Source organism: Metarhizium acridum (genome assembly GCF_019434415.1).
Source record: "Metarhizium acridum strain ARSEF 324 chromosome Unknown scaffold_347, whole genome shotgun sequence".
NCBI classification, from domain to species: Eukaryota; Fungi; Ascomycota; class Sordariomycetes; order Hypocreales; family Clavicipitaceae; genus Metarhizium; species Metarhizium acridum.
In genome coordinates, this window is record NW_027094028.1 from 132469 (window position 1) to 258217 (window position 125749).

At 44.6% G+C, this 125749-nt stretch overlaps 29 protein-coding genes and 1 non-coding gene across 32 annotated transcripts; 18 read left to right on the forward strand and 12 right to left on the reverse strand.

The window, feature by feature from the left end:
* Window positions 1-15677: 15677 nt before the first annotated feature.
* J3458_015159 (uncharacterized protein) lies at window positions 15678-20015 on the reverse strand. 2 transcript variants are annotated; one of them, XM_066120696.1, is made up of 3 exons: window positions 18604-20015; window positions 18238-18482; window positions 15678-18176 (listed from the first exon to the last, which is right to left on the reverse strand). In XM_066120696.1, the coding sequence occupies exons 1-3, from the start codon at window positions 18834-18836 to the stop codon at window positions 15991-15993; spliced, it is 2664 nt and encodes an 887-aa protein (XP_065974288.1). In that variant the 5' UTR covers window positions 18837-20015; the 3' UTR covers window positions 15678-15990. The 2 variants fall into 2 exon arrangements, with proteins under 2 accessions (XP_065974288.1, XP_065974289.1); XM_066120697.1 differs by having other exon boundaries at window positions 15970-18482.
* Window positions 20016-21509: 1494 nt separating this feature from the next.
* J3458_015160 (uncharacterized protein) lies at window positions 21510-22605 on the forward strand (the record flags this gene model as incomplete). The annotated part of the gene is made up of 1 exon (XM_007813109.2): window positions 21510-22605. The coding sequence occupies one exon, from the start codon at window positions 21510-21512 to the stop codon at window positions 22587-22589; it is 1080 nt and encodes a 359-aa protein (XP_007811300.2). The 3' UTR covers window positions 22590-22605.
* J3458_015161 (uncharacterized protein) lies at window positions 22365-23815 on the reverse strand. The gene is made up of 5 exons (XM_066120698.1): window positions 23659-23815; window positions 23520-23547; window positions 23183-23380; window positions 22976-23116; window positions 22365-22849 (listed from the first exon to the last, which is right to left on the reverse strand). Exons 1-5 carry the CDS (start codon window positions 23733-23735, stop codon window positions 22691-22693), a joined length of 603 nt encoding a protein of 200 aa, XP_065974290.1. The 5' UTR covers window positions 23736-23815; the 3' UTR covers window positions 22365-22690.
* Window positions 23816-27866: 4051 nt separating this feature from the next.
* J3458_015162 (uncharacterized protein) lies at window positions 27867-29208 on the reverse strand (the record flags this gene model as incomplete). The annotated part of the gene is made up of 2 exons (XM_007813106.2): window positions 28534-29208; window positions 27867-28472 (listed from the first exon to the last, which is right to left on the reverse strand). The coding sequence occupies exons 1-2, from the start codon at window positions 29116-29118 to the stop codon at window positions 27867-27869; spliced, it is 1191 nt and encodes a 396-aa protein (XP_007811297.2). The 5' UTR covers window positions 29119-29208.
* An 829-nt stretch (window positions 29209-30037) lies between these two features.
* On the forward strand, window positions 30038-30838 carry J3458_015163 (uncharacterized protein; the record flags this gene model as incomplete). The annotated part of the gene is made up of 2 exons (XM_007813105.2): window positions 30038-30519; window positions 30586-30838. 2 exons carry the CDS (start codon window positions 30038-30040, stop codon window positions 30836-30838), a joined length of 735 nt encoding a protein of 244 aa, XP_007811296.2.
* A 3480-nt stretch (window positions 30839-34318) lies between these two features.
* On the forward strand, window positions 34319-35554 carry J3458_015164 (uncharacterized protein; the record flags this gene model as incomplete). Its single annotated transcript, XM_007813104.2, has 1 exon — window positions 34319-35554. The coding sequence occupies one exon, from the start codon at window positions 34319-34321 to the stop codon at window positions 35552-35554; it is 1236 nt and encodes a 411-aa protein (XP_007811295.2).
* Window positions 35555-37754: 2200 nt separating this feature from the next.
* J3458_015165 lies at window positions 37755-37845 on the forward strand. Its single transcript has one exon. It is a non-coding gene; the product is annotated as a tRNA-Tyr (tRNA).
* A 2074-nt stretch (window positions 37846-39919) lies between these two features.
* On the reverse strand, window positions 39920-40496 carry atl1_1 (Alkyltransferase-like protein 1; the record flags this gene model as incomplete). Its single annotated transcript, XM_066120699.1, has 3 exons — window positions 39920-40109; window positions 40174-40297; window positions 40382-40496. The coding sequence occupies 3 exons, from the start codon at window positions 40494-40496 to the stop codon at window positions 39920-39922; spliced, it is 429 nt and encodes a 142-aa protein (XP_065974291.1).
* A 301-nt stretch (window positions 40497-40797) lies between these two features.
* Window positions 40798-44203, reverse strand: J3458_015167 (uncharacterized protein). Its single transcript, XM_007817958.2, has one exon. It carries the CDS (start codon window positions 43246-43248, stop codon window positions 41602-41604), a length of 1647 nt encoding a protein of 548 aa, XP_007816149.2. The 5' UTR covers window positions 43249-44203; the 3' UTR covers window positions 40798-41601.
* On the forward strand, window positions 43624-44203 carry J3458_015168 (uncharacterized protein; the record flags this gene model as incomplete). Its single annotated transcript, XM_066120700.1, has 1 exon — window positions 43624-44203. The coding sequence occupies one exon, from the start codon at window positions 43624-43626 to the stop codon at window positions 44134-44136; it is 513 nt and encodes a 170-aa protein (XP_065974292.1). The 3' UTR covers window positions 44137-44203.
* Window positions 44204-44978: 775 nt separating this feature from the next.
* Window positions 44979-45323, forward strand: J3458_015169 (uncharacterized protein; the record flags this gene model as incomplete). Its single annotated transcript, XM_066120701.1, has 1 exon — window positions 44979-45323. The coding sequence occupies one exon, from the start codon at window positions 44979-44981 to the stop codon at window positions 45321-45323; it is 345 nt and encodes a 114-aa protein (XP_065974293.1).
* A 3194-nt stretch (window positions 45324-48517) lies between these two features.
* Window positions 48518-55360, reverse strand: J3458_015170 (uncharacterized protein). Of its 2 annotated transcripts, XM_066120702.1 has the most exons (3): window positions 54484-55360; window positions 54037-54360; window positions 48518-53954 (listed from the first exon to the last, which is right to left on the reverse strand). In XM_066120702.1, the coding sequence occupies exons 1-3, from the start codon at window positions 54644-54646 to the stop codon at window positions 49192-49194; spliced, it is 5250 nt and encodes a 1749-aa protein (XP_065974294.1). In that variant the 5' UTR covers window positions 54647-55360; the 3' UTR covers window positions 48518-49191. The 2 variants fall into 2 exon arrangements, with proteins under 2 accessions (XP_065974294.1, XP_065974295.1); XM_066120703.1 differs by having other exon boundaries at window positions 54037-55360.
* Window positions 55361-59600: 4240 nt separating this feature from the next.
* Window positions 59601-63280, forward strand: J3458_015171 (uncharacterized protein). The gene has a single exon (XM_007817813.2). The coding sequence runs from the start codon at window positions 59803-59805 to the stop codon at window positions 61888-61890; it is 2088 nt and encodes a 695-aa protein (XP_007816004.2). The 5' UTR covers window positions 59601-59802; the 3' UTR covers window positions 61891-63280.
* J3458_015172 (uncharacterized protein) lies at window positions 62411-63229 on the reverse strand (the record flags this gene model as incomplete). The annotated part of the gene is made up of 1 exon (XM_007817812.2): window positions 62411-63229. The coding sequence occupies one exon, from the start codon at window positions 63227-63229 to the stop codon at window positions 62411-62413; it is 819 nt and encodes a 272-aa protein (XP_007816003.2).
* Window positions 63281-63746: 466 nt separating the features above from the next.
* J3458_015173 (uncharacterized protein) lies at window positions 63747-65603 on the reverse strand. The gene has a single exon (XM_007817811.2). The coding sequence runs from the start codon at window positions 65539-65541 to the stop codon at window positions 64345-64347; it is 1197 nt and encodes a 398-aa protein (XP_007816002.2). The 5' UTR covers window positions 65542-65603; the 3' UTR covers window positions 63747-64344.
* J3458_015174 (uncharacterized protein) lies at window positions 65593-66190 on the reverse strand. Its single transcript, XM_066120704.1, has one exon. It carries the CDS (start codon window positions 65970-65972, stop codon window positions 65664-65666), a length of 309 nt encoding a protein of 102 aa, XP_065974296.1. The 5' UTR covers window positions 65973-66190; the 3' UTR covers window positions 65593-65663.
* A 6042-nt stretch (window positions 66191-72232) lies between these two features.
* J3458_015175 (uncharacterized protein) lies at window positions 72233-74172 on the forward strand. Its single transcript, XM_066120705.1, has 3 exons — window positions 72233-73129; window positions 73197-73533; window positions 73600-74172. Exons 1-3 carry the CDS (start codon window positions 72383-72385, stop codon window positions 74106-74108), a joined length of 1593 nt encoding a protein of 530 aa, XP_065974297.1. The 5' UTR covers window positions 72233-72382; the 3' UTR covers window positions 74109-74172.
* Window positions 74173-74930: 758 nt separating this feature from the next.
* On the forward strand, window positions 74931-75311 carry J3458_015176 (uncharacterized protein; the record flags this gene model as incomplete). The annotated part of the gene is made up of 1 exon (XM_066120706.1): window positions 74931-75311. One exon carries the CDS (start codon window positions 74931-74933, stop codon window positions 75309-75311), a length of 381 nt encoding a protein of 126 aa, XP_065974298.1.
* Window positions 75312-75654: 343 nt separating this feature from the next.
* On the forward strand, window positions 75655-76029 carry J3458_015177 (uncharacterized protein; the record flags this gene model as incomplete). Its single annotated transcript, XM_066120707.1, has 1 exon — window positions 75655-76029. One exon carries the CDS (start codon window positions 75655-75657, stop codon window positions 76027-76029), a length of 375 nt encoding a protein of 124 aa, XP_065974299.1.
* A 2494-nt stretch (window positions 76030-78523) lies between these two features.
* J3458_015178 (uncharacterized protein) lies at window positions 78524-79717 on the forward strand (the record flags this gene model as incomplete). The annotated part of the gene is made up of 1 exon (XM_066120708.1): window positions 78524-79717. The coding sequence occupies one exon, from the start codon at window positions 78524-78526 to the stop codon at window positions 79715-79717; it is 1194 nt and encodes a 397-aa protein (XP_065974300.1).
* Window positions 79718-80092: 375 nt separating this feature from the next.
* J3458_015179 (uncharacterized protein) lies at window positions 80093-82052 on the reverse strand. The gene has a single exon (XM_007817809.2). The coding sequence runs from the start codon at window positions 81680-81682 to the stop codon at window positions 80213-80215; it is 1470 nt and encodes a 489-aa protein (XP_007816000.2). The 5' UTR covers window positions 81683-82052; the 3' UTR covers window positions 80093-80212.
* A 1176-nt stretch (window positions 82053-83228) lies between these two features.
* Window positions 83229-84992, forward strand: J3458_015180 (uncharacterized protein). Its single transcript, XM_007817808.2, has one exon. It carries the CDS (start codon window positions 83459-83461, stop codon window positions 84842-84844), a length of 1386 nt encoding a protein of 461 aa, XP_007815999.2. The 5' UTR covers window positions 83229-83458; the 3' UTR covers window positions 84845-84992.
* Window positions 84993-86252: 1260 nt separating this feature from the next.
* J3458_015181 (uncharacterized protein) lies at window positions 86253-88460 on the forward strand (the record flags this gene model as incomplete). The annotated part of the gene is made up of 4 exons (XM_066120709.1): window positions 86253-86441; window positions 86515-86621; window positions 86680-87743; window positions 87805-88460. 4 exons carry the CDS (start codon window positions 86253-86255, stop codon window positions 88458-88460), a joined length of 2016 nt encoding a protein of 671 aa, XP_065974301.1.
* Window positions 88461-88767: 307 nt separating this feature from the next.
* Window positions 88768-89196, reverse strand: J3458_015182 (uncharacterized protein; the record flags this gene model as incomplete). Its single annotated transcript, XM_066120710.1, has 1 exon — window positions 88768-89196. One exon carries the CDS (start codon window positions 89194-89196, stop codon window positions 88768-88770), a length of 429 nt encoding a protein of 142 aa, XP_065974302.1.
* A 2546-nt stretch (window positions 89197-91742) lies between these two features.
* Window positions 91743-93923, forward strand: J3458_015183 (uncharacterized protein). Its single transcript, XM_066120711.1, has 4 exons — window positions 91743-92187; window positions 92303-92423; window positions 92498-93182; window positions 93244-93923. Exons 1-4 carry the CDS (start codon window positions 92119-92121, stop codon window positions 93599-93601), a joined length of 1233 nt encoding a protein of 410 aa, XP_065974303.1. The 5' UTR covers window positions 91743-92118; the 3' UTR covers window positions 93602-93923.
* A 3357-nt stretch (window positions 93924-97280) lies between these two features.
* Window positions 97281-98581, forward strand: J3458_015184 (uncharacterized protein; the record flags this gene model as incomplete). The annotated part of the gene is made up of 4 exons (XM_007809541.2): window positions 97281-97719; window positions 97786-98071; window positions 98134-98471; window positions 98532-98581. The coding sequence occupies 4 exons, from the start codon at window positions 97281-97283 to the stop codon at window positions 98579-98581; spliced, it is 1113 nt and encodes a 370-aa protein (XP_007807732.2).
* Window positions 98430-100783, forward strand: J3458_015185 (uncharacterized protein). Its single transcript, XM_066120712.1, has 2 exons — window positions 98430-98471; window positions 98532-100783. The coding sequence occupies exon 2, from the start codon at window positions 98585-98587 to the stop codon at window positions 100292-100294; it is 1710 nt and encodes a 569-aa protein (XP_065974304.1). The 5' UTR covers window positions 98430-98471; window positions 98532-98584; the 3' UTR covers window positions 100295-100783.
* Window positions 100784-103096: 2313 nt separating this feature from the next.
* On the forward strand, window positions 103097-104394 carry J3458_015186 (uncharacterized protein; the record flags this gene model as incomplete). The annotated part of the gene is made up of 2 exons (XM_007809540.2): window positions 103097-103814; window positions 103886-104394. The coding sequence occupies 2 exons, from the start codon at window positions 103097-103099 to the stop codon at window positions 104392-104394; spliced, it is 1227 nt and encodes a 408-aa protein (XP_007807731.2).
* An 834-nt stretch (window positions 104395-105228) lies between these two features.
* Window positions 105229-107223, reverse strand: LYS9_1 (saccharopine dehydrogenase (NADP+, L-glutamate-forming)). The gene is made up of 7 exons (XM_066120713.1): window positions 107105-107223; window positions 107006-107040; window positions 106897-106944; window positions 106499-106780; window positions 106417-106437; window positions 106277-106348; window positions 105229-106218 (listed from the first exon to the last, which is right to left on the reverse strand). The coding sequence occupies exons 1-7, from the start codon at window positions 107113-107115 to the stop codon at window positions 105347-105349; spliced, it is 1341 nt and encodes a 446-aa protein (XP_065974305.1). The 5' UTR covers window positions 107116-107223; the 3' UTR covers window positions 105229-105346.
* Window positions 107224-112621: 5398 nt separating this feature from the next.
* Window positions 112622-118530, forward strand: J3458_015188 (uncharacterized protein; the record flags this gene model as incomplete). The annotated part of the gene is made up of 8 exons (XM_066120714.1): window positions 112622-112948; window positions 113121-113853; window positions 113951-114205; window positions 114265-115702; window positions 115767-115977; window positions 116038-116514; window positions 116613-117122; window positions 117196-118530. The coding sequence occupies 8 exons, from the start codon at window positions 112622-112624 to the stop codon at window positions 118528-118530; spliced, it is 5286 nt and encodes a 1761-aa protein (XP_065974306.1).
* Between the last annotated feature and the right edge of the window lie 7219 nt (window positions 118531-125749).

Consider the following 125749-nt stretch of genomic DNA (forward strand, 5'->3'; position numbering starts at 1 on the left):
TATTTTCTAGAATACTATGGCTTTTAGTTCATTATATTAAAAGCTAACTTCTTTCTTTATTAGGTTTATAAGAGGTTCTAAGATATCTTTATATTCGCTTAAGAATTTACGGTAAAAGTTTACGAATACTATAAATCCTTTAACTTCCTTTAAATTCTTTAATATAAGCTATTCCTTAATAGTTTTAATCTTATTTAGGCTTATTTATATTTCTTCGTATGTAAGCACGTACCCTAAAAAGTGTATAGTGTTCTAGTAGAACTAGTATTTTAAGGCTTTAACTAAGAGTTTATTATCCTATAAAGTTTATAGTACCTTATATACATGTTATTTATATTTCTTAAGGGTATTTAAGTAAATAAGGATATCGTTAAGGTATATAACTATAAACACTTTTAGTTATTTTCGTAAGATTATATTAATTATTCTTTAAAAGGTTACTAGTGCGTTAGTAAGCTTAAAAGGCATCACTAAATATTCGTAGTGTTCTCTGCTAGTTTAAAATGCTATTATCTACTCGTAGCCTTCTTTTATTCGTATAAGGTTATAGACTCCTTTTAAGTTAAGTGTGGTAAACCATTTAGCTTTTTTAACTTTATCTTTAATTTCTATTATAAGCGGTAATAGGTATTAATTCTTAATTATAATCTTATTTAAGTGTTAGTAATTAATGTATAGTTATAGTTTCCCGTTCTTCTTTAGTACCTATAGAATTAAGTATTCTACTAGGGACTTTAATAGTCGTATATATCCCTTTTATAGTATATCCTCTAGATACTTCTTAAGCGCCTTATCTTACTTAAGGTTCTAAGAATAAATTTTATTAAACGTTAGTTTAGTACTAGGTTAAAGTTTAATCTCGTAGTCCTAGCGTAAATGCTTTAGTAGTCCTATTTTTAGCTCTCCGCTAAATAGCTTATTATACTTTAAGTATTTCTTAGGAATCTCTATTATCTTAGCTTTTAGCTCTCTAGCAATCACATATATTCCTAAAGGCCTATTATAGTTCGATTAAGGTGCCCTTTATAGGCCGCTCTTAGCTTTATAACCGCATTCTAGTAAATCCCATTAAAGTTAACTAGTTCTCTAATTAACTTATAGATTACTCGCTTATAACTAGGGTATCCTTAATATAACATTATATTTTAAGATTATTATAATATTTAGTGTAACTTAATATTTCGTGCCTTATATATTAACGAGAAGTTACGTTACTTTCATGTTAACTACTCCTTAGCTATACTTTACCGTAGTTCCTTTTATAGTTATAAGTTGGTAGGGCTTATCTTTAGGTGTTTAAGGTAATTATAATCTATTAACGAGATTTAGCGAGATAAAATTTCCTTATACTCCGCTATTAATTATTACCTGGATCTTTCATCCCATTATAGTTATGTTAATTATAAGGTATGCTATGCTGCTAATGTTTATAGTATATAAAGACCTGTTAGATCTTCGTTAAGGAATTAGTCTTAATTATAATAATAGCTATCGTTTCCCGATTTATTGATCCTATCCTTATATTATTCTTTAGCGCGTTATTTTAGGCGCTATCGTTAGCGGTTATCTTCTAACGCATTATTAAAGCTTTCTTAGTAATCGCTTAACCTACTATTTATATTAATTGAACTTAGGCTAAGCGAGTTGCTTGTAGTTACATAATTCCCTTTCTTCTTATATTATAGGGTTATAGCTTAGGTAGTGTGTACGTTATTCTTAGTATAATATAACTTTTCGTTTAATATCTTTAAATCGGTTCGTTATAATTTCGGTTATATTATAAGGGTTATTTTTCTTCCCTTTTATTCTCGTGGAAACTATCCGCTACCTTACTTACTGCTAAGGTGCGTGTAGCAATTATTATTGTAATAAAAGGTCTAATTAAGGAGTTTATATTTAATTTTAGGTTCGTCTTTCTTAATTAAATAATTCTCTTCTTCTTAGATTTATTCTAGTAAAGGTTTACTTTTTAGTAAGGGTGTCTAGTGTTCCTAAAAGTTATCGGATACTAGTTAGGTTTTAAATTCCTAATCTTTATTTAAACTAATGTTATTTATTAACGTAGGGCTTTCTTTATTACTTGCCACACTAAGATTTCGCGTGGGTAAGTCTTCTTAGTTTATGGTATAAAGCTTTCTGCCTTTAGGAATTAGCTTTTATAGCTTTTTTAGGGTTTTACATTTATTTATAAAGTGTCTAATCTTACTATAATTATAATAAGTCTTCCCCTTTTCCTTATTTATAGCGTTAAGTTCTATAGGTCTAGCGTAATACTCGTATACTATTAACGTTTAGCGTAGCTTACTATTATTAGGTTTATTAAACCTAGCATATAATCCAAATTTCCTGTGACTTTTTTCGTAACGTTACTCGTATAAACGGTTATTTGCCTTAATAATCATTTTAATAAAGTCGTTAAATAACTTAAGACGATCTTCTTAATAAATGTTATCCTTTACTTCTTCTTTAAGTCCTTAATAAAAGACTTTTATTTTAGGTTTAATGTTCTAGTTAAGTTTTACTATAATACGTTTAAATTCCTTAGCGTAATAAGCTATAGATCCGGTTTACTTAAGTTAAGTAAGTTATCGTATAGCTTCTTTATACTTATTAGGGTTTTTAAATGCAGCGAGAAGTTATTCTTTAAAGGTTTTATAATTAAAGAAGATGTAAATAACTTTTACTCTAGCTTTAGCGCCGTGCTTAAGATATATGTAGAGGGTTAGCTCCCACTATTCCATTACTTTCTTAGTTAAGAGGTTACTATTATAAAGAATCTATAACTTAGGTGTTATATAGATTTTTTCGTTAACTTATAGGTAAGCTTAGGCTTATATAAGAAAGTTCCTTATATTACCCTTATAACTATCGTATAATTTAAGCTTAGGGAATTTTAGTATGTTATTATTATTAATAGAGAATGTAGGTGTAAGATTTTAAACTACTATAAGTTCCTCTTCTTATACCTTAAGTTTCTCGTAGAGATTATTCTATTAGTTAAGAAGCTGTTAATTTTACTTCTTAAGCTTGGTAATCTTATTATAAAGGTACTTTATTATCTCCCTAGGGTTAGTAGTCTTTCCGCTTAAAGTAAATATCTTAAAAGTCGTTATTACTTAAAGTTTTAAGGTAACTTACTAAATAGGATTAATTAAAATGTAACGGTAGCTTAGGTTCTAAGGTATAGTAGGTCTATTTCTTAGGAAGTAAGTTAGGTTAAATGCTATAGAGTAGCTTTTAAGTAGTATTATAATAAGGCTATTAAGAGTATAACTCTTAATAGTAAAACTATTACTTAGATTAATTAATAGAGATCTAGATTATCTGGCTTATAGGAATACCTTCTCCTTAAGTACTCGTTTATCTCTCTATTATAGTCCTGGATTATTTAGATCGCCTAATAATCCCAATGATCCTATCTCGTTAGATTATCTACATAATCCAATAAGCCATCACGTGACCTGATGTCCTAATAATCCCAATAATCCCGTCTCGTTGGATCATCTATATGATCTAATGAGCTATCACGTGACCTAATGTCCTTGCTGGTTAGCGGCTGTGCCTACCCTTGCCAGTGCGGCCCAGCTTCCCGCGTCTCGTGCAGTGACGTTCGTAACACTAATCGTTTAATTTTAAAATATCCTTTTAAAGCTATAAGAACTTTATTAATAATTTAAAGGGTTAGTCCTATAATAATAATATTATTAACGTAGAGTAAAACAAGTACTCTATTACACTAAAGAAAGATATAGAGTTTCTCTTAAAGTTATTTAAAGCCTAGCTTCTTAAATTCGTTATTAATATCCTTAAACCATTATATTAGAGCTATAGGAAGGCTATAAAGAGCTTAACGTAATAGGTAAACTTTACTTGTACTATTATTATAGCCTTAAGGTTATTTAACATAGATTTCCTGCCTTACTTTTAAGTTAAGAAATGCTATAATGGTATTACATTAACGCTATTTAAAGTTTAATACGGCTATAATAGTGTAAAACACTTATATAAACACTAAATATACCACGGTAGCGTATAGATCTTAGTTATTAAAGATATTACCTGCTTTATTACCTTAAATAACCTAATAAGCTTTCGCGTAAGGTTCTCCTTTAATTAAATACTTTACCTGGTAAACCTATTACTTTAGGAGTACTTTTACTTCTTTTAAAGCTTTAATAAGCTTATATTTATCTTAATTAATAAGTCTATTAACTTCTTTTCATTTAGCTAGTTTTTAGAAGGAATTATAGTTATAGCGTTTAATAGCCTTAAACTAAGTTTTTAGAATATCTTACTTATAATTAACGATTTATTTAATTAATGCTAGGCTATATAAAATAAAGAGATTAGGTTTATTATTATAAATATTATTATTAATATGCCTAATTATTAAATTAAAAAAACGAGTGTCTTTAAAGCTATTAGAAAAGGCTTATTTCTTTCTATTAGTTTAAAGAGAAAGATAATTACGTTAAGTACCTAAGCGTAAAGAGTAACGAACTATAGATTTCTCTTATTCCGTAATAATTTAAGCCTTTAGCGCGGGAGAAGGGAGATTAAAGTCTTTATTTACGTTAAAGAAGCGTTTATTTATTTTACTTGGTATTAAAAATAACGTAGGAAATATTAATTGCTTAGAATAATTATTATCATTATTATTTTTATTATTATTACCTATATTAATGGATAACGCGGTGTTAGCTTAGCTTTTATTACTATTTCCTATAGTATTAATTGTCTTATTAACTTAGTTTACACCTATAATATAAATGCGTTTTCCTTTACCGGTTAGTTTAGGATTAATAAGTTGTTACGAACGACACTACACAAGACACGGGACGGGACCGCACCGGCTAGGACAGGCACGACCCGTAGGCATAAGAAGAAGGCAAGGGCACGTGACCAGCCACGTGACCTAAGAGGCGATTAAAGAGGTTAATGTTTAAACACATTAACTAAGAAGAATTAAACCAATTAAACTTTAAGCTAATTAATTAAGGTTTAAAGGGATTAATAGTTAAGCCAATTAATTTAAGACTATAATAGAGAGATAAACGAATACTTAAGAAGGAAGTATTCCTATAATTAAATAGTTTAATTCTTTATTAATTAATCTAAGTAATAGTCTTACTCTTAAGAGTTATCCTCTTAATAGCCTTATTATAATACTACTTAAAAGCTACTTTATAGCATTTAACCTAACTTACTTTTTAAGAAATAAACCTATTATACCTTAAAACCTAAGCTATTATTATATTTTAATTAATCCTATTTAATAAGTTACCTTAAAACTTTAAGTAATAATAACTTTTAAGATATTTACTTTAAGCGGAAAGACTATTAACCTTAAGGAGATAATAAAGTACCTTTATAATAAGATTATTAAGCTTAAGAAGTAAAATTAATAGCTTCTTAATTAATAGAATAATCTTTACGAAAAACTTAAGGTATAAGAAGAGAAACTTATAGTAATTTAAAATCTTATACTTATATCCTTTATTAATAATAATAATATACTAAAATTCCCTAAGCTTAAATTATACGATAATTATAAGGGTAATATAAGGAACTTTCTTATATAAGCCTAAGCTTACCTATAAGTTAACGAAAAAATCTATATAATACTTAAGTTATAGATTCTTTATATTAGTAACCTCTTAATTAAGAAAGCAATAAAATAGTAGAAGCTAACTCTTCGCGTATATCTTAAGCATAGCGCTAAAGTTAAAGTAAAAGTTATTTACATTTTCTTTAATTACGAAACCTTTAAGAAATAACTTCTCATTACATTTAAAAACCCTAATAAGTATAAAGAAGCTATATAATAGCTTACTTAACTTAAGTAGACTAGATTTATAGCTTATTACGCTAGGGAGTTTAAACGCATTATAGTAAAACTTAATTAGAATATTAAACCTAAAATAAAAGTCTTTTATTAAGAACTTAAAGAAGAAGTAAAGGATAACATTTATTAAGAAGATTATTTTAAGTTATTTAATAACTTTATTAAAATAGTTATTAAGGTAAATAATTATTTATATAAGTAATATTACGAAAAAAGTTATAGAAAATTTAAATTATATATTAGGTTTAATAAACCTAATAGTAATAAGCCACGCTAAATATTAATAGTATACGAGTACCACGCTAAACCTATAAAACTTAACGTTATAAATAAGGAAAAGGGGAGGACTTATTATAATTATAGTAAGACTAGACACTTTATAAATAAATGTAAAGCCCTAAAAAAGCTATAAAAGCTAATCCTTAAAGGTAAGAAGCTTTATACTATAAATTAAAAAGACTTACCCACGCGAAATCTTAGTATAATAAGTAATAAAGGAAACTATACGTTAATAAATAATACTAGTTTAAATAAAGATTAGGAATTTAAAACTTAACTAATACCTAATAACTTTTAGGAATACTAGACACTCTTACTAAAAAGTAAACCTTTACTAGAATGAATTTAAGAAGAAGAGAATTATTTAACTAAGAAAGATAAACCTAAAATTAAATATAAACTCCTTAATTAAACCTTTTATTATAATAATAATTATTACACGCACCTTAATAGTAAGTAAGGTAATAAATAGTTTTTACAAGAATAAAAGGGAAGAAGAATAACCCTTATAATACAACTAAAATTATAATAAACCAATTCAAAGATATTAAACGAGAAGTTATATTATACTAAGAATAACGTATATACTACCTAAGCTATAACCCTATAATATAAGGAGAAAGGGAACTATATAATTACAAGTAACTCACTTAGCCTAAGTTTAATTAATATAAATAGTAGATTAAGCAATTACTAAGAAAGCTCTAATAATGCGTTAAAGGATAATCGCTAATAATAGCGCTTAAAGATACGCGTTAAATAATAAGAGAAGAGAAATAATAAATTAGGAAACGATAGCTATTATTGCAATTAAGATTAATTCCTTAACGAAGATCTAATAGGTCTTTATATACTATAAATATTAGCAGTATAGCACACCTTATAATTAATATAACTATAATAGAATGAAAGATTCAGGTAATAATTAATAGTAGAGTATAAGAAAATTTTATCTCGCTAAATCTCGTTAATAGATTATAATTACCTTAAACACCTAAAGATAAGCCCTATTAACTTATAATTATAGAAGAAACTACGGTAAAGTATAGCTAAGAAGTAATTAATATAAAAGTTACGTAGCTTTTAATTAATATATAAGGTATAAAACACTAAGTTACATTAAATATTATAGTAATCTTAAAACACGATATTATATTAGAGATACCCTAGTTATAAGTAAGTAATCTATAAGTTAATTAAAGAACCGGTTAACTTTAATAGAATTTACTAGAATATAATTATAAAGTAAAGAGTAATCTATAAAGAGCATCTTATTTAAACTATAATAGGCCTTTAAGAATATACGTAATTACTAGAGAGCCTAAAGCTAAGATAACGGAGATTTCTAAGAAATACTTAAAGTATAATAAGCTATTTAATAAAGAGCTAAAAATAAGACTACTAGAGTATTTACGCTAGGACTACGAGATTAAACTCTAGCCTAGTATTAAATTAACGTTTAATAAGATTTATTCTTAGAACCTTAAGTAAAATAAGGCGCTTAAGGAGTATTTAAAGAATATATTATAAAAGGGATATATAAGACTATTAAAGTCCTTAATAAAATACCTAATCCTATAAGTATTAAAGAAGAATAGAAAACTATAATTATATATTAATTACTAACACTTAAATAAGATTATAATTAAGAATTAATACCCATTACCGCTTATAACGGAAATTAGAGATAAAGTTAAGAAAGCTAAATAATTTACTATACTTAACTTAAAAGAAGCCTATAACCTTATATAAATAAAAGAAGGCTACGAGTAAATAATAGCATTTTAAACTAGCAGAGAACACTATAAATATCTAGTAATACCTTTTAGGCTTATTAATATACTAATAACCTCTTAAAGAATAATTAATATAATCTTATAAAAACAACTAAAAGTATTTATAGTTATATACCTTAACGATATTCTTATTTATTTAAATACCCTTAAGAAATACAAATAGCACGTATATAAAGTACTATAAACTCTATAGGATAATAAACTCTTAGTTAAAGCCTTAAAATACTAGTTCTACTAAAATACTATACACTTTTTAGGGTACGTGCTTACATACAAAGAAATATAAATAAGCTTAAATAAGATTAAAATTATTAAGAAATAGCTTATACTAAAGAATCTAAAAGAAGTTAAAGAATTTATAGCATTTATAAACTTCTACTATAAGTTCTTAAGCGAATATAAAGACATTTTATAACCTCTTATAAACCTAATAAAGAAAGAAGTTAGCTTTTAATAGAATAAACTAAAAGCTATAGCATTTTAAAAGATAAAAGATTTAGTTACGTTAAAACCTATATTAAAAGCACTTAATTAAAATAAACCTTATAAGCTTAAAACGAATGCCTTAAACTTTATACTAGGCAAATAGCTTAAATAACGAGATAATTAAGAAAGATTACACCTAGTTACATTCTTCTTAAAGAAACTCCACGAACTTAAACTCAATTATAGGATCCACGATAAAGAACTTATAGCTATTATTAAGTGCTTTAAAGAATAAAAATACTATCTTATAAGAGTAAAGCATTAAATTAAGGTTTATACTAACTATAAGAATCTTATATCGTTCTTAACTATAAAGGATTTAAATAAATAATAGATTAAATAATATAAAACCCTTATAAATTATAACTTTAAGATTATATACTATAAAGGATTTAAAAACGAAAGGGCTAACGCGCTTAGCTAAAAAAAGAACTTAAAATTAAATTAATAAGTGAGTAATACACCCTTACTACGCGCTATTAAGGATAAGAACCTTATACTAGGCACCTAAGAAATTAATATAACCTAATAAGTTAAGCTAAATAAAACATAAATGTATTAAATCACATTATATATTAATAATAATAGTTATTTAAATAATTAGAAAACGAAAACGTATCTATTTAAGGAAGGTAAGACCTTCTTATATAATAAACGGTAGTATATTCCTAGTACACTTTAAGAATAGCTTATTAAGGAAATATATAAGCACTTATTACACGAATATTAGGGTATAAGGAAAACAATTAGTAGGCTAAGAAGATTATATAACTTTTTAAAAAGTAAAAAAATAGTATAAGAAGTTATTAAGAAATGCGATACGTGTAATAAAGCAAAATTAACGCGACACGCATTATACGAAGAATTACAATTAATATTACCACTTAAAAGAGCATAATAAACTATTATAATAAACTTTATCATTAAACTACTAAAGTTAAAAGAACCTATAATAGGAGTAGCTTATAATAGTATTCTAATTATTATAAATAAACTTATAAAATACGCCTATTACATTCCATATAAGAAATCAAGTAATACTAAGAACTTAACGTATATATTCTTTAAAATAATTATTATATAACATAGATTACTAATAAAGCTTATATTAAATCGCAATAAATTATTCACCTTAAACTTTTAAAAATACCTTATAAAAACTATAAAGATTAAATAAAGCTTATTAATAGTATTCCACCTATAATTAAATAGGTAAATAGAAATCTTAAACTAAATACTTAAATAATATCTGCGAAGCTATATTAACTATTAATAGAATAATTAGGTAAAATAGCTACTACTAGTATAATAGGCTTATAATAGCTCTAAGATTAATAATATAAAGATGTTATTATTTAGGGTAAATTACGGATTTAACCCTATTATTAAAACACATGTAATATAAAATGTAAGCGCGCTAGTAGCTATAACGCATATAGTAACCATAATAGAAATATAAAAACACTTATAATAGGAATAAATATTTTTATAGAATTAAATGAAATACTACGCGAATAAAAAGAGATTATTAGCGCTAATCTTAGAGAAGGAATATAAAGTATACCTTATTCGTAAAAATATTAAAACTAAGTAACCTAGTAATAAACTTAACTAAAAGAAGATTAAATTATTCCTTATTAAACGAAAAATCTTAAATATTAACTATAAACTATTATTACTAAATAAAATAAGAATCTATCCTATATTTCATATATTACTACTAGAGAAAGTATTAGATAAATCTATAATCGCTATAAATATTATAATAAAAGATACTAACGAATATAAAGTTAAATAAATACTTAAAGTATAGGGAGATATAAAGAATCATTATTATCTTATTAAATAAAAGGGATATTTAAACTCTAAAAACACCTAAAAACCAGTTAAAAATCTTACGAATTACTTAACGTTACTTAAATAATTTTATTTCTAAGAAACGCATCCCAATTAATCTTTTAAGTATTATTTAATAACTTAATACTAAATTTAATATCTAAGAAACGAATTAAAATAGAATTTAAATCCTTAAAAGGAGTAAAAAGAACCCTTATAATCTTTTAAAGCTATTCCGCTTTCTTATATTTTACACGTTCTAACTCTTTAACGTTATTAATACCACGCGTAATTACACGTATTATTTTCTTAAACTATAATTTCTTTTATTTTTATAAATATAAGACCTTTTAATTCTTAGTTAAGGTACGCTTCTTAGCTTCTTTAAGCTCTCTCTTAAGCTTATAATATTAATCTATAATACTATAAAGCTATTAAGGGGTTACGCTCGTAATATTATAATTCCCTTACTTATCCACTATACACTTCATATAATAACTTAAATTAAAAACGAAGGCTTTACATTAAGGAAGTCCTATACAAGCATAATAAGCGTAAGCCTTTATAAAGGATAAAGACGAATTATTAATTATTATAAAAAGAAGGTTATTTTAATAAAGGGAAGAAGTAAACGAAGCTTTAAACCACTATTTTAAGACACAATTAATTAATATAATAGCATATAATAATAGGAGAAAGAAAACGCATAATACTTAAGCTAGCCTATTTTAATAGCCTTAAGGATAAGACTAATAAAGGAGAGGTATAATATTATAAATAACACTATATAAGACACAAGACGAGACCGCACTAGCTAAAATAAGCATAACCCGTAGGTATAAAAAGAAGGTAAGGGCACGTAACTAGCCACGTAACCTAAGAGGCGATTAAAGAGGTTAATATTTAAACACATTAACTAGAGAGAATTAAACCAACTGAACTTTAAGCTAATTAATTAAGGTTTAAAGGGATTAATGGTTAAGCTAATTAATTTAAAACTATAATAAAGAGATAAACGAATACTTAAGGAGAAAGTATTCCTATAATTAGATAATCTAGTTCTTTATTAATTAATCTAAGTAATAGTCTTACTATTAAGAGTTATACTCTTAATAGCCTTATTATAATACTACTTAAAAGCTACTCTATAGCATTTAACCTAACTTACTTCCTAAGAAACAGACCTACTGTGCCTTAGAACCTAAGCCACCGTTACATAAGTTTAGCTTTATACTTAAATTATTCTAATACATTATTTTTAGATTCTTTGCTTTATCCTTTAAAGAAGCGTATATTATAAGCACGTATAACGCGTTTCTCTTTTAGTAACTAAACATTATAAATATAGCTAGTTGCTCCTTTAACGCTAATAAGATAGCCTTTAATAGCTCTTAGTGCTATTTTAGCTGTAATAATTCTCTTGCTATCTAGGATCTATACGTAGGCAATATATTTTTATGTTTAAAGGTTATGAATTGTAGCTTTTATATTAAGACTAAGCTTATTATATAAGGCTTAAGTTAGTAACTTACTATTTGGATTACCATTTATTAGAAGCAGATTAATAATTTTTACTACGTGTTAAATCGTATAAGGCTATAAAGCCTCTAGTAATTTAAATTCAATTATATAGGTATAAGCTAACTTTATAAGAGTTTATTTAGCTCTTTTAATTATGCCTTAATATGCTAGTATATTTAGGGTACCTATACGATAATAAATACCTTAAGAGTTATAAACTTCTTAAAGTTTCTCGTTAATAAATTCCTAGGCGTTATTAGAAGCTAATACTTAAACTTTATAGCTATTATTAAGGTTTTTAGCTTAATTAATTTATGTATTAATTATTAATGTAACTTTCTTTTAATTAACGGTTATAATAACCTAATAAAAGCGTGTTTTTATATTCATAGTATAAAGTGTGTATTATTTTCCACTAAAAGATATAGGCTTATATTCTACGAAGTCCTAGTAAATATAAGAAAGAAACCTAGTTGCTTTAATAGTAGGTTAGCAATTAATTATTTAGTTTACCTTTACGAGATTATAGGCTTTATAATGAAAGTTACGTAAAGAGTCTTAATTAATACGAATTCTCTCTTCTTTATATACTTTTTAGATTCGTTCTTGCTTAATATAACTAAGTCTTTTATAAAGAAGGCTATACTTAATAGATCCTATAATAGCTTTTAATGAAAGAGATGTAAAGTTATAGTATTATATATTATTTTAAGTGATTTTTATTATAGTAACGTTTTAAGTCTAATAGTAATTAATAATAAGCTGCTTTATTAACCGTTATATAAGTGTATCTTTAAATCCGTTAAACATAATTCTATTAGAACGTAAAAGTCCTGTAAATATTATATTAACTGCTACTTTTAAGGAGTAATTAACGTTTACTAATTCTAATATACCACCTAACACGGGGATAAGGACTGATTTAACGCTATTAATTTAAAGTTATCTGCTATTATAGGCTTTTATATAATTTATACATAAAGATGTGTTTAAATAAGTGAATTATTTGGGGTTATTAAAGGTATAATTACTGTATTTAAAGTTAAGAATTATATCGTTTCGTTTAAGGTTTCTTAAAGAAAGGACTATATTAATTACGCTATTTAAGCTATTATTAATAGGAATAGTTTTAGGATTAAATGCATTTATATTAAGTGTAAGTCCTATAAAACTTTTACTAATATTCGTAATATTAGGATTAAGCTTTAACCTATTATTATTTTTAAAGCTATTTAGCTTTTAGTTCTTAGAAGCTAAGTTAGGATAAAGTAACTAATATTTATTCTTTTTATATTTAACTTTACCTGGTTTAATCATATAATTATAATTAAGTTTAATATTCTTATTAATGTTATTAAACTCTTTAGTGTTTTATAGGTTAGAATTTCCTCCCCTAGAGTTATTATTACTATTATTATTACTATTACTATTATTACTATTATTACTATTATTATTACGACTATTTTAGCCTTAATAGCCGCCTTAATTGCTATTTTAGCCTTAATTACTATTCTAGCTATTACCTTAAAGTATAAAGGTAGTCTTTATAGTGTTTTAATTACTATTAGCTATATAGTTTAATATCTTAAGCATTTCTTTAAGAGTTAAATCTTCTTTAATAATGCTAATTTTCCATAAAGCGTATAGTTATGAATGTAACTTTTAAATTACATTTATTATTACCTTAATCTAGATAACTTTAGGTATATTAGGGTGTTTTCTTTTGATTTAATTCTATAAATCCTAGTGTTTATTTAGCTAGTCACGCATTTTTACGTAAGTAGAATAATTAGAGGCTATAAGTTAAGCAATAATATTAATGATTATAATATTCGCTTATACACTAACGTCTTTAACAATTATTTATATTATTTTAACTAGTAATTTATCTAGGATTTATCCTTTAGCTTTAAGATTCTTTTAAATTCGTGAAGATACTATAGAGAAGATTAATATATTACATTTTATAAAGCTAATATTTAATAATTTAAAATGCTTTATTTCACTACGCATAATCTTTCACAGACCTAATATACGAGCTATAAGCTTAATTAAAGTTTTCTATTTATTATAGTTAATTAAATCTACTAAATCCTTAATATTTACTATAATAGTATTATCTAATAAAGAGAAAGCTAATATTCTGTTAAAGTTTACTTATAAAGAGTATAGGATCTTCTAAAACCGCTTATAAGCTTATAGGTCATCTTAGATAGATTTAGAAGTCTCTAAATTTTACTTTAATATGCTTATTTATAGTAAAATTTAGTGTGCGTTAAGATATTATATAATATTTAATCGTTATTATTTTAATTATTACCTAAATTACTAGTGTTAACGAATAGCTGTTATTTAACTATATAGTTTACGATGTTATTAAATGTTATATAAGGGCCTTTAGGTATTATATATTTAGCTAATTATTTAAAACCTAGCTTTAATGTCTTTTAGTATAGCGGTAAGTGTAGCTAGCACTTTACCGTTATAATTAAAAGTTACTATAACTACTAGCTAATTATAGTAGAAGCGAAGTTAAGGGTATATAGCTCTTAAAGGCTATGTTAATAAGCTATAATTTCGCTATAACCTATAAATAGCATTAGTTTAATTTCCTCTTAATATAATTACTCTTCTTATTCGTATATTATATTATTACTATTAACTTAAATAAGGCAAATAACTTTAAAATTTCTATTACCTTAATAATCCGCTTTTTAGCGTTAACTCTAGATTATTAGTTTTAGGTGCCTAAGACAATTACTTATAAAAGTAGCGCTAAGTTCTAGCTTACTATTTATATAAAGTTATTAGGTAAGGGGGTTTTTCTTTTATTATAGTTATTAACGATATATTAACTATAAAGTTAAAGTGCTAAATGCTAGTGTTTTCGCTATAATTATATAATTAAGGTAATAGCTTTAATAAGGTTAAATTTACTATAAATTACCGTTTTAAAGAGGTTTTAAGTTTAATTTTAGCGGTTATTATTTTTTTTAATAATAAAGCTTAAGAAAGGTAAGCTATTAATAATTAATAAAGGCTTTAAGCATGAATTTAAAAGCTTTATTAGCCTTAATCTTCTTAATAGCCTTCTTCTTATCTCTCTTACGTTTTATAAGGCTCTTTATAGCTTCTCGTCTCTTAAAGAGGCTTATAATATACTATAAGTTAAGATCCTTATCGTTTAGTAGTGCTATAATCGGTTAATTATAGTGTTTTACGCGTAGGTTATATGTGTAAGCTATAATAAACGGTCTATAACCTTAATTATTACTTATAACACTTAAATTATTAGGAGATAAAGATAGAAAGAGTTAATAGAAGGTTTATAATAATACTCTAAGAGTAAGAGGGCTTATAACCTATGAAGGGAGGTAAGGCTAACGAAATAGCAATTACATTGAATTGTCTTAGCCGAACTAATAATAAGGCTAATAAGCCGGGAATGTGCGATGCTGTGGGCATCGCGCGAGGCTGAACCCTTATCACGTGACCACCCTCAACAGCTAGTACGTGATTAAGGTCCCTAAATGAGTCATCTAGCCGGCCCTTTTTATATCTAGGTGGTTCGAACTAGCCTATAAAGTTCAAACTAGGTTGTGAGAATTAGATTAAAAGCCAGCTAGTAAAGCTACTAGCTACGGCATTTCTATTCAATGGATATCTGTCATTTTAGATGTTCAACTACAAAGAATGTCTGTCTCAATTCCCTCGATGCAGAGACGCCAGTATCTTCCATGGTGCGTACTGTCACTGATTTAAAAGTCAGCTAGGTTGACAAAGAAGATGCTCGTAAGAAACCTTTGACTTGTATGTATGACCAGTTACAGTCCGCGGCAGAATCAATTTGCCCATCAAAAAGTAACCCTCAAGAATAAACAGTGATATATTAAGCATGAAGCGCGATAGCTAAGTATATTATGTGATCTGGCTGAATAGCTTTTGCCTCCACTGCAGTAAAGAGGAACTAGTTAGCCACAGGATCAAAATCCGGCGCAGTAATGAAATTCGCAATAAATGCCCTCCACCACTTCACCATACTGGCCAAATCGGATTGTTAATAAAGGATTTTGCAACACACCAAGGGTGAGATCAATGCGAGAAACCCACTGAGAACTCCATTGTCAGGCAGACACGGCATGGATGCCATACAACAGCAACAATATCAACCCACGCAATGTTTGCATTACTATATAGCAGTTAGATTCTCTGTGACGGCTTCGCCTCTCAGTAGTATTGCCAGAGTCGTTTACGTTCCATCCCCCACCAGCGGGCTACAGATTCTGCCTCACGCACCCATGTGGCCGCATCCATGCCAAGATATCGCTCAACATCTGATACAAGACCTTCCAGGGACCAATTTAAGATGCGGTCTAGTTCTAGCGGGTCTTTTTCAAGGTTCGTGAAAACGTATTCCGCACTGTCGTCCCAAGGGAGGACAAGTCTCCAGGGCGCATCGGCCGACGTCACGGCAAGGAAGCGCCCGCCTGGATTGACGATGCCAAAGTTCCAAGCACGGCGGCCTTGATTCGTGGTTTTGAAGGGACGGATCAGTGACTGCCCCTCGTAATCTTGCATAATATCCGACGCCGCATCGGTATCACGCGCATTCAGCGACCCGCTACTAATTAAGAGATCAAGCACTGTAGGCAAGATGTTGATCGAGGTCGAGTTCACAGCAAGTTGAACGCGGGGGATTCGCGGATGCCTGAAAGTCAGAGGCACGCGAAAATTGCTGATATGGCCGTTCTGATATGTGCCACTGGCTTTGGCGTCCTCTCTAAACGCTTGCCCATGGTCTCCAACAAATACCACCAGCGTCTCGTTTGAGACTTCAAAGTCATCGAGCAATTGCATCAGCTCGCCTACCCAGGCGTCGTTCCAGCGAATCGTGTTCAAATAATTGTTCATGTCTTCATGCGAAGTCGTAAGTCCCCCGCGCGCACTACCCATGTACTCCGTCTTGTCGAACCACGACGGGGTGCTCCAAGGATGATGTGTCGTGCTGGTGAAATGGGAGAGGAACATGCGTTGATTTCTCTCTATCGCCTTCTTCATGTAGTCCTTTATGTGAGATTTTATCGCCGTTTCAGCATATCCGAAATAGTTGACTTCTTCTTCATCCACCCCACCGTTTGCAATTTGGTCGTCGATTTGCTCTCTAGTCACGATGTGCTCGAATCCAATCATCTCGTCCATGTCGTTTTGGTCGTCAAACTCATCGTCGATGGACTGGAAAAAGGCGGGATACCATTTATGGTCACGATAGTCCGAGGTGTTGGGTGGTCCATTCTTTAGCATATTGAATAATTTGAATATTTGCGGCAAGCAAGGCTGATAGCTCTGGAGCTTCGATTCCTCGCACCAGTCCACCGGCATGGGCCAGACGCCGCAGTGTATCGCCGCTAGGCTCTTGATGGATGAGCTGCAAGTAGTGTGCGTCCCGACGACATTCAAGCCCCCTAGGCCAGCTTCTGTCCTGTCGTGCCACTCATTGGACACCGGTGAAATTCGTCTTCCGTCAGCTGTATGAAAGCCTCCCGACACTTCGGTTACTCTTTCCGCGTTGACAGTGAGGCGGGCCAGCTGAAGATTGACATCATCATACTTCGACTCACCATGTGACTGCAAAACCATTTTGTGAAAGTTGGAGTCTTCTTGAAGGGGAAACAACTCCTGCCGCATACTTTCCATCTGAATAAGGACAACATGCCTTATATTGACAGACTCTAACCCCAGCGTGTTTCTCAACGCCGGCAAGATGTTTCCATGGAGGTTGTTGATCTTCAAGGGGTCATTTACCGGGTTATAAAAGTGTTGGCTCTCTGAGGCCAGATCTGGAGATTCTGCAAGCTCGTCATTCATTGTATCGTCCGATGTGCCGCCAGACGTCGGTTTTGATTGTGGTTCCCAACGATGGAACCCTGAAGGCGGCGACTGGGGCAGCCACTCCGGAACTCTGCTTCTGTATTTGCTGACGAACTCGTTGTCCGTTCCGGGAGCCCAGCCCTTGAAGTAACCATCTGGGGATTCCCACTTCAGCCTTGTCACAAGGTCGGGCAGTGGCCACGTAACATCCGGGTGGTCTGTCGCCCCTAGTATACAAGAGCGCATGACAGATAGTAGAGACAGCGGCAATGTCGCTGAAGCATGACGGTAGGGAAGATTAGGTTGAAGAAAGACGCACACTAAACAACCCAGAAGCTGAGTAGCAATTAGACACCAACAAAGGAGCCGACTCACAGTCATGTAACCAGCCGAATAAGAGCAGCTGGCTGCTACACACTGTTCTTTTCCGGCATAAAGCTCATCGAAACCGATGTAATCGGCAATCTGTTTATCTACCGTGGGAAGAAGATTATTTCGCCCCGCCAGCTTTTTCGAAAAGTACTTTCCCGGCGTGAGCTGAAGCACTGGTGGATGGGCCGTTTAGCGAGGCGGATTAAAGAGGAGTTCAGAAACCACCCAACTTACTTAAATCCAGCTGAGCGCGTGCGTAGTGCAAGACTGCTCCTACAGCTCGGTGAAGCAGATCCTGGATAAAAAAGGAAACCACAATTATCGCGGTACAAGCTATCAACGCATTGCCCGAGCCGCTGGACGCTACCTTTCTAGCGCCAGCGTCGAAGGCAACCGAGACAGCATCGGCCCATCGGATTTCCCCTCCCGTCTCACAGAAGAAGCTGACAAGTGCTGCGGTGGCGAAACATGTTGAAATGCTGTTGGTGATGGTTCTTTCGTCAGTATCTAGATAAAAAAACAGCTTCGTGGAAATGTGCTATCGAACTCATATTGGTTGTGTTTGAGGGAATATGTGGATGGAAAGGAGGGGATCCGTACCTGATAAGGCACGAAGCAACAGTACTCAGCAGAGAACATCGTCCTCGTCTATTTTGCAAAAGAGACCACACGAGGAGCAGGACAAGGACATCGGGGATAAGAAACACAGGAAGGCAAAGAAGGAAAGCAGCCAACGAAAAAGAGTGGGCATTAACGTAGAGATGCACTATTTTTGCCACGACGATAGCATTGAAAAAGACGGAGAAGACGAGACGACGCGCCGCCGGCAACATAATGAAATGTGTAGCATGATACTGTGAACGAGAGTAGTTTCTGCGGTTCGGATCTACGAGAAGTTAGATTTCATTTGTATTAGTTTCCGAAGCGTGCGGGTTGCACGGCGACTTATTGGAAATCATAGACACGTAAAAGTTTCCGGTTTCAGCCCGCATTTTTCGCAGCAACCTCTTTCAGACGTCTGGCTCATGAGTCTGTCACAACCGAAACTATTGGGGCATATTGCCCGATGCGGTGGGTTGGCATGATTTGCTTGGCGTCGGGGCGTTTTAATAGTTCCTCCCGCTGAAGAGGGCGCAATCCCTCGACCAAGACATAAGAGGCGGATGATCGATGGTGGACCCCTCCCTTCCCGTTTCCCTCGTCTCTTTTCCATATATGGTGGCGGATAGGTACACTCAGATTCATCAGGGACGGACGGCCGAGACTTGCGCCCCAGGAGCGCCACAGTCACCAACACGAGAGCCTTGTTTCAACATGTTGAAGGTTAAGCCTCTCACCATTCAACGCCGTATCAGCCTGTAGTGCTCTACTTGGCGGCAGCTGGCTCGCTGCTGATCCAGAAGCCATGGTGTTGTGTCAATTTTGTGCGGTTGAACCACTTCGGAGTAGTTGAGAAGACTCAGAAAAGATCGACATGCCTTGGCATGGACAGTTTCAATGGTTCATTTTGCAACAGCTAGCTGCTCGAATGTGAGGGTGAGCAGGATGCCAGATGCGATTCCAGCCCCTGTGCGAGGAACATTGTTCTGTCTGTCAGGCCTAGGCAGGGGTGACGTGAAATCACCCAGTGCATTACCTAGCTATGACAACTTCTTCAACATTGCCTAAGAGTAGCACCGTACACAAATACCTTGGGCACATCGGCTGCCGCCGCGGCATACCTTTACCAACCATTCCTTGGATTGTGAGACAAGGGAGACAAATGGGTAACGCGTTCGGGGCCCAATGAACCAAGGCATTGTCGCAAGTCTACTTCCTCGGTGGCGCGAATTTTCTTTACAGTTGGCGGGATCAAGTTGTGCTCAACGTCGCGCAAACGCTCCGAACCGTTGAGATCGAGGGCCGATACCAAGGGTGTCTTTGTTGTACCGTGTACGGAATTCGACTGGGTTCCAGCTCGTGTTTTGAACCCATAAGCCGGTTTACTTCAACTGCAAGGAGTCAAGTCTTGGTTGCTCAAGTCGTGATGCAACCAAGACATGGCGCGTGAACGATTGCCGCCTTGGGTCTAGCCAGATAAAAGTGGGGCCCGGCTGCCAATCAGCTTCTGGCAAACGTGAACCGTGCCGCCCGTTGCTAAAACTTACGTGCCACCAGTGCGGAGGTACGGGTCGTTGAATGTGTCAAGATTCAAGAATCAAGAGTGCCAACCGAGAGCAGTCGCCCCTCGGTTAAATAAATAATGTTGAAAAACTGCAAGAATGTCATCCAGACCACCGAATCTGCCCACTAGTGGCAGATAACGAATGACCCTAGGTTCCTGCACCCTCTAGCGCAAATTTCGTTACGATCACGGTACATGCTCTTGTTCATGGGCGAGCAGTGCTACCAATACTTTGCATAGTTAGAAAGGCTTAAGCTGACATATTTATTTGGGCATTGACCGGTTTACCAGTTGCGGTCCAAATTATACTCGCAAGTCGTGGTTCCTACTCTGGCATCATCGCGTCCGCAGGAGGATCATATCTTGCTGGCGTGATTCGCTTTAGCACCCTCTGGCTTCTTGGAAAATATAAGAAATAGAACTAGGGGTAGTGCGTTTGCGGAGCCCAAACTTGAAGCTGGCCTAGCAGAGAACCTAACATGGTTTGATTTCGCGTACGCTATCCGTCTCTCCTGCCCGTGGTGCCTGAAGAGATGTTTATAGAGAAGGACCTACTAGAGTAAGCTTTGTAATGTATTCATTATGCATAGCTAATACTATTAGTAAGTCAGTTGTGTCTTACAAACGGTCCGATAGCAGTGCACAAAGGCAAAGCTCTCTGTCTCTCTGTTCTCAGCCATAGAATCCTTGTACCCATTAACCCTGACATGGTCAACGTAGGGGATATGAGTGTTCTTATTGTTCGCAGGGAACAGGATTGTACTCCAATATTATTAAACCTATGACTCTATCCCATTTGTTAATCGTTTTGGGATATCTTTTTGGCAGTCTCAACAACAGACTTACTTTGGAAAGAAGCTAGTCAAAGATATGACACAGCCGAGAGCGGGTATGAAAAGGCTGACTATATTTTGTCACCGCCAACCAGACATTGATTCCAGCCTTTCTATCTTTCTGTTAAGAGTAACGAAGGCTATAGTAAAGCTGTGCAGATTACCAGATTGTTAAGCAATGCATAGACACTTTGAGCTTCGGTCGTCTATACCAGCATTTTGCTATAGGAGTAGTAAAGCCCGAGCTGAACGCATTACACCTCTGACAGTTCATTTTTAGCATGCTAGAGATGAAGCCGGACAAATCTAGGGGAAACGATGCTAATTATTATATTTTTGCAGCATCAGAATGGACAGGCGCATCGGCGCCAGAACAAGCGCCGAGGTACCAATTAGCTCAGCATTTGTACTACATTTGCTCTATTTATATTTTCAAGCTGTTGAATGTAACCCCCTCAATTCTAACCTCTCCTCAAACCCCACACGCACTTTGAAAACCCGATCAAAACATGGCCATTCCCATAAGAGTAGCGGCTTGTCATGTGCCGTCTATTTTCCTATCAGCTAAGAAGACAACCCAAAAGGCCATTGGACTGATTGAACAAGCCGCGGCACGGAGAGCCAACCTGGTCGTCTTCCCCGAGACATTCATACCTGCATTTCCTGTGTGGAGTGCTATTCGTCCTCCAACTGCCAATCATGACCTTTTTAAGCGCATGGCGACGGAGTCGATATATGCTAATGGAGAGGAGATTCAGGATATATGCACAGCTGCAAAGGAGTTCAACGTCATGGTCAGCCTTGGCTTTTCAGAAAAGGTTGATTTTAGTAGTGCCACGCTATTCAACTCCAATCTCTTCATTAGCAGCCAGGGTGAGCCTCTTATTCATCATCGGAAGTTGGTACCGACCTTTTTTGAGAAACTCACCTGGGCCCCAGGCGATGGTCATGGTTTACGAGTTGCGGAAACACCGTTTGGAAAAATTGGCAACCTCATCTGTGGCGAGAACACAAACCCGCTCGCCAGATACGCCCTCATGGCCCAAGGCGAACAAATTCACATATCGACGTGGCCAGCGATATGGCCAACCCGGCTTGAGCCCTCACGAGATGTGAAGGATGTGACGGGTCCAACTACATCGTGCAACGCAAACTATGACAACGTTGCAGCCAATCGAACCCGTGCTGCTGGCCATTGTTTTGAGGCTAAATGTTTTGGTGTCCTCTGCTGTGGCGTGCTAGGAAAAGATGCGATTGAGGAAATTTCCGGCGGCTCATCGCATTTGAGAAATGTATTGGAACACTCCCAGCGCGGCGCTACCATGTTTTTGGACCCTACAGGAGCGCAGTTGCCAGGCTTTACCGTCAACGATGAGACACAGATCCAAGAACCTGCTCCTTTTTTGCAGGATGTTGAGGGAATCTTATACGCAGACATGAACGTGGAGGACTGCATTGAAGGAAAACAATACCATGACATTGTGGGCGGCTACCAACGACTAGATGTGTTTGACTTTAAGGTCAATAGGGCACGCCCATGTCCAGCTACGTTTGTGAGCCAAAACGATACAAATTCGATTCAAGATTAAGAGGGAAACACTAAGGATATTAGGCTAGAAGACGGATTAAGAGTATTCCATTGTGTTTTATTTAGCCCGGCTTATCCCTCATCCGGAATTGCTATACCGCATCATAGAATAATGCACTTGTCCTTTTTTCTAGCAGGTCTGTCTTGGTGTTGGATAGCACAAGTAGCAGCCACCTCAAACACTTTTTGTACCCCCTCGCCGCTCAGTGCTGAGCACTCGAGGTAAGCGACAGCTTCAAGCAATTTTCGAATCTTCTCAATCTATTGGCAGGATCTGTTAGCAAAGGCTGCATATATATGCAATTCATGTGATGGCTCCGAATCCTTGTGTGCCAGTTGCCAGACAACCTCAACGTTACGCTCTTTAATCAAAGATGCTCAAGTTACCTTTTTAGGGGTTGTAAATGTACTTGTTTGCGCCAAGTTGCTGGTAATATTAGAGCTATATTGCTGGTTCCGCAGATCCTGCTTGCAGCCGACTAAAATAATAGGTACATCGGGGCAGTATTGACAGACTTCGCGATGCCACTCAAGTACAAGAAGACTAGTTAGCAGTTGCCTCATTATTTTTTAGTACCACATATATATCATTACCTTGTCCACTACATTAGAAAGAGAAAAAGCGTTGTTTAGAGCAAAGCAGACCAAAATAATGTCGGCATTAGGGTATGAATGGATACGGAAGCGGTCATAATCTTCTTGGCCTGCGGTATCCCATAGAGCCAGCTCGACAGAGGTGTCATCAACTTGAAATTGTTGAACATGGCTCTCAAACACAGTCGGGATATATGCCTTGGACAAGATTAGTACATTCGGGGATTGGCAAAAGTTGTCAAAATTGTTAGGACGTAGACGCTATGTGGCCGATGTCGATTGAAAGTCTATTCGAGAGGCACTAGGATACGTGCTAGAATAATCAGCACAATCTTACCTCGGGAAATACACCCCTGCAGAAGACACTACATTTATCTTAGTATAAATAACGCGTTGGATGTAAAAGTGAAGAGGCCCGTAGTCCAGAATGCTTGAGGTGGGGTCTGGTAAATTTTGCTTAAAGCAGGAAAACTCACGTCAACAGGCAGGTCTTCCCACAACCGCCATCACCAACGACGACGAGCTTTCGATAAGCGCTCTTGCCTTCCTTCATTCAGAATATTGGGAGGAATCGAGCTAGCAGTTGAAAAGGGGCGCCCCACTTTTGTCTGAGAAGAGCAGGTCAAGTATTAGCTGACGGATAAAACAGACTTGACCCCGAGCTAGAGTAGTGGAGGACCTCCTACATATGCGTTGTTCACGCCACCCCACTTCCCAGCCCCTCCATTCCCAGCGGCTAAAATTAAACGGCTAGCTAACAGCATCCCGGGGAAATGAGCCGCCGACTAGACCCGCATGCGGCCCGAAACGTTCCTCCCCAATCAAGTAAAGCATCCAGATGTCTAGGGTGTAAAAACGGGTACCCCTAGGTACTCGTGGCCCGTGGGTATCCAAGTTTTTCTCAGGTTATTCGTGGGTTACCTATTTTATTATATAAGTTATTTAGTATATTTTAAGTAACTTATAAAAATAATAGGTTACTTATAATACTTGTAAGTATTATAAGTTTATTTATTATAACTTATTAATAAATTTTTATATATTAAATAAAAAATTAAGTCTTAAATAAATACTTAATATTACTTAAAATTAATTAACTTATTTAAAAAAAAAATAATCAAAAAAACCGGCTAGATAAAGGGCATCTAGTAATAATATATTTTGGCTGTACCTAGGCTAGGGAACCGTAACTAATCACGCAAGACACTATAAGTACACGCATCGCAATACGTTAGACACACTAGCCGATTAGTGATTACTTAAGATTAATGATAAATAATGATAAATAACTTATTTTCTCTTATAAATTCATTCAAGTTTTTTTTTCTTACCTATACTTACCCAAAGCCCACGGATAAGCTACCCACACTGGGTATCCGTGGACCTTTTACACCTTACAGATGTCAATGATTCCTCCACACCCCAGCCGCTAGCACCAGTTGACCTTCAAGTACTGCCTACAGCCCCAGCTCAAAACGCGGACCACAAACAGCGACCTAACGACTTGAATATCCCGCTCCCAAATCCCCTCTACCTCGTCTCTCGGCCATGGATTCCCCATAGCAACACCGCCGAATCGAAAGCGGCAGCGCGCCGAAGAATCGCGAGCCAACACCGCCGATCCCCAGCCAAGAAGATGAAGACGAACTCGACGCTCGGGCATCTTGGAAATATTCTCCCCCAGGTGCCACTTCTGGGAACAGACTATCCAAGAGCTTGCTGACCCATTGGCAGTGGAGGACCACAACCGCCAGGCCAGTCATCAGCGCCCTCCTCCTCCTCCACCGTCAACCTGCCGCTATGACCGCGACCCAATCTTCACGAAGCCCGAGGACCAAGTCCACAGATCCAACCTCTATCCTTCCCACCTTGGCAACGACCAAGACCAAGAAATCGACGCCCTACAACCATGACTTCGATTTGCATCTGGCCGACCACCGTGACCATCCCATCTACTCCTCACAAGAGCCAGATTTGGAGGGGGTTATGAACGCCTTGTTCCAGAGGGCTACGACAACAAGAACGAGTGGGTGACGGCAGCGGTTGTCGCTGGCTTGACTCAAGTTAGCTGAGTGCCGCCCGCCTCAAAAATTGCCAGCTTCTCTCTTCTTCCACAACAGGTTTCAAGGGGTTTTATTGCGAATTCCCCATCAGAGTTGAGGCACTGCAGAAGAGTCCAGCTGTGACAGTTCAACTCCAGATTGGATTTGCAATACCCTTGGTCTTGGCATTGAGCAAATTCGCCGAGCTCTTTCATTCTTCTTGAAACTTGCCGATTGTCCAGTCTGAGCCATGTCATCCAAGCCGGCATCAAACCCTGGTAGTGATACACGGGTTCACCGGTCCCAGAAACGACAGAGACCCTGCGACCGATGTCGTGAGGGGAAGTTGGGGTGTCAAACTCACAGCGAGCCCCATTGTCAACGATATCAACGGAACAACGTGGCCTGCACCTTCGTTGGCAAACCGCGACGACGACCTCCGCCACTCAGCCGACAAGAGCGACATGGCTCCATGATTGATGAGCGCAGCACACCCAACGTTTAGCCTCATGAGTTTCCTCTTCCTACCAGAGTGCGTGACCAAGATATCTCCTTTGGTATATCGTCATCGATCGAAGAAGCAGCTGTTGCAGGCTCGGAAGAGCCACTGCGAAATAGTTTTGCTCAGGCATTGGGTACGTCTCTGATAGCGGAATTACACCTGCATCGCCCATCTACCAACTGTTGCATGGTTTAGATCCAATCCAGGGGGGTACAGCCCAGCTCCTTGGGGGCTCTTCCGAATCGGACCCCTGGCTGTTACGACATTGTCTTTTTGGCGAGTTGGGCCTTCGGTCCTTTCACAGGGTCCATCATCACTATGCTAGTGGTGTTCCGACTAGAGACAAAATACCGATACAGCTCTTGCTGAATGGTGACGAGTTATTCGAGAGCAGCGCAGCTGAAACTAGAGTCGATAACGAGAGAGAACTGAGAACTGAGCTTGGTCTCTCCAACTCATTGGACACGACTAGTTCGATTGTACGTTCTGAATATCGCCTCAACCCAGCATCATTGATGGACTAACCAGCCCAAGATTCCACAAATGCGTGTTCCCAGTATTTCCCGTCATTTCACGATCGCAGTTCGGCCTCGCGTCAATCGAGTCGGTCCCTGAACGCACAATCTTAGAAAGCATTCCAACCCACTCGCTGTGAGGCGTATACGGTTCTGCTCTGCCATTTGCCCTAAACGACGACCAACTCGCTGTTACGCACGGTAATCAACAACCTCGACTAGATAAAATATGGCCCATTGTCTACAAAGCTCTCCGGGAGGCCATTCATCGACCGCGGTTATCGACGTTGCAAGCCTCGTTGCTATATTTGCACAAAACCAGCAATGATCGGTGTCGTTATGCCTCTTCTGATACTCCACTCATATAGTCACTTTGTGCTCTATTGTTGGTCTTGATCGTAGCCTGGGGATACATCTTGAGCGTTTGGCATTCCGGCACAGGAAAACAAAGTGTTCGTCGAAGGCTTTGGTGGGCTGTCTTCATCGAAGACAAGTGGATGTCATTGCTTCTGAGACGTCCCCCCTACATAAGACGCAACGAATGGGATACGAGTGGGCTTGATTGTGCAGAATTTGCGCTCCATCATGCACCATACTCGGAAACTTGCTACCAGCCCACACATGACGTTTCGAAATGTGGCCCGTCCAGCCTTGGTTGCAGACTCGATTCAAGAATCACCTTAGTATGTTTCCGCTGCTTCATTTTGTACTAAATATTGTACGCCACTGACGTCTTCTTAGTTCTTTTCATGCATGTCAGAAGCTCGCTGAAGACTTGTAGTCCTCGATCCAATTCGCAAAGCCCTTGTTTGACCAGCTCAACGCACGACGCGCCTCTGTACCTGTTCCCGAGCCATTCAAGGCCAGTCTCTACACCATGAGGTCTGGCACCTTTGTATATCCAACTACCATCTACTTCGCCCATCTCACACTAGTAGTGTATGTGTGGCGTGCACCTCTCAGACCTACCGCCCGGTCGTTGCCGGCCCGTCCAATCATTGAGATGGATCAGCCACTGCAAGAGACGCAACCTTTGCAGGATCCAGCGTTTCCGTTTGAGGACCTAGGCTAGGAATTTTCTGAGCTGCCAGAAATAGAACTTCATCTTCAAGAAGGCGTCGCCGACGCCAGTGCTACAGTCAAAGCACTTCATCAAGCCGCATAGAGTTGTGGCAGCAGCTTGGTCAATTTCACATGCCAATTGACTTCCAGCAAGTTTGGTGGGTTTGGTACTCATGTAAGTACTTTTTATATTTGATTCGTGTCTGTTCAGGCCCGAGTTATGGCCTCTGGGCCGATGAATGACTCGGTGCGCTGACAAGAACACAGGGTCTCGTGTGGGCTTCGCTGCTGAATGTCTTTTACTGGGCTGGGCTGTCAGAAACTTTTTGCCTTCCCCAACACGTGCAAGATGTCTTGCGGTGAGCAAGCCAGAAATGATTGGTTTGTTTTGCGTGCTCAAAATTGCTACGCGGGTTTGGTCATTTCGCCGAGTTGTCTCAGTCAGTAACACAGCGAAGCTAACAGCTATGTTTATCCATCTCTGTTCTCTTTGTGCTCCAGCAATATGTTAATAAACAGTTTCAACAGCCAATAGATTAAAGAAGACCAAGATTAAATTTATATTAAGCGCGTTTAGGACCCGACTGAGATTCTGAACTTGCTTGTGCGACATGTCCCCCCCCGAAATATTGTAGCCACTTCTGCTCCCAAGCTGGGTCAATGGGGGGCGGAGTATACGGGCGATGCCGCGGCTCCGGCGGCGGCGGCGGTAGACCCTCCACAGCTATGGGCCGTCTCAGTTCCAGGGTCAACTTCGTCATGGCTGGCGCAGACAAAGGCTGTCCTTGCTCGTCTGTTACCACCTTATCCACCTTGTCGGCTTCTTCTATCTCATAATATCCGAGTATTTTGCGACCGGCATTTGCAAACCCTCCGCACACCTGTATTGGGTAAGAAATGGCAACAAGTGCGCGTGTGTTGTCAATGTCTTTGGCTTGTGGAACTACCACCATGTGTCGAATGTCTCTGTCGATTTTCTCCCATGTACCGGCCAGTACAAGCTTGGAGAAGCTAGACGGCAGGATACTCGCATCCTCAAAGTCCACCACCGTAATGCGACCCTCATCATCGAGTATGAAGTTGCCTAGCCAAATGTCGGAGTAACAAAACACCATGGGTTCTTGCGCAAGATTCTTGACACGATGTTTTCTTTTTGTCAGAGTGAGAAACTAGGGTGTGAAGAAGTGTTAGTATTACATGATGCGAGTATTACCTCAGGGTATAACGTACCGCATTAAAGTGTTCTTCCAATTCAGTTACATTTCTGTAATGTATTGAAGCCTCGTTGTCGTAAAAGAGCACGTGGCGTATGGTCTCTCCGTTAACCGCCGCGGGACGCGAGTCCTGGGGCACTGGGATGCGATGCAACTCTGACAAAGCCAATGCTATTTGTTTGTATATGTCATCCTTGGTCGCATCATCAGTTGCCTCTTCCAAGCGTTGAGCTGCTGTCTTGCCTGAGATATACTCCATCACAAAATATGTTCGACTTTGCCATGCATGGGCGTCATCTTTATGGACGGTCACCTGGCAGCCATAATATACCGCTGGTGCCTTGACTGGGGAGTTGAGCTCGCGAAGTCCATCGTGAGCCATTTTCTGTGCGGCCAGCTCGTTCCATACAAGCTTCGAACGATACTTGATCCAAAATACAGGAGAATCCGCATCTGGATAGGGCATGCCGATGGTATAACCAAGGGGGTGAGATTTCGTGCAGAGCCGCACCAGTTCCGCTGGTGACGGCAGCGGGATTGTGACATGCGAGGGCAGGGCTGAACCGTGCCACTCTCTTCTCATACGTACTGTGTTCGACATGATGAGCGAAATACGTATTACAAGCGCGATGAATGTGTTGCTGGCCGATGAATAAAAGGAAGGCAAGCTGCGGGGCCAAGTGGAATCAGTGTGCGATTGTAATGATGTTGAGAACAGAGTTTACAGGCCAGACTTCAGCAAGTGAGGGAGAAGCCACGTGACACGCGACACGTGACGGGTCGAGGTGTAACTGTTGTTGGTTGTTAGTCGAGCAAAGAGATCCAAAATTAGGTGGAATTACATGGAATCAGGAATGGCCTTGTAAGATCGGCCATGTAAAGGCGCTTCGTCAAACTGCAGTTTCAATTAGCGCCCATGGCATATTCCAGAAATGCTGCCGCGATATCTTGCCACGGTGCCAGGTGGCCCGCGGCTGTTGTGAGAAGGGTTCAATAGAGGGCTCGTGAATAGCTTTAAATAGTTGTCCTTCGTTTAAAAGGTTCTTGGTTCGATCAATCTGGGGGCCTGGCCCCCGACCTGTATATATTACACATGATAATCTAGGTGTGTGTAACCTGACCTAGATAACTGAGGCATCCGGGTCAAAGCTGCCTTGGGCTTTCATCTTTGAAACCTGATTTGACATCTTGACCCCCTCATGGGCCCTCGTGATGCATCCTTTGTGCTGATGCAGCCTATTCCGGCTGCAGCAGGATATATTGACCGTCTTCGGAAGGATATGTCACTTCTCCGTGTGACAGCTGTCATCCCTGCTCCTCACCCAACGATTCGTGGTCTGCATAGCCTTACATTATTTTATTTTTAGAACTTCTCAAGTGCCAAAAGGGGTATAAGAGTGTGCTGCTGTCCCTCGGCTGCCTAGAGTCACTACATCTTCTCCAAGGCATCTGATTTACCTCATTACTTTCTATTTACTTTCTCTTCCCTCCCGTTGTTATCTTTCTGGATCTGAATCACAATGGCCCCCCTTGTCTATTCTGAGCAAGGCTATAACCTGACCGAAAACCCGTTTGTACTGCCTCAGAAATTCTTGGAGGGTACGGTTTGCTCTAAATTGTGGGTAGAGTTCTTACGGACAACGACTGGGGGCGAGCCCATCGAAGAGAAGAAGCAGGCTGCCAATCATGCAGTCTTTAAGATCGTCTTCGCGGATGCATATAATGAATATGGGGGTATGCGACTAGAAATGGCCGTCGACAATAACTACAAGAGCAAGTCGGATTCTGTGGATGGCCAACTAGTCAAGTTTCAATCTGGCTTCCTTCGCGTCAACCCTACCAGCAATTCTGGACCTTCTAGCAAGACACTTTCGACTTCCAGTCTCCCTATTGAACCGAATTGGACTGTTGGACGTGTGATTGGGTTGCTTCTCCAATACCGAGCATCCCGATTTGACTTTGTCATCCTTGATAATCAGTATTTTGGATGTCGCGATTTCGTGTAAGTACTCTTCCAACTTATTATCGGGCCACACAGGTATAAACTGTATAGGCTGACATATACCAGCACCCAGGCCATCTATTTGATGCAAACCCATGGCTTCATCCGAACTACCGAGATTAGCACCGTTATCAGTGGCCCGCCCTTGCCAGTCACAAGCATCTTTGGTGCCCTAGGTTTGCGATTTGACTACAAGGGGCGCATCTCGGCTTGTCCCATCGACAAAGGCCGATTCCCTTCGCTGCAACGCTACGTGTTACCTTCGATGCCATACAAGGGCTCCCAGAGCGCACTTGAACTAGAGTCGATTGCTCAATAATCCTTGCACGTCTCGACCACTGGAGTGTGTTGGGAAAATAAATATGATCTTTAGTTTCTCACAAGGAGGACTCTGCATTGATGGAGTTTGTGGTGCGCGACCGCCGCAGCCACAAGCTTGGTTACCATCTTGGGGTCTCTGACGTCGCCGGCATCGTGGGCTAGCCTGCCGACGACGATGGCTTCGAAGTTTAGTGAGGTTATTATTAACATCTGGACATTAGTATGCCGCGGGAACTATCGCAATTTTTGTGCTTGTTTTGTAATTTCATGTATTGTTTCCTATTCTTTGAAGTTAACTTTGCGCAATTTCCTTGTTCTTCTTCATGGTTCCATTATTGTGATGCGCCGCATGCCACGTCTAGAATCTCCTCTGGATATGGGTTTAATGTTCGTGTGCTTCATGTAGGGCTGCCTATATTACTGTTAGGAAGAATTTACTCACAGCACTCAAGTGTTTGTTATCTGTATAGGAAGTGATATGTTTTTCTCGTCCGTTTGCCATCTTCGATACAAGCGCAGGGCTGCTGACGCATAGTTGTAGAATGTAAGCAAGCAACTTGCTCAAGCAAGTGATAGTAATATACGGTCTTCCGCTTACATGAACTTTATTTTTATTTTTGCAAATCACTACAGGAATTGCTCTCGTGTATTTACAATGAAGTTACACTCTGATATTTGTATTTATATGCCACAGTGGGAGGTAGTACGTATTTGCCCACCCGGCGGAATGGAGTTATTTCAAATGCCTATTGTCTCGACTGCAGGTTGAGTTCATTTATCCCCGGTAACAAGAGCTAACGCATATGTCTGAATCTACACGCTTAAGTAGTCTTGCTTCGAAACAGTGATGTTGAGAAGAAGTTGCACATACTATTGACAGGTTTTGCCCGTGAGACGAATTAAACGCTGGTAAATTCTCATCTTGTCATTCCAGCCCTTTATATCCTTCTAGAAAATGGAAAGTAGCTCAGCCTATCGGACAGCTTAGACTTGTAAGAAACAGGTGGAGCGAGTCGCTTCCAGCATCGTGTCAGGAGATTATCACTGTCTTCTTTGGCTCTTGCAGAGCCCCCTGTCTTGTCGTCAGTATTGGTATAAAGAAGGGTTTTGATTTTTCTTCAGACGAACGCTGAATTTCACGTATTACAGTTCATAGATGTGACTGATCCTCGCGCAATACACGTGTCGTACCTGTACGTAATAATGTGAACTTTTCTTAGTTTCGGCGGTAGGAGCCAAGTAGCAACTAATATGTATACTGTATCATGTTACTAGCAAGTATCAATAGAACTAGTACTCTTAGCATGCTACGGCGTTGGGATTTTTACTACTCTATTAGTACGAATACTTGATAGAGGCTAATATATTCAGACTTCTGGACTCTTCATCCTAGGCGCTGCCGTGAACTATACTTCTCCGCAGCATACTAAGAAATAGCGGGACCTGCCAATAGGAAGGCCAACCTCCTTTAATGCATTGAAAGGTCGTTGCGGCAACAGGCAGAAATATAGTTGTTAGGTTTGCGCTAAAGCTAAATGGCCAACTCAATGTGAGAGGCCTACCGCTGGAACTACACAATAGCTTCCGGGTGCGGTCCAGATGCATTCTGTACATATACCTTGAAGAATTATTATAGAGCATAGACTGTAGCAAAACTCTCATTTGCTAGTAGCATGTACCAAGACAGCTGACAAGCAGGACGAGGTTTCGCCGTTTATACCCAGCCGCCATCGTAATGGCTTGTGAATCTTGGGTTCAGGCTGTGTATTTTCCATCGACGACCCTGACCCATGACGGTAAAAAGTCAGACTTTCTCAGCGAACATGTCTCGGAAGTGCAGGCCTCCAAGGTCGAAACTTGTTGGGTCCAGGAGGAAAACCTAACAGGCATAAGTAGGGTGCGATAAGTCAGGTCAATATCCGATATGATGTAATTAGAGTTAGGCAACTAGCTTATAGAATGAAAGTAAATTTGAGAATATTAGGGGGGGTTGTATTGCGTGTTGTCTAGTTCCTGCCGCCCCCTCCAAGACAGTATAAAGTCCCTCCTGTTTTTAGTACTATCTTCACATCCAGTAATCACATCCTTTTATACGTAAGCTTCCGAACAGTATGCCTTTGTGGGTGCTCCATATGTATATCTCCGGTTGAAGAAGCGATAGCATGGGTAAATTAAGCTGGAGCTGCTAATACATTAATCCATGCCAGTAATATAAATCCAAGTCCGTTTTCCCTATCATTGTAACCTTGCCATGACGAAGATCAGGACTTTGGCTCAGATTATACGTCACAGCCGATGTCTCGCCGGTGCATCCAACTCTTAATGTATTAGAGCAGTGCTTCTAAGATTCATGATCGCAGATTTCAAGCGCTTTGACACCAGGCTTATTTGAAGGAATAATATTACCTGCTTATTCAATGAATGAAAGTTAATATGCAAATAGCTTCGGTCAGAGCTCTGCTTGGGAGTTCTCTTTCCTCCTTGTAAATAATCGCTCTATCTGAGTCGCATTCGACCCTGCTCGTGCTCTTGTACCGTCACAGGTTGGACTACCCAGGATTGGTGTTATTATTGGCATATATTTTCACACGCACTACGATTCCATAATCAAAAACAAGCCGCACGCAGCGAGACATTAAGTGCGCAGCTTGTGACTGATTGAGTTGTGTTGTTGGTAGATCTGCACCGCATCAGAAACGGATGTTAGGGTTTCCATGTATATGCTACTTTCGGCTGGTATTTCGCTGGGCTTCCGATGGCGACATATTCTGGGGTATGGATTGGCCTGCAGGTGAAACTCTCCCGTGCCCGTGTTGCATTCACGCCCGCAAAATAACATATTTAGTCACTTTCTTCCAAGAAAACCATCAGAACAGTCGTGAGAGCTCCTAACCGGCCTGTCCGATGGACAGTATAGGCATGGTGTGGCAAGTAGGTTGAATACCTCTGCCGAGTACTGCACACGCAATTGCGTTCCTGCGCTGCGACGACAGTTCAACCATCGCATCTGAATTGGGGATCCAACCGCCAGGATTTATGAAAACATTAGTCTGCGGGCGCAATGGTAGAAGCGGCTGCGCCAGAGCCACGAGCCGCCTTGGTAATTGCTGAGGGCAACTCTCGGGAAACGCATGAGTGTGTCCACGCTACTCTCCCATTTTCCGAAGCCAGCCGGCTTATGCGGTTGACCGGCGAGTTGGGTTCAGCGGTGGCGTCCCAGCTGACTGTGGTATCAGATGCTGCAGTATGAATTCAGACCGTTTCCGGTGAATGATTCTCACCAAATGGCTGGGTGTATCTGGAACGCCACTGCGACTCCGGATGATGTCGGACAATGGGTCCTCTCTCCGCTACCAAGAACGCATTTTTTAGTATAAAGTCAGGAAGACGTGGAAAGCTTCGAGGTTCGAGGTGCTTTAGTCTAACTACTCTCTCTTCTCACTCAAGCCATCCCAAATCTCAGATTACAACGAGCAAGATGCTAGCTCAAATCTTGACTATCTGTCTCGTCCTTCTCCGCCCTTTCGTGGGCGCCGATATTTTCGATGGCTTTACTGAATCAACCTTGGTTCCTTGGCTCGAGAATCAAGTGGCTGATCCATTCGCAAATACGGTTCACGTATCCATGCGTCTCTCTTGCACCGGCACGGTGGACTGCGTAGGTGGTAGAACAAAGGACTACAAACCGGTCGTTGACACGGGCTCGACCGGCATTATGCTCGTTGCAAAGGAGATACCCGACTTTATACCAGGAACCTGTCCCACAGAAGATGTGGGATGGCAATATCTATCAAGCAGCGACAAGCTCTATAGGGGCTGTTGGATCAAGAAAGAGGTCGTCTTCAACCCAGGCTCTGCCAGCACCACACAGCCGGAGATGACGGCCACGGTGCCAGTCCTGGCGGTGACGGAAAGTGCCTTCTGTGATCCCCGAAGCTCATTTGGAGAATACGACGTCCTGGCCGCGCCGAATACATGTCCTGATCCCACCGTCGTCTTTGACACAAACCCCACCACTCTCTCGATGCTTGGCATCGGGTTTGGACGCCAGAAGTCGGGCCAGCCCCAGGGCTATCCGGACAAGAACCCGTTCCTGCAAATGACGACCGTCGCCGGGCACGCGGTCAATTGGTTCAGCTACCGCCCCGGCTGGGTCATCACCAAGCGGGGAGTCCATTCCGGTCTGACAAACTTCAACGCCGGCGGAAGTCGAGAATTTAGATACACACGGCTGCCGCCTCATCACCCACCCTCGCCGCCTTCCGCGCCACCTGTTCCCAGACATCCCCTTGACTGGGATCAACTCGACGGCTGCATCAAGTTCACATACGACACCATCATCGGAGGGACGCCAACCACAGTCGTGACCCCCTGCGTCAAGTGCAAAGTCCTGCTAGACACCGGCTTCCAAAGGGGGTTCGTGCGGCTCCGGTCACCCACCACCGACGCCGTCATGCCCCGGACTGGGAGCGGAGCGAGTCCCCTCAAGGCGGGCGCAATTATCGACGTCAGCTTTGGCAGCCCGGCCATTGATGGCGAGCGCTTCACGGTGGCGGCAGGAAGGTCAGGCGCCGGGGCTGCGCCAGATAATGACATTAGGGCCGTCTACTCGACCAGACTGCCACGCTTTGTGAATGCGGGCTCTCATGCCTTTCGCCTGAAGAAAATGGCCTTTGACGCCATAAGCGGCGCCGTCGGATTTGCGCCAGCGTAGGTTTCCGGGCGACGAGTCGTCAATTTCTTCGTGATCCAGTGACGGAGGGGAATAAGCCTGGCACAAAGGGCAACATCTAGTCACTCCTGTTTCCTTTTGAAATTCTTTCCGAGGAAGGAGCACCCCAGACTATAGTTACTACTACTACTACTACTACTACGATCTTTAGCAGTCTAGTTTCTTTGAATGAAAAGAGGTTTCCTAGTTCGTGTAAGCCAATCACAGCAACTTCGTGCTACCAGTTGTCAAGATAAAGTCGCTTATTCAAGGCAACAGTGATTGTGATAGGCAGCCTTGCAGGCTTTCTAGTTGAGTCGCCGCTTTTGCCCTACCACACCCATGCCGATCCCGTGTGATCCACGTCGTGTATTATCCTTTTTTATACTAGAACCCGCGCTCCGACACGGCACGACGCGCGCCTGCCGGAACCACTGCTCTATTCTTCATTTTTCCTCTACAATTAATCAATTACTAAGCTTTGGGGTAACTGCCGAATTTGGAATACCAGGTACACGGCCTCGTAAGACGGCCCCCGCAGTAAAGTGGTTTGGCACGCATAGCAATTGCCCATAATAATATTGAACTTGATACTTATTCATAGCTGCTTATCGAGCTGTACTTCTGAATGACCCTAAGAAGACTAGTTTGCGACTGTTTCGGTACTGGGGTGAAAGGCTTTCACACAGGATCCCTTCCGGGAACTGAAGTGAAGTACGCATATTGAAACATTGTTGGCGGAAAATCGTCCCGTGAGTTGTCGTTCATATTTCATCCATCTGCTGAAAAAAAGTATTTGGAAACATATCGCTGGAGTACAAAGATATGATACGCCTACGGGCGAGTCCTTCTTTCTGTTGCTTGGCTTGGCTCACGCCACAGTGACAAGGGGCTGCGGAATGAACTCGCACATAATTCAAGGACATTGCCTGTTATTTACGACTTTTTCGAAGTAGAATGCCTAAATAGTCTATTATAAGCCTTGCACAAATGGCTTTGCAGCCGCTCGAAAAAGGCCAAGAGTGTAGGATAACTTTCTACAACGCCATTATTATATACATTTGCAATCTCATAACGATTGATATAGAACCAGTTCTGGTTTATAGATCCATACAATAAAGTATTATACCAGAGTTCCTGTACTTTTAAGCCTTGCCTTTGTACGTCCAAAGAAGAATAAAAAGCAAATTATATATCGGCGGAGGACATGTCACACAGACGAGTTTAGAATTTCAGCCATGTTCCAAACGCGCCTGGTTGGGCTTATGTTCAACTATCATCTTGGAGTATGTCCCGACTACATCATACCGTCGCAATTCTCTGCGTAGCTCTCCTGTCACAAATTCATTCTTGTTTTCTCTGGGGCTTTCCGGGCCACCATGATGTCAAAAACGGGACTTGGCAAGTGAAACACCCCCAGGAGTACCGTTTTTGCCACCGTGTCTTTTCACGCGCTCATATTTCTGTGCTGAGCCATCATGCTGATGTCGTTCGTAACCAGCATTGACCATGGCTGTTTGCAAGCCAGACCATGACTGCTCTAAAAATTGAATTTCCTAGTAAGAGGCCGATAAACTACACTCGTCGCAGTATCCATCACTTACAGTAGCAGTTCCTTTGCTGTTTGCTCCAGGTATAGAGCCAGATGCTCTTCTTAAGCGCGCGGGAGTTCCTCGGCCGCGCCGACTTAGTCTCAATGTTCCAGACGCACGAATAGACTTCCCACTCTCCCAATATAGTTTGTACGGTCTAATAGGGGTCGAGTCTTATCATTCAGGACTGCTTGCTGAAGCTTGATCTCTATGTGCATACATCAGTAAATCGGCAACGAAGAAAGACATTAGGGCCTGGTGTCGACACTTCACTTCGGGTTTTTTTTTTGCTGCGAGTAGGACATTCTGTATCGTCCAACACAGCAAGATCTTGCTGATGGTTGACCCAGACGCACACTCTCGCTTCCACATTCATTCTACAGCCTGTTTATCAAGAAAACGGCTAATAACGGGGCGATCAGCCCAGCTTCGAAAGTCCATGTTCAAAAGTAAAAGTGTAGCGACTCATATCCAGATATAGGTACAATTCATGAACGTCTCGGTGATTGCGAGGGTGAAGAAATGGTCACGAAGAACTAGTGTAGGGCGCCCATGGAAGTTGTCCAACATATGATACGATAACCGACCTCCAGGCACACAAATTTGTCTATCTCCGGGTAGTCTAGTTGGTTTATGGCGTCTGACTGTAATTGTCTCATCAGTTGAATCAGAATGTCGCGTGTTCGAATCACGCCCGGGAGAACTTGTTGCTTCAACCTGTTATGGTTCTCTGGTTTATGTGACCTGGCTTGGGGATAGGCACCAGGGACAACAATCAAGGACACCCATGGCAGCGGATGAGACTTTTTCCACGTCATCCAGACTATACAATACACATTCTATAGTAGGACATAATTATGCTCCCAGAGTACTCCGTACAGCCTAACACTATAAGGGAGGGCTTATTTGACCACCCCTTTGGCGGAATTAGCCACGATTTTTAAATATAGATCACGATAGACTGGTACCCGATCTGGTTAAATATCTTGGTCTCCCATCGTTATGTTTCAGTCAAGTTGAGATAGTACGTATTACTACGTTTAATATCGAGCTTTCAAGACACACTCTTGCACATGTCTCTGGGCCGCCCCAAATTGGAACATCGAATGCTAACGAGCCTGCAGCACGGGCAGGATACCAGACGGCGTCACGATGAAACTAGGATCTGCTACAAAGAAGCGCACTATCTTTGCGGGGTAGTTTTATGCCAATTATATTGCCGAAGATGTCCCCCAGTTTTGTGTCGGAATCCTGTACAAGGAAAAGATACCACCACAAGACCGGCGCCGGGGGTACCAAAAGGCCAAAGAGTCGGGTAAGTCAATAGTATCAAGAGACCTGCCTCATCTCATAGCGTTTTATAGATCTATTACTTTATCTGAGATGACAGCGGCAAGTAAAGCGGTGCCAATGCCCTCAGTAGAACCAAGCAGCTGCGCCGGTCTTTGTGGTTGAAGCGGCGGTGCTCTGCCTTTTGTCCTTGTACAGATGTCGAGGCCGCCGTCGTCTGCTCTCCGGAACTTGCGGAGGTATTCAGAGCGGCAGGTATCTAGCGGAACTGGTTTGTATCCTGCCATTTACTGCTACTCTGTGTGGTGCAATCGATAATATCCATGCCCCCAGCAAAGGTCAATCTGCTTCTTTAAAACCGTCGAGTACCACAAGCGACACATCTCTCTTGTCTTTCTTAGACTGCACATAATTCTCACACAGTTGGAACTAAAATATCTCTCACTAGTACCTACTATTCTTAAATCTAACATAGCAGCTTCGGACTTCCATTGCCACCACTAAGCAATGCCTACAATAAGTAATCGACGGCCGCCCAGATTGGACCCCTAGTCCTCAAGTAGAGCCACGGCGATTTAGAAAGCCTCTTTTGGAGATATGATCTGCCGGGTGCGTCCAAACAAGTACTATGGTTGGGGATTTGCCATCTAGCGCGGCACGTAGTCGGATAAGGACCGCTGCCAGCGACGCGGCTGAAATGAATCGCTAAATCCAAAAAAGCGTGTACAGCAACAGTACCGCAAAGCTCCTATTCAAGTATGTGAAACATGATATTATTTAAAAAATTTTCCGTGTAAAGAGCCACTCTGGGCGGCAAACCCATCTGTGCCCCCCTGCTGACGAGGGAGCTACTAACCCGCCCATCAACACTTTCCATCCAAAATTTTGCTGCCATTCGCATGTCCATAATAAATTTCGTGAGAGTTCCCACGCTTATAAAGCATGGCGTGATGCGGTAAGTATCGGCATGAGAGTCTACGCAGCCTGTAGCGTCACCGACAGGAACCTAGCCACGGCACGCCTTGCACCAACGCTGATCTTTTGAACCCATCACGCGGGATAGATGACCAAACGAGACCAGCAAGACACATAGGACGAGCCAACTATAGTACAGGAACACGGATGAGTTCTGGTACCACTTCGGTAAAATAATTGTCTCTGAGGAGGAGAATATTTATTCAGGAAAAGCCCAGGGTATTGAGCATGGAGTGTGCTACCATTAGGCCAAGGAAGGCCTGGTTTCGAATTTTGGTCAGTGAATTCAGAAGCGCGGGTGATAGGGTAATAAGACGAACATGGCAAAGGCCGAGTTGAGATAGCTTAGGATAGCGCGTGTGATCTGCTCAATATTCTCATATAGTCTACCAGTATCTGGGCAGACCCAGTGTCAAAACAATGAACGGGAGAATAAACGCCAGGGACCATGTGCCGTCGCAATTATTATCCATGTAGGACACACTTCCAGCCCGCTGTTGAACAGGCCTGCCTACTCACCCTCCTCCTCACCATTGCTGCCTTTCCATGCCTCGTCGCCAACAGCTTCGGACGGCAAGACGCGTGGAAACCAGCCGTACTCGTCAAAGTCAACCATGAGTTCCCCCATTGCGCCACGAGTGACCTGGACGCCTTCGTCCCTCAGCGCCTCGGCCTGATTCTGCGCACCACCCGGCTGGGACCTGCAGTCACCATGTTCATCAGCATGCATTGCCGGGAGGCTGCAGGGCGGGGAAATCAACGCACCGCGGCGATATGACGCCCTTGGAATTGATGACCCGCTGCCACGGGACGTTGGCGTTGTTGAAGCGATGCGACGCATCGCTCGACAGGTGCTTCATGCACATGCCCACCTGTCTGGGCCGTTGTGCTACCACGCCCTCGGTCCCTCGTCAGTCCTTGCGCGATGAAAACGATGACGGCTAGGATGGAAGGGAAGGAGGAGGCGACATACGCGATCCTACTAGCGTGGCAATGTGCGCGTACGAAGTCACTTTGCCGTGTGGAATCTCTTGCACGGCGCTGTAGACGGCGTGGAAGAAGGCGGCGGCTTCGTCGGAGCGCGCCATGCTCTGTAGCTGGTGTGGTGGAAAAGGATGGGGGGGCAAGCGACGCGAGACGGGCTAGTTTCGCTTCGTGGTGGCCATGTCTGAGGCGTGGGAAAGACTTGTTGCGGTGCGTGGTGGTGGTGGTGAGGTTGGAAATGCGTGCATGTGGTCTGGTGGTGTTGAGGCCAATGCAAAGAGTTACCGTCGTATCATGACGCCTGCACCACCATTGGTTGGCTGTCGATGGGCTACACCAATTCTTTCTTGCGCCAACACCATATTTTGTCTGGAATACAGATTTACAATCCTGTTCGGCGCAGGACTCTTGCCGCTCTTTTGCTTCGTCAACATGCCATCTACTACCAGTTTCCAACGTGGGCCTTGGTACGGCCCTACACGGCTTCCAACGGGTCTGGTTTGTCTACACATGCAATACATGAGACAAGGGAAAAACACTGTACATTGCGAAACTATCTAAACAAGCTCGGCCGACACCATCACATTTGGACTTGGGCCAATTCATCATCATTGAATTGTCCTACTTTGAAGCCGTCGCTATAGTCAATTCACGACTTGTCCCGTCGTGCTCATCCATACCCACTGCTGTACACAAGGCCCGATTCGGGTACATAGATGTCTCACATAAACATGGCATGAAGAATAACAAATATCGTTCCAAGACCCGCATCAGTGTTCAACACCACTGAAATGAATTCTGTCTTCCCAAACGCCGGCCCTACAAATGTTGTATACTGAATAAATCAAGATCGAGTGCGCCGAGCCGAATCGTGACTCTGATTGGCCATGTCTATCCATCTTGCATGAATAAAAGAAACCAAAAAAAAATAAAAGAAAGGACACAATTATACACGTGACTGCGGAAGTAATATTTTGGCCCGCTTAAAGAGTGAATGTGGCCACAAAATCAATGTGTCTATTACCAGAGTCATCTTGTAGGGTGACCCTGTCGCTTGTTCCCGTCATCGCCGTCGCCCCCAGAAAAACGGTGTCCAGACATCGTGATGAAGAGTATAGCGGCCCGGCTCATGGCCAAGTGCGCCGTGAGCCTAGTAGAAAATTCGAGAGATGAAAGAAACGACAAAAGTAGCCTCATCTGAAGCCGCTGTTATGATGGGATCCAAACAAGCTCAATAATACCATCTATATTGCTCATGGGTTGTTTGTCTGGGTGTACCCATCGTTCATCGTTTTGCTTTCGGGTGTAGGTTTGCAGTACAGAACCGTCGGATTGTACCTCGGACTCTTCCAGCTCCCACGAGATCTTCTTGCCCGTCCTTTCGAGATTCGGCCGACTTGGTCCCATCATGAAGTCAAGGTTCCAGCCCTTGTCCTCCGGTGCTGCGTGCAGAGTGGCTTCCATCTGATTCGTGTCGAAAGTCACGCCTTCTGGATAGTGGGCAATGGAGTATCCGGAGATGATGAAATCGTCTTTGGTTTGGAATCGCATGAGCGTGCAGTCTTCGCCACATGTGTGGGCAATCTTGGTGTACATGCCAGGCTTGGCCTTGTGCCAGCCACTGCCACGATAGTGATGGAGGGAGAGCGGCTTAATGCCCCATTCGTAGAAACCTGCAGGATGACCAAGGATGTCGAGCTGCCAGAGATCCCAAAAGCTCGTCAGTCGAGTATCAGTGTTTTCGTAGATACACTTGCGGAGCATGATATCACCCTGAGGGCCCCACCCAGTGTTGGACTCGAGAACCTTCTGCTCAGTAGTACAACTGCCGAAAAGTTCAGCGATCTTTTCTGCTAGGGGTAGCGACAAGAAAACACCACCTCCTCCAAAGGCTTGCGAGCCGTGACGCTCAATGGCTCCGACATCTTCAGACAGAGTGCCAATGTACATCTCGCGGGTGTGATCAAACTGGCTCATTTTCTCCATCAGCTCATGCATACTGGGAAAGAATGTGTCGTCATCGCAGGTAACAAGCCACTTCTTCTTCTGGGCATCGGGATGGCTGTAGAGCGTAGGCACCAGGGAAAGATATCGAACAGCCATTTCCAGCGAGGAGTCAGAGTGATAGACGTCGACATCGATGCCAACGTCGCCGAGCAAGTTGGCAACCTCTTGAAGCTCATCGTCGCTGGCATCGAGAAGCATGAGTACCAGTTTGCCCCCGTTGGAGTGGCCACGGCTATCGGTAAGCCAGTAGATCCATTCATTGATTGGTGTGGTTTCCGGGTCCATAAATCGCTTAAAGGTCGTCGAGACACCGAACATGAAATCACTGGCATTAACCGACGAAGGCAAACCGGAAGCGGGAACCTGCACCTCGAGAGGCTCTTCGCACGCGTCTTGCCCGTAATGCTTGTTGACATCGATGGTTTTGAAGGCTCCATTCAGCAAGTTTTCGGAGATTTTAGTCATGCGCTTTCGTTTCAGACCCTCGACGCGGGTGAAGCGGATATAGCGCTTCATGTATTGGAATCTTTCATCGATACCGTACTTTTCCCTGATCTTTTGCAGATGTGACATATCGGCACTGCAGTTGAGATTAAAGTTGCTTGAAATACCGCTTTTATAATCACTTGGCACGCTGAGAGGCAGGCTGGGGTCCTCGAGTGGTCTCTGTTCGTGGACTGTGTTGGCCTTGACGCCCGTCTTCCCAAAGAGTTCAGAACGAACTGATATCGACTCCTTTCGGAGTATGGTCATGAGGACGAGAAGCACGCATAATGCGGCAAGAAGGGCGCGATAGGACGAGCTTCGCATTGTCACGGAGCGTTTGGGCCCTGTCAGCATTATTCCCATGATGTGTCGAGCAGTTTCGTCCCTGTAGACCACCGAGACGCATCAACCAGTGAGCTGATAGGGACTATTGGACTGCCAATGTACCCATCCACGAACGATTGCCACTCCAAAACTAGCCCGTACTCTCGCTTCTTCGTATCCCGAAAAGGAAGGGTTGCCAGCAAACAGGTGCAGAGAAGCAGACTGGTGCAATGGCAATACCGGCTGTAATTTGAAGAGCCCAGCTGGGAAAAAGAAAAGGAAAAGGAAAAAAGAAACCGAAGGCGCGTTTGAATAGAAAGTTTCTCGGAGGGCACGCTATTTGGAACTTGGGCGTGCTAAACTAGGGTGTAGTCAAAACATGAATCTCTTTGTTCTTTGTAGATAGCGACAGGTATGAGTGGTGGGCGCAATGGCACTGAAAACGAGAGAGGGAGGGAAGCGGGATTTCGTGACCCGATTCAATGTCTGGATTCGACGTCCCGCGTAGAAATGAGAAGACAGCATGAACAACAGAAGCAGAAAACAATGGAACGATGCAGGGGAGGAAGGACAAAGGAAGAAAGGGGAAGAAATGGGCAGAGGGACGCGGGAAGTGAACGAGGCAGAAAGGAGGGTAGAGTTTGGCGGTGCGAAGCCTGTGGTCTGTGTCAGGGAAACAAGCTCCAGATGTCGAGGAAGGAAGGAGCGAGGTCCATCTCCCAGCTCACACCTCCGCGCAATAGCCGTCTGGAATCTGGTACTACTACAGTCAATCTTCCCAAAAATTATGGAGCAGTACCAACAGCCAAATCTCTAGTCAATTGTCCCCCAAGGCGCACCGGCCAACTCTCTTGGACGCTGTTGACGCTTCAGGGCATGCTGTCAAGCAACATTGAACTAATTGGCGCCGCTGAAGCTTCAAGCTGAAGCCCGTGGGCAGGCCACAGACCGGGTAACAGACAGGGGCCACACCGCGCACCTTCACAGAGAGAACAGAGACGGCGTGAACGCTGACGACTTCCTACTCCACAGGTACGAGGCGAACTGACTACTAGCAACATTGAAGTGCCGTACGCAATTCGGTACCTGGGTACGCCGTACGAATCAACGAGAGGCGGCCAGCTCATGATCGCCGCTCACCACGATTTCAGTCAGTACATGCGGTGGGGAGACGGTCACACCCACCTCGCGGAATGAACAGGGGCGCCACAGGAGCAGCCATGGGGTCTGGTCTCGAGCAAGGCAAAGCGGGAAGATAAGTGGCCTCCCGGCGTCTCAAGATTAGGTACGGAGTAGGTGATGTGCAACAGGAAATTCTAATAAAACCGTGGCCCGTGCTGCCTTGTTTCGAGTCGAATGGGCACACCTTCTAGTCCCAATTTTTTATACAACAATGACCCACGCAACGGCAATGCATTGATGGCATACAGTTGCACTCTCGAGCTGGGTCGCCAGGCGTCATTCCCAAGCTGGCGGCGGCACTCATTGATTGCGGCCGGCTCGCAAGCCCGTCAATACCTTTCCACCTATGTACGGAGTACGGCCTACAGAATCTGAAGTACACCAGATGCCACCTGCTTCAATACCTTCCTACCTCCTGGCTACCTGAGCCGAATACCCAAGTTCGTTCGGCTGGCGGGCCAAGGAGGGAGGATCAACATGGAGCACACAGTGTGTGTGGTGCGATCTTCATCCCACAGTGGCAACGAGCAGCACAACACGAGGCTGATCCCTTGTCCGTCGACTTGCGACGAGAATTGGCCTGCCACATGAGAAATCCGGAGCCTGAGCCTGAACAAGCGCAAAAGGTGTCATGTTTTCGCCGGCCCGTAAACATGCGTACGTCATACTGGCTAAACGGCTATTTTCGCCTTTTGACGCCACTTGGCCTTGGTCACAAGCCCAACAAGTCGATTTTGTCCACGACGTTTAAGCCGCTCTCAGAGTTGAAGAATCCGGCCCTGTCTAATTTGGCCAATAGCGAGGGGCAAGAAGGTTTCCAGTTTGGTGCATCACACTCAGATATTTCAATGCATGGAGTAGGCAAACGCAAACACAAACACAACAGACAGCAGCAAAAGCCAAGCCATGGGCTCGGTCCTGTGTGGCGTTGAGATCCCTGAAATGCCTGCATCTGGGTGGCTGGGGTTGGTGACATTCGCATCGGTAACGAACATGGAAAAGCCAGCCCGTGATAGAATTTGAAGGTCAGATAAGCGCACAAAAACGGTTTGCTAGCTTGCACTGCTAACAAACTACGGAGTAGTCTTCAGGCATAAGCAAGTCGGACATGCTACCACTTTGGATTCTGCCCTCTCCCTTTTCCATTTACGTACGTCTCGGCACAGTGTGCATGTATTCATTGTGGGAAAAAATCGGGTCTCGATCGACAATTGAACGCGCAACGTTAGTTGTGGTTGTGTGGCGATGCGAAACAAGAGGAGCCCCAGAGGTAGAGGTTTGGTCACACCACATCCTCAAAGCCTGTAACAAGGCCACTCCTGGCCGCTGGAACAAACCGGTATTACTCGGTGCCATCCTTGTACCTAGGAGTGTGCTTCGAAGCTGTGCGACGCGCTCGGAGGATCGCGAAGGGATTGCACCTACAATACTCCGTACCATGGACGGACATGGTGAACACATGCTGCAAATATTTAACTAGCATCGGCACGATTAGCGAGCCGCTGCCGTCGTCCGAATTGTTAACCACTGACATGATGTGAATTAGGTTATTACGAAGACGGCCTCTCCAACCTCGCAATTGGGTAAACCAAGAAGCAAGCTATCAAGCGTCATTTGAGTGAATTTGGAAGATATCCACTAATAAAATATTTTTGGCTGCTTGCGGGAAGGGACTGGTTGAACGAGCGGGTACCTTTAATCTCCCGCTCGCTAGTGTCGAGTCACTCGAGATAAGCATGGGTTTCCTATTGGCCTGACATTGGAAAGGTCACGATTTTCTCGAAGCATGGGCATTTCTACATGAGGGATTTCATTCAAGTCAAGGAGGAGAGCCGGGAGAGCTGGGTTGTCATCAGGCAGTGTGCGAATGGAAGGGTCCGCAGCATTGTTTTGACGGGAAGGATTCGAGTCCCACTGTTGCGCCAAACTCGGCGACCCGTCACATCCTCCCCCTACCTCTTCTTCTTTTTCTTTGTTACAGAGTACTTGACACGTTCCTACAAGCTGGCGGTCCCACCAAGCAAAAGGGGGGGGGCGGCCAAGATGGTGCCGAGTCCCGACCGACCCTTGTTCGCCAGATGGACCGGACAAAAAGCCAAGTCCTTCACAAGGGTAAAGGGGACACAAGCTTCTGACCCATGGGTTCATCGCCTTGGCTACCAACCTACGGTCCAACCCTTGTAAGTTTGGCCATAAGTGACCCGACAAGGAAGTTTTGCGGGGATTATACACAGAGACCTCTGTGCCACGTAGCAATAGTCGCCTCTATTATTATTAGAAAGTATTCAAAACTCTATATATATATATATATATATTTGATCTCTCCAACTCCCCTTGCTATATCACACCTAGCTGAACTCACTCACCACTGCAGGATAGTTACAACGTTGCTAACGCATAGGCTAGGGGTACATGTATGCAAAAGCATGACGGTGCTAAGAACCATACGGACAGACTTGGCAAAGTTGGGGTTCCTCTTCGCCCACCCGAGTACTGTGTACATCTTCAGCCAGATGCACAAGATACCGTCTGTGCTGGTGGAAATAGAGGTAATGCCAGGAAACGGGAGAGTCGGTCGAATGGCTTCTCGTCCAGCGAAATTCAGTCAATAAACTTGCCTACCTGTAGCCTGTAGCAGAGTAGACTTGCCCACTGACAAGTATACACCTGCATTTCCAGGTATGCAACGTCCAATCCATGGCAGCCGAAATGGGACTGCCGCAAAAGACAAGCCTCAGCTGTCGAGACGGCCGGCAGCCACCACACGGTTCATAGTCATGAAACGGCCAAATTTTTGTTCCTCTGGTTACAGCATGGCCCAATGTTATTCTTCTGCTCTGTGTTGTATCCGGTTGTAGTAGCAAATGCTGAGCGCATTTTCGAGCACTTTCGTAGATGTCCTCATCCTAATCTGACAGTTACAAGCTACTCCTCAGTCCATCCAAGAGAGAAATCTGGGTTCATTGAATGTCAGTATCCTACTTTACTGTCAACATCAGCTGCGAAGCCGACAAACGCTTCTTACGCATCACCATCCTTCACTCCCGCACCGTCGTTCCGCCTGCATGGGCATGACAGAAATTCTCCGTAATCTCCAGACGTCATTCTCTCACACTTTCCTGAGTGCTTCTTGGACATGTTTTTGATTTGCTGTTGTGCGGTTAGCTCATAGGGAGCATAAATACACACGTTGCGTGCTTGCATACTCGGCTTACTACAAAGTGCTCGAACTAAAAGAACTAGGTCTGCCTGCTTGTGCTTAAAGAAAGTTAAAAATTCTTTGGGTAATCAAGTTTGAAAGGAGATTGGCATTGGTAAAGGACTTTGTAATTCGCGTGCCAAAGACAGAGGATGAGCAGCACGTCGGGGTAACTCTGGAGGTACAAGTGTGCAAACAGTACAGCCGTAATCCACCCGCCCTTAGTGAAACGTATTTAAATGCAAAATCCTTCATCGTTCAATTTACGATGAGCCGGGTGAGCCAAGGGGTGGTGACTTGGCTCGTGATTGTGCACTAAGAAACGAGGGTCTTACCCATGTTAAACAGTCTAAACTTTCTTGTTGATACGGAAAACCCGCGGAAACTGGGCTGCTCTTGGAGACTAATTACTTTAAATGATCCGAAACTGCCTCTTATAAACCTATGTTGATTTGTTTGACTTATTCCCGCCCATTCGAGCATGAGTATCGTATGAGAAGGGAAGGGTATTGAGCCGGATGCCGATAGCAACATTCCACACATCGTCATGAGGACCAGAATTAATTCCATGTATTTTTTCCGTAGCATGGTGGCGTGTATTTGCAAAGACCACTTGTAGCTGAACGACAGAAGCAAACCGCTGATTAGGGGTGGTGGTTTCCAAACGTCTTGAGCAAACGCTTTAAACCGTGTTCTTATCAGAGTCAATCTCATAAATCAGTCACTGTTGGTTATATCCGCGGAGGACAAAGAGTCATTGACGTCGGTCGTGAGCTGACCAGCATAATTTAACGTACTCAACATGGTCCGTCTTGACCCCGGCCCCTGGTCCTGAAAGACTTCAATAAGTAGCTGGCCGACCATCCTCACATGTCTCATATTTTCGTTTGACAAAGTAGGCTCGCTGCAGAGTAAAATACAAGCCCACTGCTGGGCAAAAAAAAATATTCAATCTTTATCATTCTCACTCGATATATATACTGTAGTACGTCGTAACTTTGCCAGAGAGGCCGCACATGCTCTCCCCAGGCACCAACTCATTCAGGCCGTCCATCCTCCACGGTCATCGCTTCCATGAATTGAAACAAAGCCAAAAGTAAAAACATCAACAGTCTATGTCTTCCCACCATGCACAACATCATTTCCCTACGGCATAGGATACGCCTCTAATCGTGGTATCAAGTGCAGAGCGGCAAGACATAATGAATACCATAGACCAAATGTACAAGAAAGAATAACCATGACAGAAACAAAGGGGGGATATAAGACTTCATTCGTTGCCGCCAGAACCAAAAAAATACACAAAAGAAGAAAACACTTCGCCTGTGTTGCGCCCATTAAAAAGCGTCACGAACGCGCAACAAAGTGAAACATGATCATGACGGGCCGTCTCAAAACGACCCGCAGGTCGTACCGAAGCAAAACGAAAAAGAAAAAAAAAAAAGATACCGATGTAAGAAAAAAAGACAACAGAGGGCGTTATCCTCAGTGATGAAGAGACTGCCCCCAGCCATTACGCCTCTTCAAGTCGTCAGGCTACCTTGAGAAGCCTGATCTTTGGCCTCTCGCGTACCAGTTTTCCAAAGAAAGCTCAGCCCCGCCTAGAAGCAGTTCAGACTACCCTTCTTCTTCTTACCCTTATTAATGGCATTCATCCTTTCTTCAAGCTGCTTTCTAGCCAACTCGGCGGCCTGTCGCTTCTTTCGCTCCTCTTCAACAGCCTGCATACTCCAGCGATTATCTGCTTGTGGCTCGGTCTGACGTTCTTTCAATTCCTTGAGTTCGGCTTCCAGCTCTTGCGAGCGCTTCTTCCACGCATCGCAGTCACCCTTGACCTTCTTCGACTGCTTCTCGAGGTCGGTGAGTGCCTCCTCGAGTGTCTGTGTCAGTTGTCGCTCAGCGTAAAGGTGCTTCTCAATGGTTCTAATTCGGGCTTCTTGGTCTTCGGTGAGTTGTGAAATGTTGACATTGTCCTTGCTAACAGGGCGTCCAGATGTCGGGGAATTGGGCACGCCGTTGGTTGGGGAGCCGCTTCTGGCAGCAACATTGGGCAGTGGTGGTAGAGGAATGGCCGGCGGTGGAGATGGCAGCGAATTGTGTGAGGCGCTCTTGCGGATCGTCGAGTTGGAATTGGATCGTTTGATTTCACCCATACTGCAGAGTTCTTGGTATTTGGCTTGCAATGCTGCGTACTCTTCCCGGATGTTATCCAAATCGCTCTGAAGTTTGGCTCGAGCCGCGGTAGCCTCCTCGAGCTGCGCATTGCGCTCCGTCTGCAAAGTGCTTAGACGATTGTTGGTCATTTGTGCTTCGTCAAAGTTGTTCTGGAGTTGTTCCTCGAGCTCTTCAACCAAGCGACTGTTCTTCTTATTGCGGCGTTCCAGGTCCACAAGCTTCGTCTTCACAGCGCTAAGCTGCTCAACTACGGACGTGGGGACAGTATCAGCACTGTCCGAGAGCATCTCCGTCAAGGAAGATTTCGCAGCCTCGATATCACCAAGGGCATTCTCTTTGATAGAAGTGAGTTCAGCAACTTGATTCTTCATTTCCTCGGCCTTTTGTTGTTCTTCGGCCAGCGTCTTTTGAGAGACCAAAAGCTGATCGATTCTTTCCGAGAGCAGCTCAATGTCAACGTCAACACCCATGCCAGTCGCGACCTGGGTAGCGATCTTGCTAAGCTCATCTCTAGCCCGCGATAATTCACCTTCAAGCTTATGCATGGCATCAGTATGCTCTTGCATAAGAACCTCGGCCTGTTCCTCGTAGCTCTTCTGCTCATGTGACTTGAGCTCCAACATCTCTCTCGCATGTCTATCTTTGAGAAGGTCTAGGGCTTCTTGATGGGACTTGGCTGTCTCAGAGTGACTGGCGACCTGGGTCTCCAGGGATGCAATGAGCTCTCGGTGCTGTTCAAGCTCCTTGATGGCAGACTCATGAGATTTGTTGAGTTTCTCCAGCTCCGACTTGGCATCGGCATGCTCATTTGCCAGCTCAGCAATCTTGGCAGAATTAATATTGATGATGGCCTTGTACTCGTCAATCTCAGCGCGCAAGAAGTCTACTAGTTTTTTATGCTTTTGTTCCATGTCCTTGACCGAGTCCTGATCCGCAGATCTATCCTGAACGATGGGGTTCTTAACCTCATTATTCGATGAGGCAATTTGTGCTTCCAGTTTCGCGATATTGGCGCGTAGGTCAGCCTCCGTCTTTTCCGCGGCGTCAACGACTAGTCTGTGCGTCTCCTCCCATCCAGACAATTCTGCTTGGAGATCCGAGATTCGTTGCTCTCTTTCCTTGGCAGAGTCGTCGACAATGGTTGAGTTGACACTCCCGCCAGTCGTCGGGGGGGCCGCAGCATTCCGCAAAGACTCACGCAATTCATCAAGCTGCGATGTCAACTCCTTCTCTCGCGACTCATGCGCCTCCCGCATCCCAGACATCTGTTTTTCGTTTCTTTCGAGCTGATCGCGCAAGTTTGCAACCATGGACATATCCATCGGGCTGGCCTTCAAGCTAGATCTTTCGCGTGTCAATCCCGAGATGATGGTCATCTTAGTCTCCATCTCCTTCTTGACCGACGTGATGTCCGCCTCCAGCTCTTGGATACGTTCACTTCGGGAGTGGAGTTCGTGCATGGCAGAATTCAAATTGAGCTCAAAGCTCTGCATAACTTCGGGTTGGTTCTCAAAGTTCTCAGAAGCAATGTTGCGGAGGGAAGCAAAGGAGCGATGAGCACGGTCAATAACCAAGAGGTTCTGGCTGGATTTGCGACGAATGACGGGGGTGCTAGTTCTTGGTGACGTTGCCTCGACGGCACGCGCCTTTGACACCTCGGTCTTCAGTTCTTCCACCATATCCAGCGTCTCGTTGTGAGTAGATTCGAGTTCGGCATATTTCTCAGCAAGAGTCTTCTCAGCGACTTCTTTTTCGTCCGCCAGCTTGCGCAATCTCTCGATCTCTGCGGTTAGCTGTTCATTTTCTTCTCGATGGCCCAAATCCTCGCTTGAAACAGCGGGCTTGGTGGTGGCAGTGTCAGCTTCTGAGCCCAAATCAATAGCCGAACTATCCATAGTAGCCGGTGACTCCATCGCGGAAGATAACTCAGACGACAAGGATCTCGACATGGACGACCGAGGTTCATCTTTCAAGTCGACCGATTTGCCGTCAGATGCAAATGAAGCTGGACGTGCTTTCGGTAAGGGCGATTCAAAGACTGTGGAATCGCGGGGTCTTGATCGCTCAGGGTGACGTGCCTCATCAACGGCATCTTGCAATTCAGACAACGATCGAAGAGCTTCTTCGTATTTAGCCTGAAGTTGATCATAGTCCTGGATAGTGGCCTCGTGCTCAACACGGAGATCGAGAAGTTCTTGTGTGACATTCTCCAGCTTGTCAGCGACATACTTGCTCTGCTTGGCGCTTCGAGCTGTGTTTCCGTTTGTCAGGGCCTCCACTTCAACGCCGTGCGGCACCGCACTCTCTTGATCGGGATCCGGGGCAGTCTCTTCATCCACCTCAGCATGGTGGACATGATTCTCGGTATTTATATCCTGTGCATGCTCATCATTTTCTTCGGGAATCGGCCCATCAAGTTGACTCTTGCGGCTGACGTGCGACTGGCTTCGAGAATGGTCCGTAAATCGGCGACCATGAAACGCTCCATTCATCGTCGTCGTCTCTGGTTCGTCAGCTTTGCCCGAATCAACGTGATCGAGCTCATAGAGAAGAGCATCCAACTTTCCTAGGCTGCGCTGACGCTCCACCACCGACTCCAAACGATCGATCTCACGCTGCATTAGTTCAGTATCCTGGTCTGCTTCGGCCAAGCGCTCCTCAAGCGTAGAAATGTAATCTTCGCAGGCGGCCTCGTTCTCTCTGACTCGCGCAATTTCTTTGCGAAGTTCCAATATAATCGTAGCATTCTTTTCTTCACCGCTCGTGTGGCCATCCAGCTTGGCTTCTAGGTCGTGGAGGTAGTTTTCGGTACTAGCCTCCCTATCCATAAGTTTCTGAAGACGAGCTTGTAGCTGGCTGTTAATGGTGTCCACATATGCACATTTTGTTTCCTTCTCGAGTAGCGATGTCTCGGTGTTGGAGAGTGTAGACCGGGTGCTCGATAAAGACTGTTCCAAACTCTGAATAGTCTTCTCGTACTCGAGGACAACCTGTTCGACCGCCTGTGCGAATGAGTTGGATCGGTTGAGTCGATCGTCGGCCGAGGTTGAGTCATGCTGGCCGGCCTGCTCTGATTCGTGTTCTCGCGCCCTCGCAAGTTCGGCGATCAGTTTGGCATGTCGCTGGCTCAGCGCGCTGTAATTTTCTTGGGCATCTAGCAGTTGATTTTGGAGTTCCGATTCCCGCTCGTTTGATCTGTCAGACCGCTCATTCGGTGCAGCATTGCCTCGCCGTGGATTATGGTCGCTGCCATGGGAGCTTCGAATCTGATCTCGCAGAAAGGACACTTCTGCTCGAAGTCGCTCAATCAAGGCCTTGCTATCTCCATCGTCAACCTGCTGGATTCGCGGTTTGGACTGGATCGCTCTGGCACGCTGCGCATATTGAACCGTGTTCAAAGTCTCGCTTAGGTGGAATTCAGCAGGAGTGACACATGCAATCATATAGGTGATGGCGTTGCCACCTAATGAGTCTTGCAGCAGGCGGGTTAGTTTAGAGTCGCGGTACGATACATGAGAGCCAGATTGACGGGAGGACAATTGGCTAATGACTTTGCCTAGAGATGCCAAACCAGCATTGATGGAGATGCCCTCCTTGGCTCGTTCTCCTTGTGCACCAGTATTTTTAAGTCGCTCGCTTCCGGCAAGATCAACAAAGTGTAATTTGCTGTCCGTCGTAATTGCAAGGTCCTGGCCAGTCATGGCCTCCAGAGGCATGGAGAGTCGCTTCTCTGCACCAGTTGTCTGGAGCTTACTCTTGCGCTGCACCAAGTTCAATGAGAAGACGGCGTGAGAGCGAGAAGACTTTGCATTGATTGCGGTGGCGTCGGTTTGGCGAATGCTGGAACCGAAATTGAGGGCGTTCATGAGATCGTCAACGGAACCAATATCGACTTGTCGCAGGCCGGTGAGAATGATATTTCCTTTTGTGTCTTCTCGGATGGCGATATTGGTTCGCTCACTGGCAGGAGTCGACTCGGGCACAAGCAAATCGCGCAGCTGCTCGTTGTAAATTTCCACATACGTCGCTTTCAACGACCAATTGCGGTCGCCAAGAAGGTTTTGGTGGTTGCAGGAGCGGGGAGTCCGAAGACTCGACATGGACTGTCTGTTGGACGATGAGCTGCTGCCCCCGGCGTTGGATAAATCAAGTTTCTGGAACAGAGCAGTGGCTGCTCGGGGGATGACACCTGTGAAAAAGGGTAAGTATCAAGCCTGATGAGTGACGGTGTGCTGTGCTAGGGGTGTTTGCTAGCGGCAACAATGCCTTACCAGTCATTGATTCATCTTCCTGTTCACCTGGGCTAGAGGTGCCCATGGTATATGACTTTCCAGCTCCAGACTGTCCATATGCCAGAAGCGAGACATTGTAGCCCTGTGTAAAGGCGTTGATTGAGTCGGCCAAGTACTCCCAAATTCCATCTTGCATAACCTCGGGGCTAAAGACGCGATCAAAGACGAATATCTTCCTGCCTTGCGGGGAGTCGATGGCCAAGCTGGTGTTGGATGTCGTTTGGACCATGGAGCGTTGAAAGCGTTGTGGGATGAGATCATAGCCTGGATCGTTGGGTTTCAACGGTGGTCGCACCCGAACAGCTTCACGGAGAGACGATCAGCAAACAATAATTTTATTTGCTAGTAAGGAAAAGGGAATTGCGGACGATGTTTTAGAGCTTTGAAATGGCAAAACGTCAAGTCAATGTCACCAAGTATACATACCAACTTTGACAGCTGTCCGGCTCTCGTCGTCCGAGGCCCTGCTACCAACACCAGCTTTGCTGCTCATGCTCAATCTGCTGGCACTCCTTGGGCCTGGTCTCACGATGGCGCTGAGAGGTCGCTCTCGTTGATGTAGAGGCGACGCCGGCGGCGATGAGGCCATGGCGAAAAGAGGTCGAGGACACTCGGTACGCACAATGAAAAAAAACACAAGTAAAGACAAGATTCCTTCCTGTACAAGAGTATGTGTGTGCGTGCTGGGGACCGGGAATCATGCGAGGGCCGGTGATGGTCTCGGATGGACTGTGAAGCCAGTAAGAGGCCCTGCGCCGCGGCGCGAAGTTGGGGTTATTTTGGCGAAATTCGACAGACCCGCAGCGACGGACGGTTGCCAGTGTGTGAAGTTTTGGGGGAAATTGGAATATGTATGTTTGTACGGAGAACTATGTATGTCCGTCGTGGGATGGGAAGACTAGTGTGTGGATGGAAGCACAAGCACAAGCTGGGGAGGGGGGGCGTGGTTTTGGGTGGTCCTGAGAGGGTCATGGGGGTCCTGGGCGGACTTGGGCGGTCCCAGTCTCGACTGCCCTCGTCTTCAAAGCTAGTACTCGTGTGGTGTTTGCAGTCAGGAAAGGGGATCGATCAATTGACGGCGACGAGCGGCGAGCGACGGGCGGCGACCTGGGTCCTGGGTCCTGGGAAGGCTGGCAACGACCAGGGTCCAGGAACACCAGATGCTTGCACGAGTTGACGAGGCACTTGGGCCTGAGGAGCTACCAATAATTAAACGCAAGGCTGGATGGCGGTTCAGGAAAAACACTTGGCTGGCCGGCGGCTGGCTGGCAGCTGGCGACCAGCTGGCAATTAACGATGAGCCTGCACATAGACGTCTGGTCTGGCCGTCAAAGGCGCGACCCCGCCTCCCCTCCACCAATGCCTCCATGTCCAGATATTCCCGGCGAGCGACACCAAAGGTACATGTGTGCTTCATCCGCTTCAGGTTTACGTTGGCCGGCTCAGGTCGACCATGACGACTGGCTGTCTGGGGTCTTGTTGGAGCGGCAGCAAAGGTCCGGGAAGCCAGTTTGCCATGCCGTCAGTCCCAATCCCGTCTTATGCGTTTAGGTACACGGCTAACATGGCAGCATGGCATGGGTTACAAGTTTGCTCAAAGATGGCCCCCCTGGACGTTTGGACACTCGTCACCAAACTCTGTTCATGTACAGAGTACGGAGTATTGTATGTACATACAGAATACGAAGAATACAGTATAGAGTCCGGTACCTACATGCTCTAGTAGGTTAGGCACCTACCTACCTACCTATCTAGATACGTACCTACTTAAGTAGGTAGCTGTTGTGCTACGTGCAATTTGCGCAAGACGAACAAGTGTGGCAAGATGCTTTGAATTGCAACCGGGTGGAGTTCCAAAGGTCCCAAGCCCACGCGGCAAGGGAACTAGCGAGAGTCGTCAAAGCATGGAGAGCTCCGTACTCCGTACCCCGAAGAGCGTCGTTGACACATTTGTCATTCCATCCGCCAGGCGAGATGGCAGAAGGCACCTGATGACCGGTAGAGACGCATTTCAATCGAGTATACGGAGTACTCGGCACATATTACAGATCTCGGTGTTCCGATCGTCCATCACATCTTGTCCACAACCTACTGCAACTGCACATGAAAGTGCAAACAAGTTCATGCTGCATATAACCCAGGTTACGGTACATGTTCGGTTGATGTCTCTGATGGCCTAAGCATAGACGCGCCGCCTTGATATCAGTGCCCGGGTTCATTTCTCGAAAACAGGAGTCCGTACGGAGTCCTCGTTACTCCATTCTTGTTAGGGTGGTACTTGGCGCAGGTTGCCCGTCCATCGAGGACGGAGCGCGCGGCAGGCAAAAACCTACAAATAGGGGTGGTCAAACCCCTTGACACCCTGACAGCTTGCAGGGATTCGCCATAAGGTACTCCGTATGTATGGCCAGACACCGGAAAACACAGGTCTGATCACCAATTCCTCTGTCACTTCCGTCAGTCTCTCGTCTGATTCAGCAGCAAACTCACCCCATCGGCCACTGCTAAACAATACTCTGTACGCTTGAAGCGTGATTTGTACTCCGGACTCGGTTCTCGGTTCTCGGTACACGGCGCCTAAGGAGTGTCTATCGATGCCCGAGTACAAAGCAAAACGAGGGCCATGCGGGCAGCGCATGACAGGCTAAGCCTCAAAGTTTCAGGGGCGCGGCAACGGCCAGGCATGTCCAAAAATGGTGGTGAACAACTCTGCTGCATAATTGACAGCATTTATCCTCCTTCTTGCTCCTGGAGACTCGACAATGATGGTTGGCTGCAACCAGACATTTGAAAAGCTGAAGATTGAAACGCTGGTTGGCTGTGAGATGTGCTGTGGGCTGGTGGCTTTCCCAGAGTTCGCCATCAATTGGCTTAATAGGTGTGGCGCCGCCGGGACAGGGTCTTCCCAAACTCTGACCATGATGGTATTCAATGTGGTCTGGTGTGTCTGGTGCGGCGGCGTACCGTGCACATCGCCTGGCGGACACTATTGTATGTGTGGAAGACTTTTTCCAACAGGGACAATGAAGTGGCGCGAAAAGACCCCTGCCTTGCTCCCGAGGCCACAAGATGCCCTCTTTGTTTTTGCTCACCCGTCCTAAGGAGAATCTTCAACAGGCCAAGACTGTTCTGAAGATCGAGTGGGTAATGTCAGCGTCCTGGCGTCGGGGTCTGGCTAGCTGCAGGCCCGGCCGGTGACCAGGCGAGAGCTGAGAGAATGCAAGTTTGAGCAATCTACTCGGGCACCCCTGAGAGACTAATTGAAGCTGGACAATCAGAGCCGCCATCACAAGCCACCAGGAGCCCACCCCGAACCAACGGGCAAGGATTCGCGGGGAAAAAAACAAGGAGAAAAAAAAGACGCGTTCAGGGATCGACTTGCTCTTGCTGTAGCTCACCACGCGGGTTGCAAAAAAGGCCGCACACCTATGTGCGTGGTTGTGGGTGCGGGGTGTGCGGCCTTTTTTGCAACCCGCGTGCTCACATACTGGGATCTGGCGTTCCGCTTTGACGAGTCCGTCCGTCCATGGACAAGGTGAGAGGTTGGTTGGTTTTCTCTTAGAGCGGGCGCCTGATTGCTCACATTTCTGGGAAAGTGGTCAATAAGTCTACTACCAACTACCGCTCGCTGTTACATGCTGTGGATTGAACTCCAAATACGGAGTATTGCGCGAGATACAGGAGACCTTGTCCCCAACCAGTTGAGCGTCTTGTGTCAAAGATCTACGCAACGTGCACTATGCTGGCCATGCTCGCTACAGAATCCCGTAGAAGACATCGTACCGAGAACTCCGTACTGTGTCCGAATAGGAAATTCTGACTTGTTGCCAATCATCGCATCTAAGACACTTGGTCGGTCATGTCTCATACAGTAGATACAGCCTTGATAGTGGTCGTCTGCAACGCCCGCCTCATAATAGAGCAGACCGTCAATCTTTGGAAATCAGCCCAGCATTTTGGACATGACGGTACAGAGCGCTTGTAACAAAGTCCCGAGCATAGCCGAACAGCGTAGGGACAAATGTCACAATTTACAGACCTTGCCCAAGCAGCTCTCCCATACGCCAGCATACGTATTGTGCTGCTCCAGGGCCATTTCTTCTCATGTTGGACGCTGCACTAACACACGGCAACTGGGTTGGGCGAGTTGCAACGACTTTGGCAGCGAGGGTTACTTGGAAGAAAGCAGCGGCATTGTTTTCTCTACGCTACCCGCCTCTCTGGTCCGAATGTAGAAATCAGCAGAGAGACATGCAGAAAAATGCAAAACAGAGTTCAAGGATCTAGATATCGCAACCTGTCTCGGGCTTTGTTCCAATTACTATCCCTATCCATTCCTGGTCTTGCAGTCGAGCCGGCAGATGGAGTTTTGTGACGGATGCGAAGCGCTCCCTGCTCGGCAAAATATGCGTCATTCAAAAGTGACACATTTCACGGTATCAGATCAGTACGGAGCATTCGGTGACTTGTCAGTAAGCCATAGCCCTGAACAAGTTTGGATTGAAAGGGTCAATGCCTGTTGGCCGAGCAAGAACCATACAATGGGTTGAGTAGGCTTGGCAACTTGGAGCACCGACCCCTGGAGCAGTTAAAAAAGCAATCATGACAACGCGAATCCACCGCGACTTACTCCGTACTTGTCTGGCCAACCCTGATCGTCAATCGCCAATCGCCGACTGCAACACAGCCAGAATTTAGCGTGCGTAGAAAGAAATGCAGGGAAGGGGGGAGGGGGGGGAGAGAACAAAAAAGAAAGCAGGATTTACAAAAGAGGGCGAAAATACACCGCGCCATCCAGAACCGCACAATGGAATACCTCCACAGATGCCAAAACATGATACTAGCTATCGATCTTTCCATCGCCGTTCTACCTTGATGGGCCTAGACCGATGTCGAGTCTGGGGTTGGCCGTACACGGCTCAAGAGGCGGCTCTCTGACCAGGTCAGCAGGGATACGTATGGGAGAACCGAATTCTTGATTGACGCGGGCGCTTCCAACCAATGTGAGGTCCGAAGGCTCTTTGCTACGACAGACTTGAGAGATTGAAAGACCGTCATAGCAGTACGTGCATGCTCAAGGACGTTTGTTGCTCCATGGTTTAGAGGAAAATCTGAGACAAAGACTCGTCGGATGACTACCTAGGTACCCACCTAGGGAGGCGCTCAAGTAGTACTCCGTAGATGGCTTCGTCTTTTGTGTTGGAAATATAGTCACCCGTATTCACCGTGTAAAGTCAAACAGAAGAAAACAATAATCCGAGTTAGCTAACGTCTGGGTTTACTGGAGCGAGCGTGGTTGCCACCAAACATGCATTCGTGGACGGCGCTTGGACGTGACGAGGCAACATTGAATTCTTGTGGAAGCCCGTGCGCCAGCATGGCATCCATCCCAGAACAACTGACTAGCACTACTAGCACGATCAGACCCAAGGGGAGGCATGAGAGTTTGTATGGCAAGCTGAGCAGTCTGTGAACTAACTACCAGGTGAAAGCGCGTTGGCCCATGTGTCTGGTGCTGCGGGGGAGTGCTCTGCGAGTTCCGCCTGGCGTCTTGGTGTTTCTCTACCTTACATCACTGCACGGCCACGTGACCATCGCGCGTCCTTCGTGATGCGTGCTGTTGCCCAGCGCGTCAAGTGTCCTGGTCGATCCATCACCGTGTCTCAAGAGCTGTGGTGTCCAGCCTATTCACGAATACGGCTTTCTATACGCCTTTGAATGGCAACTGCCTAAAGAAGCCATGTCATGAAAATGGCCCCAGATGTAATCGACCTAATCTCCTCTAGCCCTGGGCCAACAACCGCAACCAGACCATCGGCGACGTCTTCGCATTCGTCTAAGGCTTCGCAGCCACCACCGATTCGACACAGGCTACAACCAAAGGATTCATCTAGGCATCGCAGCCGCACACCACCGAGCCGGTATGAGAAGCCAATTCCATCGTCCTGCGTGCAACAGCCGGCAAAAAGCCTTGATGACATCGACGACTTTGACGAACTTGACGACGGTATATTTGATCTGGATGACCGACAAGCCAAACGCAGAAGGACAACAGGACCAGGTGACGCGCAAACCAGTTGCGACAGACTCACCAGTGCAATTTCATCGAAGCCCCCGTTGCCGCTAAAAGAGCAGAATAGGCGCTTCCAGAACCGAGCAGTACTGGATCCCATCGAGTTTACAAGCTCCTTAGAGCCGGTTTCGCCGGCTGAAGAACAAAACGACAAAGGTCTGCCATCACAAACATCTGTTGCTAAAAAGGCCATTGGAAATTCAACATGCGAAGACGCAATTACGTGCTTCAGCTCTGAGCCCTTCGCTAGCTCTCCCCAGCCTCTGCCCGAGAGACCGCTTGCTGGCAAGAGGGCTGTGTCTCTTGATCCCTTTTGCAGCTCACCCCCGCCGTTGCTGACTACATCTCGAAGTCGAAACACGGCCGCGGAATATGATAAGGGAAGAGATCGGCTGTACCGGCAAGCTGGAATATCTCGACAATCCGCAATCGAAGTGCATGAAGATGTCGACACCAGCTTATTCGCCGACCCCCAACTGCCCAGATGGGCCAACGAACCCGTAGTCTTGGAAGACCTGATCACTATTGATGATTCTGACTCTTTGAGTGATGATGTCAATGACGAATTACCAGCCATCTCAGACATGGATGTCTCAAAGCGCCGTGCTCGATCGCCATTGCGACGGTCGCAGAGCGACTTGACCTGGTCCAAGTCTAGGACTTCCTACTCGGCTACATCCACCAAAAGGGCGAAACCACAAAAGACAGCTCATGAGCGAGAGCTCGAAAAGACGAGAAAGCGACTTGAGAGAGAGGAAGCCAAGGCTACGAAAGCCGCAGAGAAACAACGGACCGCTGCTTTGGCGGAAGTAAATAAGCTTCGCACCGACAAGAAGGTATCGACTCCGGAGATGATTGTAGATTTACCTTCTGGCCTCAGCTCAGAGCTGCGAATTCAAGTCCAAGAGATGCTACAAGGCCTTGGGGTGGACCATGCAACTTGGAATTGCCCCAACCACAGCATTATCAAGTGGCGTAGAAAGGTCACGAGCAAATACAACGACGATATTGGCTTATGGGAGCCAGTCTCGGCAAGAATTGTCGACGAGGAAATCGCTATTGTAATTGTTACAGCTGAAGAGCTTGTTGCTATGGCGCTGGGTGACTTGCTGGCAAGTCATGTCGCCGATATCAAGACGCACCATGGCAGCATGAAGTTTGTATACCTTCTTCAGGGCATGACGCCTTGGCTCCGCCGGAATCGCAACAACCGAAACCGACAGTTTGCCTCTGGTGTTCGATCTACGGACGCGGCCGCATCATCCTCGTCGCGCACGAGCGTCGAGTACATCTCGGAGGACATTATTGAAGATGCCATGCTGGCCCTTCAAGTTGAGCACGGGATGCTAATTCACCATACGGCTGTTGCCATAGACACGGCTAGGTGGGTAGTAAACTTCACACAGCACGTCTCCACGATCCCGTACAGGATGCAGCGGGATCAGGCAACTTCCGTCGCTGGCTTCTGCATGGAGAGTGGTCAAGTGCGAACTGGGGACAGTGCCCACGACACCTATGTGAGGACGTTGCAACAGGTTGTGCGGGTCACTGCCCCCATCGCGTATGGCATTGCCGCCGAGTTTGACAGCATTACGAAGTTGGTGCAGGGGCTGGAACGTGGTGGTCCGGAGAGGCTTGATTCCGTGAGGAAGAGCACAAACAAGGACGGCGCGGTGTCGGATCGGACGCTTGGGCAGGCCATCAGTCGGCGAATGTATAAAGTATTCACGGGCAAAGATGAAGACAGTACAGATGTATGATGGAGCCGCGTTTGAGAAACTAGAAATAAAATGCAGGTCTTGATGTCTCGCCCACACCAAAACAGATTCCTGTACCCCCCAGTGTTTTTTTATTGTTCACATCAGAAATCACACCATGATCATGTCAACTGCATTTAACATGTTTTCACACGCAGAATAACACGGTTCGAATACTTGGCAGAACTACGAAGCTACGGGAGACGAAGTTTATGACCATTCGAAGATGTCGACATGCCTGGGCTCGGGGTCGCTCAGCAAAAACCTAAAAGACTTGAATGCCACGTTAGCAAAGCACATGAGGCAGGTTGTAATGCAGGTAAAGACCAAAAAATGACAGTATAGTGCATATCAGACAGCGGTTGGACAAGTTGTTTCCACATTATGTTTCAGAACAGGTCTGTGAATTAATTGTGTTCTCATCATATGAAGCGCCACAGCGACGCCTGCACTTTGTGACTGCAATGGAAGACGGGGAGGAAAAAGAGTGGCATTTACCTTTGTGAGAAAAGGGGGGGTTGTATCAGTTGTCTGCCTTGCGTTTCCGCGAAAAGGCAGTGAAATAACCCTCGATGGTCTTCTGTTTCTCGTCGTGGGCGGCGCTGCCGATTCCGCCACGAGTCTTGCGAAGTCCTGCGAGATGTGTGGTGCAGTTGATCTGCGCGACACGGAGCTCGAGTCCAAACCATGGGTTGCCGCCGGCTGCAACGTCAACTGCGGCATCGGATTTCGAAATGACGAGATCCGCGTAGCCCGTGTTGCTCCAGGATATCCTCGTAGAGGCGAGTTGGTTCGAGACGGCGTCCCCGGGGGCATCACGCGTGGCGCCAGTGCTGCTGAGCTTCTTGGCCAGAGCCAATGTCAGCACTCCGAGACTGATGCCGTGGCCAACGACAACCACGCAGTTCTTCTCGTGCTCGACCATGGCGGCGGTGAGGACGGGAGCAAGGTGGTTTTCCAAGAAGGCACCGCATCTCGCCTTGAGCGACTCCATCGTCTCGGCACCCGTCTGCACTGGCCTGTGGTCGGCGGATCCAGATGCAAACTTGACGCCCTCCCAGTTGCCAAAGTGCTTCTCTCGAAGCTCGGCCACTTGGACGACAGCCAGCGCAGACTGGTGCGTCTTGTTCTGAGAGTCGCACACAGCGTTGGCCGTCTTGACCGCCCGATCAAGGTTGGAGGAGAAGATGTGCCTGACCTGCAACTTGGACGCGGCCAGGCTCGACGCCAATCGCTGTGCTTGCAGGGCACCGTGGTTGGTCAGGCCGGCATCGCGAGAGCCGCCGTAGAGGCCAGCTACGTTGTCCACGCTTTCGCCATGACGGATAAGAAGAAGGTGCATTGGCCCCGGGAATGAGGGCGTACAGTGAGTCAAGGCGTCACGACATGTCTGGTGACTCTGGGAGGAGGTGAATGTCAACGATATTTTTCACCACATGTGGATGGCCTTTTATGGCAAAAGAAAAAAATTAAAATCGCTAAATTGCATAAGCGGGGAGATGTGGGGGGAATGGGGCCTGCAAGTACTTCCAGACCTTTCCTACCCTAAAGCGAGAAAAGTGTTGCATATCAATCAACGCCATCTTGCTTCTTTGGGGAAATATGATTATCGAAATAACATGGGGAGGGCACAGATGAGTGACGAATTTTTCTTTTAGGTTTCTGGTTGCGAATATCCAATATTGGGATACTGGTGGTATACATGAGTCGCACTCGAGCAGAAGACAGTCTTCAAGCTACTCCACATGGCGAATCCTGTCACAGTCGTACATGAGCAGCGCATTTTTAAAACGAGTTTTTGTTACTGTATGTGTTATGATCTCCTTGTACGGACACAGCCATGTCTACGCTTTGTCAGGCTTGAGTGTCGGGAGTAACAAGGCGCCAGAGACTTGCCCTTGGGTAAAAACGTGGGAGACGACTTGGGTTCTTCCCTGTCGATGAGCTGATCTCGTCACACCTCATGCCCTCGAAACCGATGAGACGAAGTGAGCGGACGAAGGCAGGACATTACTCTCGAATGAGGAGTGTCTAGAGGGAGGCAATCGTTGGCGTGGCCCTGGTCTTTTCTCCCTCCCTTGTTGAAGCCAGTATGTGCACTAGCAACAGCAGAGACGCAGTTGCATCAACTTCGCCTCTGTCCACGGATAAAATGTCGGCAGGAATTCGAAACGACTACGGGTGTGGCGGTTTGAGGCATTCGACCGTACATGTGAATGCGATTAGTATCGCTCGCTCTTGGCTTCAGACTGACTCGTGGGCAAGCATGTAAATCTCAAACACAATGCCCGGCCCAATGAGCCCGGACGTTGACAGGTTTGTAAACGTGGATAGATCACCTTGACAGTTCACTTCTGAGAACACTCCCATGACATACATTCGTTAAAGACAAAACCAGTACACGTAGTGCAAGGCATACAACTCAGCCCTGGTAGGAGCTATTGCAGGTCGGTCCTTTCACCTCAAGCTATCCGCAAAGTCCTGCACGGTGTCTTGGAAAGGCTGATCAGGCACAAATCCCAGCTGCAAGGCCTTTGAATCATCAAACTGTGTCGGCCAACTATCCAACATGGCTTTTATGTCCGCGGTGGGCTCTTCTCTCCGCACCAGCTTGACAGCTTCCTCACCGCCAACGTTGCGCAATGCCTGGAGCATCTCCCTTACTGTGACAGTTATCCCCGGGAGCAGGACTTGCCGGATATGCGGAGGCATGCAGTCTGCGGGGAGGGTCAGAGCAAGGGTCAGGTTCTTGACGAGTGTCCTCGGCGAGCATATCCAGCACTTGAAGTCGTCTCCGCATGGAATGGTCGTCTCCAGCCCCTGGAGCGGCTCACGGATGATGCCACTCATCCAGCTGCTCGCCGCCTGGGTGGGCTTTCCACTTCGGACGGATATGCCGGCAAGCCGAAAGGCAAACGCCGTGATGAAGCCGCGGCGGTTGTAGTCATTTAGCACCGCCTCGATCATGACCTTGTGCGTTCCGTAGCTTGTTTGGGGAGTGCACACGGTGTTTTCAGAGGGCAGGTCTGGCAGGGGAGAGCCGTATGCGGCAATGGACGACGTGTATATCACGCGTACGCCGGGGCAGAGTCTTCGCACCGCCTCCAGCAGCTTCAGCACGCTGTACAAGTTGACGCGGTAGCCGAGGTCCATGTCGACTTCGCTCCCCGCGGACATGATGCCGTGCAAGATGTAGATGGCATCCAAGTCTTGGCTGATGACGGACTCTGCATCTTCGAACAAGTCGACCTGAACACAAGTCGCGCGGCTCTGGGCATCTTTCGCGTCGAGAGGAAGGAGAGGCTCGACAATATCAGCCAAGATGACAGAATGGCCGGCATTTAGCAACGCTTCCGACAAGACTTGGCCAATGTAGCCAGCCGCTCCGGTAACAAGAAGCTTCATGATGGCGATTCTGTGAGACAAGGTTCCACGAGACAGTCGAGAGAGATGCAGTGCAGGGTATTGACGCCTCGAGTACCGCTTCGAAATGCTCGGGAATAGAAGCGGGATGTGAAGACGGACTGCTCTCCGCTTCACCAGTTGAGGGCCGAGATGGGACGAGGGCGCCATGTCAGGGATCAGAGCCAAAGGATTGGCTGATGGATTCTCGGCTTGGTGCGGGGTGCATTTGCATTGCCAACTTGACCGCATACAACATCAATTGACGTCCGGTCTCGACTGATCTTGCCTGGATGGGAGGCCATCAGAGTGTTATGGTCCCGGATAGAACCCTCCACCCATCAGCGACTAAATGAACTTCGTCTTCTTGCTCCCTAGTTTCCAATCTCCCCATTGTACTCCGTACGGGGATTGTAATTACTAATGACCAACCAATGAATGGCTTGTGCGCCTCCCGAGTTTTTGAGTTGTGGGAACACGGTTCGTGGCGACGCCTGGCTCTCGTCAGTCCGCGGTATTTCGAGCCCGCCAGTGTCATCCGTCTGCCGGCCGCTGCCAGGCGTACTTCGAGGTAGTTGAGACTTCGGCATGGATTGTTCCACCGGGTAGGCGCAAAGGCGCCCGCGCGAAACGTGGTGTGGAGGAGTAATCGTCGTTTGGTCAAGCTTCCCCAAGCAGGTCATCTATTGTTGCCGAGGAATACGGTGTGAAGGGAGGCAAGGCTGACGAAATACCAATTACATTGAACTGTCTTGGCCGAACTAACAACAAGGCTGACAAGCCGGGAATGTGCGATGCTGTGGGCATCACGCGAGGCTGAACCCTCATCACGTGACCACCCTTAACACCTCCCCTCAGCCGAGCTGTGATATTTAACATACATGAAAATCCAGTATCCGCGTCATTATTTCCTCTAATTCATTCATTCCATTTATAGTTATTACCTACAGTTTTACATATAAAATGTATTATTCGTTTAAACATGTTAGAGTCGTAGTTATTAGCGGAATTAACCGTGTTTAACTGGGCTAAGTGGCTTCGTAAGTCCGTTAGCGCATATATCTTCTATGCTTACTTACATGATATTAAAGTATTCTTCTTTAACTCTTTAAATAATCCATTTATACCGCAAATTAATGTAACGAGTTCTCGCCGTATTATTTTTATTAAGCGCTGTGATCTTCGCATTTTAACTGTCAGTAAATAATACCAAAGGTTATGGTTACGGATAACCAAGGTTAATAATGAGGTTATTAATCTAGAGGGCAGCTCTACCCGCGAGCGTTAAATTAATGAATTCGGCCTTTATAAAGCTTAATGTAATGATGGTTTGCTTTTTCGATTTCCATATAATAGGACCTCTAGCTAAAAACATAACGTAACCGGCCGTAGAATAACGATCGCAATTATCGTTTATAAAGGAGGCGTCTACATACACTTGAAGCTTTAAATTATTAATGCTATACTTATAGCTACCCATAATAATTCCGTTTAATTATGTGCCTTAAAGATATCGCTAGAGATGCTTTAGGATGTTAAGATAAATTTATTTTAGACCGTAGTTTATAGCACTAAGCTTACTAATTATGTATGTAATATCCGGCCTTATGCCTATAATAAGCTAATTAAGACTTCCAGTGCGTTTAAGCCAGTTAGTAACATCTATAATAGTTTTAAGGTCCTTTTAATTAAAGGGGATATCTGCATTTAGAGGCCATAGTAACTTCGCTATAGCCTTCGTATTAATGTTAAACTTCTAAAGCAGTCCTTTAACGTAGAAGGTTTAATAAATCTTAATAGTGCGATTACCTTTATCACGTTTAAATTCCAGGCTAAGAAATTATTTAACATCGCCTAATCGTTTAATTTTAAAACATTCTTTTAAAGCCGTAAGAACTTCATTAACGATTTAAAGGGTTAGTCCTGTAATAATAATGTTATTAACGTAGAGTAAAACGAGCACTTTGTTACACTAAAGAAAGATGTAAAGTTCCTCTTAAAGTTATTTAAAGCCTAGCTTCTTAAATTCGTTATTAATGTCCTTAAACCACCATATTAGAGCTATAAGAAGGCTATAAAGAGCTTAACGTAGCAGGTAAACTTTACCTGTACCGTTATTATAGCCTTAAGGTTATTTAACATAGATTTCCTACCTTACTTTTAAGTTAAGAAACGCTATAATAGCATTACATTAACGCTATTTAAAGTTTAATACGGCTATAATAGTGCAAAACACTCATACAAACATTAAATATGCCATGATAGCGTATAGATCTTGGTTATTAAAGATATTGCCTACTTTATTACCTTAAATAACCTAGCGAGCTTTCGCGTAAGGTTCTCCTTTAATTAAATACTTTACCTGGTAAACCTATTACCCTAGGAGCACTTTTACTTCTTTTAAAGCTTTAATAAGCTCATATACATCTTAATTAATAAGTCTATTAACTTCTTTTCGTTCGGCCGGTTTCTAGAAGAAATCGTAGTCGTAGCGTTTAATAGCCTTAAACTAAGTTTTTAGAATGTCTTACTTATAATTAATAATTTATTTAATTAATGCTAGGCTATATAAAATAAAGAGATTAGGTTCATTATTATAAACATTATTATTAATATGCTTAACTGCTAAATTAAAAAAACGAGTGTCTTTAAAGCCATTAGGATAGGCTTATTTCTTTCCACTAATTTAAAGAGAAAGATAATCACGTTAAGTGCCTAAGCGTAAAGAGTGGCGGACTATAAATTCCTCCTATTCCATAATAATTTAGGCCTTTAGCGCGGGAGGAGGGAGATTAAAGTCTTCGTTTACGTTAAAGAAGCGTTCGTTTATTTCGCTTAGTATTAAAGACAGCGTAGAAAATGTTAGTTACTTAGAACGATTATTATTATCGTTATTTTCATTATTATCACCCACATTAATAGACGACGCGGCGTTAGCTTAGCTTTTATTGCTATTTCCTATAGTATTAATTGTCTCATTAACTTAGTTTACACCTATAATGTAAATGCGTCTTCCTTTACCAGTTAATTTAGGATTAATAAGTTTAGCTTTATACTTAAATTATTCTAATACATTATTTTTAGATTCTTTGCTTTATCCTTTAAAGAAGCGTATATTATAAGCACGTATAACGCGTTTCTCTTTTAGTAACTAAACATTATAAATACGGCTAGTCGCTCCTTTAACGCTAATAAGACGGCCTTTAATAGCTCTTAATGCTATTTTAGCTGTAATAATTCTCTTACTATCTAGGATCTATACGTAGGCGATACATCCCTATGTTTAAAGGTTACGAATTATAGCTTTTATATTAAGACTAAGCTTATTATATAAGGCTTAAGTTAGTAACTTGTTATTTAAATTACTATTTATTAGAAGTAAATTAATGATTTTTACTACGTGTTAAACCGCATAAGGCTATAAAGCCTCTGGCAATTTGGATTTAATTATATAGGCACGAGCTAACTCTATAAGAGTTCATTTAGCTCTTTTAATTATGCCTTAATATGCCGGCGTATTTAAGGCACCTATGCGATAATAAATACCTTAAGAGTTATAAACTTCTTAAAGTTTCTTGCCAATGAATTCCTAGGCGTTATTAGAAGCTAATACCTGAACTTTATAGCTACTATTAAGGTTTTTAGCTTAATTAATCCATGTATTAATTGCTAGTATAACTTTCTTCTAATTAACGGTTATAATAACCTAATAAAAGCGTGTTTTCACATTAATAGCATGAAGTGTATATTATTTTCCATTAAAAGATATAGGCTTATATTCCACGAAGTCCTAGTAAATATAAGAAAGAAAGCTAATTACCTTAATAATAGGTTAACGATTAACTATTTAGTCTACCTTTACGAGATTATAGGCTTTATAATAAAAGTTACGTAAAGAGTCTTGGTTAATGCGAATTCCCTCTTCTTTACATACTTTTAAGATCCGTTCTTACCTGGTATAACCTAGTCTTTTATAAAGAAGGCTATACTTAATAGATCCTATAATAGCTTTTAATAAAAGAGATGTAAAGTTATAGTGTTATACATTATTTTAAGTGATTTTTACTATAATAACGTTTTAAGTCTAGTAGCAGTTAGCAATAAGCTGCTTTATTAACCGTTATATAAGTGTATCTTTAAATCCGTTAAATATAATTCCATTAGAACGTAAAAGTCCTATAGATATTATATTAACTGCTGCTTTCGAGGAGTAGTTAACGTTTACTAATTCCAATATACCACCTAACACGGGGATAAGGACTAATTTAACGCTATTAATTTAAAGTTATCCGCTATTATAGGCTTTCATATAATCTACACATAAAGATGTGTTCAAATAAGTGAACCATTTAGGGTTATTAAAGGTATAATTACTACATTTAAAGTTAAGAATCACATCGTTTCGTTTAAGGTTTCCTAAAGAAAGGACCACATTAATTGCGCTATTTAAGCTATTATTAATAAGAATAGTTTTAAGATTAAATGTATTTACACTAAGTGTAAGTCCTATAAACCTTCTACTAATGTTTATAATATTAGGATTAGGCTTTAACCTATTATTATTTTTAGAGCTATTTAGCTTTTAGTTCTTAGGAGCTAAGTTAAGATAAAGCAACTAACATTTATCCTTTTTATGTTTAACTTTACCTGGTTTAATCATATAACCGTAATTAAGTTTAATATTCTTATTAGTGTTATTAAACTCTCTAGTGTTTTATGGGTTAGAAATTCCTCCCCTAGAGTTATTATTACTATTATTATTACTATTACTATTATTACTATTATTACTATTATTATTGCGACCATTTTAGCCTTAATAGCCGCCTTAATTGCTATTCTAGCCTTGATTGCTATTCTGGCTATTACCCTAAAGCATAAAGGCAATCTTTATAGTGTTTTAATTACTATTAGCTATATAGTTTAACATTTTAAGCATTTCTTTAAGAGTTAAATCTCCTTTAATAGTGCTAATTTTCCACAGAGCGTATAATTACGAATGTAACTTCTAAATTACATTTATTATTACTCTAATTTAAATAACTTTAGGTATATTAGGGTGTTTTCTCTTAATTTAATTCTATAAATCCTAGTGTTTATTTAGCTAGTCACGCATTTTTACGTAAGCAAAACAGTTAAAGGCTATAAGTTAAGCAATAACATTAATAATTATAATATCCGCCTATATACTAACGTCTTTAGCAATTATTTACATTATTTTAACTGGTAATTTATTTAAAGTCTATCCTCTAGCTTTAAGATTCTTTTAAATCCGTGAAGATATTATAGAGAAAATTAATATATTACATTTTATAAAGCTAGCATCTAATAATTTAGAATACTCTATTTCACCACGCATGATCTTTCGCAGACCTAACATGCGAGCTGCGAGCTCAATTAAAGTTTTCCATTTATCGTAATTAATTAAATCCACTAAATCCTTAATATTTACTGTAATAGTATTATCTGATAAAGAGAAAGCTAACATTCTATTAAAGTTTACTCGTAAAGAGCACGGGATCTTCTAAAACCGCCTATAAGCTTATAGGTTATCTCAGATAGATTTAAAAGTCTCTAAATTTTACTCTAATATGCTTATTTACAGTAAAATTTAGTATGCGTTAAGATATTATACGATATCTAATCGTCGTTGTTTTAATTATCACCTAAATCACTAGTGTTAACGAACAGCTATTATTTAACTATACAGTTTACGATGTTATTAAATGTTATATAAGGGCCTTTAGGTATTATATATTCAGCCAATTATTTAAAACCTAGCTTTAATGTCTTTTAATATAGCGGTAAGTGTAGCTAGCACTTCACCGTTATAATTAAAAGTCGCTGTAATTACCGGCCGGTTACAGTAAAAGCGAAGTTAAGGGCACACGGCTCTTAAAGGCTATATTAGTAAGCCGTAATTTCGCTATAACTCGTGAATAGCATTAGTTTAGTTTCCCCTTAATATAATTACTCTCCCTATTCGTGTATTATATTATTATTACTAACTTAAATAGAGCAAATAACTTTAAAATTTCTATTACCCTAATAATCCGCTTTTTAGCGTTAACTCTAAATTATTAGTTTTAGGTGCCTAAGGCGGTTACTTATAAAAGTAACGTTAAGTTCTAGCCTACTATTCGTGTAAAGTTATTAGGTGAGGGGGTTTTTCTTTTATTATAGTTATTAATAATGTATTAACTACGAAGTTAAAGTGCTAAATACTAGTGTTTTCGCTATAACTGTATAATTAAGGTAGCAGCTTTAATAAGGCTAAATTTACTGTAAATTACCGTTTTAAAGAGGTTTTAAGTTCAATTCTAGCGGTTATTATTTTTTTTTAATAATAAAGCTTAAGAAAGGTAAGCTATTAATAATTAATGAAGGCTTTAGGCACGGATTTAAAAGCTTTACTGGCCTTAATCTTCTTAATAGCCTTCTTCTCGTCCCTCTTACGTTTTATAAGGCTCTTTATAGCTTCTCGTCTCTTAAAGAGGCTTATAGCATGCTATAAGTTAAGATCCTTATCGTTTAGTAGTGCTATAATCGGTTAGTTATAGTGTTTTACGCGTAGGTTATATGTGTAAGCCACAATAAACGGTCCACAACCTCAGTCGTTACTTATAACACTCGAATTATTAGGAGATAAAGACAGAAAGAGTCAGTATAAGGTTTATAATAATGCTCTAAGAGCGAGAGGGCTTATAACCTGTGAAGGGAGGTAAGGCTAACGAAATACCAATTGCATTGAACTGTCTTGGCTGAACTAATAATAAGGCTGACAAGCCGGGAATGTGCGATGCTGTGGGCATCGCGGGAGGCTGAACCCTCATCACGTGACCACCCTCAACATACGGCTCCGCTTAGGACACCCGGCTTTGCGGGGAAATTCAACTAGTACTAGCACTTGAGGTTAGTTGGCTGTTCAGCCGGTAGTTGCCAAGTCGTCATTCTCGCCTGGGAGAGAGTTTGTATATAAGTGCCACCGAGGGTGCGTCGCAACTCTCCGTCCCGAGTCTGTACAACGCCTTTGTTCTCTCGCCTCCCCGCTTCATGTGACCCTTGAATACGCTGGAAAGACATCGTTTGCCAAACCATGACGGTGCCAAAGGGAACAGAGCTGGAGCAGGTTGAGCTTGGCTCACTGCCTGGCAAGGTCTCTCTGGACATTGTTCCCGGCGCAAGTGAAGCAGAGGCAAACTTGTTTCGCAAATTCGCCAGCAAAGACCCGGAATGGATTGCTGCCCAAGACAAGAGGCTAGTTCAAAAGATAGACACGCGCATGCTCCCCATTTTGATTGTCATGTACTTGCTCAACTTCCTCGATCGATCCAACCTCGCGCAGGCCCGACAGGGCACTCTGGAAAAAGACCTAGAGATGCAAGGAACCGATTTCAATCTGGCCACGTCCATTTTTTTCGTTGGCTATCTGCTGATGCAGCTGCCGTCCAATATCATCATAACTCGCGTTCGCCCTTCCATCTATTTGGCCTCTGCCGTTGCTCTTTGGGGCGTCGTGTCTACTTGCAACGCCGCCGCTCACAACTTTGCCCACCTTGTCGTCATTCGTTTCTTTCTGGGTGAGCGACATCCCTCTCTGGCCGCGCATGTTGTGGAATTCACAGATGAATGGCTGACAGCCCTTGTGATGTCTTGGCGTAGGTTTCGTCGAGGCACCCTTCTTCCCTGGCGCCGTCTTTCTCATGTCGTCATGGTATACCCGCGCCGAACTGACTCGCAGAGTGGCCTGGCTATACACTGGCAATTCACTTGCCAATATGTTTGGGGGGCTCATTGCATACGGCGTTCTGAAGGACTTGAGCGGTGCGCATGGGATTGCCGGGTGGGTATGTTTCTATGCGCGCTGTCGCAATATTCTGGAGCCGTTGGTTGCTAACTAACCTGATCAGAGGTGGCTTTTTATTGTCGAAGGAGTGGTTACCATTGGCTTTGGTATTCTGTCCGCGTTTGTCCTGCCAGACTATCCTCAAACAACCCGCTGGCTGAGCGATGAAGAACGAGCCTTTGCATGCTGGCGCCTCTTGGCCGACATCAACGAGATGGACGACGGCAAATCCACGACGGTCTGGCAAGGCTTGAAGCTGGCGCTGAAAGACTACCGGCTTTATCTTTTTATTCTTTTGGCACACATGAGTCTGTTGTCGCAGACGTTTCAGTATTTCTTCCCTAGTATCGTGCAAACCCTGGGATACGACCCTCTGATTACGCTATTGCTCACGGTTCCAGGTACGTCCCTCAAAAAGTTCCCAGTCGACCCAAGACGATGATTTTGTATTCTGACTGGTCTCATAGCCTGGTTTGCGACATTCCTAGTGTCCATCTCGGTCAATTGGACCGCAGCCAAGACCAAGGACAAGTCCATTCACATCTTTTGTCTCATGACCATTGCCACGGCCGGAAACGCCATCGCCACCGGCGCAACAGCTCCTGGGGCCCGGTTCTTCGCCATGTTTCTGATGCCAATGGGCTCCACGGCAGCGTACACCATTATTGTTGGCTGGGTTGCCAACTCTTTCCCGCGGCCGCTGGTGAAGCGGTCTGCGGCCATTGCCATTGTCAACATGATTGGCAACACGGCCAGTATTTACGGGAGCTACATGTATGACAAGAACCAGGGCCCGCAGTACATTCCGGGCGGAAGCTCCAATGCAGTCATAAGCTTCTCGGTCGGTGTGCTGGCATTGATCTTGCGCCATCTCCACAAGTGGGAGAATAGGAAGCTCGAAAAGGCGGAGGACGAGGCGGCGGCAAACGGGACTTCTACAGGGCGAGGTCCAGTGGGTTTCAGATATATTTATTAGATGGATTATTTTGAAGAATTACACTCTATGACATTGTTGGTTTAGAAATTACCGATTCTTTCCACCAAGCCATAAACACCGAAGCCTTTGGTACCATTGTTGTATACATGGCACACCGTACACATTGGAAGTCTTTGCCTGCCCTGTCTTATGACAAATGAGCAAGAGCGCACCCTCAGAAGTGGCATGTGAGGCGGAAAGATGTCTACTAGCTGTGGATGATGCGCAGCAATGCAGACGCAAGAGGGCCGTTGTTCGAGTCTGATTCGTCCGTGTAGCAACATGGTGAATGAACACGTCGTCTTCCATCTGTCATTACATGATTCAACATCAAGTTGATCACACAACACCAGCCATGGCCCACGCCACCGAATTGTCTTGTCTTGTAGTACACCGTTATCAGTGTGACAAGATGGTATCACAGATGAATGGCACGCTAGGATCGGGCCGTTCAACTCTGGAGTCTGGTACATTTGCGGAGTAAACTGGACCAATATATCTGGTAGATCACATGCATCTCTCCCCCCATCCCCAACCAAGCAGGAAAGTGTGTATTGTGCGTATATTATGATACACGTAAACACTGATGTCCAGGGAAGCACCACTTTCTGTGTCCAGGCTCGACGCAGAATGTCACATAGACGAGGGAGCACAAAATCAGCATAGAGAACGGTAACCGGCACCGGTGGGCAGTAAGCCCGTTGTTTAACTCACACGGGGCAGCTCCATGTGGCGACAAGCCGTCTCTCACATCATAAGCCGGCTTGTTTGTTAGGGGCCGCCATCACTCTTCTTTTTTGCCTCGGGATAACTATATTTTCAATGGAGAGGTTCAGGTCGCAGCTTTCCTTTCGTAACCAGCGCCTGTCTAGCGGCAATGCGCGCAACCATGAAGCGCAGGCAGCCATCGTCGACTATAAGCCCTCAGGCGGCCAGGCAGGCTCCAGGCCGTCGTCTTGCAACGCTCCTGACCAGCCGTTTCCGGATGGTGTAGAAGCTCTGCATGACTGCCACGATGCCCTCGTCGACATCTGCCTCGCTCACGGGTTGACGGGCAATCGGAACAGCACCTGGACTGCTGGTCGCCAGCTCGCACCTTGGCCACAGACGCTGCTGCCGCTGAAACTCGGCAAAGCTCGCATCATTACGTACGGGTACGACGCGTATCTGTGCGTAGATCGGTCGCATCTCAAAACGGGCTAACTGACCATGCGCGCAACTTCTTGAACGACCTGACGACAGACAGAGCCTTGTCCGACGCCTCTTCTCGGCCGCTGCTCCTCGTCGCCCACAGCCTCGGGGGGCTCATCTGCAAGGAAGCCATTCTGCTCTCCCGAAACAACCCCGAGGAGCATCTCAACGACGTGTTCCATTGCACAAGGGGCATTGCATTTATGGGAACTCCGCACCGGGGATCTTGGATGGCCGGCTGGGCCAAGATACCGGCTTGGACTCTTGGGGCTGTCAAGTCTACCAACAGGTCCCTGCTAAGGTCTTGGAGACAGAAGACAGCCACCTGCAGTCTGTTTAAGAGAACTTCTGGTCCATGATACGAGAGCAGAAGCAGAAGTGCCGTGATCTCAAAGTCACCTGCTTCTATGAAGAACTTCCCATGCCGGTGGTCGGTAAAGTCGTCCCCAAGAACTCGGCCACCCTTGAAGGGTACAATGCAATTAGCATTCACGCCAACCACAGCGACATGGTAAAGTTCAGCTCCGAAGACGACAACGGATACAGGAGGGTGCTTGGCGAGCTGGATAGATGGTATAAATGGATCAGGGACCCGGCCACCCGCCGAGCACCACGGTCGAAGAATGAAGGCCGCATCAGGGAGCCCACCAATCTATCATTTCACAACAGCGGGACCGGGGACATGTTCAACGCGCCTGGGGGCACGCTGAACAATTGGCAACAGCCCTGATGCTAGACACGGATGAGTGTGGCGAGGGGCGGAAGACTGCTCCTTGAAAGCATGTCGTTTGCTACGAGATGGGCTTTGATGGTGAAGTAGCATGGGAAGTTGTTCGTGTATTCAGTCTGGATAGTCACGCCCTGCCGAGTATTGAGTCTAGCAAGAAAATGTGCAACGTTGTACTCTGTGTATGTCTCGGATTTACGGAGTACCTCGCAGCGTGCTCTGTATTTCATCAAAACATGCTGTCAGGTGCCTTGGCAGCATCAGCCACATAACAAGAGTCCTATATAACAGAATGCGAGACTGAGTCTAAAAAGTATGCCTCATGTAACAAGCTGGCCCAGTTTTGGCTGCGAGCGACACAAGCCCAGTGCTTTTTTTGCGCTCTGTTACTACAATACATCAACACAACCTCGTCCGTTCCGGGGCTCTCGCTAGTTGGGAGGCTTGTTTTCACAAGCACAAGTACGAAGATCGTTACGGGATACGGAGTACAACTGCTAAATGCCAATGGAAGGTGTCGCACAGCATAAAAGAAAAAAAGGGGGGGGGGGTTGCCTAGCACACCAAATAGTTACTGGAGCGTGGCCACGCCCAGGTCTTGGTATCTTTTCGTGTGACAGGAGGCAAGGCACACTTGACACATCTCGGCTGAGTCGAGCCCATCCTGAAGCCTTATTTCTCATTTCGTTGGGAACCTGTGTGACCGCTGCTATTTCTGCTGCTGGCTGACCGGGCTACTCACCGGCTTTGGATGTTTATTAATAGCTCACCACTACAAATCTTCGACGCCCACCGCGAGTCAATTATACGCAACATATTCAGGAGACACAAGTCTCATACTGACTGGTTGGCCTACGTCGCCACCAATCCGCTATCATGAAGCAGCCAATGAGAGATACATACAGCCCAATCATACAGGCTCGGCGCTGGCTGTGGCCCAGTCCGTGCTACCCATTTTCTTGACCTGGACCGGTCTCCTTTAGCACTGCAACAACTTACTATTCATTTTATCCAAGGGTGTTCAAAGAAAGGTGCCAAATGGGTCTCCTCTCTGCTCGACGTGGGTGCCTTACGGCGTATGTTCTTTCCGCTTTCAAAGGGCAAGGACGCAATTTCTTGTTCGCGCAGTTAGCAAAGCGCTTCACTGCTTTTACATGTCCTCAAGCAACTTTCTCGCTGCATCCCATACTTTGGCTGGGGTTGATCGTGTGTCTCGGTTACAAGAAGCCTCTCCCTGTCAAGAGCGCATACCACTGGGTCGAGTCCTCGCTGCTAGTATCTGAGCAAGGCGCGCGATATTCGGCACTTCTTCCGCTGAATTGCACGACATTGTGAAGTCATCGTACATGTTTTTTTTGCTGCTACTCTGTTTAATTGGGTTCGGATAGGTGATGACTCACGATGAGCCATTTTTTCAAAAACTCAGCGTATACTAAGCTTGGAAATGGGAGTCAGATCAATGCTCCTGGGGGGACGGTGAATAACGCCGTGTATCATGGGGAGAATGCCACTAACGGAAGGGCCTGCAGTTTCGCAACTAACCAGATTGTGCAGGCATAGGTGAATCCCCGGTTCAGGTGCGGGATTGCTGGAGATCATTAGCCTTTCAAGAGATGGACAATCGGTTAAACGATATTGATGCTGCCCGGGCAGGAACAGGCGAGTGGCTGTCTCGGCATAAAATGTATACGGGCTGGGCCGAGGACAATAGAGGTCTGCTCTGGATCAAGGGCAAGCCCGGCTCTGGGAAGTCGACGTTGCTACGATACGCTCTGAAAAGGCAGCAGGAAGACCCGGTACTGGAGACAAGCCCTTGATTCTTTTGTTCTTCTTCCACGGCCGTGGTACAGAACTACAGAAAATGCCACTAGGCTTCTATAGGTCGCTCCTTTACCAGCTCCGCGAGATGCCTGACGCACTGTCAGATGTTGTCGACACTTTCAAACAGCGGTGCGAGACTGTTGGTCGGGCAGGCGAAAAGTGACAGTGGCATCCCAAGGAGTTACGCGGCTTCTTTCAGTCCTCGCTTCTAAAAGCGTTAAAGCTTCGACCACTCTGTCTATTCGTTGACGCGCTAGATGAATGTGGTAAAGAGGATGCGAATAAACTAGCCCAAAGATTCAAGTTCTTACTTGACAGTCTCCAGTCCAGCGATTCCAGGCCGTTCCGCGTCTGCTTCACATGTCGCCCTTGCCCTATTTTGGCCTTGGATAGTGTGTTCGAGATATGCGTGGAGGAGGAAAACGAAACGGACATATCCAATTTCGTGAAAGATCAGCTTTCATGGATATCACCAACCATTTCGGACTTGATCACCAAACGCGCCAACGGCGTTTTCCTATGGGCTTCACTGATGGTGCATCAGGTTATTAGACTTGACCTGGAGGTGTGGTATTGAAAGGAATTGAGGCCGCCATCCCTTCGGTTCCCCAAGAGCTTGATCAAATGGATCTGTCTTACCACGTGGCCATTGTCAATAGCCGAATTGCGATGGGCTATGTTTATTAAAGCCGATTGCCCGTACTCGTCGTTACAGGACTGCCCGAGCTCTCCAGATTGCCAACCCGATGACGAGGGCGTGAAAAGGCAAATTCAGACGCTCAGCCGCGGTCTTGTTGAGGTCACAGCAGGTCAAATAGCTCAGTTCATTCACCAAACCGTCAAGGATTTTTTTGTCGAGAAAGGACTGATGATGGCCACCGAGCTTCACCGTGTGCCTCTAGGGACGTCCAAATCCGATTTTGTCGTCGGGACCGCAGATGATCAGCTGTCTAGATCCTGCGTACGGTACCTGGCAATGAAGGACATAACCCAGATCATAGTCCGCGACGCAGTTATGGGGTTTGATGTTCCTCTGGTAAAATATGCCGCGACTAATTGGGTGGGACACGGAAAAGAAAGCGAGAAGAGAGGTTTCTCTCAGGAAGCTCTCCTCGACTGTTTTGCCTGCCCTCCGGAAACAATTTTGCGACATTTGGCCAAGGTTTCCCAGGAAGTAGCGGCTTGGTTGGTAGACTTTCGCATAGAAGGGGCAAGTGCGTTACACATCATTTCAGGACGTTGTTTTCTAGGGCTGTTACGCGTTATCGTACAAGGGGCAAGTCAGACTGGAACGGAGATTGATATGCAAGATGCCGATGGCCGGACGCCGCTTATGTGGGCTGCCAGGTATGGACAAGAGGCTATGGCTAGGCTACTACTTGAGAAGGGAGCTCATATTGATGCGAGATGTCGTACCTATGGCGAGACGTCACTTATATGGGCCGCAAGGAAAGGGCATGGGGCTGTGGTTGAGCTACTACTTGAGGAGGGAGCTGATATTAACGCGAGATGTTCAAGATACGGCCAGACGGCGCTTATTTGGGCTTCTGGGAATGGGCATGAGGCCGTGGTTAGACTCCTACTGGACAAGGGAGCTACGGATACATACGATCAGACGGCCCTCATTTGCGCTGCCAATGCAGGGCACGAGGATGTAGTCTGGCTGCTGCTTGCACGGTGGCCCGTTATTGACGCAAGGACCGAGATTGGTCAGACGCTGCTGCGGATTGCCGTGAGGCATTGGTTCAAGCCCATAGTGCTTCTGCTGCCCAATAATGGCGCTGATGTCAATGCGAAAGATGAACTGGGTCGGACAATGCTGTTCTGGGCTGCTGAGACTGGGCACAGGGGGGTCTTGGAGGTTCTGTAATACATTTATAGGTATTTTGGGCCTATAAATATAATACATGAGAATATAATATAATATAACATACACTTGTATTTACTATATTCGTAAGGGCTCTACTCGGGAGTTGATTAAGCGAACTACAAACACTAAATAATAGAGGGAGGGTGCAGATACTTTACTCTACCTTGAGATATAGTGTAAACTAACACTTACCAAGGTTATTCCTGGGTAGCTTACCATAAGGGAGAGAGTTATATCTTACTGTTGGAGAATGTTTATAAAGAGTTTCTCGCAACTATATAGTGTGTAAAACTGGATAAACCTGCTACTTACAAAGGCTTAGCTTTATTAGTAAACTGTAATAATATAAGAAAAATTACTTTATGGTAGAGATTATATAATACTTCTTTATGAAAAGAAGCTAGAGCTTTATTTTAGGATCTATACTAACATGTATTTCCTAAAAGTAGCTTAAACTAATGTTAGTCTTACTTGCTAGGCTCCAGATTTATCTTGCTAGAGATAGTCTGCGAAATCAAGGTCGATATTCTCATGGAGAACCTGAATTGTTGACGTCGTGTTGCGTTCTGCCCTCTTCTCATTTGCATCATCATAAGGCGTCTTGACAATTACGACAGTTGACATGATTTTCCCATCCGGATTGCGCGTGGGAAAGCTCATGCTCCATGGCTTCTTTTGCAAGAATTCGACATTGTAGACACCGTCGAGATTTCCAGCATCGCGGCTCGCCCACTGCCAGCTCGGCATGTTGCCGCCATCATGCTGGGGACCGACGGGTAGCAGGTAGTCACGCTCGTCCTCGGGGCCGAAATCATACCAACTGATCTGCCGCGGCCAATTTGGCATGGTGCCATCCACCGGAATCGGTACATTGGGCAGCGTTGCTGGCGAGCCATCCTCCTGCGTAACTCTGTAGTACTTGGAGTGCTCTTGGTCCCACCAAGGCATGTTGCCATGAAGACTGGCCATGCCAACATCTTCACCAGCAACCCCGCAGCCCACGATATGGGATGCGTAACAGGTTGAGGGGAAGCCCCAGTACAAGAAATAGACAGCATCGCCGAGGGATGACCGCGGCTTGTACACTTTAATCTTCTCCGGGAGGCCAAGAATCCAGTCTTGATATCTGCCTGCCTTCCCCGTGTACCACCAGGCGCCTCGTCTCCGAATCTGCTCCATCACTCCTCCATATATTTTCCCTGTAGAGTTGCGATCCCTGTCCATGGTGTATGCGTGGTTCTCAAGAACGCATGTAGTTCTCATCATTGGGACCAGAGGTGCAGATCCTTTGAATGTCGTTTCATATGTCCACAATTGCAGTCGGCAATAATGGCCTGTTTCGCATTTGAATACATCGCGCGACGTCTGTGCAATTTTGTCTTCATCGGTTCCCTTATTGGTGAAGGAGGTGGTCGTACCTCTGACGGTGGTATCGGCGCTGCTGTATTTGAGATTGCCCCCGAGACTGAGTCCCTTGAGGGGGCCAAGTTTGAATGAACCGCCCGCTTCCCACGATTCCTTCTCTTGGTCGGACATAGAGGTATCAGACTTTTGAGTCTTGATTGCACTCTTGACTGTGGTGATGATTTGCTCAACTGTATACTCATCTCCGCTGTCCAAGTCCTCAATGTCCTTGGCTTTGATTCGAACACCGACTTGGTCAACATCAGCCTGGCGCATGGGATACCGCGCGTAGAAGCACCCTTCGTATCCTACGCGATTCTCGTCCCAATATATATTCGCGTTAGGTAGAGTTCGGCTCGCAACTTGCTGCATTAACCCTTTGATTTGAGCAATCCTTTCCCTGCCTTCAATGGTTGTGCCAGCCTCTTCCGACAAGGACTCCTCGAGGATATTGAGATTGGTCCCCGCGACATCGCTTCCGTCATCAGGACTCGCCCGGACGACCAGACCGTGCATGCCCGGGGAGAGTAGGAGGGAGAGGAGATATCGCTGCGGGATCATGTCGGAGACATGTACTGAGCGGTGCTGCTATGTATATGTCACGGGAGAGACAGTACCTGGTGCGCTGGAGAGGCCCAGCGATGGCGAGTAAAAAGAAGAAGACAGGGGCAAACAGGTGATGAGTTCTGGTGAGTGAAGAAACGAGCAACGATGCTTGGTGAGAAATCAAAGACTACCCGAGGGAAACTGACAACATTTATACTCATGGACCTCCAGAGGAGCTGGACCCTCGTGCATGTGCAGCACCCAGCTTACACCGTAATGATACATTGCCTCGGTGAACTGGCACCATTGTTTTGGCATCAGACAATAAAAACTTCCATGCTAGACGGTGACGGTAGACCGGTGCTGCGTAAAGCCCGGCTCGGCGTAGCTCGTGTGTAGTGATTGCCAAGCCGCCGCCCACATATTCCACAAGATATTGACACACAAAAATACAAGACCAGACATGTTTTCCCGAATCCCCACCTAGATTGCCCACCTTGGGCATACATCTCTTTGGCTGCGGACTGAGGTCTCTCTCCCTCACAATTTTCCTACATAAGCGAGTCTCCACAAGCCATTCCGCAGCTAAAGAGATACTAGGTGCACTGCAAGGGGCCCTCGGCATCACGCGTTGATGATGGGTTGTCAGGGATATCCTGCGTTAATCATCCGGTTGCAATGCGGCTACACAATAAGCGCGGCATATATCGCGTGATGTCTGGATAAGCACTGCCAAAGAAATCGCCATTAGAACCCGCAGATGATATCGTTTCTATATTCTCTTGTCAATTTAAATAGCTCACTGCCCGAAGGCCAGCGGTGGGAAGGAGATGATGGCACCTCTGAGTCTGGGTCGATGACATGTTGACCGACTGGACTGTAGAGCGCGGTCCATCCCTACAGCGAAAGAAGCCATTGTGATGAACTTGGCATGGCACATTATAGCATGGCATATTATAGCACATCGTATCATCTTCCCGGCGCCGTGAATACATGACGAGGCGTTACTTTGCACACGTTAGCCCTCGAGGGCAGCTATTACTGCTCTGATATTGCACATGTGAATTTTGGCTTCGCTTAAATGAAAACTGATGATGAGTGGGGTATTATTGAAGCAAAGAGGGGAGAACTGGACTCGATATATATGCAAAGATATAGTAAACATAGGCTTTCTCTCGTGTCCTGGCGTGCCATTCGCTAGGTATACACACACACATACCGGCGACGGACAACTGTGCAGAAACCTCCTTGATGAGCTTTATTTGGGCATGAGATGGAACACCGCTGCATAATGTTGGTTAATGAGGATGAAATGAAGCTTACAAGGCGAATTTGATATTCGCTTAAGGGAACACGGTTTATCGTTTGTGCTTTGAAAGGCCACGGAAGGTGTGAAAAGAGAATACTTCACCGTAGTATTACTGGAGCCTGCTTGGTGCCGCATGCATCATCAATTATGGTCGAAACTTGATTCAAGTGGTGGGGACAAATGCGTCACGATTGCAATTCTTCGTATTCAGAACTGAACCCTGTGTTATATCAGTAATGGGAGTATTATCGCCTCGTCTGCCTGCAGCATCTGCAGCAGCTTCACAAGTATATATATTCACGCGGTTGTCTCTGGTTGTTGCACAGTCCAGTAACCACTATCAATTCCTTGCCTAGCTACTTATCCACGTATTGGCTCGTTTATTTACCTCCTTGATCCCGATATATTGCTTCGGGCCGCAGATTGCACTCCGTCAATTCCTTCAGGCATCCACCGTCCTCCCATAGACTTTTGGTGCCAAGATGATTGCTAGGGAGATTCTTCTGTCTCTCCTGCTCGCTATAGGCGCCCAGGGCTGGCTTGTCCATGGCATGAGTACGCCCGCGCCTACCGACCTGGACAATGAGCCACGCGTGCACACGAGGGACGAGAGGCTTGTGATTACCCCGGAATATTTCGGGACGGCTGCTGCCGAGTCAAGGGAGGGCAAGGTCAGGCTTGCAAGAGTCAAGAGGCTCATGCAGGACGTCAGGGCGAAGTGGCCCAGCAGTGGTCTATATTTCAACAAGAAACACAAGGAAAACGACTGCTTTTTTGCACACCATCCGCAGCGCGCGCTTGACAGTACTAAAGCGATAAAAGTTCGAATTCTGGCCAATCCCATCAAATCCTTGTCAGGCGGTCAGGTGTACACGACGGAAGAAACCACAACCAAGACCAAGACCACCTTTAAAGGAGCCACGTATGGAGCCTCGGAGTCGAAGAGTAAGCAGTCATCGTGGCAGGCAGGCGCCGAGTTCTCCCTTGGCCCGCTTGGGGAATGGCTGAGCTTTGGTCTCGCTGGCAAATGGTCGACGGAAACGACGCATACCGAGGACTCGTCTACATCAGATACCACTGAGAATAGTGATCAAGAATCGGTTGCAGTCAAGAAGGGCAGAAAGGTCACCTGCCCCGCGGACCACACATGCGACTTGCAAAGCTGGACATACCAAGCAACATTCTACGGCAAGTCGCCAGTCATTCCCGCAGTTGACTTGGCATGCATATGGGACCACACAACGGGAGACCGAGACGTGATTGGCACTCTGCCCTGGCAGGTGCCTCGGAATAGTCTTGCCGACATTGGCAAATACTGTGAACGTGAGCAGGATGAGATTATACAGAAAATGGAAGACGGAGATCTTGGTAGAGTGTCCGACTATGAGCTCACACTCCTCCGCCCGCTGGCTTGGCCTTTGTGGCACACCAATTGTCGTATGTATCGCGGTGAGAATGGCAATCCCGATTATGCGCACTTCCTGGGGAAAATTGCCATGGAGCTCATTGATAGGAAACTAGGATCCTGGGCGTCGAGTCAAGAGGGACCCAAATTTTACAAGCTCAATGAGACTGCTCTGCCCGAGGAAGGCCACGCAGTCCCCATGTCAAAGTGGCTCTATCAGAATCGTGTGTTCCAATACGACCCTCAGGCACAGGATCCCGTTCAATATCTACAACACGAGGACTGGAGCTGGGACTTTCCCGTACGCAACCCCGACTCATCACTCATGCACTCGACTGTGCTTGTCAAGACGCCATATAGTACAGCCTCCAAGAGAAGCGAGGAAGAGGGGACGACGATTGACATTATAGACGAAGATATGGATCTGGATATTCTCCACTACGCTTTTGCGAATATAGCTTGATCAGACATGGAAAGCATAAGGTGCGAGACTATAGTTTTATTGGCGTGTTTATATGTCTAAATTAAAAGACGTCAACTCTTTGAGCCTAACTATAATAGACCAGATAAAAATAAATTACAGTTTTTTTCTTTATGATTGTGTAACCGTGTTTTTGGTTATAGTTTCCCCTCTTCTTAGATTTTCCTAATTTATCTTCTTTTATAAGACTAAAACTCGTTTATTCGCTTATAAACTAGACTAATTTGACCTTGAATTCTCTGCTATAATACCTATCACTATTTTCTACTACCTATAAGAAATAATATTAATTATATATTAGTAACTCCTTAAAATTTATAGCTATATATTTAGCGTTTTTGTTATGGGCTCGAGCTGGCAGCTCGGGCCTAGGCCGAACCCGATGCGGAGGCAGCGCGGACCTAGCTCGGATAATCTACGGGCTAGGTAGGGATATAAAAGGGGGTAAAAAGGGGGGAACCTTTCTTCTTCTTTCTCTTTCTTCTTAAGTTTATTCTTACTTTCTAAAGACGTATACTTATAGTAGTATAGTAATAATAGTATAGCTAGTCCTTAATAGTTTTAGGATATTTTTACTAGATTATAGTACTTATATAGGTATATTTAATAAACTTTAATCTCTCTATTATAATAAAAATAAATTACCTTATTTTTTTTAAACTTATTTTTAAAAAATAAAAAAAATAGGCTAAATAAAGGGTATATAATATAATATATAATATTATAATATACTAGCTATACCTAAGCCCATAACAAATATAACATTATAGTATCTTACGTGGTTAGTTACAATTTCCTAGCCTAGGTTACTAGGTACGGCTAAAATATAGTGTTACTAACTTACTAGATACCCTTTATCTAGCCCGTTATTTTATTTTTTTCTTAAATAAGTTTATAAGTGAATCTTTTTCTACTATAAAAAGTTAATTTTTTATAAGAATTATATTTAATTTTAAATATTATTAAATTTATTTTATTTAAATTATAATAAAAATAAAACATGAATATAAATATAAAATAATATAATAAAATACGATAATCGCGCTTATTATCGTCGCATTAGAATAAACAAACTAACCGCTAATTAACTATTAGTAAGTCAAAGCCACCCACAAAATTGTCTGGTGGGCTGCAAATTCAAACCGAAACGTGTGGCTTCATGGAGTGATTCGGTAGCTAACATTGAACATGTCAGCATATCCGAGACTGCCGTTATGCTTGCGTAGCTCATGTCGGCACTTTCGCAGCGCTAGAATCCCGATTACTGCCTAGCGTCGATGCTGTGCGCAAGAGACGCCCAAGCACATTCATTGTCTCGGCTTTGTCAACGTCATCGCATGTTGGCAACTGCTGGCCTGAGCATCAAGCCACTGCTCTGGCGTGACACACAATGTCGAAAAGGTCCATTGCCTCCATTTCCACAGCCCAAGCGGTGGACCGTGAGGCGCCTGAGGCTCCTGGCGATGCCTCCGAGAACGCGCTCAAGAATCCACGCCTTGTGTCGAGCTCCCAAGCTCTGTCTCACACATCCTTGGCAAGGCGGCGCATAACATCTTGCGCTGCTTGTCGCAAGCAAAAAGTGTGGCCGCACCAATGTCTCCTCTGTTGGCAATTACCATGGAACTGACGCATAACTCTGTCCACTGATTCAGATCAAATGCGAGCTTCTAACGGAGCGTCCGCCGTGCGAACGATGCAAAAGGCGCAACATAGAATGCGTCATCAACACGGGGCTGCGCAACTCTATTCTTGACCAAAGGTATCCTACGCCCTTTCTTCTTCCGCCTCTCATCATGTCATGAAGCTAATCCGTACAGACAACTTGCCGTTTTGGGAAGAGATTTGAGCAAAGTTCATGCGACGCTTGAGACTGTGTGCCAGCAGCTCGGACTAGAGCTGCCAAAGCCCCTAGAGTCGGCGGCTCTCAGTAGTATTAGCACTGGGCCAGGAGTCCAAGATGGTGATTTAGATGACGGTGAAGATGGACTATATGAGCCGTCACAGCACAACTCTCCATCCGCTGTCCCTGCCCCCATCGATGCCAATCTTACCAAGCCCGAATCTGAACCTAGTGCCCAGGGTCCTGCCGCTGCCTCGGCTTCACGCTCGTACAAGAAACCTGATATTGTTAGCAAGGGGCTGATAACAATTGAGGATGCCGAGGTGCTGGTCAACCACTACTTTGTTGAAATGGATCCTATCCTGTACGGATTCGCCAAAACGCACAGTACAACCCATAGTGTCAGAGACGGGTCTCCGGCATTGATTGCAGCCATCTGCACAGTCTCTTCTCTTCACCTAGTAGACTATGGCCATTTATTCGAGACTTGCTATCGCGAATACAGACATGTCATAGCCACCACTCTGTTCGAGCGGCAGGATGTCGAGCATATTCGTGCCTTGCTGATTGGTTCGTTTTGGCTCCCCGGCGCGTCAAGGATTCTCCTCTGTGACGCTGTGAGGCGTGCTGGCGATGTGAGGCTCCATCGGCACATCTTCAAGGCCATCAGTGGGTTGTCAAACACTTTTCCAAGCCCCAATCACGGCAATATCGACCAGGACCAGTCCCGCGACTGTGTCCGATTATGGTATGGCATGTTCATGAGCGACCAGCACCAAGCCATCCTCAACAACCGTGAAAGTCTTCTTCCGCTGCATCTAGACGTGCTCGAAAGAAGAAGGGAATACATGGAAAGCGAAGCATGCACCAACCATGACCAGCGTCTTGTTGCGCAGTCCTCATTACTGTTGGCCATGGCGAGGATAAAGCGGACCTTTGGGTCCGAGTACCCTACTCCTGTTCCGGAATCTCGAGCCGCCAAGTTTCTCAAGTTCTCTGCTGAGCTGGATGCGTGGATTGACGAGTTCCGTCCAAAATTCCGTGAGTTGTACATGGCCACGGCCACGCGGTACATGAGAAGTGCTGACTTGAGCATGTCTAGATGCGAGCCCTGAAATGGGAAAATTCCCGCCATTGGCATATCAGCTCCATTACCTTTTTGGCAAGCTATACCTCGGACACCATGTGTTCCGGGGCTTGCAAGGAAGAATGATTTCAGACGCACTACTCGAGGCCGCTCGAATGGCATATGACGCGGCCGTGGCCATCTTCCGGATGATCCTGGACGCCGACGGACTTCTCAGCAATCTCTGGAGGGTACCCAGCTACATTCACATCATGATATCATTTGCAGGCCATTTGCTCCTCGAACTATGCATCAAACACCGCGACCAGCTTGAAATCAATGTCGAGCAAGACTACCGCATGTTGAACGCTGTCGTCTCAGCATTGATCAACATTCGTCTCAATTCTGCACACCCGCTTCGTCGGGTCGCCAATGGCCTTCAAAAACGCCTCTTCGAGTTCGCAGTCCAATACGGAAAGGAGAGCTTGGCTGACAGCGGCGCCGATTGGCCCCGTCAGCGTGGCAAAGATGCCGGCATGACAGCATCGGCCTCTGCAGGGGATGTTGCGGCGCAAGAACCCCCAGGGCCGCTCTTTGAAATGGGCGCCACGGGTATGCCCAACGAGTTTTTCTTTACAGACTTTAGCGACTTTACATTTCAGGAGCCTTCAATGGATTTTATGGGGGTGTAGAATGCCTCGTGGTCTCGGGTCGTGCTGAAGGTGAGGGACAAGAGACGTCCTGTCGTGGCTGGAAAATGCAGGCCCAGTCCAACCAGAAACGCGCAGCTGGCGAAATTCAACACTTCGTGATATCCAACTCTCGGTGCTTTTATGAGAGTTTAAAGACGTCTATTTCTGTCAGGGTTGTTCCGGATCCCGATAAGCAGAAGCCTGGGGCTGTTGAGGAAATTGACTGCTTGCTGGGGGCTGATTACTAGAGGGACTATTAAAGTTATACGCATTCAGGGTTACTTGTGCCCTCGCAGGCGGATGCAAGCTACAGTGAGCAATTTGAGGCTGCTGTGATGTCCAAACTGGCTGTTGGGCTGTGTATTGAGCATGTTGTGGATTTAATGCTGCAGCGGCGGTTGCCACCGTTGCCGCCGCCGCCGATACTTGTTGAGCTGCGGCTGTGAGGGCGGCTGTCTGCTCCAAAAGCTGTTCCATAAGCTGTTCGAGTCTTGGATTCGGAGCATTTGTTGCAGCTGGTGGTGATTGCCCTGAAGATTGTGACGCTGTTGCTGAAGCCCGAGTCTCCGCTGCCTCTGCCTGGCGATGTTATAGACGGCGTTGACGGCACTGTTTCCATGCTGCGCTGCTGCTGCTGCTGAGCAAGCTCATCGTTTCGATCCCCAAATCTTTGTTCATTGCCACGGATCCTACCTGCAGAAGCTGTTGGTTGAGAGGCTGTGGTGGCCTTTTTCATGGGGGCTCGGCGTCGTTGTATAGTATCGCGGTCGGGCTCGCGACGTACCCGAGTTCGCAGTTGACCTGATAAGCGGACTCCGCTCAAATCGGCGATATCTGGTAGCTTCTCGCAAGAGTGGTTTGGGTTGGTAATCCTGACTGTAAATGTTGAAGGATCGTGACTATACTGGATTGCGGCTCGGAAAGGGCAGTTTGACTTGTAGGTAGATGTTTTCTAGATGTCGCGATTGTACCTGTACTTGTGGTATTCTCCGCTTGATCGGCACTGCAATTTTGTGGCAATTCGAGCGCCTGTCTGCCTTGAATAGTTGTATCCGTTAGTAACGACGATGAACCCCTGGAAGCTTTTGAGAACACTGGAGAGCCTGCAAAGCTTCCTCATGTGTTGAAAAGTGCTGTGAGAGATCAGGCGCACTCATATCGAAGGACAAGGACCCAAATGGGCCATTGGTAATGCCGTTGTTGTGGTGGCGATGATGTAAAACGCTTCCATTGACGTGTTGTGGTGAGTCTGTGACAGCGTGCTGTGGCCGGAACAATATTGTTGCGGCCGTAGCAATTGCAGATTGTACATGGCAATTCATTTTCGAAAATTGCCATTTCTGCCATTTGAAAGAGGTCGGACTATTGCCGATGTCGGCCGTGGCATCTAGAGAATGATTCACGACGGGGTGGTTGGATAAATCAGCTGAGTCGACCCCCGGCGAAAATCGCAAGAAAAACAGTCGATTGGCGTGACTAGTGACTGAGATCGGGAGTCAACAATCATTCATTCGTCTTATTAGTAATTACTGTGAGCTACCCGTCTCAGACTTGGGGCATGCTTCATCCGAGCCATCTACTTGCAAAAAGATGTCGACATGAATAGCAGTCTCCAAGCCAGCGCCCAATACCTCCATTCCCTGTTTGGCCTTGCAGACGCGTGGCCGTCGTCACCGGAGGCAGTTCTGGCATTGGACGCGAGATGGCCACGGCCCTCGGCAAGGCTGGAGCGCTTGTTATTCTCATCGCTCGTTGACCCAAGCCGCTGCAGGCCACTGCTGAGCACCTCTCTAGTCTAGGAATTCAAGCCACGGCCCTTGCGATGGATACTGGAGAAAGCGAGGCCATCCGAAGTTGGGTGCTCCAACACCATGGCGTCCCGGACATTCTGGCCGAGCCGCCCCTAGACGAGCTGACACAAAGCCAATGGGACCATGTGCTTGCTGTCAACTTGACAGCTACGGACCGTCCAAGGCTGGACTCGTCGGTAACCGGCCAGGCAATTTTTGTAGACGGCGGTTACTCATCAACTTGAAGGAGGAACTGAGGTAGTATAACAGATGTCCAATGTCAGACCCAACTCGGAGCCATCTCAAGCCGGTTTGATCTTGATGTTACTGTCATAGTCCCCAAAAATGATGCATACGCGGAAGGGTGTTTAGTTATCCGCGTGAGTGTATGACATGAAAAAGCAAGTACGACTTGTCCCACCCAGTCATGTCGACATCAAGTCCTATTATACATATGCTGGGTTGCCTAACCTGGGGCCGTTCGAAATTGGGGCCGTTTCAAGGTGACGGCACGACCGGAGATGCACACCATCTCGCCCGCCTTGGAGGCCCCTGGCTCCCCTAGCCGGTCTTTCGGTTGACAATGTTCCTGGCTTTCCATCCCCATGGAGAACAGAGACAGGGGGGTCCATCCGCCTCTCTGACCCAGGAACCAGGGATGTTGAGTACCGAGAAAAGAGTCGCGGCTAAGCCGGGCCGGGGCAACGACGATCCCAACACTTGACTTGCTTTAGCAGTGCTACTCGAGTCGAGACAGACGCAGGGGTGGTATTTGCCACATAATTTATCTCTTGGCCTGCCATGGTTGCATGGGTACTTTAATCGAGTCGTACAACACGGAGTATTCCGTGCATGTTACAACTCACACGCCGGAATAGGCCAAGCACAATCCAAGTGGTGAACAGGATGGTTTCCCACAAGTATTAACGTGGCGCTGTCCCCAGTTTCGGAACGGAATGGCCCTTGTTACCACGCTCCGACCGAGACATCATTGATATATCCGGATGCGAGTGGAAGGTAGTTACTAGGCTTAACACGATCGCATGAGAGCACTGGCCTATAAGGGCACTTGTATTAAAGGGATATAGTTCTTGCCTCCAAGAGGGCACAATGTAACTAGTCAAGGACATGGCCGGCTCTAGTTCATCCCATAGGAGATTAGCAGTCAAGTCTAGTGTACGACGGTCTGCCAGTCAACCACGTAACTACTCGCCTACTAAACGAGAAATCACAAGACATCAAAAGACCCTAGTGGCAGAGATGCCCCAGAGATTTGCTACCAGGCCCCCAAAGTCTGGAGGACCGTGCGATCGACGGGCTGCCGGGGATGTCAGCCGTGATACTCCGTACCGTGGCAGCGCTAAACGGCAAGTTACCACTGCTAATTTTAGCCGGGGTTGCCGTCGTCACGTCTTGGCTCAAGTATTTGACATTGGAAGGGAGGAGATAATATTCCCTGCTCTTCTTGGCCCGCTGTACCGTCGCGCTGTGTAAACGGGTCAATGTACATGGAACTCTAACCCGGCAAGGTATTTCATCCGAATAAAACAAGACTGAGACCTGCGTGCTACTGATTTTGTCTTGGAAATCAATGCCACGTCCCATCCGTCAGCAGTTCATGTACGTTTTTCGATCCATACAAGCATCCAACCGTTGAAAAAGTCGCGCATCTCGACGGCTCTCGTGACCGTACCCTCGACGACGGCATCACAGCTAGTGACGCGATTGAGGACAGGATACAAACATTCGGCGATGATGAAGAGCATTTAGGCGACGACGGCCATGCAGGATACACGCCGACAACTACGACAATAAATTCGACTGTATAACTCCCGGTCCGTACCCGGATAGTATGGGCTTCCACCCATATGGAGTTTGGTTCGATTGTGCATCTCGCGGCTTCTGCTGTCAACGTCACGCAGCTGCCGGCTTGTGCTGTGAGTCGCATTCCCGAAATATTGCTATACGACTTGTCAAACTTCCGCGAGATGTTTTGTTCGGGTAGGCGCGATCAATGAACGGTATTGTCGCTAACATGCAACCATTGGACAGTCGTCATGTATTGCCGCAAGATGCGACGTCGCCAACGTAACTTGCATATGCCACAATGGAGGATACAGTTCTGCGATGGGGGCGTGCGTGTTTCAATCATGTGCATTGTCGGATGCGCTCTGTAAGTGCTCGCCTCTGCCTTTCGCATGCTAAAGTTGCTTGTAGACTGCAACTAACGGTATCCTGCACACGTAGTCTCGAGAAACTTGACATCGACACTATGCAACGAACCAACCAGAGATAGAGGCCTCGAGTTTCGAGTCGTCAACTTTCTGCTGGGAAGCATGGCCTTCGGGCTAGTCGTCATGCGAATATTTTTCAAAAAGTACCTCAGCACCAGCAAGAGACTTGGTCTGGACGACTGGACAATCCTGGCCGCCCTCGTTGTCGGAATCCCCAGCGTGGTCATTCAGGTATTCTTTCTGACTCCGACGGGGCTGGGGAAAGACGTCTGGACACTGGATATACCCATGTTGCTCGACTTTGGCCACTACTTTTACGTCATGGAGGTTTTATACCTGACATTGATCACGCTCATCAAGGTGTCGCTTACTCTGTTTTACCTCAGCATATTCCCGGGGACTGTAATTCGGCGCTTGCTGTGGGTGACTGTGGCTTTCCACATCACCTGCGCGCTGGCCTTTGTCCTGAAAACCGTGCTACAATGCACGCCGGTCGAGTACAACTGGGAAAAGTTCGACGGCGATCCTTCAACTACAGGACACTGCATCGATATAAATGCTTCGGGATGGGCTAATGGCGTTATTGGCGTCGTGGCAGATATCTGGCTGTTTGCACTGCCGCTAACACAGCTGAAGAGGCTCAGGCTGCATTGGAAAAAGAAAGTCGCCGCGGCCATTATTTTTTTAACCGGAGCCATGTAAGTGCTTGCCTTGTCGGACTTTGGATCTCAAGACATGGTGAACTGACTGCGCGACAAGTATTACCATTGTGTCCATGCTTCGGCTCAAGTCTCTGGTCCATTTCGCCAACTCGTACAACCCAACCTGGGATCAATGGAGTGTCGTCTTTTGGTCCACGATTGAGGTGTCGGTCGGGTTTATTTGCACTTGCCTGCCTGCCTTGCGTCTCATACTCATGCGCATGTATCCTCAGACATTCAAGCCGGATTCTTGTGGATCGTCATCTCCCGCATCGAGGAATTTTTACAGGCGCAATAGCATTTCACGTATTGCTGATGAGGGCAGTGAAAATGATTTGGTTAACTTGTCTCAATCGAATTTGGTACCGGCTCACCTGCAGGATAGTCTGAAGGGTAATGGACGGGTCGGGGACTAGGAGTGGCAAGATTCGGATACGATCTCTGCAGGCCTTACCCCTTGACGAGAATATCATAGAAGGAGCGGCGGGAGATCAAACGGCTGCCAAGAGGCCATCTGTCAAGAATTAGGTGAAAGGGGTAAAATTAACTATGGGTTGGGCGGTAATTGTGACTTTTGTTGCAGATACTGCTTTCTGCCTACGCAGCCGGCGTCTAGGCCTACATATTGGGATGGCTTGTCTTGCTTCATTGTATGCCAGTCAGACGGCTCTGTCTGCTAATTTATCAAGCCGATGTTAAAGCGGAATTGACTAGAAAATATAAAAATTAGAAAGGGAAGCGTTGAAAAGCATCAATATTAAAGCTGAAGATGAGGGTCTACTCCCGTCTCCCAACGTTTGTCTCAGTGTGACATCATGATCGCTCAACTGATCAAGAGAACATCAGATGTAGTAACTGATGCAGCAACGAAGGCAGCCGAAAAAACGCTTCACAGTTATATTATGGTTAAACTCACCGGTGGACATCCTCAACAAGAACTCAGTGAATGAATCAGCCGTCAAGACCCCAGCCGTGTAAGGTATTGCTGTGTCTCTTAATAATCTTCGGTGTTATTTACCAGTCGGATGGCTTTCTACTGATATAGACTTGGTGTTACCCACATGGCTCTGGCTCACTAATAGCTATGGAAGGGTCCGCCTCACTGGACTCGTTCCTGCTATCTAAGCGTTAATGTTTAGCTCGGCTGCGTGCATTTCTGCTCTTCATCTGCCCATCCATTTTGCGACCGCGCCGAAACTGGGCCGGTGCGTGGATAGCAGGCTCTTGAGATTTTGTAGAAGATATTAGGGTTGTTGCCTCCCTTTCTCCCCCGACTTGATAATCAGGCTTTGCTTTAGATAATTTAGTATTCTAAACCAAAGTAAATGCTAATTCATAGAACTAGCGGTTTGATAATGAGCCGAATCTCAGAAGAAATAGCGCAATTAAATGAGTGTATTTATATATTTTATGTAAATTCTGGCAATGTAGAGGACACATTGCTGTATGAATTAGCTAAGCTTTATCTGGTGTCAGGAAGAGGCTATAAAACTTCCTAAAACCAACGCCGAGACGCAATGTATTGACTCCGAAGCAATATCTGGAGACCGCTTCCCGGCCGCGCGGATGGTCAATTAAGTGCCGCCGCATAATTTGTCACATTTGCTGTTAATGTAGAGATTAATTACACCGGTGTAAGAGGCCTAGGACTACCTCTATAGAAGAACATTAACTTATAAGTTTCAGAGTATAAATAGGGTCTAGTTTAACTCAAATAAAGCATTAATAGGGGGAGTAAGAGGTTCCAATGGAAGCTCTAACTCAAATTACCATATGGTTAATGTAACTTTCAAGTTTCAGACGTTTATTTAAGGCAATATTTCTTAATACACTACTAATAAATTACGGCAAGTATGTATAATTCCACTTTTCATGTAGGAAATCAGGCCCCTCTTATTTTATCCAAGCTGTCCCAAATAGATGGTGTGCCCCCGGGGGAGTTTTCGGGCAATGACTTTGCTACGCACTAGTGCCTTTGTTCTGGGGTTTAGAGGGTTATTCGTATTGTATTTAATACAGTTTGAAAAGCTATAACATGTTATATATTTTGAATATAACATACATAATATAACCCTACGCCCCACCTTAAATACCCCAACAATAATAGCTTTGGTGAATGCAGCGTCGAGTCTGATCTGGTCTAATGTAGTCTCATGTTGCATTATCATTCTTCGCGTGCCAATGTGGAGACGTTGAGTCCAGGGAGGTAGAAAACATACGAATTTTAATGTAGCAAATTCACTTTTATAGAGGAAGGAGCAGCCTGCTGCTATTATATCTACTCGTATCAGAGTAGACAGGAAAAAGTTGGTTTCGAACTCGAGCAGATCAAGAGCTCGAGAATCTGAAATACTTCCAATGTCACTGAACGTCTTGTCAACGCCTTAGTTAAAGAAAACTACCAACAAGATGTCGCCGCGGGGAGATCAAAGTCCAGCACACGAGTGCAGTTTTGCAGGATGGACCTATAGAGCCAAGCGAGGCTGCTGCTCCTCTCATGGCTCATGATGAAATTCAACTGTCGGATGTCACTTGGGACACGGAGTTGACAACTGAGATGGACTTGGGAGGTGGGAAAGAAGTTCAGTGGATTCTCCCGAAGCTGGCATATGCAATTTTTGACGAGAGAAAAGAAGGGCAGGACATTTTCAAGTACATATGGATTCCTGCCAGGATCCATGCAGGCCGGGTACATACCACGCCTAATAGACTTGGGCTACTCTGAAGCGCGCCTAGTGAGGTGAATGGCCCTGCCCGACTTCCAGCAGGGGTTATGTTTGGATACCAGGAAAGTACGCCTAGTTGTCTATTTTCCGCAACCGTCGTTCGTAGGCGTGGTGATACGAAGCGGCAAGAATATTTCACGGGAGCTAGCATGGTTTAAGATGCACGAATAAGCCGCAGGTAGTTGCCCTTGCGCTATCTAGGCATATGTAATATGAATTACTTATTTAGAAACCTGAAGATATAATGACAATTTCTGAAAAGGCTCTGGCAACAAGAAATAGTGGTGAGGGGGAAGAGCGAACGTAGTTGGCTACAAAAGAAGCTGCTACTAATAAAAGGTAACATTAGCGAATCGCCGCACAGATAGACGTGTATTCGGGCCTACCAAGATATAACTAGTTGTCCAAAAACGGAAGCATAATGAGCTAAACCACCAGTTTGTGGACAGAAGTATTCGACCACCCGGCTGCGTTGATTGAACCCAAAGAGGTCGAATACTTACGACCTCTTCTGTAGCTAAAGAGTCCGGCTATATCTCGAAAAAGGAGAGGAGGAAAGAAAGTTTGTTTCCTTCCAAGCGTCGACTCAAATATAAAACGCTTGCCCCTGCACTCCAGGCTTCTGATATACTACCCAATCGTACGTTACACTGACCAGCCGCGGTTGCTTGTGACGTTGCAATCACGTCTCCCTTGCAGTCGATCCACGCGTCGCCTGGCCACTAGTTCAGGAACACAATTTGGTAGACGGGTCAAAGCCACGCCACGAGGCCACCCATTGGGCCCGCACAAGCCTCCTAAACTTTTGCAACTATCGATAGTTGGTCACTGTGTGCCCGGACTGCCAAGCCTTTCTAACCTTGCCGGGCTGTGGCTGCCAATTAGACATAAAGTCGGCACATTACCGTTGGGTAATTACTCACCGTTGTAGACCTTGGGACCACAATATCAATGTAGCTGTGTGATGTGGATGTAACTACGCGTGGATATCTTCAGCTGTCAGACGAAAAAAAAACAGAGACATGATTCGGGCACGCAAGAGGGTTCTCTTGGTCTAAGAGGATCTAGACTGCATCGTGGATCACGGTGCCTTGGCATTTCGGTGATGCGGGGAGAACTACCCCGGCCAGGTCGGGATGGATGGGCTTGGAGAAACTTGGCGATGACCAGGTTGCACGGACGGACCCTGTATATTGCCCCGGCCGACGGCAGCTTGGTTCAAAATGAGAAATATGGTTGCAGTCGGGGATCCGAGCCCTCAGGAATAAGTGCTGGTGACTGGCGTTCCTACCACTTTGAGCCGGGGATTTTCATTCTCTTTGTTTTTGATTGTTTGCCAGAGACGGACCTTCTGGCAAAGAGGGTAGAGATGCTTCAAGCTCTTCTGCTGCTAGCGGCGCTGCCGTTGGCTACATCTTCATCCGCGCATGGTAATCAGCGTCGTGTCATTCAGCAGCCCGGCCTTATCCGTTTCCCGATCACGGTATCCGAAGCCCCGGCAGGCACGTTTCGTCGCCTTCGCCGGCAAAACAACGTCGATCTCACGAGCCGGAGCACGGGTTTCTTCTATACGATTGACCTTGTCATTGGAACACCTGGGCAGACGGTTCCCGTAAACTTTGATACTGGATCGTGGGAACTATGGGTCAATCCGAGTTGTTCAAACACCTCCGAGACAGCAATCTGCGCGAGCCTCCCCCGATTCACAGGGTCAACAACACTGGTGGACACGAACCGAACCGGCCAAATCGCGTATGGTGCCGGCTATGCCAAGTTCAAGTACATGTATGACTACATCTCTGTTGGAGGTAAGGGCCACCAAAATATCGCCGGGTGTTGAGAGGGCGAATCACGCTAAGCCACGACGCCAACAGGGGCAAAGGTCAACCAGCAAATCTTTGGCGTGGCATACGACACGTCGGTCGTTGCATATGCTATCTTGGGCGCTGGCCCTTGGGTGTTGGGCTGGCAGTCTCCTTACCCCCATGTGCTCGACTCGCTAGTAAGCCAAAATTATATACAGAGCCGCGCCTTCAGCCTTGATTTGCGGCCCTTCGAGAGCCCCCTCGGGGCGGTCATCTTTGGCGGCATCGATACCAAGAAGTACGTAGGGGCTCTCGAAAAGCGACCCATTGCCAGGGGGCCTGATGGCAGTGTCCGGTATGTCGCTCACCGGAAGAAAAGAGCAGTGTTTCTGAACTATCGTGCTGACTCGGACCAAGGTACTGGATCTACGTTGATGGACTCTCGGTGACTAGAGAGGACGGGTCTCAGATCCCGGTATTCGACCAAATCAACGGCTTGCTCGCGCTGCTTGACAGCGGCACAACGCTGACACAACTGCCGCGATCTATGGTTACGGAGATTCTGAAGGCGTTTCCCTCTGCCCGGCAGGACCCAAATGATGCCAACCAGTATATTGTGGACTGCTCAGCGGCCAGTCTCGCGGGCACGGTCAATTTCAAGTTCGGAAACACGGTAATTAAAGTTCAATATGACGACTTTCTTTGGAAACAGCCTCAACACGGGATATGTGTGCTGGGAGTGTCGCCAAATGACTGTGAGTGACCCGAATTATGGCAACGGCAATGGGACTGCGTGGCTAACACGCCCAAAACAGCATTCTTCGTGCTGGGTGATACGTTTCTTAGGTCCGCGTATGCCGTCTAGGACATGGATAACAGAAATGTCTACCTCGCTAGTGCTGCTGATTGCGGGACTCATCTCGTCCCGATTGGCAAGGGAACGGATGCCGTTCCGTCGTTGGTGGGTGAATGCAGCTCTCAAGTAACTTCTGCCAGGACGTCAACCACGGCGTCGCAGGTTCAGTCGACTACAACACAAGACGTCAGGATTACTTCATCCTCGAGTTTCTCGTCGCCTACATCTTTGGCCGCGTCCTCTACAACGGCTGCTTCTGTCTCAGTCTCAATAGATCTGTCCTCTACTGCGGCTTTTAGTACGTCCTTGGCCAGGTCCTTAATCACATCATCAACCGCGTCCTCAACCACGTCCTCAACCACGTCCTCAACCACGTCCTCAACCACACAGCCGACCACATCATCAGTTGCATCATCAACCACGTCGTCAACTCCGACATCTGCCACGGAGCTGACTACGGATCCAACCGCACCGTCCACTACGTCGCGGACCCAGTCAACCACAATTGAGAACATCAAGTCCCCTTCACCTTCTAGTTTATCATCACCTACATCATCATCACTAGTATATTTATATTCCCTCGAGTCCTCTCCTGCTTCGCCACAGAGTCAAACGACTGCGACAAAGGATGTCAATGCGACCTCGTCTGCCGTTTCATCATTGCCTACATCATTGTCCACTGCTTCGTTCACATCACTCCTCACCCCCACGCCTGCGTCCTCAAAATATCCATCATCTACCAAGTCTGAAGGTGAACAGTCTTCTACATTCTCCAGGACGGGTGCATCGAATACAACTACTGCTCCATCCTCGTCGTCTATTACGGTATCTGAGACTCAACACAGTTCAGTCATACATACAAGCTCGATTATAACCTCTCGAGCCTCTACATCCTTGTCGGAAACACTACCCCCTCATTCGGGCAGTCTCTCAACCAGACATGTTACATCATCAGTCGATCTGTCCTCGACAACAGAATCGAGTCCGTCACCAGTAGCACCGACAACCTCATACTCGACGACGGTGTCATCCCACGCCACGAATAAGGTCCCGGTGTCTAATCAAATCGTACCAATTGTTGACGCCGCTACATTGCCGACCAGGATAACTTCAAAGAGGCCGACTTTCGCTACAGGTTCCTTAAGGGGCAGCACATCTCAAGTCGCAACAGAGATGTCTTCTGCAAACACCCCAGCAAGCAATACAGAGACGTCTGTGTGGCGAAGCCCATACATGACCCAGGCTCGAAACAGTTCTCTCACTGTTGCGGAATCAGCAGCGACTGAAACCCCAGACTCCAGTACCAGCTCTGCACCGGATCGCCCGTCCAAGGTTACAGTAACTACGACATTAGCCGTGACATCCTGCGAGCCAACTGTTTCAAATTGCCCATTAGGCAAGCTAACAACCTCGATCATAGTACTGGACGCGACATCATATTTGGGTGGCGGATTTGGCGGCAATCCCAGGCCGGCTGGAACAACGGCAATCTACACACTGCCTCCTTTTATTTGCGGCAAGGGAGCGATGGATTGTACCACTCCCACGACGCTGCCTACGCAAGTCGTGACCGTGGTGCCTCTGACCACGAAGTCAGTCGCGGTTACTGTTGGTGACTGTGCGGACTGCGAAGCAGCACCAACACCATTGGCGTCTTTATCCCATCAGTCCGGTCTCAACTCGCCCACTCCAGCCCAGACGCAGCTGGAGACCGGATCCTAGGGTCTCTCAGTACAGGAATGCTCTGACTGCAGCCAGACATTAGTACCTTCACCTCGGCCAGAAACTTCCATTTCGAGACCAAACGACGCAACTGCGACGCATTCAAACAGCGATGTCGTCTCATCCGGTGACGCTTGCCCAAGCTGTGGCGCCCCAACTCCAAGCGTCGTCACTGCGGATAGTGCCCAGCGGCCTCAATCTTCAGTCGTATTGTCGACTGTAGCAGTTCTGTTGGCCCTGTCAGTCGCGATCAGATTTTAGTGCATTTGCGTGCGCCATATTACGGGGCGAGTAATTTTCGTTTGTTTTTTATAGTAGTTGCGCGGTATTCCAGATAATTACGAAGACGTGATATTTCTGTATTAATTATAAAACCGAACCTGTATAGGGATATGTTGCAAATAGATTTTTGACTATTTAGCACTGTATATAGATAATTACTTCTTGCCATGGTACATAAAATTCCACAATTGAAATGACTGTTTATCGGGCTGTTCCCCGGAACCAATCGAGACCATGTCGTTGGCAAACGTCCATATTTCTTGTGATTTGCATAGACGTGCGTCTGCCGAATGCCTAGTTGTGACCAGTCCTGGTTTTGGACAAGATATAATTTCGATCTGCAATATTTCCTTGTAACTAAAACGGGATAGTAAGATCTGTGGGCTCGCAATCTTTAAGACGTTCTTATTCCATTATCACAATGGATAGTTGCTGGCAGATCGACATCCAGCCCTCATCCAGTTTGTTCCGACACGGGCCTTACAGAGAGCCGTGGGATCTCGCTGACTGCTAGGCATAGACCTATTGAATGGTTTATAAACAGAATGTTGGGCGAAAGATGACATGTGTTTCTAGGGAACTGTCTTCCAAGTCACGGTCAACAACACTGATTCGATTTTCTTTTACTGTTCAGCTGGTAGGCGCAGTGAATCCTTCAGCAGATCAGACTCTCGGCAAGTTCAAGAGCGCTTCCAAATCTTCCAAAAACAGTGTCAGCCCGGATTCTCCGTACGGAAGCACCGTGTCTTCTTCTGACAAAACCTCTGGTGCGAAACTATACCAGCCAGTTGGTGGAGTAGCTGCTGTTGCAGCTCTTCTATAAAGGGAGCCGTCGCTATTTCACACCATATACGATCTAGTAAGCGGATCTATAGTGGAATGTAAAAATATTTGACAAGCCCCTGGCTATTGCGTGCTATACTATAGTGGGCTGCAGTACATCAGTGTATACATGTCAATAGGCAAATGTATTGTGCTATAGGCTATTTAGCGATCAAGATGAATTAGATTGGTTGATACACGAAGAAACGAGATAGTCAATCGCGTCATGTTCTCAACCTTAATCGGGGGCGCCAACGGTAGTTTCCTGCGGGAACCGCGCGCGCCTTATACACCGGTGGTGCTCGACGGAAAAGTCAACTATTGCGAGACTTATGACATCATGTCAAGGCCGTGCACACTACAGTCATGGCCGCCGCGAGTAGTCATGGAAGAGACGCTAAGGGGTAGTAGGCGGAGGTTTGACAAAAGACAAGGCAAGCAAGAATTGACATGGTGACACATACTTTGAGGGACTGTGGCCGACCTTGTTGACAATAAACTGCTATTCGAAGCTCATGTATTCATTGGAGGCAGGAATCTTGGGATACTCATGGTTGACATGTTTCGCTCCGGCGCTGACTCGAGGTGCACACACATTACGATGTGAGGCTTTGCGGGTCCGCCTGCTTGGTGCCGCATCTACCATTACAGAAAGAGACTTTGAGGCAGTCTATTGGTGGATACTAAATGACAGAGAAGTTCCCGGAACGCCATTGAGAAGCAAGTCAGACCCCCAGCATGAGACGACTGGTGCTGACAGAGCTACGGCCTCCCTTTCTAGAACTAGCGGTCCCTTTGGATTAGCAGTGGAAGAAACCGAAATAAGTGGCGATTAGTTGCGAAGCCCCAATGAGGAAGCTGTCTGGTCTAGTTAAAGGCTTCCGTTGTGGGTTAGCCGCCGGAACTACCGACTCAAGTTCGGTGATACAGCCGACAGCGATTCTTTACCAACGCTCCTCCATTTATGACAGCACATCAGGAATATGAGGTGAACCCCGGGAGCAAGAGGCGACACTGCCAGAATAGTAAGGTGTCTTGGCGGTACTCTAACATGTTCATGGAGCCCTTTTCTGATAGTTGAACATGTTCCGCGGATAATACAACCAACCCCATCACAAAAATAGCCGGCGCACATGATTTTATGAAAATTTGTTGAGTAGCAGTATCAAAACATTTGCCGAAAATACGGATCTTGCGACCGGGCACCTAAACGCGCTTGCGCTTGTCCAAACAGAATCATAGTACGCCAGGGACCTCCGTAGATCGATTCCCCAGTAGAGCCCACACAATGCAACCTCATGTCGGATTGACTGCACGGTAGCCCGATCTTGTGGAGCCGTCGAGTAATGTCGACAAGTATAACCGTCACTGCAGTTGTTCAAAGCACAGATGGCGACTCCGATTCTTGCGACGCCATGTCAAATAAACCTCCGTGATCCTCGGGAATACCACCAACTGCTTGCTACATGTGGGCTAGTATTCGCCACTAGTCTATACAGCTTCATTGCGCCATAGATTCTGGGGACAAATGAGATTGTGTTGGACAGAATGCAACTGTTCTGGCAGTCAGTATGGGTGAATAAAGATAAATATCTTTGTATATAAAGAAGCGTATATTCCCAGCTTTGCAATCGGAATCTCTCTTGGTATCAGTCTCATGCCCTTACATCTGGTCTCTCTGCCAGTATCTCGCTAACAATGAAGACCACCATTACGCTCGTGCTCCTGGCTGCCGCCTTCAACAGCTCCTGCGCGGCTCCCTCCCAGAATACGGGGTTAAAGTTTAGCGCTGAGACAACCCGCATCTCCCTACACCGTCATATCGTCCACGATGTGCGGCATGTCGCGCGCAAGTTCCTCGACCCGGCTACCGTAACGGCTTTGGAGTCTGCTGTACTGAGCGAACGAGAAGAGAATGGCACCGTCGTTACCATTCCCGAGCCTAATGACGAAAACGTTGACCAACTATATCTCACCGAGGTCTGCATTGGAACGCCTCCACAGAAGCTCAACCTGGACTTTGATACGGGGTCCAGCGATCTGTGGGTATTTAGCAGTGACACCAGCGCCAACGAGGTCAACGGCCAGACGCTTTACAAGCCCAGCAGCAGCTCTTCTGCTAAGAGGCTGCAGGGAGAGACTTGGTCCATCCGCTACGGTGACAACAGCACCTCTCGCGGAATCGTCTATTCCGACGTCGTTACCGTAGGCGGTGTTTCAGTAGACAACCAGGCCGTCGAGTCCGCCCAGCAAGTGTCACAGTCCTTCAGCAAAGATAGCCAAAACTCGGGCCTCCTCGGTCTTGCCTATGACAAGGGCAACACAGTCCGCCCAGACAAGCAGAAAACATGGTTCTCCAACATTCTGCCTAGGCTCTCCGAGCCTCTCTTCACCGTACGGCTGAGACACCAAGCCAGTGAGTATTCTTGTCCCGACTGTTGTCGTGTCCCTGCCGGTACGCTCATGGCCCGCTGACTCCAAATGCAGAGGGCTCTTACAACTTTGGCTACATTGACCAGTCCCAATACACTGGCGCCATTAGCTACACTCCCGCGTCAACCGACGATCTTGGCCACCGGCTCTTCCAGTCTACCGGCTATGCTGTCGGCAAGGGCAAGTTCGAGACCATCACCATCACCGGGACCGCAGACACTGGTACCTCGCTTCTCATCCTCCCTCTGGCGGTCGTCGAAGCGTACTGGGCTACTGTTCCGAGCGCCGAGCCAGCTGCCCTGCCGGGCAATGCCGGTTATGCTTGGATCTTCCCTTGCGACACGACCTTGCCCGACTTTACCTTTGGCGTTGGTTCGGGAAGAGTTACTGTCCCCGGCATAGATATCAACTACGCGGTCAATGAGGGCTCTACCTGCGTGGGTGGTATTGCATACTACCGCGGTCTGAATGGCCTGGCCATCTTTGGTGATGTTGCCCTCAAGTCGTCGTTTGTTGTCTACGACGATGGCAATAATCGCCTTGGTTGGGCCAAGGGTCTATAGTGTAGATTGGTTTATATTGCCCGAATCTAATAGAAAGCATCTATCATACGACTCTACCTCTTGTCCTTTTATATGAGAAGTGAGACGCCTCTACAAGATAATACTAGTCAACGTGATAGTACAGGCGCATATTAAATTTGAAATACTAATATACATTTTTTGACTTGTATATTTAAGTCATATATTTTATAATATCGTTCAGTTATTTTTTGACTTTTTTTTTAATACAAATGATATAACATTATACAAGTATTATTTTTTTTTGAGTCCAGAATATACAAGTATTGTACAAGTATTATATCTAGTAACGCTATGTGTTGGTCGTTGACCCGCTGTTCGAACTCCAATCCCGAAGTCAAGGTAAGGAGCGAAATAGGCTTCAACCCTTAAAATCTTGGTGTTCCCCCGCTTTCTGTATGGCGGAACTGACATCAATTAGCAAAGAAGGTGAACCACCAACAAGCGTAATTAGCCAGTACCTGAAAGAGGACTGACGAATCTGGACGGCACACGCTACTCAAGCCAGACAACCAAGATCAACAGACTGACGCCTCGATAAACCCAGAGTAACAGACCGAAAGAACGGGCCTGTTGGTCTATCGATCTGTTGGCGATGACGCCGCACGGGCGAAGGTCTTGGCTCGTACTTGTTGTGGCGTGGGTTGACTACGCAGGACAGCACTTCGTCCAATGGTTCCTTGGTCGTCCGTCACGATTTATGTGAACTTGGCCTTGTTTCATTTCAAGATATTCGTCTTCCCTCTGGTCGTTAAGAGCTTTGATCCCCTTCGACACGTTGTTGAAAGCACCTTGAAACAATTGAACTACAGTGGTAATGACACTTGTACGTTTATTTTGCCATTTCTATCGACTTTTATGGCTATGAACTTTTCAACCAAGCCTTCTACTTTTTAATTCGCAAGTGCTTTCTTTTTCTTCTCGGATGACCTCTTTACAAGACAGTCTTCTCCTTCATCTCAATGCCGTACTTTTCCTTCAGTTCCTTCATGATGGGGTTGTTGATCTTGGCAGTCACGGGAGCCAGAATACCCTTCTCAGACAGAGTACCGTTCAAAACCTGCTGGACGGCCACAGCGCATGGAATTCCGACCAGACGCGCCATGGCAGAATAAGTAGAGTCTCCGTATTGTACGAGAGTAGACGTGCGGGTTTCCTTGGATCCGTCCTTGTGCTCGATCTCGAACTTGTGCTGAAGCATGACCATGTCTCGCTCGCCTTCCTCAAATTGCATCTTCTTCTCGAGAACGGCGCAGAGGGTATCGAGCGGGTTGCCCCTGGGTGTGATTTTCTCGTCAGAGAAGATACCGATCCATCGAAGACCTGAAAGAATTCGGTCACGGTCCTCGGGTGAGTCGAATTCGGCCTTGGCAATGATGGCAGCCTCGAGCTCCTTGGGGTCGGATGAGGCGGTTCCGAGGACAGCCTGAGTGGCCTCCTTCCAAGTGATGGGAGACTCGAGAGCCTTAATGGGCGTCTCCTCCAAGAAGCCGACCTGCACCAGACAGCGGATGAATTGTGGAAATCCCGCGTATCGGAGAGTTCCACGGATGATTGTCTGAGCTTCAGGAATGTTGTATCGTTGGGCATAAGGAGTCGAGTCACGGTTGGGGTAAGCAACAAATGCAAAACCAGGCATGATGAAGTATGGCTTGGCCGTGCCCATTAGATCCTTGCTTGCAATGTTGAAAACCTTGCCGTCTTGTATGATGGACGCAGCATTCCTCAGGGCAAGCAATACGCCTCTTGAAGACCAAGAGAACTTATAACCGAGGGCGTTGTCGGACGATTCGGGTGCTGGAAGTCCTGAAGCTAGCTGTCAGTGGGGCACCCAGGCAGGGAAGTCGGCCTCCCCAGAACATACCTCCACAGTAAGAGAGAAACTTGATGATTTTGCCGCCGGCCGCGTGGACTTCGTCGATTGTCTTGACAGCATCTAATTCACGTCAGTGGTTGTGGTGGTGGTGATGCTTGGGACCGCCCTCAAGCTGGCCGTGTACTTACACAAGTGGTCAATGCCGGGGTCTAGGCAGGAAAACGAAGATTAGTGATGACACATGTAACTTTGAAGAATAAATGAGCATACCAAGGCCAATCTCGTTCATGACAGTGATTCCGGCATCCTTGCACTGCTGGTCCAGCTCCATCATTGCGGGGGAAACGTAGCTGGTGGTGACAACGTTCTTCTTGTTGCGGATAGCGGACTTGATGACATTGACATGGTAGATGTATGGAATCAAGCTGATAACCAAGTCATGCTTGGCAACTTCAGCGTCCAGGGCGTCGTCGTTCAAGACGTCGACCGTCGTTGGTGTGGCAAGTTTATTGTTGCCGGCAAGCTCTTGAGCAGTCTTCAAAGTTCGGCAAGCTGTACAAATAAAAGGAAAGAAGAATAAGTGTCAGCCAAGGGCATTTCAATTGACGTCGAGGTTCTTTGTGTCTTTCTCAAGAACTTGTACGCGGCGGTGGGCGGGAAGTCCGTACCGACGGTGACTGGGATGCCGGCCTTGGTCAGAACATCGAGCGTGGGCTCTAATTGAGCAAGTCAGCCATTGGAAACTCGCCAAGTTCCAAATTGCTAGTAAATACTCACTAGTCACGAAGCCCGCGCCGAGCATCAGAACAGATCTATTGAATGGCGGGGTTAGTAACGCGGAATAACACGCGTCAATTGTGCCGGGACGGGACGTACTGTTGCGTCATGGTGGATTGTACGGTTTCAGCTGGCAGTATTTCGTGGTAGACACTGGATTGTCAAGAATTATTCCAAAAGAGAAAAAATCGAGAAAATCAAGAAGCGTTTCAAAGCACCGTGGATCAAAAAAACAATCTGCCGCCAAGGTCGTTGATTGCCAGACGACATGCTCGCAACTGCGGGGCTCCGTCGGGCCGTAAGAATCCGGCCGATGGCGGCATAGCCGGTCAATCGTGGTGGAGGGCTTGCGTGTGTCCGCCTGTCCACATTTGCTGACCATTTGCACTGATTGGATGCAATTGGCCGGACTTCGGAGGGGCACAATGGGGTTGTGGAGTGCGGCAGCCTGGTACGGTGATTTGGAGGCTGCGGCCTGGCCATTTTTGAGGACCATAACAACAAAAATGCTCCAGGTATAAACCACCCCAAATGTATTCATCATGACATGATCATACAGACACAGTTGAAGCATGTGGTCTTGATTGATGCCAGCAGCTTTTATGCAGAGCCAAATAATTCATCATGTCTCGTAAATTGTCAACCATTCTACAGCCGAACTGATTCGTTCCGATTCACAGGGTCCCGGGCGTGCAAAGTCTCCATTGGATCAAAATAAATTATGTCAAGTCTGTTTATGCGTGACGAGCCAGCCAGCCCCCTGGGTAGGTACACCAGGTGCAAACACTGACGCTCACCTGGCTAAAGAAATGCATGGCGAATATTGAGCCACCGCCAAAATGACTCCGAGACCAAATAAAAGGCTTGCTCCTGCTGCTATGAGTCAGCTGGTGGTGCCCCGAGACGGAGCACCGGGCCTTCTGGCAAGCCTGTTGTCAGACAAAGGTAGAATGATCAGGGCCAATTAGTGAAGCAGCAAGTCAAGAAAGGTCAGCTAAGAAACCCGCATGTGATCTTGGTCGTGCGCCCACAGGCCAGAAGAAGCACAGTGCTACAGGGCCTTGGTCATCTTCCCACGTCGCACCACAAGACATGTTTCAGAAAAGTTGTCATTTCAATGCCCATGGAGGGCAGGTGTCGTTTCCATGCTTTAGAAAATCAAAATCTTTTATGATCCTGACAAAGACGGGGAGGCCCGAAAGGGAATTGTTGACTTTATCAGAAAAAACCGACTTTATGCACATTCATCACTCCTCAATGACATTTTAATTAACACTTTCGATTCGTATACGAAGTCGTTGTGCCGCTTTAGTTAACTTCTTTAAGAGGCCTAACCGGTTAGAAGACCGTACTAGAAGTCGCCCCTACGGCATTTACACGACTCTTACTATTAAAGCCCTGCCACGCCCCATTAGCATCCAATGCTCGCTCGGTACATTGCCTCCATATCCTTTATATGCCTAAAGGAGAAGGTAACGAATATATTTTGGAAGAGACAGAATACATACAGTAATGACAATAAGCACAGACTAGTCCCGCTACTATACCTAACCTAACTATGCTTTCAAATATAAGCACCACATATCTCATTTGATTAAATTCTCCTTATAAGTTGTGGGCCAAGAAGCTTACTGCGTACCCACGTATCCTCTTTAGACGGACGGCTATGCCAATGTAGAAGGTGTTAAAGCTCCCCGCTCCCAAAACATCTACACCCGCGTTAAAACCTTACTAACTTGCATTAAATCTACTAAGCATTTCCACGTCTATAATGTGTTTTGTCGGCTCCCACGCTATAATAGCATTAGACTATTTTACCAGGAAAGTGTGTCGCCTTTATCGAGTAAGCAGGCAATCTATTTAGTAAAGGTTAGGGTAGATACTTGTGTAGGCGGCCTGAATAGGCTCCTACACTATATTCGCCGTATATTAGTTGGATTTCTTCTTTTTAGTTTTAGGTCTTTAATTCTTAAGTTTATTTAATATCTAGTAATCTTTTAAAGCTAAATAATTTTAGGCAACTAGCGTATTCTATAAAATATCGCTAGTAAATTAGAGCTAGAATACTATAATACTATTCTCTCTAATATACCTTAAGGCTATTTAGGTAAGTAATTATACCTTATAGCTAGTAATACTAGAATTAATAGGCGGCTTTTCACTTACAATAAACTTATTATTATTAGTTTTTATCGTGTTTCTTAAAAGGTATACGTCTTAATTTCGCGTTAAATTTAAACGTTATTATAAATTACGCTTCTTAGGCTAATAAAATAAAGCTTATAACGCTTACGTTATAGTATAAGCTTTTTATTAATTCTATTAGCCTTTTATTTTACGGTTAATTACCTTTTAGGCGGGAGAGAGCGAAGGTTATAAGCTTTTCTAAAACCACGATAATTAGTTAGCCGCTTTTCCGTTTCTTCGTAGGGTTTATCCAGCTAGCTCGCTATGTCGGCTGCATTAATGCTTGTCTGACGCTCGTCAACGAAGACATTCTTCGCGGTAACTACTAGAAGCGACGTAAGTAGGAAAGCTCCTTTCCACTTAATGTGAAGCATCAGCCGTTCAGCCCTTAAAAGCTCGCGATTCTCTCAATCTACAGCAGCGCCTAGTGTATAACACGGTAATAGACCACTTTCTAACCTAAGACCGTTCCTAGCTATTGCTTTATATGGATAGTAGCGGTAATACGGGTAAGTTATATCTAATTAACCTGCTCTTAGCGTACCTTTAGGCTGTAATAGGCAGGAGAAGAACGCCTATTTAGCGTGCTACACCTATAAGCATTACAGGAAATTAAATTTTAAGGACTAATTTACACTCACTACTTTACCTCCCAATTAATAAGGACTTTAAACTACTCTCTGCTATTTATAAGGCTTAGCTTTAAAAGAAGTTAAAGGGTATTTAATAGCTAATTATTAACGAGAATAGTATACTAGGACTACGCTAGCTATCTTAAATTAATAACTGTCTTTATAAGGCATTTTCGTATAAAAACGAGAAGCTCTTTAATAGACTTAATATTCTCTTAATAGATAACTTCTTTTACCTTTCTTTATTTTATAAAAGCTACTATATTATAATGAAGAAGTGTAAGGAGTAGAGATTAAGGGTAAGAACGCGTATATACGCTTTAATAAGACTATCTTTTTAAGCGTTATTTAGTAATAGTACGGCGATAATTAGGCAGGCTTTTATAAGGCTCTTAAAGAGCCTTATATAACGGTAGAAAGATTATTCTAATCCTACTAGTAATTAGAGACTTTCTTATTAGAGCTACACTCTATACTTACACTTAATTTCCTTTAATTATATACTACGCTATTACGGTTTATAAGTTGTAGAGCATTACTAAAGACATAGATTTATCCTGCTACAACTTCTAGATAGGTTTAAGTTATATAGCTGTCTCGCGTGTAAAAACGCTATAGGGTTTAATGCTAGATACCCTATTAAACCATAATCGTTTAACATACACATCCCCCCTGAAGGGTATTAAGGTAAAGATAAGGGATTAAAGGCTTAGGAGCTAGCAGGTTCTCACTTAAAATTCGTATAAGAATAGCTACGGGACCACGTAACTCCAGTTAATGCTATTAACGTAGATAACGCAGTGAATGTGTGACTGTAGATACTTGATTTGTTTAGTGACTGCCTTATCGTTGACGGGAGACTTGCAGCCTCGGCTGCTTGTACGCCTTGCACCGCCACTCTAAAGTGCAAGGTGTCACGTAGTATTTTACAGTCAAAGCATGGCACATGCGTCTGGACAGATTGACACCAGCATCAGGCTGCGACAGACGGGTGTGTCGCCGACAGCGGCAGCAGGCGACGTGCGACAAAAGGGCCAGTCGCAGCTCAGCTATGATGTCAATCCGTCCTGTTCGCAAGAGTCATCCTTGATTCCCTGGGGCATCATCTCTGGAGTCATAGGCTGCTCCGCTAGGGTGAGGTCTCTTATGACATAGCATTGAGTACTAGGCAATGAAGACTATTAGAGCAGCTGCCAGAAGATGAGGATTTCCTGACTACAATGACTCATTATGGGGGAGCTTCAAGCAGTGTCGGTAGGCCTACGTCATCGAAACGATATTCTAATTATATCTGACAAACCTTGGGGAGACCAAGAAAGTAAGGAATATGACAGGTTATAGGCATAGACGGGCCAAATGGACCATTTCAGACGCCTGCAGTCTCGGTGAAGTCTTTGGTGAAACACTGAGATATACAATGTCAATAAGCCTCCGAATATCACCGAAAACAAGCTCCCCGCACTGCCTGAACAAGGGCTCCAGCCGAACATCGACACTGCTTTATCAGCCACTTCGTGCCGTACCGGCATGACGTCTTCCAATCATCACTACCGCCACCAACACCGGGTAGTTTGTGTTGCATAGAGCAGGTTCTAAGGCTGGTGTCTTTTTTGTACGCGCTTGGTTTCCTTGAATACACTGTCTTGCAAGGATGCCCAGCACTATATTACTAATGCCATAGGTTTATAGTTGCCCTTTTGGACTTCTCCACCGAGCGCTAATAAGAATGTAATGTAATGTAATACTTGGTCCATGCAGCTGTGATAGACCTCGACGTAAGAGGCTCTTCTGCAGCCGTTCTTAAGCCATATTGCTTCGCTTAGACACAATGATGCCCTCCGAAATCCCTAATTGGCTCTCGGCGTTCAATAACTAATAATATTGTAACCTGGCGGCGGGGATAATATCAACAGGACACGAGACACTCACCACTCACTTCCATAGAGGGTGTCTCGTGTTTTTTGCTACCCCCTTGACAGGATAACCACAGGGATTGCACTGTTTCGAAAGCGGCCGTGTACATTTGAAAATCTAGGTCCTGTGCAGCAAAGCGAGTTGTTTGTGCAACTACATCTTGCATGAGCACAGGTCGTTTACTTCAGGTGCATCGGGCATGAGTGCAACAAATGATGGATTCCCTTGCTTCCTATTCTCCCTCTGTTTCTTTTCTCTTCTCTTTCTATTCTCGAATAGTCTTGTAATTAAATCTGGCCAAGGTGTCTTTGTCTTGAACTTGTCACGTTCCTGGTTTTAGTCTTCTGCAAACCGCACCTCGTAGCGCGACAAGATTATGTGGGATCACACCAAGTAAGTTTTCTATGCAGCAAAAATTATGTGGAATTATACAAAGTAAGTTTTCTATGCAGGAACGAGTCAGCCACGACCATCTCGTCGACGTCACCAATACGGTCACCCTCGAGCTGGATGCAGAGATTGACATATCTCAGTGATGACCACGTCACGACCATCTCATCGACGTCGCCAGCGGGAGCATCCTCGAGCTGGATGCAGAGATTGACATATCTCAGTGGCGGCCACGTCAGCCATGTAACCTCACCCCATCATTACCTACCGAGACATCCTGCCACCATTGCTTCCGGTAATAAATCGTTCTCCTTGAACAGTCATGAGGGTGACCCGATGCTGTCCGGACCAAAGATGCAGAGGCAGATTGGAGTACGGGTATAAGATAGTCAACAACCCCTTTCGTGCCGTATGAGAAGAAGACCCTTGGACTCAGTCAAAGAAAATCTTGAAGAAGCAACCCTTGAAGCCCAGAGCCGTGTGCAGCCACACAATGTCTGACGACCTGCATCAAGTCTTCTCCGAGGCCGTGAAAGCGACCAAAGGTCTCAAGGCGCTACCTTACGTCGACTATGCCCACCGACTGCACAACAAGGTTCGCAAGACTTTTCAGGAGGACATGAGTGACCATGACCTGCAGGCGTACGTTGATCGGGCGGCGACCTATCCCGAGGACGACCCCGATCCCGACAACGCGGATATCGACATCTTCTCGATCTGGGATTTGTTGAACAAGCTGTCGATCCCCTCGGCTACGGACGGCATCGCGAGTTTGGGCAGCAGGGATGACCCTCAGAATTTTCGGCAGTATGTGGACAAAGTAAGCGCCCTGGCATTCCTTTACCTTGCCTTATACCTCCCTCCCAACCACCTTCCTTTCTTTCCTTTCTCCCCGTCTCCTTTAAATACACTGGCCAATCCTGAATGTTTCCTTGATCAAAGGGCGCCTGCTCGGCCTCGGCAACTTTTCCATCTAATAATAATTAAAAAAGAACAATTCGCACCTTCGTTACCTGGAATGCATCACGAATCTCCTCGGGTTCTGCCTCATCGAGCACATTAACCGCGACCTCAAATCCCGCGGCGCATTGACCATCGACGACCTGTGGCGTTACGGAGACTTCCAGGAATACTGCCTGCAGGCCATCACCAATCCAGAATTCATTCGGACGGAGATCCGCACCGATATGCTGAGATCCGACCATCTGTTCAGCATCGCGTGGCTGCTCATCGCGGACTACATGCAGGACCGGGACCATGTCGGCCGCAACACTCCGGCCGCGGGTGTCGAGTTCCAAAACAGATCGAGCTACAAGGCCCTAGTTCAATGGTCTTACACCCTCTGGGCCGAGGGTGGCGGCAAGGGTGATCCCGAGCAGATGGATAGCATCGTCCAATTCTGCGGTCGTGTGGCCACGCTCGTCCTTTCCCCCCCGGATGCGGCCACAGGGGTGCAGGTCCCCGCGAAGACGTTCACGGTGACCAAGGCGTTCTATGAAATTGGTGGTGGTATTGGCGCCTTCGCTGATGACGAGTACGACCAGGAACTGCGGGAGAGCTTACAGCGCTTGCAGGATCAGGAGGACATCGTGAATGAATGGCAGTCGTACTGTATGGCGTTGACGCATCAATGGGAAGCCGAGGCGGTGCCTCTTTGGGAGACGGGCTTATATCGCGCGTTCAAGGCCGAGAAATGGGATTCGGCCAAGTTCTGGGTGAGGTATGGTATGTTGCGCGATTTGCTCCCAAGCAAGAGCTTTGTGCCCTTGGCAATTCAAAGTGCCTTTTTTCTTGCGGCTTTCTTTCTGACCTTCTTGGATAGCCTATGATCAGCAGTACCAGTATGGTTGGGCTGACTATTTCCCTGTCACGGGAGAGCCGTGGGTTGGCGACAGGCAGTCGTTGGGAAGTGGTGTCTTGCCGGGGACGCCCATCGCACTCGCGGATGGGAGCTCGCGACCGGTGGAGGCCATACGATCAGGGGATGGCATTCTGGTTCCTGGTCACCCTGGGAAATCTGCTGTAGTTCGCCAGAGGCCCGTCCGACAGTCGGGGGAGACAAGACTGGTTGGGTTCAGTAAGTGCAATGGCAACCGGAGAGGACCACAAGCAACACACTGACACGGATGGATGCAGACGGGCAGGCTCCCTGCATGCCTGCTTTGCAAGTTTTTCAGACAACGACCGGACCACGGGCTGTGGATGTGAAGGGAGCGCGACGTCTCAACCCCTATCGGCATATTGGTCAGCTCGCCGTCGGACACATGCTCTTTTGCTTGGAAGGGGGTCAATGTACGACGGTGGAAATCAAGTCCATCGAGCAAGACGAAGTGCCTCGATCAGGGCTGACGTACATGCTTGCGCTGCCCGCAGAGCACCAGGCCTATCACGCTCATGGTTATGTGGTCGACACGAACGCCCCCGTTCACACTCTTCGAGTGACCAAGAAGAAATTGCGCCAAGTCCCTGAGGATCAGCGGCTGGGCCTCTTGTCCACCTGCAAGGAGCTATCGCCGATGTACCAGCGGTTCGACGCCCGAACCATCTCCCAGCGGTTGAACTGGGAATTATTTGGTCAATACGAGTCCCCAGGTGGAAATGGTCTTGTCCCATGGAAGTCCGTCGCTTCCCTACCGTTCAGAGACCGGCTCAAACTGAGAAAGGTCTTGGCAGCGCCCAAGGGGGTGGCAATTGAGCGCCTGAGGAGAAGGTTTTGCCTAGATGCTCACGCCCCGGATGACCTTCCAGCCGGGTATCAGCTCCCTACTCTGATCATAGTCGAGGGATATGTCATAGTCGAGGACGAGGTGCAGCTCCGAAGCACGTACGACCCCCGCCAGAGAAGATTGCGATGGACGCGTGAACTGCAACAGCACGGCCTCTTCGAGCACGGGGTAGTTGAGATTTACTCTGAAGCAACCGCAGGACATGGGGTCATCTACCTATCGCCCGAGTCGGAGCCTCAGAAAGCACCTTCTCGGGACCAGACCCATCCTTTTGAGGCACGGGCACGAAGCCTGGACCCACGATACGACAACACGAGGGCCGCGGGTGGCGATGGCAGTGTGTGGACTACCTTGAGTGAGTGGCAGATGACATATGATCGCAGTGTTTGGCCTCCCGAAGAGGCCGACAGAACTGAACCCAAGGACCCCCGCGATGCCGGGACGATTGAGGATGGTTGGTGGACTGCACAAGGAGTCGATATCCCAGGGGTCCGATTGCCCTCCATTGACAATCTACGAGACCAGATCAACCAAAAGCATGGGCAGCAGCTTCGAGACTTTTACCAGGTGGCCGCGAAGCTGTACATCGGTGATAATGCCGATGATACCTATGACTTGTATTCCGTGCGATGGGATCGTGCACCCCTGGTTCCCTTTGTCTCGGATGCCGGACTGGATGTCCGGAAGACGTTCGACGTTGGCTTTTCGGACCTGGACATTGATATGACGATACCAGCACTCTTCCAGGAGATGACCCTCAAACTGGATGATAGCAACTGGGACAATGAGACGATCACTGGCTATTTCTTTGAATATGACCCGACGAAACGAGGGAACAAGGGCAACCGGTAAGAACACTGCGAAGCAACAAGCGGACAATGACCACACCGCCTGATGCTGACAGGAACGTAGTCATCTGGTAACGGGGACTCTCAAAAATCCGGAAGCAGTCCATGCGTATCGCTCTAAGATCTCCCAGGCCTATGCGGCCATCGCAAGGCCTGAGCAGACGGACGACGTCGCCGGCGATCGGCCTCGCCCAGCTTGGATCACAGAGGGCCTTCTCACCAGCACAACGAGCATCAAAAATCTTATGAACCTCGCAGGCTATGATGAAAAGTCGGTACGTTTTGTCTCTTCCGCTGTAGTGTGATAAGAGTCGATCTTGACTCCAGAAAACAAGGTACACAATGAAACACAATCGCTTATCAAAGAAATGATGCTTTACCACATGGACGACAAGCAGAGGGACAAGATCCTGCAGCAGCCCAAGCCTGTTATCGACAAGGATATTCCAGCCTCTCTCGCGGACAATCTCCCGCAGAAGCTGAAAGACTTCTTCAAGGACAAGTACGCCCCTGCCTTCATCTGTCGCTACGTCGGAAGGACATCGAAATACATGAAGGACTTCAAGCCACAGGAGATGAATGATCTCTGGTATTGGTGGCAGGGGAATGGCAAGAAAAGTCTCTCACAGAGTCAAGAGTATAACGACATCAACCGCCTGAGTTCCCGAGAGGCCATGTTCCAGGCGAATAAGGAGCAGTTGGAAGCGTACCTGGCGGACAGCCCCGATGACTGGGCCGAACAGCTTTGCGGCTATCTTCTCAGTCATCCAACTCAGCTTCGCCAGTGGGCGCATTTCCCCATAGATGGCAATGTTAGTACCGTCTCGGCACCCTGCCGCTCCATTCAGATAGTATTCCTATGCCCCGAGACAAGCAATTCCAAACTAACATGGCCGTCCTTTTCTTGCAGGGTAACAATCTAATCAACAAGCAATGCAATATCTTGGATGCGCTCAGTCCGTCAAAAGATTGGTCGGAGCAGTTTTTCAACAAGTTTATGGCCATTGCCTTGTCGGATAGTCTCGGGTATGCGGACATCGAACCGGATGGAGATCAGGATGCCAAGTACCCGTGGCTGCACGATTCCATGCACGATCTCATCGTGAAAGTCCTCGATGACGACCCGTCTATTTCCAGTGACGTGAAGCAGGCGTTGCAGGAACAGATCGAGAAATTCGAGGAGCAGAACGGCTTAAACCAGCAGGCCGACAGTGAGCAGCGCGCGGCAGCGATCCTCGACAAGAGTGCCTCGTTTATGAGAGAACTGACCGGTTGGCTGACATACATTGGTAAAGGGTTACAATCTGCCTTTGGAGGCACGTCGCTCTGGAAATGGGCAGGGGAGGCCTTTGATCGAGTCGCCAGCAAAATTCCCCTCAAGGGCGCGGCCATGTTGAAAGGAATTTCAAGCATATGCATGGTAGGTTCCAATCCATTTGTGTCACCACTACAGGAAAAATGATAACCAGGCTGATGAATGGAATGTCTGCTAGGTCGGCATAACGCTGGCGATGGCGGCGGTGAATGTCTGGTCCCTGGTATCATCGTGGGATACCATGTCCGATTCTCAACGAACGGACGTGATTATACAAGTAATTCGAATGGTGGCTGACGGCGTCGATAAGGCGATCGACGCTTTCAAGAACTTCCAGTCCAAGCCGGCGTCTACGCCTGCCGATGAGCTCGACATGGAGCATCTTAACGAGAGCCTTACAGAAGAAATTATGGAGCACGAGGAAATGGTGGGAGAGGTGGCGGAGAAGATCGCCGGCGATGACGATTATCGGGTGGCCATCGCGGACGGGCTCAACTACGATGGGGTTTCCACGGCATCTGAGGGCGGGGAAACGTGGAACGAAGACCTTGATGCCATTCCCAAGGATATTCCACCCGGCTATGAAGAAGCGGCGAAACGGTTCAACTTGTCGGGGAACCTGCTGCGGGTCTTCAACGCCATCCTAGGCATCGGCTTAATAGTTGCCATGTCCTTCTCCCTCGCCAATGACTGGGGCTCTCTCTCGGACCCCGGCAAGGTCCTGGGTGTGTTGAATGTCGTTGTCCAAGGATTGACGGTGCTGCTGGATGTGGTCGACGTCGGGTCCGAGATCGGGCTCTGGGCTGTGACTGGCACCATGAGCGTGGCGTTACCTATCCTTGGGGCCGTTCTGGCGGTGGTTGGCATCGTCATCATGATCGTACAGGTCCTGATAAATTTGTTCATGGGCACAAAACCCCCTCCTGACCCTATTGCCGATTTCATTGACGACGAGGCACATGCGCTTATTGACACCTTTGATACCGCTCCTCCCCCCCAGCTTTCCTACTCGGTCTCCGATTCTGAAGTCAGCGCAGGGCAAGTGAAGAGTATTACGATCAAGGGGGAGAACAAGTCTTCTGATGATGTAACCCTGTCAAATTCTGTCATTACTCTATATTCCGGGGACGACAATGTTTGTCTATGGCGCAACGGGGCCGACGACACCGACAATATTCAGCTGGTGGCAGATACCGATTCAAGCATAAACAGCAATGGGTACACATATGTTACCCCTGCAAGCACCACAGCTGCTCATTTGCCCATCCCCGCAAGATTGGGCACTACGTCGAGGTACTTCGAATATGACCTCCAGGTGGCGGGTCCTCCTCAGGATACGTCCACCAAGCTGCAGCAACTTGTCGTGAAGTCGGGCCAATACTTTGAGTCAATCTGGACGGCCAAGGTCAACGACAAAGGCCCCTCTAATGATAGCTCAATTAGTTGGATCGAGATTGTTGAGAATGGGTTGAAGGATCGATGCCAAGTGCAGTTCTCGTTGCAACGGGTCTAGGTTTTTTTTTTTCCCTTCCTCATGAGTATCTTGTTCGGTGGTTATTTAATAAGATAATTTTTATGAATCAGATTGCTTCGACCGGAATATACTCTCATTTATATTGAATGGTATCGTCTCGTGTGTGCAGGACTGTGCAGGGCTATCAAATGCATCGCTTCACGTGCGATGCCTGACGAATTTGAAGTGCCATGTAAAGCCTCGAATGGCGCGTCAGTGTCGACCCCAGACAAGCCGCCGAGTAGCTTCGAAACTGTTTCGTCGATACGACGTATGCAGCTAATACTGTGGCCCGAGACTGGGTTGGTCAGGCGTGCCTCCAGCTTTGTGCCCTCAGGAGACGTCCGAATGTCGCGGTAGGCAATCGATTCACCCAAAGCTGGCGAACGCCTAACTGTCCATCCTTTCGGCGAGTTTCGTAGATGGCACTTCGCGCTATAAGCATCGCTCTTCTCATTATTACGCAATTCCAACACTGTAGTGCATCCGAGCGCCGCTTATTAGTGCCCGACATCTCCAGTCTTGAACAACGCCTAAAAGCTCAAATTATTTAATATGTACTCTGAACGTGTCCACATCGTCTATCTCCGCCTCTTCCGTGTGAAGGGAACATGCGGAATTATGCATCATGGATGACACGAAGTCCACTGCATACTTCGCTGATCAACGCCTTGCAAGAATCGGCATCTTCCCAGCTTAGCCGGTCTAGAAATCGATACGACAGTTATTTCACCTCGCGTATTCGCACCGAAGCACTTTATGGACTTGTTACCGGAGATATTCGACGACTGCTCGCATGGCTTGTTCTGCGACTGTTCATGGGTTGCGCCAGGCTCCAGTGTCTACTTCCACAGGTAGTTGTTAGCATTATTGATATCTCGGTACGTATTGATAGTACATGAATGGTAGTAGTTTCTTTATCTAACGAGGGTTTTCTTCTATTCCCAATTCAGGGGTCGTACGAGCCTGCCCAGCGGCAGCTGGCAAGTAGCAACGCATTATGGAAACACGTCATTATCGAATTCAAAGGGACTGACTCCTGATTGAATGGGCAACTTGACTTATTTTAGCGAACTGTCGGCGGTTTCGATGACGCACCCTGTGTTTGTGCAACACGCCGTCAATTAGCAGACCATCCGGGCATTGCTCAGCATCAGCTCTACTGGCACCCAGAGCAGGGGAGCGCACCAGGGTGCTCGTGACGAGTCAACTGGCCGCGAATTTCCTTGTCAAAAACAATGGCAGAAGCATATAATTGATGGTGCTCTGCTACACAGAGTCCTCGAACGCCACATGGCTAGTCGGTGTGTCCGGTGAGGCTGCGGTCCAGAAGCCCATACCAGAAGGAAGGGCAACTATACTCTGCCTCGATTGCAATTTTACATGCCACGAGATCTGTTTATACAGTGATAACAGGTATAAGATTAATTGTGCCGCTATAACCAATGGCAACTGTAGGATTTGCAGGGATATTGCGAGTGGAACAGGCACAGGAATAGGGTGTAAAACCTCTACGAGTACCTAGTATAGGTAGTTTATTCGTGGGTCTTAGGTAATATTAGGTAATAAATATAAACTTAAATAAATTTATAAGAGAAAATAAATTATCTATAATTATTTATTAATAATATTAAGTGTTTTAAGTACTTAAGTATAACTTATATGACTTACTTTCTTTTATATTAAATTTTATTAATTATTATTATTAATTAAGTATTTAAGTATTATCTTTTACTTTATTTAATACTTGTATAAGTATTTAACTTAAAATCTTTATTATTAATACCTTATAAGAGTTTATTAGATTATATTTTATCTTTTAATTTAAGAGATTATTATAATATTTTAATACGAATTACTATTATAATTAGCGCTCTAAATGTATTATACTTTTTATATTTTTTATTATACTATATTATATTATATTATATTATATTATAATATATTACAATATGTTATAAGATAAGAATACCTATAAATGTATTATAAGGCTATAAAATATTTAATATTATAAATAAATACTTATATAAGTATATTATATATTAAAATAAAGCTTAAGATCACGTAATTTTAAATTTTTAAAAATTCACTTTAAAATATAAATAATAAGCGAGATACTAAGCTTTAAACTTATATCTTAAAATAAAAAGTAAGTAAAGTAAAGCGAATATTTAATTGCTTATAACTTTCTAATATAATAACTTATAGTAGTAAAAAGTAAATGTAACGGTGGCTTAGGTTCTAAGGCATAGTAGGTCTGTTTCTTAGAAAGTAAGTTAGGTTAAATACTATAAAGTAGCTTTTAAGTAGTATTATAATAAGGCTATTAAGAGTATAACTCTTAATAGTAAAACTATTACTTAAATTAGTTAATAGAGATTTAAACTATTTAACTATAGAAATACCTTCTCCTTAAGTACTCGTTTATCTCTTTATTATAATTCTAAATTAATTAGCTTAACTATTAATCCCTTTAAACCTTAATTAATTAGCTTAAGGTTTAATTAGTTTAATTCTCCTTAATTAATATGTTTAAATATTAACCTCTTTAATTACCTTTTAGGTTACGTGGCTAATTACGTGCCCTTACCTTCTTCTTATACCTATAGGTTATGCTTATTTTAGCTAGTATAGTTCTATCCCGTATCTTATATAGTGTTATTTATAATATTATACCTCTCCTTTATTAGTCTTATTCTTAAGGCTATTAAAATAAGCTAGCTTAAGTGTTATACGTTTTCTTTCTTTTATTATTATATGCTATTATATTAATTAATTATGTCTTAAAATAATAGTTTAAAGCTTTATTTACTTCTTCCCTTTATTAAAATAACCTTCTTTTTATAATAATTAATAATTTATCTTTATCCTTTATAAAGGCTTACGCTTATTACGCTTATATAAAACTTTCTTAATGTAAAGCCTTTATTTCTAATTTAAGTTATTATGTAAAGTGTATAATAAATAAGTAAGGGAATTATAATATTATAGGGGTAACCCCTTAATAGCTTTATAGTATTATAAATTAATATTATAAGCTTAAGAGGGAGCTTAAAGAAGCTAAGAAGTATATCTTAGCTAAGAATTAAAAGGTCTTACGTTTATAAAAATAAAAGAAATTATAGTTTAAGAAGATAATACATATAATTACACGTAATATTAATAACGTTAAAGAGTTAAAACGTGTGAAACGTAAGAAAGTAAAATAGCTTTAAAAGACTATAAGGGTTCTTCTTACTTCTTTTAAGAATCTAGATTTTATTTTAGTTTATTTCTTAAATATTAAATTTAATATTAAGTTATTAAATAATGCTTAAGAGATTAATTAAAATACGTTTCTTAAAAATAAAACTATTTAAGTAACGTTAAGTAATTTATGAGATTTTTAGCTAATTTTTAGGTGTTTTTAAAGTTTAAATATCCCTTTTATTTAATAAGATAATAATAATTCTTTATATCTTCTTATACTTTAAGTATTCGTTTAACTTTATATTTATTAGTATCTTTTATTATAATATTTATAGTAATTATAAATTTATTTAATGCTTTCTTTAATAGTAATATATAAAATATAAGATAGATTCTTATTTTATTTAGTAATAATAGTTTATAATTAATATTTAAGATTTTTCATTTAATAAGAAACAGTTTAATCTTCTTTTAGTTAAGTTTATTATTAGGTCGCTTAGTTTTAATATTTTTACGAATAAGGTATACTTTATATCCCTTCTTTAGGATTAACGCTAATAATCTCTTTTTATTCGTATAGTATTTTATTTGGTTCTATAAAAATATTTATTCCTATTATAAGTGTTTTTATATTTTTATTATAATTATTATATACGTTATAACTACTAGCGCGTTTACATTCTATATTACATATATTTTAATAATAGGGTTAAATTCGTAATTTACCTTAAATAATAACATCTTTATATTATTAATCTTAGAGCTATTATAAGCCTATTATACTAGTAGTAGCTATTTTACCTAATTATTCTATTAGTAATTAATATAGCTTCACAAATATTATTTAAGTATTTAGTTTAAGATTTTTATTTATCCATTTAATTATAGGTGGAATACTATTAATAAGCTTTATTTAATCTTTATAGTTTCTATAAGGCATTTTTAAAAGTTTAAGGTAAATAATTTATCGTAATCTAATATAAGTTTTATTAGTAATCTATATTATATAATAATTATTTTAAAGAATATATACGCTAAGTCCTTAGTATTACTTAATTCCTTATATAGAATATAATAGGCGTATTTTATAAGTTTATTTATAATAACTAGAATGTTATTGTAAGTTACTCTTATTATAGGTTCTTTTAACTTTAATAGTTTAATAATAAAGTCTATTATAATAGTTTACTATGCTCTTTTAGGTAGTAGTATTAGTTATAATTCGCTATATAGTGCGTGTTATATTACCTTTACCTTATTACACGTGTTACATTTCTTAATAACTTCTTATATTATTTTTTTACTTTCTAGAAAGCTATATAATCTTCTTAGCCTATTAATCGTTTTCCTTATACCCTAATATCCGTATAATAGGTGCTTATATATTTCCTTAATAAGCTATTCTTAAAGTATACTAAAAATATACTACCGTTTATTATATAAGAAGGTCTTACCTTCCTTAAATAAATGCGTTTTTATTTCTTAATTATTTAAATAACTATTATTATTAACGTATAATATAATTTAATGCATTTATATTTCATTTAGCTTAACTTACCATATTATATTAATTTCTTAGGTACTTAATATAAGGTTCTTATTCTTAATAACGCGTAATAAGGGTATATTACTTACTTACTCATTTAATTTTAAATTCTCTCTTTAATTAAGCGCGTTTACTCTTTCGTTTTTAGATCCTTTATAGTATATAATTTTAAAGTTATAATTCATAAGGGTTTTATACTATTTAATCTATCGTTTATTTAAATCCTTTATAGTTAAGAATAATATAAGATTCTTATAATTAGTATAAACCTTAATTTAATGCTTTACTCTTATAAGATAGTGTCTTTATTCTTTAAAGCACTTAATAATAGCTATAAGTTCTTTATCGTAAATCCTATAATTAAGTTTAAGTTCATAGAGTTTCTTTAAGAAGAATATAATTAAGTGTAGTTTTCCTTAATTATCTCGTTATTTAAGCTATTCGCTTAGCGTAAAGTTTAAGGCATTTATTTTAAGCTTATAAGGTTTATTTTAATTAAGTGCTTTTAATATAGGTTTTAATGTAACTAAATCTTTTATCTTTTAGAATACTATAACTTTTAATTCGTTCTATTAAAAGCTAACTTCTTTCTTTATTAAGTTTATAAGAGGTTATAAAATATCTTTATACTCGCTTAAGAACTTACGGTAAAAGTTTATAAATGTTATAAGTCCTTTAACTTCCTTTAAATTCTTTAATATAAGCTATTTCTTAATAGTTTTAATCTTATTTAAGCTTATTTATATTTCTTTATATATAAGTACGTACCCTAAAAAGTGTATAGTATTCTAGTAGAACTAGTATTTTAAGGCTTTAACTAAGAGTTTATTATCTTATAGAGTTTATAATACCTTATATACATGTTATTTATATTTCTTAAGGGTATTCAAATAAATAAGAATATTATTAAGGTATATAACTATAAATACTTTTAGTTATTTTCATAAGATTATATTAATTATTCTTTAAAAGGTTACTAGTGCGTTAGTAAGCTTAAAAGGTATTATTAAATATTTATAATATTCTTTACTAGTTTAAAATACTATTATCCACTTATAGCCTTCTTTTATTCGTATAAGGTTATAGGCCCCTTTTAAGTTAAGTATAATAAACTATTTAGCTTTTTTAACTTTATCTTTAATTTCTATTATAAGCGGTAATAGGTATTAATTCTTAATTATAATCTTATTTAAGTATTAATAATTAATATATAATTATAGTTTCTCGTTCTTCTTTAATACCTATAGGATTAGGTATTCTATTAAGGACTTTAATAGTCTTATATATCCCTTTTATAGTATATCCTTTAGATACTCCTTAAGTGCTTTATCTTACTTAAGGTTTTAAGAATAAATTTTATTAAACGTTAATTTAATATTAAGCTAAAGTTTAATCTTATAATTTTAGCGCGAATACTCTAGTAGTTCTATTTTTAACTCTCTATTAAATAGCTTACTATACTTTAAGTATTTCTTAGAAATCTCCGTTATCTTAGCTTTTAGCTCTTTAACGATTACATATATTCTTAAAGGCCTATTATAGTTTAAATAAGGTACCCTTTATAAGCCGCTCTTAGCTTTATAACCGTATCCTAGTAAATCCTATTAAAGTTAGCTAATTCTTTAATTAACTCGTAGATTACTTGCTTATAATTAAGGTATCCTTAATATAATATTATATTTTAAGATTATTATAATATTTAATGTAACTTAATATTTTATACCTTATATATTAATAAGAAGCTACGTTACTTTTATATTAATTACTTCTTAGCTATACTTTACTATAATTCCTTTTATAATTGTAAGTTAATAGGGCTTATCTTTAAGTGTTTAAGGTAATTATAATCTATTAATAAGATTTAACAAGATAAAATTTCCTTATATTCCGCTATTAATTATTACCTGAATCTTTCGTTCTATTATAATTATATTAATTATAAGGTGTATTATACTACTAATATTTATAGTATATAAAGACCTATTAAATCTTTATTAAGGAATTAGTTTTAATTATAATAATAGCTGTTATTTCTTAATTTATTAATCCTATCCTTATATTATTCTTTAACGCGTTATTTTAAGCGCTATTATTAGCGGTTATCTTTTAACGTATTATTAGAGCTTCCTTAATAATCGCTTAACCTACTATTTATATTAATTAAACTTAAGCTAAGTAAGTTACTTATAGTTATATAATTCCCTTTCTTCTTATATTATAGGGTTATAGCTTAGGTAATATATACGTTATTCTTAATATAATATAACTTCCCGTTTAATATCTTTAAATTAATTTATTATAATTTTAATTGTATTATAAGGGTTATTCTCCTTCCCTTTTATTCTTATAAAAACTATCTATTACCTTACTTATTATTAAGGTGTATATAGTAATTATTATTATAATAGAAGGTTTAATTAAGGAGTTTATATTTAACTTTAAGTTCGTTTTTCTTAATTAAATAATTCTCTTCCTCTTAAATTA

Excerpts from the sequence above, each read along its gene's own strand:
- J3458_015174 (XM_066120704.1), bottom strand. The coding sequence starts at position 65,972 with ATGACCTGCTTGGGGAAGCTTGACCAAACGACGATTACTCCTCCACAC.
- J3458_015180 (XM_007817808.2), top strand. The coding sequence starts at position 83,459 with ATGATTGCTAGGGAGATTCTTCTGTCTCTCCTGCTCGCTATAGGCGCC.
- J3458_015175 (XM_066120705.1), top strand. The coding sequence starts at position 72,383 with ATGACGGTGCCAAAGGGAACAGAGCTGGAGCAGGTTGAGCTTGGCTCA. Across the intron at positions 73,130-73,196 it reads GGTGCGCATGGGATTGCCGG|AGGTGGCTTTTTATTGTCGA; the intron begins GTGGGTATGTTT and ends TAACCTGATCAG. Across the intron at positions 73,534-73,599 it reads GCTATTGCTCACGGTTCCAG|CCTGGTTTGCGACATTCCTA; the intron begins GTACGTCCCTCA and ends CTGGTCTCATAG.
- LYS9_1 (XM_066120713.1), bottom strand. Across the intron at positions 106,945-107,005 it reads CGGCGCGGGCTTCGTGACTA|AGCCCACGCTCGATGTTCTG; the intron begins GTGAGTATTTAC and ends TTGCTCAATTAG. Across the intron at positions 106,349-106,416 it reads CCCCGGCATTGACCACTTGT|ATGCTGTCAAGACAATCGAC; the intron begins GTAAGTACACGG and ends GACGTGAATTAG.
- J3458_015161 (XM_066120698.1), bottom strand. The coding sequence starts at position 23,735 with ATGAAGGAAGGCAAGAGCGCTTATCGAAAGCTCGTCGTCGTTGGTGAT. Across the intron at positions 23,381-23,519 it reads GCAGGGGTGTATTTCCCGAG|GCATATATCCCGACTGTGTT; the intron begins GTAAGATTGTGC and ends ATCTTGTCCAAG. Across the intron at positions 22,850-22,975 it reads CATTTACAACCCCTAAAAAG|ATTGAGAAGATTCGAAAATT; the intron begins GTAACTTGAGCA and ends TCCTGCCAATAG.
- J3458_015159 (XM_066120696.1), bottom strand. The coding sequence starts at position 18,836 with ATGTTGCCGGCGGCGCGTCGTCTCGTCTTCTCCGTCTTTTTCAATGCT. Across the intron at positions 18,483-18,603 it reads GTTGCTTCGTGCCTTATCAG|CATTTCAACATGTTTCGCCA; the intron begins GTACGGATCCCC and ends CATCACCAACAG. Across the intron at positions 18,177-18,237 it reads ACGCGCTCAGCTGGATTTAA|TGCTTCAGCTCACGCCGGGA; the intron begins GTAAGTTGGGTG and ends CCCATCCACCAG.
- J3458_015170 (XM_066120702.1), bottom strand. The coding sequence starts at position 54,646 with ATGGCCTCATCGCCGCCGGCGTCGCCTCTACATCAACGAGAGCGACCT. Across the intron at positions 54,361-54,483 it reads CCGGACAGCTGTCAAAGTTG|CTGTTCGGGTGCGACCACCG; the intron begins GTATGTATACTT and ends CTCTCCGTGAAG. Across the intron at positions 53,955-54,036 it reads GGAAGATGAATCAATGACTG|GTGTCATCCCCCGAGCAGCC; the intron begins GTAAGGCATTGT and ends CCTTTTTCACAG.
- J3458_015185 (XM_066120712.1), top strand. The coding sequence starts at position 98,585 with ATGGATAACAGAAATGTCTACCTCGCTAGTGCTGCTGATTGCGGGACT.
- J3458_015171 (XM_007817813.2), top strand. The coding sequence starts at position 59,803 with ATGAAAATGGCCCCAGATGTAATCGACCTAATCTCCTCTAGCCCTGGG.
- J3458_015173 (XM_007817811.2), bottom strand. The coding sequence starts at position 65,541 with ATGCGGTCAAGTTGGCAATGCAAATGCACCCCGCACCAAGCCGAGAAT.
- J3458_015183 (XM_066120711.1), top strand. The coding sequence starts at position 92,119 with ATGGAGTTTGGTTCGATTGTGCATCTCGCGGCTTCTGCTGTCAACGTC. Across the intron at positions 92,188-92,302 it reads CGCAGCTGCCGGCTTGTGCT|TCGTCATGTATTGCCGCAAG; the intron begins GTGAGTCGCATT and ends ACCATTGGACAG. Across the intron at positions 92,424-92,497 it reads TGCATTGTCGGATGCGCTCT|TCTCGAGAAACTTGACATCG; the intron begins GTAAGTGCTCGC and ends CTGCACACGTAG.
- J3458_015179 (XM_007817809.2), bottom strand. The coding sequence starts at position 81,682 with ATGATCCCGCAGCGATATCTCCTCTCCCTCCTACTCTCCCCGGGCATG.
- J3458_015167 (XM_007817958.2), bottom strand. The coding sequence starts at position 43,248 with ATGGGAATAATGCTGACAGGGCCCAAACGCTCCGTGACAATGCGAAGC.